This window comes from Erigeron canadensis, chromosome 6 (assembly GCF_010389155.1).
Source record: "Erigeron canadensis isolate Cc75 chromosome 6, C_canadensis_v1, whole genome shotgun sequence".
Lineage (NCBI taxonomy): Eukaryota > Viridiplantae > Streptophyta > Magnoliopsida > Asterales > Asteraceae > Erigeron > Erigeron canadensis.
In genome coordinates this window covers 22,653,555-22,797,733 of record NC_057766.1, presented here as the reverse complement: position 1 = coordinate 22,797,733, position 144,179 = coordinate 22,653,555, and the positions used below count along the sequence as shown (strand labels likewise).

At 33.3% G+C, this 144,179-nt stretch overlaps 10 protein-coding genes across 13 annotated transcripts; 5 read left to right on the top strand and 5 right to left on the bottom strand.

Moving 5' to 3' along the window:
* Positions 1 to 12,627: 12,627 nt before the first annotated feature.
* Positions 12,628 to 14,045, top strand: LOC122605472 (transcription repressor MYB6-like). Its single transcript, XM_043778426.1, has 2 exons — positions 12,628 to 12,774; positions 13,099 to 14,045. Exons 1-2 carry the CDS (start codon positions 12,645 to 12,647, stop codon positions 14,043 to 14,045), a joined length of 1,077 nt encoding a protein of 358 aa, XP_043634361.1. The 5' UTR covers positions 12,628 to 12,644.
* Positions 14,046 to 17,509: 3,464 nt separating this feature from the next.
* On the bottom strand, positions 17,510 to 18,740 carry LOC122602572 (peroxidase 7-like). The gene is made up of 3 exons (XM_043775176.1): positions 18,474 to 18,740; positions 18,048 to 18,390; positions 17,510 to 17,927 (listed from the first exon to the last, which is right to left on the bottom strand). The coding sequence occupies exons 1-3, from the start codon at positions 18,738 to 18,740 to the stop codon at positions 17,524 to 17,526; spliced, it is 1,014 nt and encodes a 337-aa protein (XP_043631111.1). The 3' UTR covers positions 17,510 to 17,523.
* A 6,604-nt stretch (positions 18,741 to 25,344) lies between these two features.
* On the top strand, positions 25,345 to 29,419 carry LOC122604479 (LRR receptor-like serine/threonine-protein kinase GSO1). The gene is made up of 2 exons (XM_043777373.1): positions 25,345 to 28,771; positions 28,857 to 29,419. The coding sequence occupies exons 1-2, from the start codon at positions 25,345 to 25,347 to the stop codon at positions 29,225 to 29,227; spliced, it is 3,798 nt and encodes a 1,265-aa protein (XP_043633308.1). The 3' UTR covers positions 29,228 to 29,419.
* A 19-nt stretch (positions 29,420 to 29,438) lies between these two features.
* LOC122602658 lies at positions 29,439 to 33,331 on the bottom strand. The gene is made up of 3 exons (XM_043775255.1): positions 33,161 to 33,331; positions 32,901 to 33,038; positions 29,439 to 29,668 (listed from the first exon to the last, which is right to left on the bottom strand). The coding sequence occupies exons 1-3, from the start codon at positions 33,249 to 33,251 to the stop codon at positions 29,652 to 29,654; spliced, it is 246 nt and encodes an 81-aa protein (XP_043631190.1). The 5' UTR covers positions 33,252 to 33,331; the 3' UTR covers positions 29,439 to 29,651.
* Positions 33,332 to 39,196: 5,865 nt separating this feature from the next.
* On the bottom strand, positions 39,197 to 49,035 carry LOC122604032 (flowering time control protein FPA-like). Of its 4 annotated transcripts, XM_043776923.1 has the most exons (7): positions 48,687 to 49,035; positions 43,583 to 43,825; positions 43,327 to 43,461; positions 41,956 to 42,842; positions 40,697 to 41,570; positions 39,627 to 40,594; positions 39,197 to 39,507 (listed from the first exon to the last, which is right to left on the bottom strand). In XM_043776923.1, the coding sequence occupies exons 1-6, from the start codon at positions 48,975 to 48,977 to the stop codon at positions 40,277 to 40,279; spliced, it is 2,748 nt and encodes a 915-aa protein (XP_043632858.1). In that variant the 5' UTR covers positions 48,978 to 49,035; the 3' UTR covers positions 39,197 to 39,507; positions 39,627 to 40,276. The 4 variants fall into 4 exon arrangements, with proteins under 4 accessions (XP_043632858.1, XP_043632857.1, XP_043632856.1 ...); XM_043776922.1 differs by having other exon boundaries at positions 40,258 to 41,570; XM_043776921.1 differs by having other exon boundaries at positions 39,197 to 39,501; positions 40,258 to 41,570.
* A 2,767-nt stretch (positions 49,036 to 51,802) lies between these two features.
* On the bottom strand, positions 51,803 to 53,386 carry LOC122604477 (zinc finger BED domain-containing protein RICESLEEPER 2-like). Its single transcript, XM_043777372.1, has 4 exons — positions 53,004 to 53,386; positions 52,381 to 52,888; positions 52,174 to 52,322; positions 51,803 to 52,058 (listed from the first exon to the last, which is right to left on the bottom strand). Exons 1-4 carry the CDS (start codon positions 53,384 to 53,386, stop codon positions 51,803 to 51,805), a joined length of 1,296 nt encoding a protein of 431 aa, XP_043633307.1.
* A 10,426-nt stretch (positions 53,387 to 63,812) lies between these two features.
* On the top strand, positions 63,813 to 67,185 carry LOC122604476. Its single transcript, XM_043777371.1, has 7 exons — positions 63,813 to 65,027; positions 65,117 to 65,244; positions 65,340 to 65,996; positions 66,139 to 66,532; positions 66,660 to 66,816; positions 66,891 to 66,978; positions 67,065 to 67,185. The coding sequence occupies exons 1-7, from the start codon at positions 63,813 to 63,815 to the stop codon at positions 67,183 to 67,185; spliced, it is 2,760 nt and encodes a 919-aa protein (XP_043633306.1).
* A 2,164-nt stretch (positions 67,186 to 69,349) lies between these two features.
* Positions 69,350 to 72,244, top strand: LOC122605521. Its single transcript, XM_043778477.1, has 5 exons — positions 69,350 to 70,134; positions 70,441 to 70,498; positions 71,109 to 71,192; positions 71,274 to 71,409; positions 71,534 to 72,244. The coding sequence occupies exons 1-5, from the start codon at positions 69,432 to 69,434 to the stop codon at positions 71,786 to 71,788; spliced, it is 1,236 nt and encodes a 411-aa protein (XP_043634412.1). The 5' UTR covers positions 69,350 to 69,431; the 3' UTR covers positions 71,789 to 72,244.
* A 2,095-nt stretch (positions 72,245 to 74,339) lies between these two features.
* Positions 74,340 to 75,185, bottom strand: LOC122604475. The gene has a single exon (XM_043777370.1). The coding sequence runs from the start codon at positions 75,183 to 75,185 to the stop codon at positions 74,340 to 74,342; it is 846 nt and encodes a 281-aa protein (XP_043633305.1).
* Positions 75,186 to 92,419: 17,234 nt separating this feature from the next.
* Positions 92,420 to 93,879, top strand: LOC122603848 (plasma membrane-associated cation-binding protein 1-like). Its single transcript, XM_043776675.1, has 5 exons — positions 92,420 to 92,530; positions 92,631 to 92,773; positions 92,911 to 93,000; positions 93,206 to 93,290; positions 93,383 to 93,879. The coding sequence occupies exons 2-5, from the start codon at positions 92,666 to 92,668 to the stop codon at positions 93,634 to 93,636; spliced, it is 537 nt and encodes a 178-aa protein (XP_043632610.1). The 5' UTR covers positions 92,420 to 92,530; positions 92,631 to 92,665; the 3' UTR covers positions 93,637 to 93,879.
* Positions 93,880 to 144,179: the final 50,300 nt, after the last annotated feature.

The following is a 144,179-nucleotide window of genomic DNA, read 5'->3' as shown; positions in this document are numbered from 1 at the left end:
ATTCCTTGCATAAATAGGGGATTTGAATTTATTGTAAATCATCACAAATCAATACAAAACTTTTTATTCATTCTATTCTTCTTATCAGTTATTAACAAAATACTTGAGCTATTTACGATTGTCATAAACAATTTATATATTATTCTTTCATCATATATATATATATATATATATATATATGAGGTTAGGGTTTATGTGGCTGTTAAAGACATAAGCATTGGTGTAGAACCTCTTACATCCTGTTTTTTTAATCAATAAAAGACATGGGGGCCAAACATATATATATATATATATATATATATATATTTAAAAATTAGTATGTGAAGAATCTACACCCAAGTTCCATTTTTTTGTAAGAACTATGAGAATTCCTAAATAGTATGTCTGTTCACAGGTTTGTTTTGTTCATTCACATGTGAAATAATATAAAAAAGTATGTTGTAAAATAAACTTTTTTAAAAAACCTTCAAAATAGCATTTTGTGAACTTTTGAATGAATATGTTCACGTTTTCGTTCACATGTTAACAAATGAGTATATATAAGGTTTTGAAAAAAACTTTCTTCTACAACATGTATTTTTATAACGTTTCACACGTGAATGAACAAAAAAAACATGTGACCCAATACATAATTTAAGAGTTCTCAAGGTTCTAGCAAAAAAATGGGTTCTCAAAATAAGGCTCCATATATATGTATATATATATACATATATATAGAGAGAGAGAGAGGTTGGTTATTGTAAAACAAGTATTAATGTAAAACAAATAAGACAAGATCTTGACCCTTAGATCATGGTAAATTTGATGCACGAAGATTCATGAAACACAAATGTATATTGATGCACGATGATTTTCATGATGCACAGTAAAGATAAACTTAATGTTTTATTTATTTTACTTTAATAGTTTGTTTATTTTACCTAAAACCTATATATATATATATATATATATATATGGGTGAGTTAAATTAGGGACTCCTTATTTTAGGGACTGTTAGGGACTCGGTCTAGACCGTCCATTTTCATCAGATCTAATTACCACTAATCATCATCGGCCATATTCATCTTCGGCGACATCTCCGGCGAGACTTACACATGTGTAAGTACAACTTACACATGTGTAAGTTGAATAAAAATTATGATTCGGAGCGGGCTTCGCCCTTAAGGATATTCATAAACCAAAGCTGGTGGGGGTGATAGGTCATTAAGGGTGATAGGTCATAGAGGGTGATAGGTCATAGGGGGTGACCGGTGATGGGTGATCTACCTAAAAAAATTGTACTTAAAACATGTGTAAGTTACTTACACATGTGTAAGTCTCGCCGGAGATGGTCGCCGTCGCCGGAGGATCATGGTGGTGGTCGGAGATGATCATGGTGGTGGTGGTGGTGTTCAGAGATGATGGTGGTGGTGGTCGGAGAAGGAGGTAGAAGGAGTCCCTAACAGTCTCTAAAATAAGGAGTCCCTAATTTAACTTTTCCATATATATATATATTGTAAAAATAATATAAAGATACCACATATGATAAAGACCTATGTGACAATTTTTAAAAATAGCTTTAAATTGAAGAATGCTTTAAAATACTAAAATTCTTACTGTTTTAATATATATATATATATATATATATATATATATATATATTTGTTAATGATTGCTCATTTTGAAGTTGTTTACATAATGATATTTCGTCCTTGATATTCCCCACCAGTTTTAATGAAGTTAACTATTTGAGATGTGATTGAGAATAAATTAAAATTTAAGAACTTAATGTTTCCTTCCTGCTTCTATCAAGTTTCAAGTAAGAAAGAAATGTACTTGATCTTTTATGTATTATCTTATATCTAGTATAATAGGATACTAGATTATATCCCGCGTAAACATATATCACTAATAAAATACTAATATTTCATGATGTTGTATATTTACGAATTGTAAATAAAAGGTATTGAAATACAATAATGTTATATTTGTTTTCATATAATAAAATGAGTTTATATAAATATAGATAAGGAATTGGCATGATGTAGATAAAAAGAAAAAGAAGAGGGAATTTTATGTCACGAAGATGGTGAAAGATTTAATGGGTTCCAAAGTTTTTAAATCGTGTAATTATATTTACCATTCTATTAATAGCTTTTTTTGCATCTAAGAGTTTTCATGAAACAAAAAATTTAATAATAATTATAAATATATTTAAATATATATTTGAAAGCTAAGTATTATGGATGGAAAAAAATCCAACCAAAATAAACATGAAATCTGAATATTATGAATACAAAAACCAAAACCGAAAGTTTTGATTCAGTATTGAATTTATATGAAAAACCGAAACATAATATTGTTTATTTTATTTTAGTTTATATTTATACCATTTTATTAATTTAATAAACATAAATAAAAGATGTTAAAAAATGATGATTCTGTTATTTTTATAACTTTCTATTTTTTATTATTATAAACATACAAATCATAAATATTTTTAAGTTAATTATCATAATGTAAGACTAAATACAGAGTTATTTGAAAAGAAATAAGTAAAAATAAGTTGTATTTGATAGAGATGGAGATGAGATGCAAAGGGGGATGGGCGGCGGCTAGGAGAAAAATCAGTTTAGAACTTTATTTATGTATAGATGATCATTATTTGATAAATAATAATTAGTTAATAACATTAGATAAGTATTTTCTAGTTAGCTCAAGTGGTTGAACACTTGCCTTATAAGTAGGAGGTCTTGGGTTCAAGACTTGGAAAATATATAGGAAGTCTTTCTATGAAGGTTTGGCTTGGTATACCCAGGTTCAAGTCTGAGAGGGCAGGGTTTACCCTATTGATCGTCGTGCCTTCGGGCGGATTAGTAGGGGTTTTCCCCCCATCGGGTATTTGAAATAGACATTTCTACTTTGAGAGAGCTCTCTAACGCGGACCCGGTTAAGACAACGTATGTTAGATCTCCCGCTGTTGAATCGTGACACGAAGTTCTTAAAGCGAAATTCACCTTTCAAAAAAGTTAATAACATTAAATGAAATTAGTTAAATTGGAAGTAAATTTATAAAGGGATGAAAAAAAATGACATCAACATTTTGAGGTATCTAATTATAAATTGAGATTCATTTAAAGGTCTAGATTTATTTATTTTAAAATTAAAATTTCTCTTTTATATATAGTATATTTAGAGATACTTTAAATTCCATATACTGGTTTTTTTTTCCCTACATAACTATACTTACACAATACACATTAACACTTGTATGCCATATATTTGTATAAATATAAATATATTAACGTGTCAAAGATCTTATGGAAAGCAATTCTTTTTTTTTTTTTTTTATCTTAGGTAAATATATGACGGTTTATTTTTAATGAAATAAGGTATTGTTGTTATTGTTTTGTATTTAGTACACGTTTAGATTAATCTTTTTTTTTTCTTCTTAACATTCGTGTCACGGGACAGCTAGCCGTTACATCCAATTAGGCAGACAGTCACTAGCGACCGATCCACGAGTCAGGGAACCACAGGGGAGGAAAAACCCCACCAATTTAACCGCTACAGAAGGCACGACACGTTTAGATTAATCTAAACTTGCATATATAAAATTGAAAGTAACCTTGAACTTTAAATTATACGGAGTATTTACTTGTAATCTAGATTATTTTTTCACGTAATACACGAGATAAACATAATATAATTAGTAGTTGCAGATAAGACATGTTGAAAAATAATGATATTAGTATTTAAATTTTTTAATGTATCGAAGTTTTTTAGATAATATACATGTTGAGTCATATTATAATTAATTGATTAAGTTTATTGATAACAAACAGTGTCAAAGAATATATTTTTTCTTTATGTATAGATTCTAAAAACAGTAGATCCAAAATAAATATATAAATATAAATATATAATCTATATATGAGATCTCATAAGATATAAAATAATAAAGCTATTTTTATAATATCTTGATTTTTTTTTAAAAAAAAAGATAAAAGATGTTAAAAATGGTGATATTATTATTTCTACAATCTATTTTTTTTATTATTGTAGGCACCGTATAAATGTCGGTAATATATTTTATCTAAATACCATAAGATACTAACAATGTAAAATGAAATACGTATAACTAATATTTATTTCGTTATATGATAAAAATCTGATATAAAATGATAATTTAATAAAATTTCTTACATAATACAAAAGGTGTACTGTAGAATATTATAAAAAAAATTTAAACAATACTCGTATAATATAAAATTTAGAAATTAAGAAAAAAAAGTTAACAGACTTGTAGTTGATGAAGGAGGATGAGCTTGGGTTAGTTGTTGTTTCCGACATACTTGACGAACTACTAAAAGATGATTGATAAAAATTAATGATTAACAATGCTAGTAAATAATATAATATCACAATATGTAAAGTAGGGAATGTAAGAGTTCGAACAATCTATTATTCTTATTATTATTATTTATTGTATATTATAATAATTAAAAAGTGTATAATTTAACAAATTGTATAAAGTAAAAGTATTAATATTATCTATTACCAAAGTTAAAATAACTAAATTTGATCTAATGGTTATAAATAAAAGATGAAATTTATCTAAAGGTACTTATTTGTTGCAAACTTAACAATGTCTGTGGGCCATAACGTTATATGGACCTAGTGGATTTATAAAACCACTTATTTTTATGAAATTTCAAAAATCAAAACTATATGGATAATTGATTGAAATCCTCTAAAGTTAATTCTAACTTTATCAGTAAGTTGGTAATTTTGACATTTAGATTAAAATCAATGATCAAAAATAAATTATAAATTTTGACTATTGATTTTAATTCAAAACCAAGAAAACTTCAACTTTACTAATAAAGTTAAAATTAACTTTAGAGATCTCAACCATGAGTAATGGACATCTTGAACACTTTCAAGTTCCAAGTCAGCTTCTTTTTTATTTTTTTTTATTTTTAACATTCAAAACTTTTATTAAAAAAAAACTAGCGAGATGCTAAGAGTATACAGCGATACAAGTCAGCTTCGGATTGAAACAAATTTCCACTACATTAATTATATATTAAGTAACATACGAAAGATTGGACAATTTAGTAAAGAAAAATGTTAATTATATCAGTTTTGACTATGAATTAAGAAAATTGTGTATATGATTCTAAATATTCCCTTTATCTAATTAATAAGTTATGGGATTAGTACTTCAAAATGTAAGCAACTTTACACGAATTGTTATAGTGTGTATCGATTTTAATCTTATGCATTGTATGTAATGAACTTTCAAATCTTGTGCATTGTATTTATTCGACCAATAAAAAACTACCAAGTGGCAGCTTAGGTGATTATCACATATACCAGGATACATATAATGCACATAATATGAAAGTTCATTACATAATGCAATGCATGAGATTAAAGTTTGATACACATTATAATAATTCAACCGGAGTGCTTCTCAGGGCCATCTGAATCAGAGCAAGCCCGCCGGGGCGATCATAATAATTCGTGTAAAGTTATTTACTTACTATTATAAGTTATCTAGAAATTTAATATGATCTGAAAATTTAATAAATACTTAAATCTATATATGCAACCATTTGTTTTCTCATGATTTCCAGTAATAACTACTAAAAAGTTGCTGCACTTTTTTTTTCATTTTAAAGGTCGTTCCACCTTTTAAATTGTCAACTTGAAATAAAATCTCAAAAGTAGCACAGTGATCGATTAACCTCACAAACTTAATTTCCTCTTGACAAGTGATGATTAGAATGCCTAATTTATTAGTTTTAGTATAAGATTTAACTTCTAACATATCAATGTGTCCGCTATGCTGACACTATTTTGTTGTGTATTATATATTTTATAATTAGAAAGAAAAGGACAAAATGGTAGTTTTTAGATATTGCTATAAAGACCCACAATACTCTCAAGAAAGAAAAAGTTTTAAAATGATACATAAAAACCCAAACAAACGTATCAATATATTCGTATTTGTACTTGTTTATACATTCAGGATATATTTATTTCAGAATCACTTATTGTTAAACCTATATTACACCATTTGACACGGTGTTGTAAATCTCGGCCGTATCGGCCGAGATATCAGATCTCGGATCGGGATCAGCCAGTTAAGAAGACGATGCTTGGATCGGGTATATCTCGGGTCAATGCTGGTCAACATTGAAAAAATCGTTGGATCGGGTCAAATCTCGGTATATCAGTCAAATATCGGGTTGGATCGGGTCAAAGTCAACAAAAGTTTTTTTTTTTTTTTCTAAATATCCATATTCTCAGAATATATCATATACTTATATTTATATCTATTTATATTTGTCAATTTTTTAAAAAAGTTATACAAAAGTTCAAGATTTATGAGTTTTTAATATATTTTTAAACTTTTTTTTATATATATTTTCATAAATTATTATTATTATTCACTATTTCCTCAATGCAATATCTCTCCGATTTTTCAAAATATCCCATCTCCCTACCTTGATTTGACATATAAAGGTAACCATTGGTAACCGTTTACTTGAGCTAGTTTACAAATTATAAGTTACACTAAAAAAATCATTACTTCAAGTCATCGGTATTTAGTTATATATCTTTAACCAGTGCCCATGTTCGTTCATTGGATGAGTAATCTCAAGATATATAAATCTTATAATAATTGTGAAACAAAAAGTGTATGACCAATATCAAAACTTAATGAATAAGAGATCTAAAGAAGAAACATATGAAAATTAACTCCATTTAAATATTGATTACATTTATCCTTTTTTTTCTAACTTTAATTAGTTAAATAAAAAGAGAAACAAAAAGTGTATGACCAATATCACAACTTAATGAATACGAAAGCTAACGAAGAAACATATGAAAAATAACTCCATATAAATATTGATTCCAGCTTACCTTTTTTTTTCAACTTTAGTTATATAAAAAGATAAACAAAAAGTGTAAGACCAATATCACAACTTAATCAATAAGAAAGCTAAAGAAGAAACATATAAAAATCTTCATGATATTGATCACAGTTTACCCATTGTTTTTCAACTTTATTTAAATAAAAAGAGAAACAAAAAGTGCATGACCAATATCACGACTTAATTAATACGAAAGCTAAAAAAGAAATATATGAAACTTAATTCCATATAAATATCGATTCCAGTTTATTTTTTTATTCAACTTTAGTTAAATAAAAAGAGAAACAAAATGTATAAAGTATATAATTCAAAAAATATGTGAAGATTTTTTCTAGGTGGTATATATATAGTCATATAAATAATAAAAATAAAGATTTCTTTATTAAAGGGCGGTCATTTTTTATTAAATAAATATTTAAAAAAAAGAAGATTAATAAGGAGATAGTATTAAGCTAAATGAGAGAGATTAAAGGTGTCAAGTGTACCCAACCTCTTCTTTTATTTATATTTTAGATTGTGATTGATTTATTTTAGATTCCTCATAGTAATAACTATCATAAAATATTAGTAGTAATTGTAATAATAATTAGTACTATTTTTAGAATTAATAGTGATAAAGATGATGATGAAAGGAGAAACCGGTCTAATCATAATCATCACTACATTCCATTGATTACACGAAATTAGTGACTACTTTCCCCGATTGAACATTTCGTTCGGGAAAAACTTCTAGAATCTAGAGTCGTTGGTCCCTTTTTTTTTCCATGTGTTTTAAACAAGTACTGCTTTTTCCACATACACCTTTATATATGGAATAGATTGTCTTCCAGCTAAATATATGTTTGTCTATAGTGAGAGATATATGGTACATTCTTATTTTTATTTTTAAAGGTGAATTTTGCAGACATTTTTTTTTTTAAAGGTGAATTTCGCAGGAAATTTCGTGTTGTGATTCGACAGCGGGAGGTCTAACATACGTTGCCTTAACCGAGTCCGCACTAGAGAGTTCCATCGAAGTAGAAATTTCTATTTCAGATACCCGATGAGGGAAAAACCCCCTACTAATCACTACGATTAATAGGGATAAACTCTGCCCCTCATACTTGAACTTGGGTATACCCAAGCCAAACTCTCATAAAGGGACTTAATTCTTATGTACTTTCCAAGACTTGAACACAAGACTTATGCAAAATAGAATGACCTTTCAACCATTTAGCTAAAGTTCAAGGACATATGGTACTTTGTTTATATTTTTTATACTGAAGCATATATATATATATATATATCATATATATGTCATTATACATGTTATAATCTTGTACTTAACGTTTACAATAATGTATGCACGATTGTGGATAACTTTGAGTAATTTTTCATAAATTATCAATTCAATACTAAGAAAAAATATTACATTACGTTGCCAAATAAAATACAAAGTTTAGTGAAGATTCTTTTCCCACAACGAATTAAATGGTGTAGATTTAACCCATATCGATCATAGTGTAATCTAAATGCTAGAAGTTAATGATGTAGAATTAGTTAGTAGGGAGGTTTTACGTGAACCATCTTGTATTATCAATGTACAAAGTACATACACCATGAATAATATTATTGTCAGTTTTTATATATAATGCTCGTAATTAAGCATGTTAATTAGATTTAGGGTGCAAGAGACCATATCTAGTGAAATTGATTCGGAAATGGCTACATCATCATTGGCACTCCACTCCACCCACGTTTGTAGGCTTTCCGTTTATGGATTATTGAATAATGAAGACGTACATCTATATCTTGGTATAATCTATATACTATCTTATAAAAAAAAACACTTTTTCTTTCTTTTAAACAATTCAGTCTTTGAATTATCCTTTTTATCACTAATCTTTTATCACCTGTATCATAAACTCTTAAATACCCTTACATAAAACCAAACATCTTCCCACATATCGCATATTTCACAAGTGTCTCTTTTTATTAACTATATTATCCCTTTACGTCAACTACCTTTACATTAATAACTACACCGTTAATGTCACCATCACCACTGTCGTTGCCGGTCTGTCGCCGCATTGCGCGGGTACCCTCACGTGAAGTATAAAGTGTGTTACACTTTTTTGACCAAGCTAGTGTGTATAATAACTCCTAAATACATACAAATTTGAGACGTTAAAACTACTAACTTTTTCAATAGATTTTAAGACTATTTTGGATTTGATTGTGATTTAATTGCTTAATTAAACCAAAGAATGTCGGATTAATTAAACACAATTACAAGTTTGTGAGAGCGAAATATAAAAGCTAGCAAGATAAAATACTATAATGCTAAGACCGACTAGCTAGTAACCGAGGAGGTAGATCATATCCCACGCTACTAAAGCTTGTTCCATTCGACTTGATTTCACTTGTCGACAATGTTAGAATTTTGGAGTTTACACGATAGATAGATAAGACGCCATTTGTTCCTCATTTCGACCTCCTTTCTAATAAAATATATACTTTAAACGTTGACTAGTTATGTCTTCCTATATTGTGTGTATATCAAGCTTGACACTCAAATTTACAGCTATGTTAACTTAACTTATTAATTTGATGTAATGTGTATGATTGATGAAAAGTGTATTGTGTACACCTTTTATGGATAAAAGCATGCATGGTGTGTTTATTTATATTAACAATAACAATATATAGTAATATAGTACTCGTAATATCATATTTATAGAAGTTAAGTGGTGTGGAGTTTTCGAGTTAGTTTATATTGAATGGAAATGGTTAACTTAAGGATGTTTCTTGTTAAAGGGTCATATATTTTGGATGCTTTTAAAATGGTTGAATTGTAGTCTTTAACATACTATATTTTATAAAAAGGAAAGTGTAACAATGAAGAAACATATAAATATATTAAAAAAAAAAAAATCCAATCATCTTATGACATCTTTGATGGTGGCTTCTCGTTAAACTACGACCATGGTTAAGTTCATGTTAAATTTTTATATATTACGATCTTCCAAAATATCCAAACATCAATTATACTCTTTGATGGGGCGCATATCGATCGTTAAATTAATTACAGAGTCATAGAGTAAAGAGAAATATTATTTTTTTCTTTTATTTACTTTGTTTATATACTCAAATGAAAAATATATATATACTTTTAGGTACATCGATTTTGATAAGAAAGAATCATAAAGAGTGAAAATGTAATAAAGAAAGAATTATAATATTTGGTACCAACAGATAATACATATAAGAAAAATATAAAGTTTTAATTTACAATTAATATTAACACGTATCATCAAACAAAACAAAAATTATTTTTCCCCATTCTCACCCCCATTTTCATCCATTATCTACAATTCGTAGAGAATGGAAACCATTCTCGATTTCATTATCCGATAATGTATATCTCATTCTCTTTCTCCTCTTTCCATTATTCTATCGTACCAAACACCCCTAGTACTCGTGCATAATTTATGATTGTCTTCTTTCTACCAAGAGAATATGTTGGGGATAAGTTATCAATAATGAACAAAACAGGATATATAATTCAATCTCCGAAGGCGTGTGTAACACTATTTGATTGAATGAATTCGGTGGTTCACCCCAAATTACTCAATCGGATACAATCAGAGATTCGAGAACGTTCTGTGTGTTTTGTTTGAGAGAGTATGTGTGAAAACAGGGAGAATTCTCAGAGAATTCGTATCTTTTCTATGTTCAGAATAATGACCCAATAACTGTTTTGTAGACAGTTTTCTAAGGGTTTCGAATTTACCATTTTCGGTCCCTCAAGTTCCGAAAATTAAATTTTCGGAGGGATTTTCAATATAACAATATGTCGGAAATAAAAAATTTCCTTGGGATGTATACTCTAATGTGTTCCAATCTCTAAATATTAAGCTCGACCCCAGCCAGGGGCTCTGCCCCTTGGAGCCCGCCAGGGGCTGCCGCTCCTTGGACCCCGCTCCCGGGGGCACTGCCCCCGGACCCTCGTTCCTTAGGGGCTTCGCCCCTAAGATCATAATAAATTCATATAAGCGTGCTCTCCGCACCACCAAACTTATATGATGTATTATTATGATTTAAATAAACAATTAACCCAATTACACTAAAATACCAACAGAATATATATTTTAAACGCCTCATATCTTAATAATTACACATATAATTTGGTACAAATGGGAATTAAAATAGTTTTAAAAAATAAGAAATATAAAATTATGTGCTACATGATATGTGATCATATTCACTTACATGTATATATGTGAATAAATCAAGTGTATTAAGTAGGAGTACATAGAGATCGAACCCCTAAAAAAGAGTAACCTTCAAGAATAAGACATGAACGAAGTCCAATTGTCCACATTCATAGAATCAATTACATAATAAAGTATGAACAATTTTATTAATACGAAAGGCCTCATAATAAAAACTCGTTTCATGCCCCTTATTTTGTTGAGCCGCCTCCGCATTTGGGTTTTGACCCACGCTTCTCACATTTGCGAGAGTGAGAGGAAAAAAGGTATTTGAGGTATTTTCTGAACTACTAAATAGTTTAACAGTAAGAATATAATAGTTCTTAACTTCAAAGTTATTATAGCACAACAATATCATAAATTTTTCCTCCTAGTGTCGAGCCGAGAGTAATTTCAAAGTCTCGCATACATACCTATGAGTTTACGAGTATTATACTTGCCATATATCGATGTTAAAGATTAGTTGGGCTTTATACGATCTAGACTATTCAAACAGTCATAATGTCATATATATATATATATATATGCTGTGGACTTCTAATTACAAGCTAGGTTGCTTATATTGATCATTGGTATTGGTACTAGAAGGTGCTAATTTGATGTCTGCCTAAAATAGCTATATATTGTGTTTTACTACAAACTCAAACTAATCCATGATTGAGGTCTAGCTACAAAGTAAAGTACCTTTACTAGTTGGGAAATGCTAACTTGCATAAAAAAACTTGTACCTTCTATATTAAAAGTCCGCCTCTGATTTTCATGGTAAATGTACAAACAATTTATACACCTTAAACACAGCCCTAAGGGCTGTATTTAGCAAACCCTTTACTAGTTCTATCTTTAATAAACTAATTATAGTAATAACCGAATCCAATCTTATTTTTCACGAATACGTATTGGGAGAGGTGCAATGGACATAGCTTTACTCATATAGAGATGAATATCACAACCATTTTTTAAAAAATGAGGATTAAATTTTTGAAATGTTCCTAAAATCATTAGATTTTTTCTTGATTTGACCTTATTTGTTTGATGTATATTACGAGTAATATACTAATTACTAGTATCATATTTCATTATCAATATATCATTTTGTCCAAAAGACCCTCTTCACTATCATGCATGAATGAATCATGTGACACCGTTAAGAATAGCTAGGGATGGCTCAAGTAGGGCCACTTAAGTATATTGATTCAAATATATATGTCGTACACTTCATCTATAAACACATAACAAATATTTGGAAAACCGCTTGGTCATCTTTTCCATAAAACAAACCATACTTTACTACTTCTACAAGAATAAAAAATCACTAATCCAATTACACAATACATTAACTAACATATTTTAGCAATAAACGACAACAACCATCAATTTCACTATATAAATGTCCATATATATATAATATATAGTAAGCTAGCTATATACATCATCTATGTTTTCATGAAGGGGACTATTTTATGAAATGGGCCATCATTGTTGTAGCAAACAGAAAGTTAAGAGAGGGCTATGGTCTCCTGAAGAAGATGAAAAACTTATCAAACACATCACTAATCATGGCCATGGCTGCTGGAGTTCCGTCCCTAAACTCGCAGGCTAGTACTATATATATACACACACAAACTGTTTTTTACAACTGTTTAAGTTCATATATATGGGCAGGATACTTGTATAACTATTATCAGAGGTCGTTTGGTTCCCAGAATTCAAGGGAACTTGGTGGAATGGAATTTGAATTTTCTTTCATGTCAGCTTAGGTTAATAAAAAGATTTTTGAATTCCATTCCATGTACCTAATTCTTATACTATTTCGGAATCAAATGGCCCCTTATGTTTCAAATGTGGTATTTCATTGAATAATGTCTATATATAATGTTGTAATAGTGTTGTTTTGACATTTGTGATTGGTTTTTCTACAGGGTTACAAAGATGTGGCAAGAGTTGTAGATTGAGGTGGATAAACTACTTGAGGCCGGATCTCAGACGCGGCTCGTTTACTGAACAAGAAGAGAGAACAATCATTGATGTTCATAGGATACTAGGGAACCGATGGGCTCAAATCGCAAAACATCTACCAGGAAGAACAGATAACGAGGTTAAGAACTTTTGGAATTCATGTATCAAAAAGAAACTTATTTCTCAAGGTTTGGATCCAAACACTCATAATCTTCTTTCTCCTCATCAAATCCCGATTCTTAATGCTAATCCTAGTAAAAACACCGATCCCACGAAGCCAGTTTTCTCTATTATAAACAACACTTCATCACAAACAAAAGATACAAAAAGGGTCCCTTCTTTTAGACCTCATTTATCTACAAATTCTAATGATAATAATGTAGTAATTCATACCTTGTACGAAAATTCGCTATCTCACCAAAATTCCAACCTCAATTATCAAGATCATTACAATCTTGTTTCCAAGAATAATGATGTAACTAGGCACCAATCTAGTACAATGTACTTTTCAAGCCAACCTTTGGTTGATAATAGTACTAAAATGCCCATTTCATTACCAATATCTTCTTCCTCAAATCAACTTGATTTTGGGACAATGGTGCAATCTTGGGGTGGGAACACTAATCTTGGAGTGGCTTTTGAACAATCAAGATCAAGACCAGAAGAGTACCAAGAAATGTTGCAACCACAAACGACAATAATGGCGTGTCAAGGGAACGACGTGGCTCACGAGTTTGGGAACAAGGGTTTGGATGATATGAGGGATGGTGATGGTCTAACCAATATGGATATGGGTACGTTTGATGGGTCATGTAACATTGACTTAGAATTCATGGAAGCTGCACTAATGCCTTGTGCAATGTACACGAATGTTGGATCTTTGGATCAACTTGCATGGGACTGTAACTAAATTTAATTGGCTTTTTAGTATTTTTAGGGTCCAAAGATATATAGATCGAGTCTTGAATTTCCTATTTAATTTCTTTATAGATAGATTGTTATATTTACGGTCTTGAAAAACATATAATTAAGTCAGTCGGGTCACATTAATTATCACATAGGTACAACAATACAACAAATGTATACATTCTTTTCTTTTTTATTTTATTTTATGATATTCACTATTTTAAAGGATGTAGAAGTTAATGTAAAAAGGCACCAAAAATGTGTTATGTGTGCTAATCTAGTATAAACTCCATACCTCAAAGCAAGAACATTATCTAGTTTATATATCTTTGTTGGAGTCTTGGTTGATGGCTCACTTCAAAGAATATACCATAGATTTGACTCTCTTTGGCTCATTTTTATGTGTTTGATTAAGTCTAGATTAATTTGCTAATGATGTCCATGGATTATATGAATGTCAAGATTTGTAAACGATTATAACACGCGCGTACGTAGTTTTATTATGTTGGCTCAATTTTAATGTAAGATTCTTACGCAAACAAAAAGTTTTGTATAATTGTATCTTGGAGTGAACATGCATTCCCTGAAATATAATTAAAGAAAAAAAAAATTGTTCAGTGCCGTCTTCCACAGACTTTACCTCTACCTAAGTAAAAGTTGCTTCCATTTTCTACCATAATGGTAGAAAAAGTCCCCCAACCTTTGCATGAGATATATGAGGATCGAACCCATGACCACTGTTTTCAGAGACTAAAATGTTTACCACTGATCCAAACCATGTTTCTTTTGCCCTGAAATATAATACCTTTTTCTATATCATTTGCCCTTTAGTAAGCCATATGGATTGATCAAAAATTTACTCACAAGTTTGCCGTTAACTGTACATGGACAGGGCGGATCCATATAAAATTGGTCAAGTTTGTTTCTAATAAAAATTATCATTGTTTACGGATACAATATGGGTAGCGAACCGTACATCATATTAATTTAACTGTGCACCATTAAATGTGCATCACATAATCATATTATTGTACAGATCACCCACCTTTAAAATATGGAGGTTAATATAGTTCTATTTTGTAAACTAAATTACGCTAGAATAATGGTGAAAAATTTTATTCGGTCAGTTCAATTGCACCCTTTATCGCTCTATTCATGTACATAGAGATGTTTTTCGTTAAAGCATCGATCGATTTGCAATAAATTCACTTTCTATAAATTGGGCCTCAACTTTTTCAAAAATTGGGCCCCAACTGTTTTCAGTTCTTTTCTGAAGTACTTTTATAAACACAATTACCAAATCAATGAACCAGTGCGGTGATATGTTAATTCCATGTCATCTTGGACGCATACCGGCCAAGAGTGTGGGAGCTTTGGAAAAGGGAAGTGATACTCGTACCACTATCTTTGTTTAATGTACCACAATGTACATATTGTATAGTTGACAGTACAAGCCGGTAATACACTGTTTTGATACATCAATCAAAATAAATGATACGAATATCACTTCCCATTGTAAAATACAAAATAGACTGGTCGTGGAAGTATAAAGAATTGATTGGCCATAAACTCATAAATGAAATGAAAATGAAATAAAGTGTAACTATGCAAAGTTTACGAATATAAGAGGGTGTTTGGGAATAAGTTTTGAAGTATTTATCTCATTATTACGTTCGTAAAACGCAAATAATCTAAAAAAGTGTTTGTGTGAAAAAGTGATTATCTGCTATGAAAACACAGTTTTAAAGAAGCATGTAGGTAAAACGCAGTTTTGAAAACGCATAATTTATTTTGAAAACGTAAAATCTGTATTGTAATCACAATAACAAACACCCCTAAGTGACTTTTCCAATTTCTTAAATGTAATTTATGAAAAAAGAATTTATGAGTTATAACAAAAACGTGTAGTTTTCTGTTTCCCGCTTTCATAATTTCATTCATGTAGTTATTAGGCCCAATAAGTCGCTAAAGTTTCTTAGAGGGGTCTTTACTTCAATTCATCATTAGAATGATTTTCAGTTCAAGAGCCCCTATTGTGTATTTTGATGCCCCTATTTTCAAAGGCAGACGAAAAACATCATATTTTAATGATTTAGAAATGAATATCAGAAAAAGGATTGACGGATGGAAGACTCTTGAGTGACTGATCCGGCGGAACAACTCAAAAGATAAAGATGTATCATTAATTTCTTCTTGCTCGTTCCAATATAAGTCTACCACATCTCAGTAAATTGGCCCAAAACAATGAACCCAAACTATGCATATGTGCTCAAAAATGTTAATTCTTTCTATAATATAAACTTAACAAATTTCCTTAGTCATCTAAATGAGTTTGAATAAGTAGGCATTTCTTTTAAATATATTGGATGAATAACCTATGTGTAGAATGATATATAGGTTGATTTGTAGGAGAACTCTTTATTATCTTTTTGAGCGTTCAAACTGCCTAGTATAGCAAGTTGCAGTTTGTGTTGGAGCTACATTTGCCTCTCACCTCGGCTACCATCGATGGTGGCTTCTCCTTAACTTACGACTTATATTACGATCATCCAAATTATATTTTTGAGATATCTGTTAAATTACACTCCCACGGAGTAAAAAGAAATATTATTATGTTTTCTTTTTATGTTTTTTACCTATTGCCAATAACCCATGGTTAGAGTGAGGAGGCAGATGTTCAATCCTTGGCTTGGCATTTTTAAGGTTTTTCTAAAATTTGGTACATCTTAGTGGGCATGGGCTTCCATTCTGCTAGAATAGTGGCCAGCTTTGGGTTTCGGCCCATGATAATGGTAGCCTTTTCACCATTGGGCTATCCATATGTAAGTCCAGGTTTTGTGTTTATTAGTACGAGAGTAAGTACCCGCGTGTTGCGGCGGTGAAATGGTGGGGTGATAGGTCATATAGTGTGATAGCCAAATGCCTTAACCGTACGGGCTCCACCATCAGATTCAAAAATTCTCTGAAAATATATCGAATGACATCTCTAATGAAAGAACATGAAATTGTAAGAACACCCATATAACTTTTATAATTTATCGATGTACGGTTTTTGAGATAAAAGATTTTGAATGAAATGGAGGAATAAATGATTTATGCAGGAGAGAGAAAAAAAATGATTGGTGTAGATTTGAAGAGAGAGAAATGGTGTTAGGTAAATATATAATTAATATATGATTATTTTAAGAAAGTAAATGTTGAAACTTAAAATGTAGACAGGAAAGATCTGCTTTATAATATAGTATAGATATCAGTTAATCATACATTTTTGTCCAAAACTTATTATTGAATTGGGAAGTTTAATTCAAACAAACTTAAACTAGTTAGGTAAAAGATAAGATTATAGCATATGAAATTAATATTTTTTGGTTTCGAAAGTAACAATAAGTTATAAGCCAGAAGGCCATATGAAGTTTGTAAGGAATAAGCAAAAATTCGTACATATACATGATCACTTCTTAATCTTGATAGTTTAAAGTTTGTCAATAGTTCACATGTTTGCAATCAACACGAATTTCTCCTTCGTCTTGTGAAGTCATGTCGAGAATGCTTGAAAGCTTTTTCATTGACACACCAAATTGGTTTTTGAAGATAGAGGATTCAAAAGATAAACCATTGGCAATGGGTTTAGTTCTTGAGTCCGAGTAGAGCAATTGGTCGGTCGATAAGAGCCCCATATTCTTCTTGAGGTTGTGGTAGTATTGTGTGTCGAATTTATTTGGTGTTTCACCATCAAGATACACATTTTCAGAGGCCCATCTACATTTTCTCCTCAAATAGTTCAAATATTTTGGGTCCAATGATGGGTCGGGTTTGTTTGTTCCTTTGTAATCATATAACCTATGTTGCACTGACTCGCATGTGGTCCTTCCAATTGTATGGGCACCTGATGATCATAAACATTTTACTGACGTGTTACTTTTTTATAACAAAGATAACAAAAGAATTAATGTGAATTTCTGTCATTCAATAAAATAAATTTAAATTATGTGAGAGGAGATTTTACCTGAAAGGACAACTAAATCTAACACATTGAGTCCTTTGGACTGAAAAAACTCAATAAGATTCGTGACGCTTTCTGAACCCTTAGGGATTATTGTTGCTTCCTTAGCAAGTGAAACTCGACCGTCTTTCCTGCCAAAAGGGATCATCCAATACCTTCCACCGGCTAGAACTGTGGCATCTCGAGCTGCAGTTGTTAGAATATCAGCACACGACACGGTTTTTGGGCATTTCTTTTCAATCTCGGCTTTTATGTCATCAATCACTTCAAATCCTCTAAGTGACTTGCTCATATTCGCCGTCTTTTCACTCCCTTCATAATCCAAAAGAATTGACGCATCACAACCCTATATCAAAACAATGGTTATTAACTTATTTAGGTACTTAATCAAATATGTCCATAAATTTTTATACATGAAAAAATGGATACCCGAACAACACAATCGTGGTAATGTAGCCTTAGGAGACTAGGCGCGAGTGTGGGATCCTTGTCAACCCATTCTTTGACTTTTCGATAGATGATGCCTTCAACATCGTGACATGTCTCTTGATAGAAAGAGTATGAGAGGTCATCTTCAAGAGCCGAGAGGTCAGTCAAGCTCGGTATCTTGAGAGTTGTTGATGAGTAATCGTAAGCCAAAACCGAAACACTAAATGATATTATAAGGATGGATGTGATAAAGCTAAAAATCTTCATATTTATATGTTGCAATATAATTGAAGTATGATGAAAAAACTTGTACGAATACATTGGTGTATGTTTCTATATATAGTTATAGGTATTCAGATGATCATTGGGTCAAATGGTACGTAATACGTGAGGCGCACCATCAATTCATACAACGTGCAACATGGATTTTTAGATTCTGTTGGTTCCAAAGTCATACAACATTAATCTACTTATATTATGATTTGTGTCAACAGGTTTAATTAATTAATCATATTGGTTTATTGATCATCATGAATGAAAGGCAAGTCATTAGCTTTAAATCTTAAATTAATGTTCCAAGTACGTACGTTATTTCAATTACCAAGACAATATATTATTATTTTATTATTGCTATTAGAAAAATGTTAGAATAAAAATATTGTATATTTTCGTACTAGCTCAACCTGAATTTTAATAATTCAGGATAAATGTACAACTAATTAATGCAACTTAACAAAAGCAAAACCCTTATTATTACAATATTACTCGTATTTATTATGTTGTTATAAAAGATCTTGAAAGTAATAGCAACATCACCCTTAGGATGTCGGCACGTCGTACCTTTTCATAAAAATTACAATCCAAAATATATACATTATATCTACCAAAAAAATCAGTACGACTTCATAGTAGTTGGAATGGAATGGGAGCATTATTCAAGTAAGGTGGTTTAATTATAAGGTTCAAATCCCCTATCCCAGCATTACTCGTAACTTTTTCAAAAAATTTAATATGCGATATACTTATTTTGTTAGTAACTTTTATAAAAGTCAACCCCAATTAATTGTGTTAATACTATATACTCGTATATAATTCAAACCATATTTCGTATAAGCTATGATAAATTAGTTATCAAAGAACACCTTACTCGATATGTCATCATTTAATTTGTAACTTCTGATTTTCCTATAAAAAAAATACAAATTTATAGCGGTCGATCGAAAGTATTATTTGACCACTAGAACCAATATTGCAAAGTTGTCTAATGTCACCGGTAAAAAGTACGGAGTATTTACTCTCGTTATATTGGGCTTTAGTATACATGGACTTTAAAAGTAACGAGAAGATTCTAAATCTAGCAACGAGCTAGAAAAGAAAAAGTCCCATTTATCCCAAATGAATGTCAGAAAAATGTGGCTAACTACAATTTTCGTCAATAGAAATAATACATTATGTTTGACAAGTGACACACTTTTAGAGCTTTTCATGCTTATCATTTTCGACCACTCAATATATCCATGTATACAATTATACATATAAATACACTATAAATCACTCGATCACAAAACATCAACCATTAACCTTGATGGACATCAAGAAATGGCGTACCAAATCTGTCAAATATGACGGATCACGCGACACATTTGGTTTTTTTAAATCCACAACGAAGAATTCATCACAGTCGGTGTGGAAAACATTATGGAAGAAATTAAAAAAGGAAAAAAAGAATGCATCAATGGTACGATCATCGTCAACGGTGCATTCTCATTATGATGAATATGATTATTTGCAAAATTTTGATCAAGGGTTAGAATGGAACAATGAATCAGAGCATGATATCTTCCCTAGATCATTTTCCGTTCGCTATTCTAATCGTCCTATGGTTTAATTAGATCTTCAAATTTCGATTGATCTACATTGGTTATGGAATTGAGAATAGGGTTATTTGAAGACATAGTTATTCAAATGTGATGATAATTTAGATTTTTTTTAATTTTTTTTTTTGGCTTTTCTTCCCTCTAAACATACTTCTTTTGTTGTTAATTCGTTTGAAATAATCCCTGGTAAAATTCAAGTTGAAAGAGGTCTCATGAAATTGTAAGACGTGATCGAATTTGTGCCAATTACCAAAGGTAATTTGAAGATCCACCATTTGAGTGGTCACAGTGACAAAAGCCCAAATAACGGGCCCATTATGAAGTTAATTCTTTAGTTTTTACCTAGGCCCAAGCCCCAACTGTCCAAGTACTTTTCCTTGACGAACCATTTAATAGAAGACGAAAACGTCAAGTGTTGAAGATCAAGATTTTATTTTTTTGCCATTGAATTAATTGTGTTTATTGTTTATGTATTTTAGTAAATACTTATAAAACAATTTGGAACTGTTAGTTTCAGACTGGTTGATAAAACTAGAAAGTTTGAGCATTTCTTTAGAGCTGTAAGATAGAAACTTAGCGAATACATTTTATTTTATTTTTTTTATAAAAAATACCAAAATTTACCCTGAAATCAAACTTCATTAACAAATTTATTTGACTTTGCCTTTCTAGTCATCTTAAAAACACCTCCGCCTATTTTATTATACCGGTATCTTTCACTATAAAATTTTAGTTTTATGCATACATGTATGTGTGTTATAGAAATTTGTTGGTATTATCATTAGTTGACTGCATTTCTGAGTACTTATCTCTAACAAATGTGCAAATATTTATGTATAGTTTTACAATCAATAAAACCACTTTGCAACCTAAATAGTAATTCAACAAAATATCTGTAAGATATCTTAATAAAACTAATAATAGTTTTGTAACATCACTTTTATCTATAACATACCATAAATTAATATTTAGTTTTTTTAAGACCATTTAGGTATAAATTCTTTGATGCATGTGTCGAGAGATATATATCTATGTTTATGTGAAATAAAGACTTTTAGAGTTTTAGATGTGATCTCATACAACAATTCCAATTTTCCATATATATTTGATTACCCTACACAACCACCACCGTCACTTTCACTAGAGGCTGATATTTTACCTATTGGTAACTCATATTAACAACTATGGTTGTGTTCAAACATCAAAAATACAATTTTGTCACGAATTTGATTCATTTATCACAATGTATAATCTTTACAACGAAATATATATTAAGCCTAATGTACAAATGTGTTACATGTATCAAAATATATGAACTACTGAATTGTATCTAAAGTACTGGTTTGAAATGGTTAATAGTGGACCATGGTGATGTATGTGCAAGGACTTCTTCAAAACTTGAAGATGACTCAAGGGTAACTTGCATATACAATTAGAGTAGCAAAATCAACCTTTTTCTATCTACCCTGATTCTTGTTACTACTTATGAACTTATCCCTTGATTCTGTTACTAGTCACTTGGTTTTGTCAATATCGAATCCACAACTACGTAAGCAATACGTGTGGCTTCATTTGATCGAGTTAGGTTAAGTCGGGTCGAGTTAAAGTTAAGCAACAACATTATTAATCTAAGATAAGATGTGTACAAGACAACAATTTACATTATTTGGATGAAATGGTTTGACAAATTTTGGTTGCATTCAAAGACATTCTGTCCCATGAATTGGAGGTATCTGCCTCCATGTATTATATGCAAACAACTTAATCAATATAATAAGATGTTTGTTAATTTAAAACCACATAACTTGACTGAAATGTATCAACAAAATCAAATGAGATTTTTTTAATTGAAAATGTGGATTTATACAAATTCTAAAGGTTAGCTTAAAGAGTTTAATATAGGTAGGTTATTGTCATATTCATTTGGAGTGTGGGTAAAGGTATCTTCTAGGTTATATATAAATTAACAATTTAATCATTCCAATAAATGTTCTTTATATATTTAAATTCAACTGTATTATTGCACTAATCCCGTTTTGACATTTTGTTGTATGTAATGAATTATTAATAATCTTTAGAACATAAATCATTGCAAGCTTCTTTTTTTTTCTTTTTTTTTTTTATGATTACGGTTAAAACAACAAACCTATGTAGAAATCTTTTAAAAATTGGTTTTTCTTGCGTGACATGATCCGTACAACAATTCTTTAGGCTTAGACCAAGTTCAATCCAATTTAATTTTCATAATTATAATTACATTATATTGAAATTTGATTATCCTATTATTGTCCAAACACGAGTTTGATGGTCGTTTGGTGATTTATAAACTTGTTAACAAATTTATTTTCTATGTTCGAGTGGCTCCTTTAATTACAAGCTCAAGCTTAATAAAATATTGTCTCATAGGTCAACTTCAAGCTCGTTTAACATTAGATTCATCGTGCTTATTCGACTTATTAATCTCAATTCGTTCTTTCAAAAAGATATAATTATATGTAAGCTTGCAAACAATATATGAATAATTTGTAAGATGGACTCGTGAAAACTTGATCCAAGGTTAGAATTATTAAGCTTGAGTTCGAATATTTTTCAAACATTTAGCCTCTGGTGAAACTTGCATGTACCATAGATAATGAGATGTTGACTATAGACCGTCACAAAAACTCCAAAACTTGTCATCTCGAATGATGGTACTAAAAAACTTGGGTAAAATCGGAAATGCTTTTAACCAGCTGGACTGTCCATCATTCACAACATTCTCATCGTTTATCTTAATCTTAATATATACTATAAGACAGTTGAACTAATGACTAATTAACCAATCACATCGTTCGATTTCATAAAATTGACTTTTGATGATGTCATCATTTAGATAAATTACAAATTAAAAATCATAATAATCATTATTCAAATATATTATTATATTAATTATTTATATTAATTTGCAGAAAAAGTCTCATTAATTTACATTTTTTTTTGTTTTCCATCAATAATTTACACTTTTTATCCCTGAATACTTAATTTATATTTATTTTTAGTCATCAACTTGAGAGAATTTTTTAAAAATTATAATCATTTATTAAATAAAAAAATTTAACATATGAAATATTTTTTACAAAAAAATATTTATTTGAAAACCTAATGACTTATTAACAAATACTAGAAGAGTCCTAAATGTTATCAAAAAATATAAAAACAATCCTAATTATTATCATATTATCATAGAATAAGTGATTGGAAATAAACATATGCGTGTTATGAACATGCATCATGATTAAATACATATACTTGAATGTCAAGTTCGGGATCACAAATATGTTTATATTTTAATTCTTAATTATTTTTTCTAATAATATCATATTATGAGTACATCTGTTTCAAAATATATTATGATGGAGAAATTATTATATATAGCATGTGCCTTGTGAAATGACTACAGCAAACAATTACATCAATATGTCTAGGCTAATAATGACAGTGAGGAACCTATGATTATTGTACTACAACTTGCAAAATATAACCCTTAAAACCGTGTTTTTTTAAAATTGTAAGCTTTTATGACTTAAATATATAAAGATCTAATATTATTAATATCGTAAATCCCGTGTCCAGTGTTGGACATGGATCTAAAATCTAGTTAACTACTATTTGACTCTTCATAACTAAGGATAAAAAAGAAAGCAAAATTAGAATAGAGCATGAAATTTTGGAATTTTGGAATCGAGTCAATGGAGTTTAGAGAGGACAAACGGATTTGTTGGCTCAACCCCAATAACTTCCAATTACGTACCAAATGGAATATAACACCTTTTTTCCTTCTTTGGCCCCTCTAAACTAATCACACTTTCTAATCAACTAATCATATATCATAAAGTCGCCCAAAAAGAAACACAATCGACTATACGACATTATTCTTATTAGTAAATTAAGATGGGCGAAAACTTTTTCCTTCAACATTACCAAAAATGTCTTAGATATTCTAACTTCATAAAAGATAGATTTTTTTTTTTTTTTATTGTTTATTAGTTTATTACACTAGATCGAGCCATCCTTGTGGTACGTATGAGAGTTTAAGGGCGTCTGGGAGCCTCTATTAAGAATCTATGTGGCTCGGCCTCTTCAAACGCATCACATATGTACTCGTAATTCTATGATGAAACTAAAACAAGGGTTAAAATCCTTCCAAAAATGATGTTACATACTTAAATTAGTCTTTCATATTTATACTATATAATCACAAAATTAACAACATTCACCTCTATTATTATAAACGTTTTTTTTTTTTTTTTTTATAACCGGTTAATTTGGATAGCTCACAAACAACATTCACCTCTATTGTTATAAATGTTTGTTTTTTTAAACGGTTAATCTGGATTACAACTAGAATATCATCATATCACTAACAATATAACCCGATAATATTACAACAGATCAAACAAAATTTAAAATCTGACCCAACTTTAACTTTGCAAAATTACAACAATATTACAAATGTTAAAATAAATCAAATACAGCTCAATTGGCTCAACATGTAAACGGCTGACCCAACTTTGACTTTGCAAAACTGTTCCAATTCCAATATTTCAAATCCCATGCACAAAATAGAAACTCAACCAATCACTTTCGAAAAGCAAACCAAAAAACCATACTCACTCACTCACTCCCCTTTCTAGCTCCTCTTTTGTTCTGCTTCAACTACTGCAAATAGTTTGACTTTTTATTTCTTCCTGCAAAATTCAAACCCCATTTATACACCTTCCTAATTTCAACCTTCTTCTGTCTGTGAATGGGCAGCAGAAACGGTGCCCATTAATGGTGTTTCTCATTCTGACAACTTCATTTATACTCCCTTTTTCCTATTTCCCATATATACTTACACGTATATCTATCTCCATGCAACACTAAATATTTAAGTCTATTTCACATCTACATCTATATATAATATATTTTCTTTGATGAACCCAAATCATACTTTGTAACTCAAGATTGTATCCATGGCAAAACAGGTAAATCTTTTCCTATTTCCATTACAACTTCTTGTTATTTTGTTGGTTTCATTTCAGTTATTTACCCATGTAAACTGTCAAAACTTAGATTCTGTTACTACTTTCAAGGCTCTTTTAGATGTTAAAAAGTCATTTACTGATGACCCACAAAATGTTTTAGAATCTTGGTCAGAAAAAAACCAAACTTTTTGTTCTTGGTATGGTGTTACTTGCACTAGGAAGTTTTCTCAAGTTGCAAGTTTAAATCTTTCTGGGGTGTCTCTTAGTGGCTCGATTTCGCCTTCGATTTCGATTTTAAAGAACCTAGTTTACCTTGATCTTTCATCTAACCAGCTTTCTGGGCCCATTCCACTTAATATATCTGCCCTCACTTCCTTGCGATCTCTTTTGTTATTTACCAACCAATTGTCTGGTCACATTCCGGCTGAGCTCGGTTTGTTATCGAGCCTTCAAGTACTCCGAATTGGCGATAATCGTCTTACTGGCCCTATCCCTGGCTCACTAGGTGATCTTGATAACTTAGTGGTTCTTGGTTTAGCTTCTTGTTATCTTTCAGGGCCAATACCACCAGAACTAGGAAAGCTATCTAGGCTAGAGAATTTGGTAGTACAAAATAATGAATTGGTGGGCCCCATCCCGCCTGAGGTCGGAAATTGCTCGAGTTTGGTTACGTTTACGGCGGCGGTTAATAATTTAAATGGATCGATACCGGATGAGTTGTGTGATCTTAAGAGCCTCCAAACATTGAATTTGGCTAATAATAGTCTTTCTGGTAAGATACCAGAAAGAATTGGTGAGCTGAGTCAGCTCGAGTATTTGAATTTTTTAGGAAATCAGCTCGAGGGGCCGATTCCCAAGTCAGTGGCGGAGCTAGAAAGTTTATGGAATCTAGATTTGTCAGCAAATAAGTTAAGTGGGGAAGTCCCTTGGGAATTGAGAAACATGGGTCAATTGACATACCTTGTTCTGTCAAACAATAGTCTTTCTGGTACTATTCCTAGGAATATATGTTCTAATGGTAACAAAACATTGGAACATTTGATTCTTTCACAGAATCTGATTTCTGGTGAAATACCAAAAGAGTTGGGAGAGTGTTTGTCGTTGAAGCAGCTTGATTTGTCGAATAATACACTCAATGGGACGATACCGATTGAGCTTTATAATCTAGTCGAGTTGACGGATTTTTTGCTCAATAACAATACACTGACCGGTTCCATTCCTCCCGCGATTGGAAATCTCAGCAATTTGGAGACATTGGCATTGTATCACAACGCGTTGGAAGGCGAATTACCGAAGGAAATTGGGATGCTTAAGAAGCTCGAGATTCTGTATCTGTATGAGAATCAGTTTTCAGGAAGGATCCCGTTGGAGATGGGAAACTGTTCAAGATTACAAATGGTTGATTTCTATGGAAACCATTTCAGTGGCGAAATTCCTGTTACTTTTGGGAGGCTCAGCCAGTTGAATTTCGTTCACCTGAGACAGAATGATTTGTCGGGAGAGATTCCAGCAACTTTCGGAAACTGCCATAAGCTCACCATCATAGACTTGGCTGACAACAGTCTCACTGGTGGAATACCCGCGACCTTTGGGTATCTGCATTCGTTAGAACAGCTCATGGTTTACAACAACTCATTACAAGGGAATCTCCCTACAGAGCTAAGCAACCTCACAAATTTAACGAGGATAAACTTCTCGAACAATAAGTTGAATGGTAGCCTTATTCCTTTGTGTAGTTCGAGTTCATTTCTATCCTTTGATGTCAGTATCAATGAATTCGATGGTGAAATTCCATCCGAGTTTGGGAATTCGCTTTCTTTTCAGAGGCTAAGGCTGGGGAGGAACCGATTCACGGGGAGAATACCGTCTGCATTGGGGAAGTTACGTGACTTGTCGTTATTGGATCTGTCGGGCAATTTGCTGACGGGTTATTTACCTCATGAGCTTTCAATGTGCAAAAAGTTGACTCATATTGATCTCAATAACAACCTCCTTTCGGGATTGATCCCTTCATGGCTCGGAAACTTGCCTCTTTTGGGAGAGTTAAAGCTGTCATCTAACAAGTTTACGGGCTCGATTCCATTGGACCTATTTAACTCCTCGAAACTATTAGTACTTTCACTTGATTCCAATATGCTTAATGGGAGTTTGCCTTCAGATATCAGCAAGCTTTCATCTATCAATGTTCTAAAGTTAAGCAACAATCAAATTTCGGGTCAAATACCAGCAACTATAGGGAAACTAAGCAAGTTGTATGAGATCCAGCTCTCAAACAACAGTTTCAGTGGCGATATCCCAGATCAAATCGGTCAACTCACGAATCTACAAAGCCTTTTAGACCTCAGTTACAATAGCCTGACTGGCAGCATCCCGACATCCATTGGGACACTATTGAAACTTGAGGTGTTAGACCTATCTCATAATGCATTGACGGGCCCTGTACCACGAGAACTGGGACAGATGAGTAGTCTGGGCAGGCTTAACCTCTCTTACAACAATCTTGAAGGTAAATTAGATGACGGGTACTCAGACTTACCGGTCGACTCATTCATCGGAAATCTCGGTCTTTGCGGGCCTCCGCTTGATCATTGTCGGCCCACCAAAAACCGACATCAAAACAGGCTGAGTAAAGGATCCGTGATTGCAATCTCAGCTGTATCTACCATAGTTGCAATTGGGTTAATGTTTCTTGCAGCCATGATATTTTCCAGAAGAAACAGGTCCGGGTTTGTGAAAGCTGGATACGGATCCAGCACCTATTATTCATCCTCATTTTCATCACGGGCGCAAAGAAGACCGCTCTTTTTCAAGCATGGCTCAACACGAAGCGACTTCAGATGGGATGACATCATGGAGGCCACAAACAATCTAAGTGATGAGTTTGTAATCGGGTCAGGAGGGTCAGGAACAGTCTACAAAGCGGAACTTATAACAGGAGAGGTGGTAGCCATCAAAAGAATACCATGGAAAGACGATGTGTTTCTTGATAAGAGTTTTGCAAGAGAAGTGAATACAATTGGTCGGATAAAGCACAAGCGGTTAGTAAAGTTACTCGGCTACTGCACCAACAAAGGTGCAGGATCGAACTTGTTGATATACGAGTATATGGAAAATGGAAGTGTTTATGATTGGCTTCACCAAGAACCAATAAACATCAAGAAGAAAAAGACCCTTGATTGGGAAGCGAGATTGAAGATTGTGGTTGGGTTAGCTCAAGGTGTGGAGTACCTTCACTATGATTGTGTTCCAACGATCATTCACAGGGATATCAAGTCTGCAAATGTTCTTCTAGACATAAACATGGATGCACATTTGGGTGATTTTGGTCTTGCAAAAGCCATCACTGAAAACCTCGACTCACTGGCTAGCAACTCTAATATGTGGTTTGCAGGGTCTTATGGTTACATTGCTCCAGGTACACTTTCAAAGAGCCTAAAGTTTCTTAATATTTACATATAAATCTACATATATGGAACTGATATATTTGTCATTGGAAACAGAATATGCTTACACCTTCAAGGCGACAGAGAAAAGCGACATTTACAGTATGGGGATAGTGCTAATAGAGTTAGTTACTGGAAGACGGCCGACAGATGGAAGTTTTGGTGAAAATGTAGACATGGTGAGATGGGTCGAGTCTCGTATTGAAATGCAAGGACCGGGACGTGAGGAACTAATAGATCCGGATCTCAAACCACTCTTGCCGCACGAAGAAAATGCTGCTTATCAAGTACTTGAAATTGGACTTCAATGTACTAAAACTGCTCCTGCTGAAAGACCGTCTTCAAGGCATGTGTGTGATCTTCTCCTGCATGTAGTGAAGGATGGAGCATCTAACGCTAAAAAGATGAGTCGAGATCCATATGCATAGATCAAGCGAATTTCAATGAGCATGAAGTATTTCGACTAATTTAGAAAATCTAAAGGTCCATTATCTTGACTTTTGTAAGCATCTACTGTATATCATTTTTCAACCTTACGAATTTGTATCCCACGCATTAAAAGCAAGATATTATGATGGATTTCTATATCAAAATGTGTTCAGAAAAGATCCACTAATAAAAAACAAAAGATTCATCAAGTTCAGTACAACAATTTATTCTTATTTGAAATGAGATCGATTGCATGTGTTTAAACGCAACATCGGATAACAAAAACAGGAACATAACAAGAGCGTAACAGCCTTACAACAAAAGCAGAAGTAAGATGACTAGAAGAATGTCATGAACAACATAAAAATTGTAACGGAAACAGCATCCTTAATACAGACCGTCTTCCAAATGTTCTTCATTCTATTACTCTTCATCTTCATCTGCATTTCAGTATTGAAATAAATTAGGTTTTTACAGCAATAATAAACAATAAAGTCAAAGTATTTATATGGATGAGAAATAAGAGCAAAGATATAACAAAAGAAAACTCAGTATCATTGTATTGTTCAAGGATCTAGAATTTATTTTGACTAATAGTAAGATGTTTTATTTTCAGCACAAGCGCCATGGTGGTATCCAGTATTTATACGTTTATCACACATTCAAACTATGTAGCCATCACCTGACACCAGTCATATAACCTTTTTACTCATTAACTTATTTCAAATTTATACAGGTATCTTAGAATCCATCACCCAGCAACTCCAGGTCAAAAGATTCTTTCACTAGAAACATGAATTTCTTGAAGAACCTTTACTAACAAAACATTTGTCACATCTAGTTGCATTCATATGTACCATTATAAATAAAAGGTTAGAGCAAAATTTTCAAAGCTAATAGCCTATTATTAAACATAGTAAAGTTGTGGGTATAATATCAGTACAGGAAAAAATGTTGCAGTAAGCATTCATATCAATATAAAGATAAAGACGGCAAAAATGCAGACTATGGGATCGTTTACAGATATATATGAATAAACTACATAACTATCATTAATGGAATGAACAAAGTTTGTCACTTGGATAAAAAAAAAAAACTAAGCCTAACCTTACAGACTTACAGTACAGATAACAAATGCTAAAATAATGTAGCCAAGTTTAACTTTTATACCAAGTTACCAACGCATATGCTACTTAACGGTTCGAGAGGCATAAAACAAACTTTTGATTTGAGGTCTTGTTAATTTATAACTATACAAAAAGTGCTTTATTGTCAGTGAATGCTATTCTCTAATAAACACTTCTTATTCTTACAATCAATATCTTAAAATAAAAGCTTGTTTAATATTTCTAGTTACATTGTTGATTAATATTTTAGATTTTCGTTTGGAAAGTCGAAAAACTTTATCCACAAAAGCATCCTCTAAGGAAATAAAATATATAGGCTATATATGCAAAGTGCAAACAGAATTGAACTGGTCAACTTATGAGTTTCTTCTTCTTCGTTGTACATTTTGATATCACTTGTTGTCTTAGGATTATCTACTACTTGTTGTTACTCTATAGCTATATCCAATATCTTTAGGTAAATCATACTCTGCCTGTATGAAAAGCTCACCTATGAACCCTATTTGTAATTATGTTATACATTCAAGTCACCATTTGTTTGGTTCTATTCTTCAATATAAAATATCCACATTCATATCTTCTGGTCAAAACTGCTCAATGCATAGGCTATACAAATGCCTAAAAGCCTTTTAAATTACTAAAATTTAATCAAATGTGAGAGTTGGGAGTTGGGACATTAAAATATGCTTCGATGTACTTAGAAACTCGGAAGAGTTAGAGTAACATAGATTTTCGGGGTTATAAAATACAATCAAACTTCTAAGGCTATTTATTCTTTTGACCCAGATCCATGAATGGATTTACCGTTCCAAGCTGGATAAAAGGCCTAAAAGGTGTCAACCAGAAAAGTGGTTGCATTTTTTGTAAGAAAAAAAAGGTTAGTTGTGCTATGGTTATAGTCTGACATTAGGACTGATTAGACTATACTGTATAGTTTAATGTCCTAATATCAGACTATAACCATAACACAACTAACCCTTTTTTTTCCTACAAACAATGCAACCATTTTTCGCACATTCAACTTCAAAGGGAACCAAGTTTCACCTATTTTGCATAAACTGGTACCAGAGAGCGACACGGCTGCTTTAGTCGGGAACAAATTAACTTAGTTGCATTCATTGGGAAAAAGAGATACTTGTTTTGTTATTTAGCCATTTTCCCAAATATATATAAGTCTGACCTTTCTTTGGGTTGTCTCTAAGGGATATGCGACACTCCTTGTCTGAGCTAGTAAGCTGTTCTTTGCAATCTTTTAATAACAGTCAGATTAATTAATTATAATTAGTACGTCAATAGTCTCATATTATTAGCCAAGCATCCACTTGGAAGTTGGAAGATTGCGCACTTGTGCCATTTGTCATGTTTAAGACTTTAACCTTATAAGCAAACAGTGTTCAGAAGCTGGCTACTTCATACTTTACCAAATGTCTAGGGGCTTCTCAAAGCGTGCTCACCAGCAGGTTTTCCTCCTATTTAGAGAACCCCAAAGTATCATCTACTGCACATCGAACAGTTTTACATGCTAGGAAAGTAGAAGATGTATCCTTCATCACACCAAAACCATAATCTTCGTAAATCGTGAAAACAATATAAAATCATATCAGATAAAGTCCACCAACGATTAGAGTTAACTTGCATTATAACAAGCATACCACTTTCCTATAATCTCGTCGGCGAAAAGCTAAAGACATAGAGATGTGAATTAACAGGGTCACAAAAAATCAGAACATAAGATATTGTTTTATCTTGATCTAAACTATCATATAAAGTTTGAACGAGGGTTTTTATGGATGCAGTGGCTCTAACTTTCCTATAATCTCTTCAGCGAAAAGCTAAAGACATATAGATGTGAATTAACAGGTTCACAAAAATTTCAGAACATACAATGTTTGTTTTACCTTGATCTAAACTATCATATAAAGTTTGAACGAGCGTATTCATGGATGCAGTGGCTCTAACTTCGTGTAAGGGTATGACTGTCTACATCTTCCTCCCTAAAATCCGCATATTTGTGGAATTGGATATTGTTGTTGTATACTAGTATATTACAAAAAGCATATACATCTTAAAATAAGGAAGAGAGATGCCTTTCTTGATTAAATCATGCATGCATTTGGTTTGTAATCCAATTTTATTATGAATATGGTTTTAAAAAAGTGAAATAGGAATGAAACCAAAACTAAAACCCCCTCTTTGATAGGTTTGAGAAATCGCCATTTTTGTGTGTTTCATACCTGCTTTTTATTCCCATTTCTCTACCCTCAAAGCCTCACACCCAACACATCTTTTTGCCTTCCATTTCCTATCTTTGTAACCAAACCCCCCCTTATATTATCGGAACATTTCTAACATATATTTATTAAATTCCAAATTTTCTTTCCAAATGTGTTCAAATATACGACTACGATACACACCATATAAATCACATACCCAAAACAAGTAACATCAAAAAAAAAAAAAAAAATTCAACAAACATATTCCAATTTAAACATCAAAAGAGTGAACACAATCAAATAACTAAAATTCTCGGGTTAGGGTTCGATACCAAAATAACGGCGTTCGTTAGCGGCTTTCGCCTTTTCCAGCATGATATCGAGGTCAACTTGAAGCTTGGCATCCCATTTCACTAGCTGATTTGCAAACACAGCCCCTAATCCCATCCCCAATAGATGCTCCCACGGATCTATCATCACAAATAATAACAATAATTAAACATATATATATATATATATATATATCTAAGATACAAAAATGATTCATTTCTGATTTATTGAAAGTGGGTCAGTAAAAAAAATAAAAACTTACGGCGCATATAAGGGAGTTTACGGAGGGCATTGGAATACATCTGGGTGCCCAAACCAAGTACTGCTCCGACCATCGTTGCTGTCACCGGCATCTTTTCTTTGTGTCTGTCTCTGTGTCTGCGATTGTGTGTGTGTGTGTTACTTGGGTTTGGGAGATTTTGGTAATTGGGACCTCACTAGTTTAGTTTAGTTTAAGTCATAAAATTCCCTATAAAATTTATTACTAACCAAAATGGTCCTTTAACATTTAAAAAAAAAATTCTTACGAAAACGGTCATTTTATACTCCAAGATGGTCATTACCAAAATGGTCCTTTACCAAAACGGTCATTTTATACTCCTAAAATAATAATAATAATAATAAATCTCTTACCCAATAATTCCAAGGGGGTGGAATATAAACCTCTTATGCATCTAAATGGGGCAAAAAATCTCTTACATACCAACTTTAATACATAAATAATATGACAATCCAATTATTTTTTAAAAATACTAAAAAATTAGCATGTGAGCGATTTTTCATTTAATTTATGTATCTAACAATCTCATACTCACTTTTCTTATAATTCAATATCTATACTACTATATAAAAATATTCATCCTCTTATTTTTTAAAAATGATAGTAAGAAATTGGTTGCAAATTAACTAAATTACACTTATTGAATCATCATCTTTAAAAAGAGTTATAAAAATTACCAAATTTTGTCCTTAATAAACTAATTTACCACTTTAAATCATTATTTTACTAATTTACATTTTGAATCATTATCTTTAAAAAAAAATTACTATCACATTTAAATCAACTTACACCACTCGATACCGCCATCACCATTAATAGTCAGTGCCATCACCACATGTCTCCATACCACCACATCATCATCATCGTCGTTGTCACCGCATTATGTGGGTATTATGCTAGTTTAACTTAGTCAAATTCTTTTAAAACTTTTCATAAACCAATTTATCAAATAACAACATATATCATATCGGAAAAATGATCCGTACTGCAGACTTTACCTAAGCTTGAGTACTACTACTTTAAAAAAAATTACAAATTAAATCTTTGAAATTTGATAAACATACATAGTCCCCTGAATTTTACATAACCCCCTGCTTTACATAAGATATGTAACATTCGCGAATTTTGACCTATTTGACTATGTTTGACTTTTGTTGACTATGTGATTAATTGTAACATTCGTGGTGTTGGACCCATTGACTTTCGTTAATTATGTATGTAACATTTGCCTTTTCTTTTCGGATTCACCCTTCATGTGTGTAACTCGTGCTACTATAATTCTCTGAGTAATAGTCTAAAAGTGGCGAAAATGAGAAATAGACAGAATAAGACTAATTCATGGGGTAATAGTCTAAAAGTGCTGGATAAAAAAAGAGAGAGAGAGATTAATTACATTTGACCCAACCTTATCCAAACCCCCCACCCAATCCAACTATTTTCTCATCTCATCCCCTCCTTTCATTTTATCTCTCTCTCACACACACATTGAATGCAAGACCCAACATACTCCCTCATTCTCTCTCTAACAAATCATCATCAATAAATGTTATTCAAGCTAGATTAGTCTTAAATTCATCATTATTATCATCATTTAATCATCATACCAAGGATTTGAAGGTCAAAGTCTAAGAAATCCTTCCATCTAGCTCAAATTCGGGTTTGACTCTTTGAAGGTAATTTTGGTAAGTAAAACTCATCTCAAGTTCACCATTTTATATTTATAATCATGTTTCAAGTCTAACCTAAACAACCCTTAGTCGATTTTAGGGTCTACAACTTGATTAAATTGGGTCAAAATCGGATTTGAGGCTGAATTGAAGTTATGGAATGATTTTTAAAGTATGGGTTAGTTTCATACACATTACTGATGTCAAATTATGCTCAAAACATGTCTTGACACTCTTCAAATTAAGGTCTAGGTCAAATTATGGTTTTGTGAGGTCAAAATGGGTCAAGAACGAATATTGAGTTAAAGTGATGTTATGGAACGAAATTATGAAAGGGTTTATGTTTGTTATGTTCAATCATGTTGATTATATGTCGAATTGAGTCTTCAATCTCACAAAAATCGGATTTTAAGTGTCGAATTAGGGTTTGGATGTTCTTAGCAAATTTTGACTTTTTAGTCAAACCATTCTTGCCCATGTTGCTGCCCGCTTTCTTCCTTTATGTCTTTAATTCGTTTTAATCCATTTCAAGTCAATTCCTAACATCCCCCTAATCTCATAGCCATCCAACAAACATAATTTTGGATTCTTATGATCAAACGAGTCTCGAATCATGAACGTATATTAATATGTATGTATGTATGTATGTATAACTATAAGTTGTGAACGTGTGGCAATATCTTACACTTGTAGCCCAATCTTAACTTGTCATGGGCACTCAAGGTGAGTTCCGTAGCTCCCTACTCAATTAAGATTCGGGCTGAAAAGTGTACATTTATGTGTTTAGTTGTTTGATTGCTTGATCGTTTGATTGTGTGGTTGAATGTTTGACTTAAGCTTGGTTTACGCATATAGATGTGATTAGATGATTATTTAAGATAGTTGTACATACATAAAGGTCGATTATGCCTTCAAAGGGTTTGAGATGTGGTGGGAAGGCTGCGGGTGACCCTATATATAAGCATCAATAACTCGTTGAAAGTAGAATCCTCCTAAGTGTATGTACGTAGCGGTTTGGTGTGATTGGTGATTGTTGGGATTGTGTGGTAGTGAACTTATACGCATTGTTTAGTACACTTTTCAGGTAATCAGGTGAACCAAGGACGTGACGCATGATTTCTACTTGCTTTTGACTCAGGCTTGAACTTATGTAAATCAAGGATTCATTTGCCCATTTTGCATTATGCTTAGGATTGATAGCCATCGTTAGACTATTATTTTGTAAACTTTGATGGTGATTTGCTCCTCGTGCATTTTGTATGAATATTTGGCTTATTATGTTGGATTCACCGAATTCACTTATCATTTAGTTGGTCTACATTAATTCCATCGTGTGCTATATAATTTCCGTAATATTTTCGAGCCGTAACTCGAGGTGTTACAAGATAGGTATTACATACTTTACCTAACATTTCTCCATATTATATATGCGCTTTGGGCCAAATCACTATACATAAATGGGTGGTTTGACTAAATCGCATATTATATGATGCGATGTGGTTCAAATTGGAATTTAGGACTTGTTTTATGTTTTATTCCTTTTCTTTTTAAAATCTATTTGGTAGAACCATGGTCTATAAACGATTATATTTCTAGCAAGATTTGATGTTTCTTTATATAAAAAAATATGAAAATCTTGTGAGCTAAAAAACATCACTCATTGAAAGATAAGAGTCCTGCTAAATTTCATGTTATTGTCTAAAAAATTATGTTTCCAAGTATTTTGTAGCAATAACAAAACAGAAATGATAAACATATAAACAAATTACAAACACAAAACTACAAACTGAGTTGTTAAGTGTTGTGGACGAATTAAAATAAGTTATTCTTTCTTCCTTTATCTATATCTATACTCTATGTTAAAGAAAATACCCCTATGTTGAAAGTTACATGGGGGGAAATGTCTAAAATGCCCTCTTATGTAATATTTTCATCTACAAGGCTACAACCTTTTAAAATATTTTCACATACACTATTCTCTTAACATTAATAATTAAATTACACTACCAATCCTTTATTTTTCTAAAATATCTCCATTAACCTTTTAAATCAATTACTTTTATATGAATTATCTACGGCACTCGACGTCGCATCCACCACCAACACTCACCTCCACCACCACACCGTCGCCTTCACGACCACCGCCGCATCGCGCGGGTACAATGCTAGTTTCTTTCAAATGAAATGTATGCATCTTTTTCATTTAATACCAACCAACTATCTAATAATGTGAAAGTGACAATTGTAAAAGATAACCAAGATAATTAAAGAACTAAAAAATGAGTACGACAAATATAACAACTCTTTTTAGTTTTATTTCAAGTAAAGAAAGTATATTATGGTTAACGATTTTTAACTCAGGTACTTTAGAAGTTCAAAATCAACAACATAAAAGGATAATGATAATCATAGAATTAATTTTGATATACAATAAGCGTTTGGGGTGAGTACGGTTCGGTTTAGGTCGGTTTTTGATTAAAACCAAAAACCGCACCACTATAATTCGGTTTTTAAAAGTTAAAACCATTGGGTTTTGGTCTTTTCGGCTTGGGTCTATTTCGGTTCGATTTTTGGTTTTAGTCGGCTTTTAACCACTTTGTGGTTTGGGTCAAATTGAGCTTGAAAAGTTTATAAGTTTATACTCTATAATTACACCATAATTAGTTTCTACAAGTTTTCAAAACAATATTAGTAACAATAACACTACAACAATGAAAACAAATCCATAAAAGTAATTTGTATAAACTTCAAACAAATTTTATATATAACTATATATATGTTTTACGCGTTGTTTAATTATACAACTATTAAAGCAAATTAATATAGTTGTATATTTTCACTTAAAACATATAAATGGTATTATTATATACACCTAAAAGTGCAAATATATTAACATATTTACCAATAATTAATAATAAAATGATATAAATACAAAATAAAGTAAACAATATATATTTTTGGTTTGGTTCGATTTTTATGGTTCGATTTTTCATTAGAAACCAAAACCAAACCATAACTTTCGGTTTTTAGGAAACCAAAACCAATGGTTTTTGGTTTTTTGGGTTTTCCAGTTTTCATGGTTTTTTCGGTTTTCGGTTCGGCTTTTGCTCACCCCTAAAAGTGTTACGCGAAAACACGCAGGTACGAAGCCCAGGACTTGATACCAAATGATGAAACTCGGTTTCCTGAAGTATATGTTAAAGCCATCGAAACAATTTGGTTTTATAATCGGACTATCAAACTCGAGTTTAACACAATGGGCTTATTTAGCTCTCACTCCAATCAACTTAGGGAAGTCAAGTAGCCATTCATACCTCAAACACTATCATTTCTAGAAGTGTTACATGTTACATGGGTTTAATAAACCCAGGTTTAGGAAACTAAAGATTTCAAATTTTGCAAACCCGGGTTTTAAATAGGTCACCATTTTTGTATTTTTTGGTTACACACTATTTGGAAGAAGAAAAGAAAAGAAAGTATTTGGAAAAAATCACAATTTAAAACAAAAAAATCAAAAACCCAATGGTTTTAACTTTTAAAAACCGATGAAACATGAGTTCGGTTTTTGGTATAACTGTGCACTAAATACGTATAATTGTTGTAAATGGCAAATTATTGTTGTGAATATATCATTTCCCTTAAACTAAACGCAATAAGATAAAAAGAAAAATAAGAAAACTGGCCTATACACGATCTACATTTTATGTTTACTATATACGTTCCCAAACTGAGAATAGCATATTGAAGATTTGCATTGATTAATTTGATTGGTTTGTAAAGGTATAACAAATTAATATCTTGAATTTTCAACATGTAAGCACTTTGCCTGAATGACTTGTAACACACATCCATGTGTTTAGTATGCAGAAAGATGATGATGTTCTGATGTATTATTTTAAATACGAAAAAGGAGAACTCCATATGAAGTAATGAAGTATGAACCAGACACCCATATGAATTGTTAATTGCTTAGTTGAAACCATAGTCACATATTTCGCGGTTCGTTCCGGTGCAAGTTCACAACTCTTGGGGTCCATCCTTTGAATTTTCCATCCATTTAATATATTTGTTTGAAAATTGAAATATTTAATTACCAATTAAATCAAAATCACTGAAGTACTGAACCCAAGCACAATTCACTGAACCCAATTCTTCCAAAATACGAATATTTCCTGTCCAAATTTGATGGCCACACCCATTTAGGGTCGCCGAAACACCCTCTACCCGTTCGGTGTTTTTTGTCCTCAGTTCGCGAATCGTATCGCCGAACCAAAAACGGAATCTGTGGGGTGTTTAGCAAATCATGTAACTATGGTTGAAACTATGCCTACGCAATTAACAAGATGGAAGCTAATAGGAATTGTACCGTGTAACAAATTTAACACCTATTCCAATATTTGCATAAGCATGCATCATTTGACATATATTTCCATATGTACACTAATTCTGCCCTATGCAAAGCATGAATTCTACAAGTATGCACCACAAAAGGGGTAAACGGAGAGGCTACCTGGGGAAATTAAAGCCTTTGGCTCTGATATACATGGGCTTACCCGTAACTTCCACGCTTACCCAGTAAGTCTTAAACCCCGGTTTCTTTTGAGAACTTCAGGATGGCTAACCACTAGGCCACCTTATACATGGTTCCTGTACGCACTAAATCTGTATAATTAACCACATTATATTGAAATAAAGAGCCAATGTTGATGGATGAAACAATCTAATAAATGACACAAAAAAAAAAAGATGTTCGCCAAATAAATGATTGTCAACACACTTACCTTTGATTGGATTGTGCTTTATCTCATTTGAAGTACAAGGGGAATGTGTTAGATGGGGATGAAAGTCATCCAAAGTCCGTTCGAATACACAAACTTCCTTCTGGATGGATTCATTCACGTACTTAGATTCATATGGCTATAGCATTTCTTTGTAACCTTAATTCATGCATCATTTATTTTTAAAATTTTTTAACCAATGCACGAATAGTGTTTGTGGGTTACTTAAGTACTTAACCCAGACCAATTCTAGTAAGACCCGTTTCAGACGGTTCCCACTTTGACATCTGACCCAATCTGCCCTCCCAGCCCATCTTGCTACCTCTGATTGATAGCAACATGGTTGACTCTAAAGGGAAAAGTAAGTGAGAGAAAAAATAAAGGGTAAGGATATAGATAAACCCATCAGTAAATTAACCATAGGACACCCACTGAACCTACTTTATGAAACTATATATCTATACAACGAGATGCATACAGCAAAAGGTAATACAAGGAGGAAAATTGACCAAACTATAAGCAGTACCTCTTAAAAGAACTAACAAATAAATCAAATCTTTGGCTTTTCTAAGTAATCTAATAGAAAATTATATTTTCATTTAGACTTGAAAAAATACGGGTTTGCTAATAATACCTTAATGAAGAACACCTCCTTAGTGATTTCCACCCCCCTGCCCTGATTGAGCCCCTGACTGCTTCTGATGCATTTGGAGCAAAAGATTTGTAGCAAACTGCAGTGTAGTTTGATAGCGCTCATTCTTGTTAGCATCAAAATCAGACGGTTGCTGATTCGTTGCATATAATGCTGACTGACGCTGCTGCATCTCGGGGAGCTGCATACCTGAGTTCCCAGGTCCAACTGGCTCCAAACTTTGTGGCTGGTAATTATTGCCACCATAAAGATTATTTCCAGTATGTAAAACTGAGCCAGCATCTGGTTTTTGTTCTAATCCATATCTAGAATGCGGGTCCTGCGAAAAATTGGGTAAACTTTGTTGGACTGACTGCATGGGACCTGTATAATAACCACTTTGTGGATTTTGAGATGTTGAAGTTGTCACAGATGGCAACACCTCATGTTGGGGCATATTAAAAGAATAGTTTTGTATCGGAGGGAAGGTTACGCTAGAGCTCAGTTGGGAGTCATTTAGCTTGTGTGACTGATAATCCTGATGTTGCGGTTGAACTTGTGTTTGACCATGAAATATATTTTCAGATTGTTGTATCACATGCCCACCCAAGTTCGATGGTCCGGGTTCATATTCCCAAGCCTTAATTGGTCTCTCATTAGGTGCCACAGATGTCAATACAGTCCCCATCACAGGTGCCCCACCTGATGCACCTGATGGTTGCTGGCCACTAAGCTTTCCCTTGGCCAGAGAAGCGAGCGTTGCAATAAGTTCAGGTGTTAAAGAAAGCCCGGTTTGAGGGGTAGATGTAGAGATAGCTGGAGGAGGGGGAGGGGAAGCCAAGGGATTCAAAGTTGGAGGACCTGTTGATTTTGACTTTGAGTCATCATGTGGGGCCTCACTATAATAGCTTTGTAGAACCTTTTCCCCACTAGGCATTATATTATACGAATTTTGAGAAGAAACCTGCTGCTTATCAAAAAATTGAGGCTGGGTTAATAACGGGCCAACTGATGTGCTAGCAGAGGTATTTTGAGGGAACTTCAGAACAACTCCATACAGACGCTCGGGACCAGAAACATTCAAAACATTTGACAAGAACTCAGAAGGTGGGACCAAGAACAAGGTGGTTCCATCATCAAATTTGGCAACCCCGGCACGGTTTCTGTCACCTAAGTAACGTACGAATTCTGTATATGAAGCAAAATCTTCTTCACTATCAGGCAAGAAGAAAACAATATCAAAACCAACAGCATCAGTATAGTGCTTGGCCAGCACATCCAATCCTGTTCTAGCTGAGCAATTAACAACTTCTGGGCTGAAGGGTCAAAATCACAAATGGTAAGATGTTAAAGGGATACACACATAATGCAATAATCCTAACCAACTAAAAACTAGCTAAATAGGAACAAGTCGTACAGGTTGAAAGTGGCCCAAGTCTATTACTCAATGCACAAAATATCATTAATTGTTTTATTCAAATATTTACATTATTATTGTAAAATTAATGCATCAATCATTGATAATATAAGTAAAAAGTTAACAAGCGGGTCAAATTAAAAAAACGGGTCAATCATGCCTGGCCCTGCTTGAACCCAATCATTTTCCCCCATTATCCAACCCACCTATCTTGCCACAGCCATTCAACACAGTAACTTGGTAAATTTACTCAACTATATTTAATATATGAAAAATTCACATACATATCATATCCAATCCAGTCTCTGATAGGAACACAACGAGCATGGCAGACAGTAGTTCCACCCTTAGCAATAACACCTCGCCAGATATAGTCAGAACTGGGCTGACCTATGTCAGTATCTTGGGTTGGGAATCTCGCGTCTAAACGGCCAATACCTTTAAGCTGTGCGATGTCACGGTAAGAAGGATCAGGGCCCAACAACCCCTTATCATTCATATCCCTTAAGGGTATGTTAGTATCCCTTCTCAACCTTTTCGGCTCTCTGTGCAATTGGCTTGCATCAAAAACGTCCCATCTACCAGGAGAAGGCCTGGCCAGTGGATTTACACTCGCTGATGAAGAAGAAGACCTCCCAGGGGTCGTGGAAGACCTCCAGTTTGGAGCACCCATGGGGTTGATAGAATCAAAGCTATCTGAAGGAGCAAAATGTCTGATAGGAATGTCAGGTCCTCCTAAACCATAAGGTAGTGCAGATCCATGCAAATTATTTGGAATTACAGGGTGACCATATGCATCCAATTGCGATTTCGGGGTTGGGAGTTCATTAAAGATTGCATGAGGCTGCAACCCTTTCAATCCAGGATGGAATCCAGATATATCTTTGTTTGGTGCATGCTCGTTGGATGCAAACATAATTGAAATCCTGGGATCATTGAAAAGACGGCCTTGGAGGCCATCCTTGGCAAGTTGTGCCTCTTCCACACTTCTAAACTCAACAAGTGAATATTGTTCTGAAGGAAAACTGCTGATATTGTCAATCTCACCGAATAAAATCATGGCGTTGTGCAACATCTGCTCGTCGATATGAACAACAGGAGGATATGATATAACCAGAACATTACTTGGTTGTTCAACATTTCCTTTTCGACCCTCTAAGGGCAAGATGTTCTGTAAATAGACCACAAAGAAAAATTAGAACATTGCCAGTATTGCTTCGGGGACATAGCTAGAGCTGCAATTTTAACCTATCAAAGGGTCTGTGTTTTATTGCACACCAATCAAATAAGAAGCAATGGCTAAAAGGGGAACATGACAACTGGTTCAAACAAGTCGGACTAGTTAAAAGCTGGCCAAAGATGTTTGACCCACTTATTTGTGAGCCTTTCCCATTTCAACCCGGGCCCATTTTGACCAGCTACCCAGACCGGTCATCATGCCACCTCTAGGCATAATAATGTTCTGCAAGACTTGCTACAAGTTAATCAAATGTGTAGTAGTTAATCTAGTTTTCTAAATCAAGACACTAAAGTAAGAGATTATCTATTAAACATCACATGGACACTATGAAAACAATATGTAGTTTTGTACACACTAAGCAGAAAGAATCTATCTGGAATAACCCAAAAAGGCATCACTGGAACTCGTTTATAACCTGTTTTCTTTTGCGTCCATGATACGAAGGATCAGAGAAGTTATTAACAGCATCTGGTAACCAAGGTGAATCAAGTGGGACCATATATCTGGAATTTAACCCTTCCTTTGCATCACGAATGTCAGGACCCTGCTCCTGTATATTATAAGGCAGTAAAACAGTACAACTTTATAATATGCTGTGTAGGTACTTAAACTCATAACTATTATTAATTAATAATTTCGGAACGGATTATAATTAAATATTAATGGCTTACTCTTTTCGAGTGGGATCTTAAATAATCCACACGAAGCATACTTCCACCTCTATGCTTGCCATGCATCATTTTTAGGGCTTTGGATGCATCCTCTAATCTGGCATAATCAATGTAAGCTGTGTTCTTATCCCTGAGAAATTTGTAATCCTCTATTTTACCAAATTTAGAAAATTCTTGTTCCAGATCTTCTTTAGATGTGGAAATGCTGATGCCACTAACCCACAGACTCTTGCAAGGTTTAGCCTGCCAAATAAAAAGGAGTAGACTGAGACCTAATTACACACAAACAGGTAAACCTAGATAGCTTTGATAAACTGAATATTATCCTTTTAGTCTTTTACAGAAATATGATAATAACCATTAGAAACAAAGGTTTGTTCATGCATTCAAGAATATGATATTCTTTACAAGTGTACAAGTAATGATCAATGACACAATTCACCAGCAAAAGATTTTGTGAACTGCACATAAATAAAAAGTATCCATTGTGTTGTCTTTCAAAATTACACCAATTTAATTTAACGTATGCACATAAATAAAACCTAAATGGATGTAGAAGACATTGAGTAATTGAACTCACATTTTCACAACAGCGTTTAGAGACAAAAGTAAGAGCAAGTGGTGCAAGACTAAATTTAGCAAAATTACATTGAGGTTAAAATGTAAAACATTTAACTCATCAAAAATGAAAGACATCGCGAGTTCTAGACCAAGCAATTTTAAAGCAAGATATATGTACAAGTTATTAACTGCGTATAGTATACGAATAACATCAAGTAAATTACATCAAAGATTTGCAGGTGGCCAAACATTTCCTTTCCTCAAAAAAAAAAAAAAAAAACTATACATAATTTTGTCATAAAAGGAGTAAATTCAAACTTAAAGAACCCCCAAACAGTTTGAAGAAGCACAATAAAAACTTGATTTAAAACTAAACAAAATAACCGAGTGAGTTAAATAAAAACCAATACAATAATTGCAACAATATCAATCTTACATATAACAGCTATCATCCAACATAGGCAGGGTTTGTACTAACAGATTTTACATATATAAAAATATCTTAATATGGTAAATTCCATGCCATCTAAATACAGATTACAGTGGAACCCTGAATGCACCAATAAGGCAACAAGAAGAGACTTCTATTAGGATTTGTCTGTGTCAGGCTAGAGATCATGAGTTATTTGTGAAGTAAGCGGCAAGCATAGTGAATGGAATACCAACGGTGTTGTAACATTAGATTTACAGGACCGAGTAATCACCACACTCACTACAGAGTCAGTGATCACTCGAGTACTACCTAATCGACCCAGAAAATCAGTTTGGGCATACAGGATCAAACTTGGTCATCAAGTTTGAAGTGTTTGAACAATTCTGTTAATGGTTCTAAACATATCTCTATGGTCCTATGAACATGTCATACATATAATATCGAAACTATTGTATAAAATTCCATCCAAGTGCTCGCGGCAGATTACTCACTAGTTAGTGTTTAAAATTCAAATCCGGGTACTCCATGAATACCCCCTATAGACCAATTACTCGCTACAAGATAACCAAAAACTCGAGTACCACCTTGCAACTTTTACAACCACGAATACCAAAGACATTATCTGAGATTAGAAATGGACAAAATGAACTTACTCAGGTTCCAAAATACAAGGTCCAAATATGCCGGATTCCTTTATCAGCCTACCACAGCTAATTAAGCATGACTACAATGTTAAAGTCTCTGAATTTGTCAACAAATAAGACAAATGACCTAGACATAAAACTAAACAATAACATTCAGAACATGTTTATAGGAAGAATGGTAAAATATACCACAGGAATCTCTACCGAGTACAAAAAATTGGAAAATCGTCTAGTTTTGAATGATGTTTTAGAGGAACAGTTGGTTCATCTGGCCTTTGATAGTCTGTTCTGTAGGAGAAAAGGGTCCACTTTCTGTCCATCTTTAACCTTCAGTGTCCAACTTTATGTTTCAGATATTGATTTTTTTTTATCAATGTTACAAACGGTAACTTAAGTTTATTTACAATAGTCAGTTAAAAACCATCTTTATAAATGTTGCGACCTTCATAAAAATGTATACAACAAAAAGAAGTCCTATTGTAAATCAAAATGGAGTTAAAAAATCAATTTCAACTAGAAGTGTAGTCATATTAAGTCGCAATTCAATGGAACTTGAACCCACTTACAACAAAAGGCAGAAATTTTATTGTTACACATTGGCCGCTGCTTTATCACTTTACAACATTCGTATAGCAGATTATAATGTAATTTCAAGATAATGAAAAAGTTCCACCAATTCTACTTGTTAACTTTAAAATATATTCATAATCTAAGCTGCCTGCTGATTTTTGAAAAACAGGTAGTGGTGACCTGGTAATATTGTTGTTAATAAAGCAATTAGTCCCACCCAGTACATCACAAACAAGATGCACCAGCTAAAAGGAGAATTGCATGAAGACATTCAGGATTATAACTATATATGTTAAATGAAATGCTTGCTTCTAGTTTAAGTGGACAGATAAAAGTTCAAGTTATTACTACACAAAGTGACTAAATACATGTCCCATGAGTACAGTAACACTAAGGGCCTGAGAAGAGATATGTACTTCAAAATTGAGACAGCTGGAATGACAAAATCAACCCACCTAGGGAGAGAGATCAACTAACAATTTTCAATCTCTTACATTATTCAGATCCTAGTCCATCTGGTAGAAGGTTGTATTTAATATTACAAATTACTAATGCCCGTTCTGATTGTCTGTCGGATTAGTACAATAGGACAGTCACCTAGATTACGTCTGCTTGTATAACAATGTTGAGTCGTTATTAGGTTAAAAGCATCTGGGTATAAAAGAATTCAAATTTAGCGTTAGACTTTTATGGTTTGGACTAAACTATATTGTGCAGCTGGCTAACAAGTGCCAGGTTACATTTGTTATTCATATTTACAAGGGAGGGCTTAGATATTGGTTGTCAATCAAATTCTGGGAGAAACTCAAAAACCTAAAAGCATCCTACTAAACAGTTGTAACAACGGACTCGGGAGAACAATGCAATCGATCAAATCAGCTAACTTGAATAGAGATCAGAGTACAAGATTAGAGTCGACAAATTACTAAAGCTCATGCGAAATAGAGTTACAAAGTGTTTGGAGAAGTGGAAGCTGCCCATCAGGATTTTGTTTACTAATTAGTTTCTGCACTTATGTTTTGTTATGTATTGTCTAGCCGTTCTATTGTTTGCGTCTAGATAGGTTGGCTGTTATGTAAAGTGGCCTGTCGCTTACTCGCTTTGCATTTTTAATTTGGTTTTTTGCACATTGTGCATTATTTGTTATTGTCGTACTAACACACAGTTATTACACCAGAACTTTATTCTGTTGGTACATATAAAGCTAACCAGGGTAAAATCCATTTTACCCAAAACAAAGTAATATGAGCAAGTGATAATTCATAATTAAAAGTTTTATTTGAATACCCGTCCTTTATAAACATTTAATTCAGATACAGCAAAATATGTGTGACTTAACACTAACCAACTCTTTGGTTGATCCTCTAACAATGCTAAGAAACGGAGCCTTATTTGTAAATTTGTATCGACTATTTGACTTCAAGAAGAATGTAGGAGGTTGGCACATACGCTTTTGTGTAGCTTATAAAAGCCCCTTTTTGGCTTTAGTTGCGGATTTTAGGTAAAGTTTACAGTGTTATATACTTCATTTACGTGATACGTAGGTTTGCAACATTAACCTAAAGTTTTGTGGGCTATAATTCAGATAACAGAGATACTTTCAGTTGAAAATATGCATCCATTTGCATTGAAAATCTTTATTATTTGTTAAAAAACCAATCCTTTTGCATGGTAGAGCACTAGAGCCGTATTAATTACAGTGACTTACTTCTTTGCATTCATCCGTATTCAAAATGAGTGAACGGTTGTTATTACGGTGGAAAGTTTTAATAATGTAATCAAAATCATTCTTCCTTCAAACGCTCGATATCTATATCCCTGCAAATCGTTTGTGCTAGTTTGAAGATTTAGTGACAAAATTTAGATAATTAACATCAACTCTTTAGTGTAGTTTATTAATTAGAGCTCTTTTGGGCTTTAGTCACGGATTTCATCAATAACAATTGGTGACATACTCCCCCTAAGTGACGTTTAGGTTTGTAAACTAAATTTTATGGGCCTTAATAAACCTTGGATGTATATAGAATCGCTTTGCTTTGGCAGAACCAATTTGAAGATAGCCGGCTATGACTTTGCACTTATTAAGACTTGTAACATAATCAAATTTTTAGGTTGCTTGTTTCCTTCATCTTATCATCTATGCTGACATTAAATGAGCCAAAACCGAGTGCTAATTATCTATATCAATTCAACATTTCTTTTCAAAAGTAATGACCAAACGTTATCAGCAGTCAGGGAATGAACGCAATTCCAGTACTTCTTTGGCTAATTTTCCTGATTTACTTGGTATTCCATGTAGGCGTCGAATCAAGTTATTTTTACCAGATCCTATATTTCGCATTATAACTTCAGCTAGATTTTCCGCCAAGTTCTGGAAACCTAGACAAATGAAATCATGATTCTCCAAATACTAGTAGCAGATGGTATAGTTTTTTCTAGGCGGTTTGTTGATCAGGCACTTTGTTACCTATTCTCGAGCAATAGTATTTGACAAATTCTTAGCTTATACATTTAAGCATTCAAAATTTACTTTGTGTCTACTATAAGAGTATTGTCCCGTGTGTTAATAATTACCATAGAACGATTTTGGACCGGTATTAAAGAACCTAGGCTGTTCGTTTTATGGAATTATAATGCATCAAAATGAAGTTTTTTAGTGTTCTCACGCTGTTCTCATTTTAAGGGCGTTCTCACTCGATCGGAACACTATATATATGTGTGTGTGTGTGTGTGTATATTAACAAAAAGCTTAAATACATAACAAATAAATAATAATAATGTATAACATTCCACTAATTTATAAAAGAAAGGAAAGGGAAAACCTAATGATGAAAATGTAGAGGCAAAATATATAGAGAGAATATATATATTTAAAAAAAATTATATATATACAAACCGGTTTAGCAAAATCAATTTTAAGAGATCCGCCACGTAAAGCGAAACCTTGAAGGGAATCCAAGGCTTTAACGGCATCTTCGGGGGTTTTCATATTAACAAAAGCATAGCTGCGGGAAGGATAACAAGTAATTGAATCAACGGGACCACCATGTTTTGAGAATAAATCATGTAAATCTGAATCTGTTACATCTGCTGACAAATTCCCAACCCATAGATTATTTGATGCTGCTGCTGTTGCTGATGTCGTTGATGATTTCAATTGGTTTGGTGGTTTTAGTGGTGGTCTCATTTGTTTTGGTTTTTCTGTCAGGATCTTTTTTCAGAGGGGAAAGGGATGGAGTCGATGAGACACAGAGAGTTTATATAAAAATAAAATATATAAAAAAGTATATATAGTTTAAAATAAAATAAAGAGTAAATTACAATTTTCGTCCCTGAAGTTGGCACATTTTTCACTTTTCGTTCTATAGTGAAAAAATTACAATTTTGACTTTAAAGTTGGCAGATTTTTTTCAATCATCGTCCCTCGTCAAACGTCGTTAAGTTTTAGCCGTTAAGTCGGACACGTGCAACACACGTGAGGGACTGAAACTGCAAAAAATGACAAGTTCAGGGACGAAAACTGAAATTTACTTTTCTGTTGTCATCATCTTCTTATTCGGCTGACTTTCGTCGGAAAACTTAAAATGCCGATATCTCACTCATTTCTTCGAATTAGACCACGAAACCACCACCAAACTTCTCAAAATTAATTTTCGCACGAATCCTAACCAAAAGATTTCAGATTCAACACTTGCTGGAAAACTCAAAATACCAATAACATGGATTTTGAGCAATATTTCTGTACGATTTAGCTTGTTCCAAGAATGCAATATTTCTGTTTTCGCAAATAAGTCCATGTTAGATTAGGTGTACGTGCTCCTCACTAAGACATCAATGGTGTGCCTCATTTATTATTCTATAAGCTCTGCACCAAAAAGAAAAGTACAAAATGGGGAGAGACCTTCATGTGGGTTCGGTTTTTGTCAATGAGGCAAAGACATAATATCGAAAAATTAGAAATATATATAAAGAGGAAGCAAAGAGGGACGAAAAGACCAAGAGGCCTGACAAGCCCCTGCAAGTCAAATATTTTAAATCAAAAATTTTGATCATCATCACCTGATTCTTAGTTTATGTAATAGAAGTTCAAAGCAATTTACAGTTCGTCATTTGGTTGATTATAGCTCTTGTTCTATATTTTGTATAGAAACTTTAAATCCGTTGTTCGTGAAATCCTTACGTTGAAATCTCATTCTGAAAGTTGTTACAAGTTTACTATTTATTCATCCAGTATTGTGTTAAGTTTCATAGCGATTCGTTAGTTTTCATTTTTGGCGATTTAGTTAGATGTTAGTTTCATCATAAGGTTTTCGATATAGTTTATTGGTCAATCGTTAAGGTTATTAAGTTGTTACAATAGTTAGATTAGTAGAGTAAGGTACAAAGAATTCGGGTGTGACAACCGATTCATTGGATCTCGTTTCGGTTATAAGTTATTCGCACTCAAAGTTGCCAGTTCGTACAAGTTCCATGCTAGTTCGTTGATTTTTTTGGTCAACTAGATCTTGGTTACAATTTCATTTACGATGCTTTTCATTTACATTTCATGAAATATCGGCATTTTAAGATTTTTTTTCTTCTTGTTTTAGGATTCGTGCGGAAATTAATTTTGAGAAGTTTGGTGGTAGTTTCGTGGTCTAATTCGAAGAAACGAGTGAGATATCGGCATTTTAAGTTTTTTCAGCGAATTTTCCGACGAAAGTCAGCCGGAGAAGATGAAGACGATGACAACAGAAAAGTAAATTTCAGTTTTCGTCCTTGAACTTGTCAATTTTTGCAGTTTTAGTCCCTCACGTGTGTTGCACGTTTCCGACTTAACGGCTGAAACTTAACGATGTTTGGCAAGGGACGATGATTGAAAAAATCTGCCAAATTTAAGGTCAAAATTGTAATTTATTCACTTAAGGGAGGAAAAGTGAAAAACATACCAACTTCAGGAACGAAAAGTGTAATTTACTCTAAAATAAAATAAAAGCGATGGAGTCGATGCACATATAATGATGATTAAAGAAATGAAAAATGATTAATATCTCTAACTTTTTTTTAAAAATTTTAACAATCTTATTGTAATATTTTAACTAGATTTTATACCTGTGTTTAACACTGAACACGAGGTTTATGATATTATCAATATTAGATTCTCATACATTTAAGTTATAAAAACTTATAATTTTAAAAATATATTGTTCTAAGTATTATATCTTGTAAGTTGTAGTTAGGGATGACATCCGCGGGTAACGGATGCGGATATCCTTTTACCATTACCATCCATGCGGGGGTTTTTTTATCCGTCAATTCGCGGATATCCGCAAACGGATTAAATAATAAATCCATGTCCATTATCCGCGGGTATACAAGCTTGCAGATAAATCCACGGTTTTCATTATAAATCTAATAGTAACCATGCATCACAGTAAAAGAAATGCATACCAAATGAAGAACAACCGTTCACATGCCATTAATAAAAACATGAAAAAAAAGCAATAAATCTTCAAGGGAAATAGTTGATTGAACATTGGATCTTTATTTAAAACAAAATTAACTCAATAAAATTGCTAACGTTCCAACTTCCAAGTAGCACTTGAATTGATCTCTTTAGCCACTAAGATCAACGACATCCTGTCAACAAAAGCATTATTATCAAGCTGCTTTAATTATATCAGTTTATCACATGGTTATTCAAATACCTTTTCATCATCTTCTAACTCTTCAAAAAAAAGTACAACACTCTGCATGTCCAGTTGAACAAGATCCTGCAACATTAAAAGTATATATGTATATATATATATATATAAAGATTAACAACGATTGTACTTGTATGACAATATGAATACACATTGGTGGAATAAACTAAACCTTTGATTTCAGCCCATAACCAATCTTGTGCACACATCAACGCCTCTAATGTGTCGGGGTGGAGTCGGCTACGATGTGGACTAACAAATCGACCGCTTGTGCTAAAGGCCGACTCTGAAGCAATAGTAGATACAGGGATAGCAAGAACATCCCTAGCTATAAAGCAATTATAGCTAAAGTTGGGAAATCCCGTGCATTGACCTTCCACCATGCCAACACATCAAAATCAGCCGTCCTAGGTTTAACTGGTTCATTCTTATACTTCATAAATTTTGATGTAGCGGGAGTTGCACTAACAGCCTCTTTAACGAATTCATCATATTGAGACAAATGATCATTAACATCCATATTAGACATTCTGACATGTTGATGACTCCCCATCCTTTCTAGAACTCTTATGTTTTGCATAATCCTTAAACAACTCTTCACAAAAATCTTCCACATATTTTATAGCAGACTTAACTTCTTCAACACCAAGCGACGCATATATGATTTTAAAAAAATACTCCACCATTTTTAGTTTGTACCTCGGATCTAGAAAAGACGCCACAACCATAATACCATTAACTTCTGACCAGAACTTGTTAAACTTTTTCAACATACTAATGGCCATAGAAGAAACAGTTTCGTTCTCATCATCTTTCCACTTTGTTAAATCAATCTTGAGTTTACATACCTTTGAGAAAAATTCATTGGTAGTTGGATAAGCTGTTTCAGAAAAAAAATCCACTTACTTCATAGAATGTCTTGAGCTTGTCACAAATAACTTGAGCTAGCTTCCAATCTTCATCCCCTGGTTTACAGACATACTTTTTATCTTTAAGTTTCATGCTTGGAAACACATCTTTATAACCCAATGCAACATCTAACATCATATAAGTCGAGTTCCACTTTGTTCTACAATCGAGTATCAACTTTTTCGTTGACGAAACCTTTAGTACTTTATGAGCCATTTTTTCAAATTCTTCACTTCGTTTTGGAGTTACTTTCCAATAATAAACATTATCACGAATTTTCTCAATGGCATCTCCTATGACATCCAAACCATATCTTACAATTAAGTTTAATATATGGGTCGCACATCTCATGTGTAAGAGTTTCCCTTCCAACACAAGATGCTCTTTAGAAAGTTTTTCTTCAATTTTTTCAAGCATCAAGTCATTAGTTGAGCAATTATCAACATTTACAGTAGATCCTAGCGATATTCCATTCCACCATTGTATCAATAAGTTGATTAGAAAGCTATTCTGCAGTATGTGGATGCAGTATATATGCAAACCTACATTATTTTGAAAATAGTTAGAACAATAATATATAGAAAAAATACGAACATGCAAAATGCTTTTTTGGAAATTACCTTAGTATCCAATTCTGCAATGCCCATGAATCATCAATGAAGTGAGCTGTTAGGACCATAAATCCCTTGTTTTGGTTGCTAGATGTCCACATATCAGTGGTGAGGGCAATCTGACTTTTACTTGCTTCCAGTAAGCTCAAACTTTTAGCTTTATCGAAATTGTAAATTTCAAAAATTTCCTTTTTAATGGTATTTCGAGAAACCCGCTTAAATAGAGGTTGAAGAGAGCTTGTAAAACGTCTAAAACTGACATGCTCAACCATGGATAAAGGGTACTCGTGTAAAATGATCATGGATGCAAGCTCCCTCCTTGCTTCCTTTTGACCAAACGTGTGTTTTTCAATAGAAACTTTTCCATCTAATGAAACTTTTGGATTTAACATTGATTGCCTAATATCCTTTGTAGTACGAAGAGGACATCTGTTAAAGTGATTATGAAGATGACTCGTTTCATTCCTGCTTACCCAACTCAAATTTTTGTGACAGTAATTACAATTGTCTTTCCACACACCCTTGACTTTTGTCTTTTCAAAATGCTTCCAAATATATAAGATTAGTGGTCTCACATGGCCTTGATCATCGTCAACATCAACAACCTTTCTTTTCTTCGTAGAAGCCTCTGCTGAGTCATTATCATTTAAAGGGTTTGAACTTGTTTGAGGATCTGAACTAGTAGAAACATGATGATGTACTGTAAAAAGTTATTGTATAATGAATCGAAGGAATTCATTAGATAATATGTCCTCATGCTTTTTGTCTTTTGATAATTACTACTACATCATCAATTGGTCATGGAGTCATGGTGTTTTGTCATTATTTGTATAACCCCTCAATTCCCCAAAATTGTTGTAACCTACTGATTGATCTATTCACATGCTAATGACAGATGATGATATGATTGTCTAGGTTTCTTTTTTATAATAAATATACTAGTATTTCTTTTCTTTTATATTATATGATTACATTTTCTCCGGCCAGAATTTGAGTTTGGAAACATATCTCTTACATAATAATCGGATTTGGAACAAACTTTCAAAATGGAACATATTTGATTTAATAAAATTTAATATCTATCAAAATTTATCATATATAAATAATGATATGCGGGTATGATGGATTCGTTAAATGGATATATCCATGACGGATATGGTATATCCATTATCCATCCGTGATCCGCAAGCGGGTACATATTTATATCCATTATGTATCCACGGTAATTTTTTTTTCTTTGAAATTATCCATCCATGACGGATGGACATCCGCGGGTTACGGTTTTTTTCTCGTCCGTTGCCATCCCTAGTTGTAGTACAATAATCACAGGTTCGTCACTGTCATTATTAGCCAGACATATTGATAAAATTGTTTATCGTAATCATTCCACAAGGCACATGATATAATAATTTCTCTATTATAGAATATTTTGAAGACAGTTGTAATCATAATGTGATATTATTATAAAAGATAATTAAATTAAAAACATACTTGGGATCCCGTATTATGACATTCAAGTATATGTATTTGATCATGATACAAGCCCATAATACGTATATATTTATTATCAATCACCTGTCCTATGATAATTAGATAACAATTATATATGATTGTTTTTATATTCTTTGATAACAATTAGAACTCTTGATTTGAGTGACAACTGTAACTTTAAAAAAGATAGAATGAATCCTGAATGAAATTAATATTGATTTGGATTTAATATTCAAGTAACCCTTTGTTGTAAATCATGTTTTGATCTGTGATGGTCCCATGTTCTGTGATTTCTATTGTGTTTAGGATAATGATGTTGTATATCGTCATCCGTTACTAAGTTTGGGATATGTATTTAGAGTTCAAATTGTGTTTATATTAAATATTAAACTAAAACTAGTATTTATAAGTTACAAAATTTAATCTAATATATGTTAATAAGTCATTAGGTTTTGAAATAAATTTTTGTAGACAATATTTCATATGTTGAAATTTTTTTAATTAATTAAATGATTGTAAATTTTAAAAAATTCTCTCTAAGTTGATGGCTAAAATAAAATATAAATTAAATATTCAGAGCTAAAAAGTGTTGACTATTAATGGAAAACAAAAAAAAAATGTAAATTAATGAGACACTTTCTACAAATTAATATAAATAGTAAATTAAGCGATTTGATTGATTAATATGTTATTAGTTCAACTGTCTTATAATTGTAACACCATCATTTTAAAACCTGGATTTTCAAAAAACTTTTGTCTAACGGCGTTTAGAAATGCGGAAACAGAACCTTTAAAACATACTTAATCTGTAACGGATAGTTCATTTATAAAAAGTGATGTTACTACGTCCATATCATCAAAACACTATAAGATGATCCAGATTTAGCACCAACATAAATATTACATATATGATTCTTAAATAAAGTAGCCAACATCATTATGGCTAAACATAAACGACTAAGCAGAGTAACTAAAAGCCTTCTTCATAGAAACTACCCGTCTCACCGAGCTAAGTCTTTCACTAGCTCAATCGTGCTTAACCTGAGGGTACAACGTTTTTTCAAAAGAGCAAGTGTTAGCTTTAAAAGCTAAGTTAGATAACATGAGTTTATTAAAATGTTGCCAATTCATTATATATTAACAAAACATTTCATATTGTAATATCACATATTCGTCATAGCACGTTAAGATCACCACATTACTATGATGTCCATCACATCATACATTAGCAAGATCATATCATCAACATTAAAGCAATATACATAAGTTAACACATTAGGAGTTCATCGTAGTCCTAATTGTGCCTAACATCATAGATCCTTACGTTTCATCTTTCTTTTCTCACATTTCTTTACTTTCTTGTCTTTTCTTATCTTTCTTTACTTTCTTTTCTTTTACCTAGACGTAGGCTATGTGACATAAGCCACACGTACTTAGGGATGTGGGGTTGTGTGTAGGCGGCTATAAGACCTTACATGGGATCCTCACACCCGACTTGATGGGTAAACCTTACGGTGGGCCATTGTCGTCGTTAAGGAAAGACAAAGTCGATCCAACTGAGTATACCGTTTGAACTTGTGCGTGTAGTGGTTAGTTACTCCACCCGGATACACTCAAACATAACTATGACATGGGGAGGTATCTAGATTCCCACACCACGTGACCACGTAAACATTAACTCCGAAGAACTAGCATGGGTTAAGCTTAACACAACTTTACTTATGCTCGAGACGTCTTTATTATATTAGCTTAGGCTACACTTTCACCTAAACTAATTACATATATCTTTCTCTACTTTATATTAGCTTATACGGCTACACTTTCACCTAAACTAATCACATACGTCTTTCTTTACTTTAGGCCCTTAATCGTGTACGTATCATTCATAAAATCATATCATCTTAACATGATTGCAATACTTCATTATATCATTTCATTATCATGTTGTCTTAACGTTACATTATTGTGAGGTCAATCACATTATAGCATAATACATTTAGATCATCATAACATCTTATCGTTCATCATGTACATTTGAGCTTATCACTTACGTCATTTCATCATACACCATTTCATGACATAAACATAGTATCATTTCGTTATAGCATGCATAAGCTTAACATTCACCATTCAAGGGTAATCATAATGAATCCCATCATAACCTCCCATACAATCCCCAACACATACAAGCATTCAATCATTCATTTAGGGAAGTTTACTTTAAGAAAACTATGTTTTGTTGTCCCTCATGTGACAAAAGATGTTATTTTACCTCGTGACGAGCACCACGAGCAATATGCAAAGTTAATGTGCCTTGTTTGTGTTTCCGACTACCTATAGCAAACATATAACCAATAGGTAACATAAACGGGGCACAAAAGAACCTCTCTAAGTTCCCTAAACATCTAGGTAACTTATACGTAAGGTCTATGGGTCAAGCGAGCACTAAAACAAGCCTAAATGACCACCAGACATGCAAGTGCGCCGCACAAAACAAATCAGAAACTTCTGACCTGCTCAGGTGCGCCGCACCTAGGGTGTCGACCATCAAAACCTTCTTTGTTTTTCTTCAATCTCCTTCTGAACGGTTCCCAAACCTCCACCACGACTTATACCCATTAAATTTACACCAAATAGGTCACATTTAAGCATTTGAAAACATCAGTTCATCCTTGAATCAATTGCATACACGAACCCCTCTTTTTTTTATCATCAACACGACTCGAAACCACATCGTTTTATACAAAAACATAATTGAACCCATGTGGTTCTAATTAAACACCTGGGTTTCCCTTATTTACATATAAATAACATAATTCATCTTTAAAGTTAGCAACTTGGTGTAGTTAACCAACTCAATTAGCGATTTAATCAAGAAACCACCGTTTTTAACCTAAAACATCAACATCGGACAATCCCAACCCTTATGGTTGACCCTACAGAGGCAAAACCTAATTGAAAACTTAATTAACATTCAGTTAATGATAATATACCTGTAGGAATGATTAACGGATCGAAAAGCAAGCAAAATCCCTTCCGAAAACCCCCAAAATCGACTAGAAATTGAAGAGAGACCTAGAGTTTTGTGTGTGTAACTTTTTTAAAGGTGTAGATCTGATTTTAGGGCAACATTGTCATGATATAAGCCCCTCATCTGCTGGAACAAGTTTCAAGACTTAACATCTAGGCCCTTGTACTTTTCTTACAACCCGTTTCGTAACCTAATTGTTCGTTTAACGCATACGGGAACACTTAACGACTCTTACTCCTATCGGAAACACTTTGTAACTTTATTGATCATCTTTTTTTTCCCCATCACTTTAATCATATTGCACATTAACACATTAATCTTACATTTCATATATTAAATACATAAGCATTTAATCACGTAATCCATTTAAGGCACATAACTTGACATAACCTAACGTTGACTAACGGACAAGTCAAACGTCAAACATAAAAAGTTTAGGATGTTACAATAGTATATTAAGATTATTAAACATGTTAGAATAAAATTGACGTCGGATGAGACACATAGCTAGACTAGGTTCCACTATGAGGATTCTTTTAAGTTTTGCAAGGATTTGCTGACTAGGCCATCAAGAAACTTAATATGTATTGGTTGTCATTCAATGTCATCCAATATCAACCCTGAAGCGAGTGTTGATGTTTGCAGAATGTTACGTCTCGTGTTGTTTAACTACGGTAATTTCCGTCTCATATTTTAATTGTCTTTTTATGTGTTTAAGTTGATATGTTGACAAATTATTTTACATTTTTATGAATATTTTTGTTTATGATAATCTCACTTTGCTTTGTTTATGATTTTGGTTTGTGTTTTAATATTTGAATTTTGTTTTATTTGATCTACATAACATATCATTAGAGATTGCATATAGAAACTCATTTCTAGCCACAACAAACAAACTACATTACATATTTAAGATTAATACATTAGATTTCAATAGCATTATCGATACTTAAAATCACATTTATTCTAGTAATACATAAAATCCCACAAGATATAATTATAAATAAATAAAAATATAAAAAATGATATAAAACATAAAGGGTTTTACATCAAAAGAAAAAGGTGAAATTATAATATAATATGATAATTGTTTATTTTTCATATCGAACAATTATTCCATTATTACTTTTAATTACACTCGGGGTATAAAATTAGTTACACATGTTATAATAAAATTAAGAGAAAAAATTAATGGATAACATGAAAACACCAAGAAGATGGTTAAAAAGATTGCTAGAATAGCATGATCACTTTTTATTTTACGAATTGTCTTAACCTTTTCTAATTGAGACAATGATGTCATTTTTTCAAGCTCCAAAGTTAGCATAGCTATAATACCTTTTCTTTAAAATAACTATAGTACTTTTTCCTTCTACTCAAATCTCAACCAGTCATTTTTTTTCTCTCATCTCAATAAATCATTTATTCCTCCAATTCATTCAAAATCTTTTATCTCAAAAACCGTACATCGATAAATTATAAAAATTATATGGGTATTCTTAAAATTTCATGCTATTTCATTAGAGATGTCATTGATATACTTTCGACGAATTTTTAAATCCGAGGCGGAGCCCGTACGACTAAGACATTTGACTATCATACTTTATGACATATCAACTCCTATGACATATCAACTCCTATGACCTATCACATTCTATGACATATCACACTCTATGACCTAGCTATCACCCAAACCATCTCACCTAGGCATGAGCTTTTGGCCCGGAACCCCGAAGCCCGACAAAAACCCGCCTAAAACCGAACCGGACCGACACGACCGACCACCCAACGGGCCGGGCTTCGGTCCAGCAAATATGGGTATTTTCGGGTTCGGTCCGGGTCGGTGCAAAACCCGACGGTTGATGGTCCAGACCCGAGAACCCGATTAACCTTAGGATTAAGAGAATGTAGATATTTAATTGGGCTAGAAATATATAGAGTCACATTTGAGATGATTGAATGGTAGCAGGATCATAGTTTTCGGGGAGAGAAATGAAGGAGAAAGAGAGAGTTTTTTAATAAAAGTGTAAGTGTGTGTCAATATAGAGGTACAAGTATATATATATACTATATTATTATTATATATACTACTGTAATGATGGTATATGACAGCACATCCTACCACTTTATTACTTTTAATATATAATATAATACATATTACTAAAGTAATATATAATATAATACATATTACTATCATATTTTAATATTAATGTTTAAAAGAAAATTAAATACACACAAAAAGAGAATCACGTGATTGATGCTCTCATTTTCCATCCCCTCTTTGTACCATCTTCCTCAAGACCAAGCATTTATATTATCAACAATTTACGAGAACCTGCTACTAGTTTTTTCTCCATTTTCGGTCCTTCCTTCAAAAACCCGAACCCGACCCGGTCTAACCCAGAACCGAACCGGACCGACCGAGAGGGTTTCGGGACGGGCTTCGGTTTAGCTTTTTTGCCATGTCGGTCTCGGGTCAAGTCGGTCCAGTTCGGTCCGGTCCGGTCTTATGCCCGTGCTCATGCCGAATCTCACCGCCGCAACGCGCGGGTACTTATTCTCGTTCTTTTAAATTAATTATGACATCATTATCATACTTTATTAATTTAAAATTTTAAATATCTCTCCTTTTTAAATATATATCATGAATATAGATTTTTATTAAATTAAATGCCCATATTTTTATGTAAGATTTTAATAACCTGAAATTTTTTTGTTATATTAGGCCGAAAGTTATGATGTTTTTTCGGATAACGGATTTACTTTTTGGTATTTACCAATCATATGTATTTCAACGTGTGTGCATAACTACACTAACTTTTTTTTCCGTTTAGTTTCGTTTTTTACATAATAAATTGTTACAACTTTTCAACTTATTTAACGTTTTTAAAATATGACAACATATTTTAAACCTACCTCGGTATCATTCGGTTTATTTGCAAAACGTTTATATGTTAACCCGGGTTGATTAGCTAGTTAATACATTAGATTTCAATAGCATTATACTTAAAATCACATTTATTTAAGTAATACATAAAATCCCACAAGATATAATTATAAATAAATAAAAATATAAAAAATGATATAAAACATAAAGGGTTTTACATTAAAAGAAAAAGGTGAAATTATAATATAATATGATAATTGTTTATTTTTCATATCAACAATTATTCCATTATTACTTTTAATTACACTCGGGGTATAAAATTAGTTACACATGTTAGAATAAAATTAAGAGAAAAAATTAATGGATAACATGAAAACACCAAGAAGATGGTTAAAAAGATTGCTAGAATAGCATGATCACTTTTTATTTTACGAATTGTCTTAAGCCTTTCCAATTGAGACAATAATGTCATTTTTTCAAGCTCCAAAGTTAGCATAGCATTTTCTTATTTAGTTAAACTTCAAGTTTTTCACATTCACTCAATTCAGCCTACAATTCTTTGAGACGTTCACCAAAAAATATAATTAAATCATTGAATTTTCAACAATAGAACTTGTTTGAGATGTGCTCTTCCTTTTCTTTAACTTGTAATGGTACGTAACCTATGGCTATCTTTAATTTCATCGCTTCATCAAAACTATCATACGGGTGTCTCTCCAATTCCCCCAATATGCTCTTCCATCTCAATAGAAATGTTGCCTTTATTTCCTTGATCTTGATCTTTTCCAAAAACTACACATAAATTCTCATAGTGTTGAAGCTTTTTATTTTTAAATTTTGATGCCCTTTTATGACTATATCACATTATAACAATAAAATTACATACATCAAAGTTGGACATGTTGCTACCCATTTAAAACATATGGTAAACAACAAAATAAAAAATGGTAATATTTCAAGGTAAGCATCACATACCCTAGAGATGTTTTGGTCACACAATTGTTCTTTATCATAACCAAGCCCACTTGTACTATTAAATATGTCACTGACAGTTTGCCAATCTTTTTTCATTGTTTTGAAACACCTCCGAGTCATCCTAATTAATATTTGTTATTGACAAAATATCGCTCTTATATATATATATATTCAATATTGAGAGTGACAATTTTTTTTTGCAAACTATTTGATGGAGCATTTATATTAGTTGAACAACATAATAAATAAAATAACTTACAAATTCCATGATGTTGAAAGAGGTGGAAAAAGCAAATTAGTAATACATAAAAATAGTACATGAGAAAAAAAATGAAATAAATAAAAGAGAATAAGGAAGAATATTTTTTGAGATAAAAAAAAACAAATTTTCCTTTTTGGTAGAACAATGTAGATACAGTATTTTTATATGAAGCTTTTGGTGAGGGTAACATGAAAAAGAGAGAAGATAGAATATATGTTATAACTAGGGTATATTTGTGGTCGAGGCTTTTAGTCATATTGTCTGAATTCCAAATAAATTGGAAACTTTCGATCCATTAAATTATGTAATTTAAAGAATTTGATAGAAAATTCTTAATTCGAGTTCCATCCTTTTTTTAAAACAAACATGAGAAAAAGTGGGATTCTAATTTCAATTTGTAAAAAATTCTTAGGAATTCATCGAATCAAACACATTTAAGGATCGAACCCATAATATGAGGGGAAAACCCCAAATGCATGTATGAGCCAAGCTAACTTCATTTGCCGATTTACAATTAGTGAATTTATAATTTTTTTTTTCACTGACATTTTCATTTAACAAATAGAGATCAAATATAAAGATATAGTTTCGAACTTAGAAGAAAGAAAAAAAATACTCAATCGAAAACTTGTGCCCAATTAAAAAATCTTTTCAGGTCCGAGTCAAACTCGATCCAAGTAATACTATATTGAGTATTCGATTCAAGCCCATATATAGTACTAGTAACCTTACCTTATTACATACTCGTACGCAGGGGCGTGCCCAAAGGGAGGGGGGGGGGGGGCAAATGCCGAGTTTTTTTCAAAATTAGTGTAGTGGGAAAAATTATTTATCAAGTTAGTATAGTTTTAAAAATATTTACCAATATGGGTTAAAACATATTTTAACATGATTTTTATTAAAAACATTTACAATAAATAGATAGAAATTCTTTTGTACTATTACATATAAGGATTAATCGATTATTAGCTTATTTTATTATACCATCATCTCAAGATTAAATATTACATGTTGATGCAAGCTTTTATAAACCTTGAAATAGTGATCAGATTTTTAGAAGTGGAAGCAAATCTTTTTTAAGCATGGAAAATTCAACTTAACTGGAATGAAGATAATATAGGTGAAACTTAGATAGGTTCAAAAATTGAATGACTGAATCTATTGATATCACAAAAGTTCGTCTTTTTATAAAAATTATTACTTGTTATCTCTTGTAAATATTGACATCAAAATAACAAAAATTATTATAAAAGAAGCCGATAATATCAAATAGCTTCATTGATTAATGATATAATTAACAGACCACAATCTTGTTAAATGTTAAAAGCGGATGATATAATTATAAAGCTTGAATTTACTTCCAACTTTTTGACCAAATGTTATAGATTTGTTAAAAGCTTAAGGTTATGTCCATATTGGAATAAATTTGTTTAGTTGAAGGTTTTGGTTAAGGATATAAAATTCAAATTTAACGGGATGAATATAATTTAGGTGAAATCAAATAGGTAGATATACATAAGACATGTGTTGTATTGTAATTTAGATGGAAGATAATTTGGATAGAATAAGTTCATTTTTTTTTAAATCATATACTAATTTGGTAAATATTTTTGAAACTATACTAATTTGGTAAATAATTTTCTCACTACACTAATTTGGAAAAAAACTTGGCAAATGCCCCTTCAAAATTTAAATTTTGTTATATATTTTTAAATTTTTCATGGATTTTAAAAAATTTCTTATAAGTTTTCAACATTTTGTCCCCTTTTAGATTTATATTTCATAATTTTTTTAATTTTACCCTTCCCGGGGTCTTTCTTGATACCGCCTCTAGTCGTACGTATAATGATACCTTAGTTATTGTCAATCCACATTAAACAAGTACAAAAAAGAAAAACTGATAATTTTATTGAAAATTTTGAATAGAAAAAGTTACTATAAATAGTTAGAAAAATATACATAGAAACGTACGGATATAAAGTGCAATAAGACCACACCCTTCAATTTTCAACGGTCTCTCTCCTATGATTCCGTCCCGTAATTTAACATCAATTCACCAAAAATTCAAACTTTCCATTTGATCTGATACTAAAAAAAAACATACATAAACAAAATTTTAAAAACAAATTTTTGAGAAAATAACATTTCAAGATTAATTGATTTTTAATGTTAATGGCATCAATGCGGATTGAAGTGGCTGCATCTTCTTCACCATTTCATTATGTATCTCTAAGGGACCATAATCACATCAAGGGACACAAGGGTTATATTCATTCGCAAGGCGTTCGAAAAAATGGTGATCAAGACGACGATGATGGTTCTTGGTTGCCTTCGAGTAGCCACAACTCCACGGTAACCTCTGAATATGAGGGCCCGAATCATCATCATCATCAAAAAGTGCAAAACAATGCTGATGATGATTCGTGGCTTCCTACTGTTAACGAAAGAAATGGCAAGTACGGGACAACCACGAATGAAATGCAAAATGATTTTGATTATTCGTGGTTGCCTTCTACTTTCATTGATAACAATAAAAACAAACCGAAATTTGATGGTAATCTTAAGAGTAAGAATAAGAACGCTAGCCCGAGGCAGAAGAGTTATAACAACAAAAGTGGCGCGACTAGTTATAGTAGTAGTAATAATAGTAATGGGAGTCCACAAAAGAAATCAAGGAATGGTCATTGGGCGTTGGCACGAGAGGTTGTCTTTTCGTGTGAGCAAGAAAGCCAAAACAAGGAGACTATGAAAAAGTCTTCGGATTCTTCAAGGTTTCAACAACCAGATTCTCCTTCGAGATCTAGATATGTAGTTGAATCTCTGACTTCTGGTGGGGTTTCTTCTCTTCTTCAAAGATGGAAAGATTTGGCTGAGACTAAGAACTCAAACAAAAATGACAATGGTTCTTCTTCTTCTAGTAACCGAAACAATTTAGAATCACCATATAAAGAGAAGAAAAACAGTTCTCCTTCTAATAGTCTTAATGACTCGAATGCTGGTTGGGATTCTGATGCAAGTCGTACTAGAAGGCTTTCGGCACCACTTCCAAGTCGGGATGCCAATGATTCAAATCTTGGTGGTGCAGAAAAGGAAAAGATTCGGGTGGTGGATATTGTCAAGAAGTTGTCAAGAGAAGAAGAACTGGCTGCTTCTCATGGTGGAAATGTGAATGCATCATTGCCTCCTATTCGGACCACATTAAAACATAGACATATTGAAGGAGAACAGAAAGGTTTTAAAGGTGTTAAAGTATCAAAACATCTAGTCCGAGGACGACAAGCTTTTAACAATTTTCTAATGCAAATGGAGCGTGATAAACTTCACGAGCTCAAATGGTTGGTGGAACGTAAATCTGTTTCAAAGTTTTCATATCGAGGCAAAATTCAGGTACTAACTCGTAGCATATATATCTTCCCTCAGTTTACATTTATTTTCTTCATAATCCCAAATTCCCTTTTATGTTTATGTCTTTATAGGCTTCACTTAGATTTAAAATCCTTCGTCTTGGAGTTGAACCTGAACCAAAAACAGATGTCAAAAGGCACAGACATTGCGTTTCAAAAACACTTGAATCTGATAATCGTTTGGATATCAGAAATCTAAGGTAAACTTTCTCCATTTACATTTAGACTAACATCTATATAATATTATTAACAGTTTAAAACTATATAAGTGACATGAATATAACTCCAAATTTAGGGAAAGGTTTAATTGTGAAATTGAAAAAGGAGCAATCAATTCAAGGAAAGACAAACAAAATGTGATCAAGAACACTTTTAGTGAGGAAACTCCGTTCACCAGCCCCACGAAAACAGAGGTGGATGTTAAGACCAAGACCAACACTGACACCAGCCACATGAAACAAGAACAACAGCGAAAACCAAAAGCAAAACCAGAGTCAATGGCCCCGAAGCAATCTACACCATACCCGAAAATTTCTTGTAAAGATGTGGTTCATGAAGCCAAATTTGTTGATAGTTCTTCCCATTTCATCAAGCCCAAGGAAGAGAAGCAGTATAAAGATTGTAATAAGTTTGATTTTTATGAAGATGAAAGTCGATTCGTGTCATCTAAAGAATCATCTAGTCCAGATAGAGGGGTTTGTGATTCAGAAGAGACTAGCTACACTGGTAAGAAACATGTATATGAAAACTTTGATGATTGGATGACAAGCGAATATTCTCAACCACGTAGTGTTTTGGATGAAGAAGAATCTTACGATATGGAGATGTATGACCCAAATTATGATTGGATCAGTGATATTTCTCGCCCGAAGAGTGATTGGGAAGATATGAGACGATTAAGGTATCAAGAGATGTCATTTGGAAAGGCAGACATACAACGACTTCTTCAAAGGCAAGTTATCCATTCTCCATTTCTAATTGATTATAACTTGACTGTAATCATATCAGTATATAATGAAACTTGTTTGTAAAGAGATTTATTTCCACAGAGTTTCAGTTTCTAAGAAGTCACTTTTTTTCTGATGTTTCTGCAGAAGAAGTGTATCAAGCTTTCTAGGAAGTAGTCTACGTGACGTAATAGACCAGCTAATGGTGAGTCGCGTCCAACAATCTCATGTTCCGGTAGAAAATCTGGTGGTAGGGGGAGAGAAAGAAGAGTCAAGGAAGGAAGAGGTTGACCGAGAAAATGTTTATGTGGTAGATGAAGATTGTAGGAGTAGAACTGAGACAAAATGTAGTGAATATAGTGAATACATAGATCAAACTCCACACTCAGAACGTTCTTGGAGATCACCTACTGACGTTGTTTATAACTCTGAGACTGCAACTACAACGACATCTCCATCTTTAGAACGCTCCCCGAATTCTAATCGGTCCCATAACAATAGTACTCCACAATCCTCTTCTGCTAACACTCACCAAAATATTGTAAGTTCATGACTCCAGCTATCATTTTTCTCCCTTGGTTTTTGGGTCTAAATTCTATCATAAAGATGGAACCAAAAAAAAAAAAAATTAAACGGTCACAATGATAGTTTTGGTTGTCTTGTGATAGGAAATGGAACTCATATATGACTTGAGAGGACATATGGAGCAATTACATCAAGAGATTATGGAACTGCGCAAATCCATAAAAAGTTGTGTTAACATGCAACTCAAAATGCAACATACCTTCAAGCAGCATGTTGTTGCTAATGCTGCAGCTTGTTCAGGTTAGAATGCGTCAAATACTGTTACATTAATGTCTATTTCAGGTTGCCTTATGTTGTTAATTTGTTGTGTACAGTTCAGAAAAAGGAAAGGAAGCCACCCAGTTTGGTGAAGCAGGATTGCTTTATATGTGGCGATATGCACGTCGATTCACTTCTATACAGGTGATTACGAGTATTTGTTTTAAAAGATTCTATACAGTTATTACTATATGTTAATGGTTCTGAAATCACTTGGTGCAAATTATTAGATGTGGGCATATGTGCACTTGCTTTAGATGTGCGGTGGAATTGCAACGCACCAGCAGGGAATGTCCTGTGTGTGAAGCTCCAATTGTAGATGTTGTCAAGGCATTTGTTCATGAGAGTTAGAATGGTTTTGTTTCTTCTTCTTCTTCTTTTTTTTTTTGAAGTTGGGACTTCTAGAAATCAACGTTTTCTGTACTATATATAGGAACACTCAGAATATAAACCTATACATTGTCTCACATATAGTTTAGGTAAATTGGATCCATTGCACACCATCAAGTAGATACGTACCTATTTGTACATATATAGGAGAAATTTCATTGCCCTCTGACCCATTCTTACCTACTACAACCCATTCTTACCCGTTCTTTCATACCGTACCCAAATGACCCATTTTTATACATGCTTTATAGTTCAACCTACTATGACTAATTCTTATCATTTCTTACCAACTATGTCCCATTTGTTACCATTATGACTAAGAATGGCTCATGATGGGTGATAACTGGCATTTTGGGTAAAAATGAATCGTAATTGGTAAGAATGAGTCATATTTGATTACCATGGCTCATAACGGGTAAAAATGGGTCATAAAGGGTAAGAAGCGTTTTGGTGAAAGTAACAAGTTTTACGGGTAAGAATGAGTCATATATGGTAAAGAATGGGTCATAATTAGTAACAATGGGTCATATTGGATAAAAATCGGGCGTTGTGGCTGAGAATCTGTAAGATTGGGTCATAACAGGTGGCGAAATTAGCCAGACACTGGTCCTTGTTGGTCGTTGAAAGAAATATAAGCAACTTGATTTATGGAGGTGAAAATGAATATGGCAAGAACCAAAATGGCAAAATGGGCCATTCAGTGAAGGTTCAGAAACATTTTGCCATGTTCTACACTTAAATAGCTATTCATTTCTTCCTAAATAAAACAATCTTAAAGAATCCCAACTAAGTTTTCAAATCATTGTAAAACCTTCTTTTGATTAAGAATTTAAGCAGATTGACATGTTTCTCCAAACCAGCACATCTTGCGGGTTTGAATATATTCCTGAATTCTGACCCATAACATTATATGACGCATTTGACCAATTTGACTCGCTAGAGATTAAAGTAATTAAGTGAATTGACACATTTGGTCCGTTGTATATGTTCAAGCCTTGGGGTGGACTTAGAAAGTCCCTCTATGAGGGTTTGGCTTGGGTATACTCAGGTTCAAGTTTGAGGGGCAGGGTTTACCGATATTAATTGTCGTGCCTTCGGGCGGATTATTGGGTATTTGAACTAGATATTTCTACTTTGAGGGAGCTCTCTAGAGTGGACCCGGTTAAGACAACATATGGTAGACCTCCCGCTGTCGAATCGCGACACGAAGTTTTAAGCGAAATTTACCTTTCAAAAAAAAAAATGAAAGTGAATTGACACATTTGGTCCGTTGTATATGTTGCTGACCCATTTGACAAGGTAACATTATCTGTATTTTGAAAAGTAAGATGAGTCTAAATGAATTTGTAACTTAGCTAAATATACTGAAAGGGGTTTATATCATAAAATGGCAACATACAGTGACTTGTGATCCATTTTAGTAAGATTGGTGGTGAGAAGTGTCTTTTCTGGAGTGAAGGCCCCAAACCATATGGGTCAATAGTGAGTTAAGTATTTACTATCAAATGCACTAGCATTCCAATTAGCCAACATGCTCCAATAATTTCCCATCCACATCCTAAATCCATAATTTACATACATGAGTAAGTGAAATATGCAATCAAAACACAACAAATTTATGATCTGTATTTTTTTTTATTTGACTTGTAAGTCCCATCAAATTTCACTTTCTTTTGAATTGCAATATTTTGATTCAAAAAAACAAGTATTACACAAAAATCCACAAATATTTTATCGTTTGTCCAAAATGGACTAAAAACCCACGACCTCTTAGTCGATATGTCATCACATATACCGCTAAGCCAAAGCCCTTAGGTTTTTGAATTGCAATACTTATTTTTCATTCACATGATATAGTTATATTCATGATCCATATGATGATATAATGAATGAAACAAACATGTTAAAGAAAGTAGTATAATTCTTATCATGCCATATGAATGCTCATTATTTGCTTCTTTATGGGGTTCCTTCATAGACAAAGATAAGAATGAAAAAGGATATTGTGGACATACCCAAATCTAAACCCTCCATGTTACCATTTATTCCACATTATATAATATATGCCCCACACTTCCATGAGCATAGGGGTGTTAGTAATATAAATAAAGACCCTCCATTTCTCATGCCATTTCTTAACACACTTCTAAAACCTTTATAAATAAGAGTCCTAATTCCATCTTTCCTTTCAAAATACTTGATCAATCATGTGGTCCTCAAAATCCAAATTGGCAAAACCAACTGAAGTAAATGCTAATCCTATTGCTACTCCGACTGAAGCCATGATCTCAGACATCAATGGACGGCCTGTTCTTCAACCAGCCACTTCCAACCGCGTTCTAGCAAAATATCCTCTTAAAAAGAGTATCTCACGTCCCAAACCGGCTTCCATAGCTCCAACACCACCACCACCATCTCAGACTAGTAACACTCCAAATGCCAAAGCGAATAATAATTCCCCTGTCTCGCCTAAGCTGAAATCACCCCGAGTGCCTGCCATTAAACGTGGTGGAAACAACCGATCAGATAATACTAATTCAAGCACAGACAGACCTCTTTTGACACCACCAACCAAATGCATAACTACAAAAACTGCAATTCCTCTAAAGAAGTCAAAGACAAGTATTGAAAGCAAAAGTACTAATCCTAATTCGTTGGTGGTAAAGTACTCATCCGAGGCGATTGTAGATGCTCCTGGGAGTATAGCAGCCGCTAGACGAGAACAAGTTGCAGTGATGCAAGTTCAAAGGAAAATGAAGATAGCACATTATGGTAGAGCAAAGTCTGCCAAGTATGACAGTTGTCAAAAACTGATCACAACTTTGTTTGATCCCAATATTCTTGTTAATACAAATAACAATAATATTGTCACAGAAGAGAAAAGATGCAGTTTCATTACTCCTTATTCAGGTATATAACTAACTAAATACATCTCCTATTGTACTTAAAAAAAATGCATGATTTCTTATGCCAGTGGCCTATCTTGAATTCAAATTCACGAGTGTCCAAGTTAGTTGAGGTTGCAAATGAACGAGTTAGCCGGGATGGGTAATGGGTCAAAAAGGTTATTTTTGTTATGGTTGGGGTCATTAACTCATTACTGATGCCATCTAATACAAGAAAGATTGACATATTTTTTAAATACTATTTACAACTGCTACATGAGAACTGATCATGATATAGATTTTAACTTTTTACAAATACCTTAATTTTCAGACCCTATATATGTTGCATACCATGATGAAGAATGGGGAGTTCCTGTTCATGATGATAGGTAAGTCATTGTTTTTAATTTTTATTTTCCCCCTCTTTATTTGTATATGTATCATGTATGTATCTACATATATATTTTATTTATAGGGCTAATTGCAAAGAAAGGGTCAATTAATCAAACTTCTCGATTGACTGTAGATAAATTCCCTCACTTAAAAAGGAATATTGATTCATTTTTTTTTTTATCTAAAAGGGGGAATGTTCATTGTTTTTTCTTTCAAATTAAATGTATGTGCCTATACATGTAGACTTTCGTTAACCACGTAACAATCTATGAAGATGACGTGACAACCTAATACATAAATAAATGACTGAATCTAGTAGAAAAAAAATCATAAAGAAATTGGATGGTAATGTATGGTTTTCACATCATCTTCTTCGTAAATGTGGATTGTCATATGGTTAATGAAAGTCTACGTGTATGGTGTAAGCTTAATTTGAATGAGAAATTGAAAAAAATCCCTTCTTTTTTTTTTTTTTTACCAAATTTGAATAATTTGAAAAAAAAAATTAATCCCTTAACTGAGAAAGGTTCAGCAAATCCTTATTTTAATTTATATGTATATATAAAGATGTTGGAATTTATTAAGAATTTTGGAATGGGTATGCAGGTTGCTGTTTGAAATGCTGGTGTTGACAGGTGCTCAAGTTGGATCAAATTGGACTTCAGTCTTAAAGAAAAGGCAACTATTTAGGTGGATGTCTATTAATGATATACAAATATTTCAAGATTTGTTATTTATTATGATAACTAAGTGTTTAATTGAATGTTACAGGGAAGCATTCTCAGACTTTGAAGTAGAAGTTGTGTCGAAATTTACAGATATAAAGATAACAACAATAAGTAGCTCTTATGGGATTGAAGTTGGACTTATTAGAGGTGTTATCAACAATGCTACTTGTATTCTTGAGGTATGACAAAATTCAAAAAGATGATTTTAAGCTAAATTTTAAATTGTTCTATTAAAAGAAAATGATAGGTTTAAAATCTAGTTGCATATGTATATGTGAATGTGTTAAATTACTTGTTAAACAGATCAAGAAAGCATTCGGGTCATTCGACAAATACATATGGGGATTTGTAAATCACAAGCCCATTGCAACAAACTACAAACCAAATCACAAGCTGCCAGTAAAGACCTCTAAATCAGAAGCCATAAGCAAAGACATGATGAGAAGAGGATTTCGGCAGGTCGGGCCTACTATCATTCATTCCTTTATGCAAGCTGTCGGGCTCACCAATGATCACGTCACCACTTGTCCGCGCCATCGTTATCTGACTCTCACCTAAATAATTAACAACTCCTAATTACATATGTCAAGAAACTTTATGATCTAGATAACTAACTAGAGGTACTTTAGGTTTGTTTTTTTGTTTTTACTTTTAAAGTTTGAGTGAGGTTTGTATGATATGTTTGGTTTGGATAGCTGTAAAGATGATACATAAGCATGTGAAGAGTGGCCAGAGAATGGAATCTGGGGCATGTGGAATCGGCTTTGGTGACCACTTTTTTTCTGTCATTCAATTGAGTAGTGTTATAAGTTTGTATATATCTTGCATATCTATACCTTAATTTTCCTTGTGGAAGGGGCTTGGTAGGGTATATTAATCAATGAGCCCATTATTTATCATGTTAAAAGTGATGATGATGGTGATGTTGGGGTTGCATGTGGGCATGGCATCACCCTTTTTTAATATGATATGTATATGTAAATGCTGACTGCATAAGTTAAGCATCTTTTTATCTTCTTCTTGTTATTTTTGTGCTCTTTCTTCTACTCTTTTTGTATGTTTGGCAGGCTTTTGATCTTATGCTTTGCTTTGCTTTTGAAAGCATCTTCAGAGCACTATCTTTCACATTAGTGTGCTAAATATATGTTATTTGCAATATATTTCATTATGCCAAGATCCAATACATGTTTCTCCTTAAACACAACCACGAGGCCTTTTAATCACGAAAAAAATAAGATATATGAATGATAAATCGTAAGTATTGCGCAAAAAGGTTATGTAACATACTAACATCAATCTCTGATTATTAGCAATATGCATTCTTACTTTTTCTATAAAGAAAAACAATACACACTTATAGCCTTTTAAAGTTGGCAAAACCTCATTTCTCTTGAACTTATTATCCAACTTGTTTTATGACAACAGACTAGGGTGCAATACACAATGGTAACATCCTATTGAGATCAGCTTGAATTATAAGTTGTTCAAGGTTCCACCTTGATCATCAAACATTACGATTCCCTTGCCAACCTCGGCCAAGTCAAATGCACTTAATGGGTAAATTAACATCCTATTGAGTACTATATATATTACCCAACATCAATCAATATTGTCACTTCCAATGACCAAAAAGTTTTCTCATCAAATAAGTGAATTAACTACTCCAATAGCCCATCATTGCAATTCAATAGCTCAACTAGCAACCAATATATAGCCCAAATAACAATTCATGTCTGGCCCAACTGGCAATCAATAGCCCGAGTAGTAACCAATAGCCTAAATGGCAATGATAGCTCGTATGGCAATCCAATAGCCCATAGGTATAACCGTATAAGTATTCAACATGAATGTTTGCATCACAATAATCATCAAATCAATAATGAGCTATCAAACCCAATATGCGCATCCATACAATGATACAATCACATAAGTAATCATTACATAATATCTTCCGTTTTTATATTATTCGTTTTCACGTTGTTGTTATATTATCATTCACTTTCATTCATCATTATCAATCACTTTTTGAGTCAATTATAACTCATTTTATACGATGCGTACATTTTATCTATTTCACGATTCTAGTAAGGGCATTTTAACCACAATTACCCATTTATCCACTTTAATTGACTAGTTTCAATTATAATTTTCTTTCAGGGATAAGTATCCTGGAATGTAACAAACTTTGGACGAATGTCTATAGTAGGAAATAACTAAAGATTTGTGTATTGTATGTAAACAACTTTAAAAAAATGTTTATTGTATGTAAGAAAACATACGTGACAACCATATAGAGGTGTCACTTGTCTGATTTTAATTGGTTGAATACATTTTCTTACATACAATAAACATTATTTTCGAGTTGTTTACATACAATACACACAACTTTAGTTATTTCCTACTATACACATTCGTTCAAAGTTTGTTACATTACAATATACTTATCCCTTTTCGTTCATATCAAACTTACATGATTATTTTTCTTAAATCATGTTTATGACTTTATGTAACTCATTCTTGCATGTTCATACTATTTTAGGGCCGATTTGCCCACTTTGGCCCATTTGGGTCAAAACTAAAAAATATCAACATATTCAACTTTTTGAAATAATCCACTAATCATTTAAAGTTACTTATAACTCATTTCAGGGCTAATTATATATTATTACGCCATTTGGTCGTTTAAGCCTATTACTAAGTACTAATCAATTGCTAAACATGACCTTTCCTTCCAATCAAAGAAACATACGACCTCATTCAGACACACTTCTTCTAATCGCTTTGGGGTCAAACGACACTTAATGACCCACTTAGCCCGTTGGGGTCAAACTGAACCCGTTTACTATTTCAATACTTAATATTTATTTCAACTTCAAATAACACCTTATTTATGTCATTTTTATTGCCATTAGCGAGACTTGAACTTTGTTACACCTATTTCGAAGGATGCACCCACCTTATCTATTCATCCTCCATCTCATTTCAACTTTTTTTTGTTAACAACTCTATGATGTCATTATCAAGTACATGTTATTAATTCGTAGAACATTACACACTCAACGGAACAAAATTATGGAAAAAATTATAGGCCTCATTTTACACTTCATCTTCATGCACTTTGAGCTTCCAAAAAGGCATTGAAATCGTCACGGGCCTTCCTCAATCTAGGTGTGATGGGAGATGTTGGTTGTGTGGTGGGAGAAGAAGTGGAAAACCGAACATGACGACCCTCTTGTGATTTCCTTTCAACTGGTCCGGTTTTTGTCTTGAGAACTCCTTTCACACTACTCCCCTTGTTGAACAAAAAAGCCGAATTCATTGGTAAAGCATTGTCACTTACACTCGTTCGTATCAACTCTAATGGAAGATCAAAGTAGAGAGTAGACGTATGATCATCATCACAATGAATAGCAGACGATGTCCACGATCCACACTCGAATTTCTCAAGTGAAACTCTTTGTGAAATCACATTTCTTATAACTTCTTTTTCTTCCATTCTTCTTGCTCTTACTGGCTTAGCCTTGCCAAATCCTGGCAAGAACAAACAAAGAGCTCCACATTTGAAGTCCATTTCAGTAGGTTTTTTAAATTTGTTCGACATCATTGTTCGACCATTATTAATGTTACCATTACCATGATTCTTGGAAGATTTATCTTCACTTGTGTTATTAAGATTTGCCCAAAGATCCGAACCTCCATAGGGTACATATGATCTATCTTCACCACCCGATTTGCTTCTTTGTAGGCGAGCATTGGACACACAAGTGAGAGGAGAACGAGCTAGAGAGGAATTATGGTTCGGCGTATGGTTTTGAATATTGTCTTTTGTCTTGAATGAACCACCGATACGAGGTGAACTAGGAAGGGAGTTGCTAAGAAACTTGTAGTTTGTAGGTAACATTGGCAATGGATTGATTTTGGGACTTGACCTTGATTGTTGGATGGTTTCTCTCATTGATATTGGATCAATTGAAACTTGCTTTTCTATGTTTGAGCTTTCAATGATCAACATTCATATAAGCTCTAAATATCTCCTAAAAGAATAATAGACTAGCTAGCTTACAATTGTTGAATGATATACAAATTTTGAGCTTATTTTTCTTATATATAAAAAAAGAATGATATACTAACTTAGTAGTGATGCCCATGTTTTCACTTGTCAACGATATTTATTATTATTGAAATGAAAGTCAATCGGTTTACATGTTTGCACGTACAAGGTGATTGACTCTTATATATTTCTACCTAAAAATGTACTCTTTTTAGTTAGAAGTTTTTTTTCTAAGTTTCTGTAGATTTAAAAATTTTTTTTTATTGATCGTGTAAAAAGTTGTCTTTTATTTTTATTTTTTTTTTATGAAATTTAACTTTTATTCACAACCGCCTACACCACCAACAAGTGATGAGGCTTCCCGAAAACTGTACAATTACAAGAGCTTGAATTTACACCAATTATCTCACGTAATAGAACGAAATTTGCTTCTATTTCTATACCACAAAAAACCTAAGTTTTTAATATCTTGAAAAATCTTCTCGATACTAATCCTTCCATTAGCGAACATTTTATCATTTCGAGCCAACCATAAGCACCAACAAGTGATAAATACCGTACCTTGTATTCCCTGAGCCAATCTTTTCTCCACCTTAGCATGGGAATGAACCGCGAACAAATCCAAAACCGAAAACAAATAAATTGGTTGCACATTACACCAGGTAGAAACCTTCTCCCACACTTCCATCGCCACCTCACAAGAGCAAAAAAGGTGATTAACACTTTCCTCCTCTTTCTCACAGAGAGCACACAGGGTAGAGTTGAAACGACAACCACGATCCTTAAGGGCAAGCATAGGCGGGATACGATCTAAACCCACCCTCCACATGAAGATATTGCATTTTTTTTGGCACCCATTTCGACCAAGAAAACACAAAATGATTGCTATAGTCTTTATCGGCTCCAAGAAACTCTTTGACTCCTTTAACACTAAAGATATTGTCTTTACCTTCCATCCAGTTCCACGTATCTTTTCTGCTAGATAAGGATTTCCCTTCTAATAATCGGCCAAGAGCGACACTGCCATCATCAGGCCTGAAATCCAGGGCTCCAATGCTAGAATTTCCCCCGAACGTCTTAAACTTGTTTGTCAGAGAATCAAATTTCTCGTACACCCAACACTTTTTATTATTTTCCTTTTTAAATAAAACCGGGAACACGACTTTCAAAGGTTCATTGCAGACCCATGGGTCTTCTTTTTCTTAATTCCCAAGTTTTCCCCTTCCACACCAAGAGTACTCATACCCCTTATTAAATGTCGAATTTTCGTACTTCTCTCGCCCAATGCGGCAACGGACCACGGTAGCAGCCAGGGTAGTTGTGTTTATTCCTTACCCTTAATCAACTTGGACCGAAATCGATATTAATATATGTTACCACAATTTTATGAAAGTTAAAAAACTTTTATAAATGTGGTTCCCAATAGGAGCTTCTCAGGTAACATTTGGGGAAGTCAAAGTTTAAATTGTAACAGGCTCATAACTATTATCATCCTCGCTAACTACCATAAGATTCGGTGTAAATGAGTCGAGCTTCTTGTGAACTACTCGAATTCAACTCACTAAAAGCTTAAACCAAGTCAAGCTCGAGTATAACTTGGAGATCATTTAATATATAATCTAGCTTGATCTTTTATTACATAATAATTTGATTAAACTTACATGCTTAAACAAGCATTTTGTTAAATAAACCATTAAAAAAAACTTTATTTTTTAATACATATGACATCTCTTCTCTTATATAAATAAAACAAGAACAAGATTTCTATGACATTATTATTTCCTAAATAATGTTTACTTGTCATTATTAGACTTACTTATATCAATTATTTCTTTTCTATTTTATTGATTTATGACATCATCCTATTTAAACTTTAAATCATTTTTTAATTGATTTATGATTTATTTCAGTTTTAGACTAAGTTTAATGCAAATTAAAATGTAATTATCTAATTTATTTTTTTTCTTTAAACGACTATATGTCAATTTTCAAAAATATAATAATTGAATTAGGGCATGTTTGTTTTTCATAAGAGGTTTGTGTCTGAATCCGAATACCACTTCTGAATATTAAGAGTTGGTATAAATGTCTGAATTCCGAATAAGTATGATTGTTTGTTTTTTACAAAATGTCTGAATACCTTTAAAGAATACTTGTAAACAATATATTCTTTTTTTATAATTTTATACGTGAACATCTATCATATTTCCTTTTGTATAATATTACAAAAATTATATAACAGCTAAATAGTATCTACTATTTTATAAATTATCAATAATTTCATTTCATTTTATATAATATATGTAACTTTACTATATAATTTCACAACCCATTCACACCACACAATTTAATGAAGTTAGAAAAAGTAAAACTAAAAATCGTTATCATGATTTCATGTGTATAATAAAATGACGCTGTATAAACTAAACAAAACTTCATCATAATCATTTATAGATACGTAGCCACCTACCCTCCCACCCATCCACCATCATTACAGTGGTCAATTTGAAAATCACAATCAACACAACCGCAAACTCTTGTTCTTCCTCACATTTATTGTTATTTATGTGGTTTTTTCTTTCTTCCAATCTCCCTTCTCCGGCGATGGTGGTGTGGTTGTCTCCGGCGATGGTGGTGGTGTTGTTGTCTCCGGCGACAGGGGTATAATAGTCTCTGGCGACGTGGTGTGGCGGTGTGGTCGTCTCTTTCTTTGTAACACGACAGTGGTTTCGATTTCTTCTCAACTGTTGTTGGTTCTTAACCATCATAGGTTAAAAAGAGGTTGGTTTTCATCTTAGCGAGTTTGATGTTGTCCAGATGTTAAAACCTCTGGATCTGAGGGAAAAACAAACGACTTGAAATCGGTAAACCTCTGACCGAATCCGAAGTCAGAGGTTATTCAGAGTTTTAAGGGAAAAACAAACGAGCCCTTAGTCTAAAAATTCTCATTATTACCAAATGAGATTCCTGTTGCAAAACTAAAGAAACCAAATAATAAAGAGGCAGGAAAAAATAGAGAAAATTGGGAAATTATATTATTCATCTCATATAGAAGCATATATTTATAGTACAATAGTAACTTCTTCTCCAAGTCGTAATCTCCTAATATATATAAAAGATCTCCTAAATGATATGTACATCCATTCCATATTTATCCATAATACTCCCCATTGGATGTCCATTGATTAAAGACATTATGACTCGTTAAAACCTTACTAGATAAACCCAATGGGACAAAAAACTAGTGAATGGAAAAGAGTACATAATTCTTTCGATACGCTTGGGGATGTTGCCTCGTTAAAAACCTTGACAGGAAAACCCAGTGGGACAAAGCCTTGCTCAAGGGAAAAAGAGTGCAACGCGTATTTTCTCTCTCTCATAATCACATCACTTAAAAATTCTCATTATTACCAAATGTTTTCAATGCCTGACATATGAAGTGTCTTAACAATATAAGCTTCATTGCTTCTCATACAAATGAAATCCTCAAATATTGTTCTCATCACATATATTCACATACAATGTTTGAGGATTAGTAATACATCATGCATCTCATTTAAGTACATCCTCGTACTTCACAAGTTACACATTTCCAATAAGCTCAAGGTAAATAATGTATAATCCATGTTTGAACTGCGAGAATAATTAGTGTTTTAATGACATTTCTAAACCAATAATTTGATCATTATCTAAAAAGTCATAAAAGGGGCATTTTAAGCATCATGTGACCTCATAATTATGAGCGTCATTTATTATCAATATCAACTATATTTATTATCTTTCTCTCTTATTTGTCATGATGCACACTGATTCATTCTTAAGATATTAAATTCATAAATCAAGACAAACCTTGTCTTTCATCTCCCATTCATTAATTCAATCACCATTGTACACTCCCTCAGAGTTCTGTCGATATTCAAATCATCAAAATTACATGAAATATATATCATATCCAAATCCAGATTTCTTTATATATTTCAACCATAATAATTTCAACGACAAACAATATTCTCGATAATTTTTCACACGTGTTTCAATCATTTTTAATCACTAGACATGCTTCATGCATTTTATATCCGTCATGGAATCTCAATTTCAAATGAGCTCTATTTTTTATATACTAGACGTGAATCAATACTTTCTCATTTTTCTAGACTTTTTATTTAGTTGCTTACACCATATAATTTCTGCACTTTCAAGTGCTTGGACTTTATGTCCCAAAATACTAGCGTCTTTTCATCTTGGCCAATCTAACATAATGTAAAGTCCCTCACTCGATGGTTTAACCCACAAGTGTAGAATAACAAGGTCAAGTATGCACTAGATTGGACTAGTATTGCTTATAATATAAGTGCAAGAATATAAATAAAGCAATAAAGACTTAAGCAATAAATAAGTAAACAAGTATGTAAATGGTGGAACACAAATGTAATTTTCAAGTATATTTTATTTATTGATGTTAAATAAAATACAAGGTTGTTGCAGAACCAAGATATTACAAAGTAAATATCTAAACAACCTTATGAACTACAAGTGATCTATATTTGCTAAATAAACTTCTTGATCGAAATACTGGAAGTTGTGAAGTATAACTGTTAAGATCGTGAGTATTTAGACAAACACACCAAATTGCAAAAGTAATTTGAACAAGGGAAATGACTTGGTATTTATAGGCAAAAAAAATTAATATTAAATTATTTTTGCCGTACAAATAAGGTTTCATGCATTTAAGGAATAAAATATTTATTCCTTAAAAGCATTGGTTAAAGTACATGAATAAAGTCAATATGATGTGACTTGTAACACTTTAACCAACCACTTTTACACGCATGTAAGAACTTTTAACGAAAGACAAATGGATTGTCCGGATAAAAGCATGCAAAGGCAAATAAGTCAATTCATCGTAATCAGTGTGCAGACTTCTAAGGTCTAGAACATTGACAAGGACTCTAGTCAGGAGATCTAGTAAGTCTGCCAGTGAGTTCCGCTGTTTGTCAGACTTCTTTCTTCAGACTTCAGTCTTCGACTTCAGTGAGAATGTTCTTTAGTGGAATGATCTTGACTGGAGTGAAGTCCAGTGAACCAATCTGGTGGAATCCAGATTCCTATACAAGTAAATGGTTCACTAGCCTTCTCATAATTTCTGGACAAATCTTTAGAGGGCTCCAGTCTTCTTGTCTGAAACGAATCCAGTAAATCTGGACCTAACACATAACATATCAATTTATGTGCATGCATGCTTTCAAGATCCTCACATTTTTCATACTCTTAGCAATATCATATTCAATCAATCTCGACGTCGTTTTAATATATTTTTGATTCCACAAGTCTCTAGACATGTCACAACTCATTGAGATCTCATTATTTTCAGGTACCCGGGGTTTCTCAAAAACCTCCATGTCTAGTTTCTCATTATCAGTCTCTTTTGGAGTCTTTGTACCTCAACTTTGACCATCTAAATTTTATGCTCCTTTTATTTCGAGGCTTTTATTTTGGAATCTATTTTTCTATCACTTTTTATCAATCGGAGCATAAGCAGCTTTTTGATCAGTTAACATTACTGGCAATTACTAAATATTCTGAATGAATTATCCCACAAACTTTAAACTTATATTCATTGGTGTGAGGATCTTTGATAATTCATTCTTACTTCTTTCAGCTGCTTTTCATCTTCCCTAATGTTGGGAACATCTCCCCCTAATGTTGGGAAAACTAAATCACGTCAATGAAAAACTTAAGTCATAAATAAATATTCCAATGATGATTTTATTGAATACGTACACCTCTTTCATGTTTCAACTCATACCCAAAACAGCCATACTAATGTCTAGTTTAATCAGACAGTTTCGAACTGAATCAAAGCATAAGCCTACACACTTCCAAGGCACGCTATTTTCCCAACATTATTTCCAACATTTTTTAAGTCTCATCTTTGTGCATTATGGTGGAGCAACTTAATCATATTTTGCACATTCAAAACTCTTATGAGACGTATGTGGTTTCTGACCATAAACCAACTTTAATGGGGTGAAACATTATTGGCATGATGCGAGTTCATATCATGCTAAATAACATGGCCTCAAATCATATTCATTTGCTCTAAATAATTATTACCAAATTAATCATTGCTGCCAATATAATATGGAACATGCTTTTAATCTTATCACATGAGCAATTAATCACGCAAACTTTATGTTGCGACTTTGATAACCCATTTAGACGATGCATCGATTTATAACACTAAATGGTCAATATGAACGATGTATAGGTCTACTTACATCTCCTTTGCATAGGTTCCATCAAGTTAAAAGTATTCAGTCCTTATGTTTCTTAGCATATACTTTCTTATGGAGCAAATGACCTCAATTTAAATGATCACTTTGAAAAATCTTTTGACTCTTCAATATATTTCGCATCATCATTGACCCGGGATGGTCCAACCGGCCATGTCAATTAATCAAAAATACTTAATGTTTATAAACTTTCGTTTAGGCTCACATGTGCTGATGTGCAAAATCGAGCTTTAAATTTATAAAACCAAAACTACCTAAAAACTCACTACTACGCACTCACGGGCAGTGAACCCGATCGTTTTGTAATATAGTTAAGAGATAAGTCTGAGTTCGTTCTCAGGGATTGGAAATGATTAGTTGCTTATGAAATGGTTTGGAAAACGGGTGTTGCTTTGAAATTCCTCTTGACAATTAAAGTAAATAGGTTTGCAAAATAATTGCATAAACTTAAAAAGATTTCAGACAATATAATTAAAAGTCATCCACCTTGACTTCCCTCAACTTCAAATGTGATTGCATTTAATGAAGAACAAATTCTCTAGAGTTTAAAGATAATCGTGACAAGATTAACATACTCACGTGGTACCACCAACCGTGAACAAAATACCGAATGACCTAACTGCTAGTAAAATTATCCAAGCCGGTACCACCAAAAGTAAGACAATTCTTCTAACAATCAGTTTTATTGACTATCAAATTATCAATTGAACCTATGTGACAATAACGTGGTACCACCAACCGATATCAATCACGTTGACAAAGTTAATCTTTTCTTAAAATGATTTTTCACTATCATACCATGAACTAGTGATAATTACTTATAGACAAGTAACCGTTTTAAAATCACATACACATTCAACTGGTACCACCAACGAAGAATTATATGCAACCAATATCAAAATTAATTAATAAAAAGAATTAACATCATCAAGATCACAGAACAACGATAATTAAATAAACCCTTTTGAATTAAAAATATTGCAATCACATCATTCGTCTAGTTTCATCAAGGTGGATGATTAAACGTTTAGCCACTCATGATCAATCCACAATAATAAATAAAATAGAAGAGAAACATGATGTAATCGTTTGATGAAAAATAAATTGCAAGACAATAAGTAGATACGATCTAGATGGGTGCCCGTGAATCTTCAACGAATCCGCCTAAGAAATAATCTTGATTGGAGGAAGAAGAACCATTGTAGAACAGCTCCTAGAAAGATTTTTGATGCCTGAAATTCGACCTAGGGTTTTTGCTTATATACCCTCTCCAAATCTGATGCAGAACCGACTCATCTTTTGTTTTCCCGTGCATCCACTGCGGCACAGTGGGGTTGATCCTTCCCTCACTGCGGCGCAGTGAGGTGCATTTAACCTTTGATCTTAAGTGACTGCGGCGCAGTGGCTCGTGTATCCACCACTACGGCGCAGTTCAAATCCACGGCCTCCTTTCTTCTTAACCAGACTGCGGCGCAGTCCTTCTGTTGCCATCCCCACTGCGGCGCAGTGGGGCAAATCCCACTAATTTCCGTGGTATTTGGCTGCGGCGCAGTGGGCTAGTGCATCCCCACTGCGGCGCAGTGAACACTTGTACAGAGCCAACTTCTTTCGATCTCGATTACTTGCCAAACTCTGCCGTCTCTTCCACTCGAATCAACTCTCAACATCATAACGCACTTCCGGGCCAATAATCATCCGAAAATGTACCAAATGAACGCGTATCCTGTTTAGAGCCTGTAAACACTAACAAACACCATAAACGCGTCAAATGCATACAAAAACGACTTAAAACGTATAGTAAAATGGCCAATAACAATGTGGATAATGGGTATAAATTAGTCACACTACGTGCTTTATTCACATGTATCGCAAAACACTTTTCTCGTGATAAGTTTATAGTAGCTCCTCTAGAGCTTTCACATAATTTCATACACTCAAATATAATATTGCATCGGCATATCGCTATAAAAGAATAAGTATACAACTCAAGTTAAGTAGTTAAGCATATTTATCATTGATCAATAATAAAAAAAATAATATCAAAACAAATAATAAATAAACATGTATAGTCCATGCTCGTATTTCGCAAAGCCAAATTGATAAATATATATAATGTTTAGAACCAACAACATGATGTTTCGTCTTTTATTGTATACATACACATGTTTCATACCACTTTGGCACTGTATTACTATTATTATAGAAAATAGACATAGCCACATAGGGATTGGCTTTATATTGTAAAATGAATGGACTAAATATAATCAGAATCTCATTTTTAAACCGTATGCTACCTCTAGCTATTTTATTAACCATATGCTTTGTTTTATGTTTATCTTATAATAGCGGATACCTGTAAGTCATGCATGGTCATATAAATATAGATAAAAAAATACTTTACGAACATATTGTAATATATAGATCATCCAAGTAATAATCAAAAGAGTAGACACAATTGAAATTTTAACCAAGGTTTATATATATGCATACAGAAGTAGATTCTAGGGATGATCATTAAAGAAATAAAAATTAAGTGATAGAGTATTTAACAAAAGAATAAACTCTATCTAGCCTAGAAGCTAACTTTCATAAGAATGAACTTCGATCAAATTTTGATCATAAAGAGTTAGAATCGAAATCAATTCTAAAAGATCAACATACCTTATAGTGATGTTGACTCTTTATTAAGACCAAGAATAAAGTAGGCTCAGCATTGTATTACTGACGATAAAGATAATAGTGATGTTGACTCTTTATTAAGACTAGTTAAGTAAACAAATAGTCAGTAGCTAACAACCAAAAACATATACTATGATACGTATTAATTTTCAAAATCTTTTAAAATTACACTTTCATGTATACCATAACCGCACAAAGTATAACCTTTATATAATTCAATGCGTACAATTAATTGTCTTTCATGTAACTAGCAAATAATTTATTTTAATTTATATCATTCATACAATCATTACTGTTTTAAAATTTAATTACTATAACAACCTAAAAACTATATATAAAAACGAATACCAACCTCAAAAGATTCAATAATAAGCATACTGAATACATGAACTGGTGAACAAATTCAATAACTACATATCATATGATTCCCATCATTACATTAAGATCGAAATCTGTGATAATTACCACATGCAACCAACATATATATAAAATCTTTAGCATGTCGCAACTAAAGCTGGCAATTGGGTATCTGTTAAGACCTATTAAAGTAACTGTTAAACAAAAAATGTATTATGCAACTTTTTCTATTTTTAAAAGTGTAATTGTTTTTAATATTTTAAAGTTCAACATTTAACTTTTTTGATACTTAAAACGAATAACTGTCATGCTCAAATCATAAAAGGCAAGTGTTAAATGAGTCGTTTTCATGTTTAAAAGCTAAAAATTTTGTACGCACCGAACCTGTTAAGACATGATTTGCCAGTTTTAGTCGCGACTGTTATAAGAAAAATAGTTTAAGTCCAAAACTCATTCCGGTTAACTAATATAAGAATTAATAAGTATAATAAAGTAGCTCTCAATTCTCATATATATAGCATGTGGAGGATGATATATATTAGAATTAAATATGTACATCTAGTTATTATATATTTATATCCAATACATTCAAATAATTAAAATAAAAATAGAATAAATATCATATTTATCTTAGAAAGCAATATAAATATCAAATATACCCAACACTAACTAAAAATATCATATTTATCCTTACTAAACTACATAAATATCAAATATACCCAACTCAAGATAAAAATATCAAACACACCCATTTTAAACGTAGTAATATCAACTATTAAGTATATCCATTTTAAATATAAAAGTATTAAAATTACCCATTTTAAACCTAAAAATAGCTAGATTTTCATTTAAAAACCATAATTAAGTTGAATAATAAGGGACAAATTTCAACCTTAGATTTTTTTCTTCTTATTATTCCCACTACAACTACCACCACCAACACCATCTAGTGATGTCAACCAATCACCACCGGCATCACCATCACCCCCATCTCTAATCACCACCATTCGAGGGTGGAGCTTGCACGGCTAAGAGCGAGCCAACCACCACCATATCTGATCGCGGTTATCACAGATCATCCCGTCGTCTCCTTTAATCAATACCCTTGAGGGTGAAGCCCGTACCGTATCATGGCCGGCGATTGGTAGTGGTGGTGACAGCAGCGGCGGATGATAGTGGCATCGAATGATGAATTTGGGCATGTTTGATATTGTTATGTTTAAAGTGGGTATATTTGATATTTTTGCATTCAAAATGGGTATATTTGATATTTTTAGATTTAAAGTGGGTATATATGATATTTTTAATTTAAGTTGGGTATATTTGATATTTATGTGGTTTAATAAGGGTATATATGAAATTCACTCATAAAAATATAACAAAAAAAACTTTTGGTTGTGTTAACATAGATATGTACGACTTCTTTATTTGTAGGTCAATTAGCTATCTAATGGCTAATAATATTTAGGTGATAAACAATTAAATTAGAGTAAGGATTTTACCTTTGTATAGATCGTAATTCAAATTCATCAAACCATTTTGTGCCGATACATGCTCAACCATGATTTTTTTTTAAAAAGAAAAACGAAAACGTCTCCCCTTCTTCAATATATCCAATCAACGATTGAGAATATGAAACTTTTAAAAATCTAATCTAAAGTAAACAATAATATGTTTAAATAAAATACTATTATATAATAGCAATTGGATAGTAATTGATCTAGTACACGCCTTCCATAGCCAAAGTAGTCGAATACAAAATAAATCTAGATTCTGTAAAAATTTAAATGATCGGCTCTAGTATCTACGCATGTTGAAAAATTACATATCTCTAAAAAGCATTTGTTTATTTATAACATATAATATGCATTAAAAGAAAACATAAATCGAAAACTATTATTAAAAAGAGGTTGATGTGTGATCTTTCAAAAACAATCGGCTTTGGAATAAAAAATTTTGACGGCTATTTTTTTTTTTTTAACATAAGGTTTTAAAATGTGCTGGTAACGTGATCAAATAATAAAGAGACAGAAAAAGATAGAGAGAATGGAAAAATTATATTATTGAGACATATATTTATATTACAATAATGGGTTTTGGGCCTGTGTCAAATATTTTTTCGGCCTACAACATCTTTAGGAAAGGTATATAATGGGTTTGAAAATGCAATGGGCCGTATACTGTGATCCACCTTTGAATTGGCTAAAAGGGAATGCTCGATGGAAAGGGAGAAAAAGTTGGTTCAATCATTAGTATTTAGGTACGTGTAATTAAAACTTCATATTCAATTAACGGACACTCTCAAAATATATTAAACAAAGCTAAAACATTAGAATTCAAGTAAGGGAAAGAATATGATGTATTTAGAATTCGGGTTTTAAACTTCAGGTCCGCGTGTTTCGTAACAATTTTCTTCATCTTTATCTAATTAATAACATATTCAATCTAGTTAACCTTTTATTTTCAACTTTGGTTAAATAAAAGCTTTGTAGTTTGTTATATCTAAACTTAAGACAAACACAAACAACAATTTTAGACTATAATTACGAAAATTAAAAAAGGAAACATATGAAAATTAGCTCCATATAAATATTGAATCTAGTTAACCCCTTTTTTTTTTCCAACTTTAGTTAACTTAAAAAATTTATAGTTTATTATATCTAAACTTAAGACAAACACAAACTACAATTTTATAATTACAAAAAACTAAAGAAAAATATATAACTTTTAAAAAGTACATACCAATTTATCAACAAAGACCATATAGAACATTTTGATTTTTTTTGGGTTGTTCCACTCCAAAACAGTCAATACATGCACAATACATAGTCGTAGATGATGGGTAACATGTGTTGGCAAAAGATTTTCAAGATGAACTAATGTGGTCTTATTTTTTATTGTTGAAGAAGAAGGCATGATGAACCTATAATGGACAACAAAATAAATTAATAGAGATAATATTAACAATAATATAAGAATTTAATGTTCAATAATAATAATAAGGATTAAATATGAACAAAGTATATTTAAAAAACAAAACCCTTGGTAGTCGACTTCTTTATAGACGACTATTTTTTTGTTATATAATATTTAGATTAGTTAAGTCATATATCACAACTTAATCAATATGAAAGCTAAAAAAGAAACATACGAAAATTAACTTCATATAAATATTGATTTCAGTTTACCTTTTTTTCTTCAACTTTAGTTAAATATAAAATTTACAGTTTCTTATATTCTAAGTGTGAACTATATAATTTGAAAAATACATACCAATTCATCAACAAAGACCATTTCGAACATTTTGATTTTCTTCGAGTTGTTCCGGTTCGAAACAGTCCATACATGCATAACACGGAGTCGTAAATAATGATAACATGTGTTGGCTTAAGATCTTCAAGATGAACTAATTAATGTGGTCATATTTTTTGTTGTTGAATAAAAAGTCATAACGAACCTATAATGGACAACAAACTAAATTTAAATAAATAATAATAACAATAACATAAGAATTCAATGTCAAAAAATAATAATAATGATTAATTATGTGCAAAGTATATAATAACTAATAAGAAAAACCCTTTTGTAGTTGATCGTAACTTCTTTTTTTGTTGTCGTACGTGGGTTATATTATAAATTACCAATAAAACTGAAAAGTATAAATTAATTATTTTTAAATTGGGTAAAATTGTAAATTGGTGATGAAAAACCAAAAAGTGTAAATTAATTATTTTTAAGTGTAAATTGGTGATGCAAAACCAAAAAGTATAATTAATTATTTTTAAATTGGGTTAAAGTATAAATTGGTGATGAAAAACCAAAAAGTGTAAATTATTTGTTTTAGATAGGGGTTAAAATGTAAATTGGTGATGGAAAACCAAAAAATGTAAATTAATTTAGATTAATATTAAAAAATTAGAGGATTAAAAAGGATGGATGACTAAGTTAAAGGAAGGGGATTAGGGGTGCAAGTGTACCCCTAACCCTCTCTTTTAGTTATATTATAGATTAATATTACCTGTTGATTATATGTTTGTTACGAGACATAAATTCAAAACAATTTTTTTTAATGTTATTTCTTATTGACATGTTGTTTTGGATAAATTGTAAAAAAAAAAAAAAGAAAGTAATTGGATGGGAATCCCTAATCCCATGTATCATTTGGTACCCATTAATTCCTCAGTCAAGCTAGTGTCCAGGTAAATCTCAACCACTTAATAATCCCTTGATTATCTCAAGTTTGTCTTTGGCAAGACTGTCACCCAGGATCCTTAAGAAGTGATGACTGGTGGCCTTTGGGCTATCAACCAGTGATTAGTCATGGATAAATTGTATGATACTTCGTATTTGTTTAATAAACTTACATTTAAGATGTTAAGAACGCGTTTAGTTCGAGAAAATGTTTTCAAATTTTCCATTTCTAGTTTTCTAAAAAATGAAAAGGTTTTTTATTTATAGAAAACCCTTGAAAATTTTGAAAACGCGTTCAAATTAAGAGATGGAGTTTTCATTATTTCATTTTAGAAAACTAGAAAACATGTTCAAATTCACTTGTTTTTTAATTTTAGGTTTGGAAAATTAGAAAAGTGAAAACAAAAACAGAAAAAAACAGTTTTCTAATTTTAGTGCAAAAGTTGGAAAAGGAAATTTTCATTTTCTATGGAAACCTTTTCTAGAAAAATACAATTTGAACGCGTTTTGTGTTTTCCATGTTTTCTTGGAAAATGAAAATGGAAAACAGGAGAGTTTTCTTGAACTAAACGCACTCTAAACTATTAGTCCAGCATCAAACAACCATTTTCAAAATCATACAACCATTAGGCCTAATAATTCGAAATCAATGTTATCTTAGAATCAGTATGGGTAAACCGAAGATTCAGAGGGTTGCCAATCGTTATGGGCCACACACACACCTTTAGTGAGTCCAATGCTCCATTTGTGTCAACTATGAAAAAACCGCGGAGCACTTGTTTGTTTCTTGTGCGTTTACACGCACCGTTTGGCAGCGTAAGTTGGCGTCTTTTTTTTGGTTGGGTAATATATCACGGTGCACCAAATTGTTCACGACATTAAAGCATTGGGTTTTCTTTTGATTAAGAATCATGCTAAAGGTCCAAGGACTTCTTGACTTAGGACTTAGGAGGGTTGGAAATTTTTCACTTAATGTAGATATATAGAATCTTACTTTGTATACACATTCTGATAATTGTAGTCTTTGTTTTGTTGATTTATAAAATTCGTCATTGTCACACACTCAGGAAGTTGAATGAACATATATAGTTCATTTAAATTCATAACTATATGCAAATGAAGTCAGCTCATGAGATGCATTTCTGGTTTTTTTACAAGTTTTGGGTTGCAGGATTTTTCCCTGAATACTAATAACTACTACTGAACCTTTAGCGGGATCAGAGTCTTGTGTTATGCTGGTCAATTATATGGTCCAGTGTTCCTTGAAAGTCGGATCTCGACAGATTGTTAAAAAAATAAAAAAGGTCATAACTATACGTAGGTGTTAGGTAAAATAAAACAAATATTAAAGTAAAACAAATAAAACAATATATTTCCCTTTACTAAAAACCACCATGCATCAAGAATATCATCATGCATCAATTGTTTCGTGAATCTTCGTGCATCAATTTAACTATGATTTAAGGGTGAATATCTTGTCTTATTTGTTTTACTTTAATATTTGTTTTACAATATCCAACCACACTATATGTATCGCCAAAATTTTCAAACATGCATATGATGAGCTGTGTTGCCAAGAATGTATCCCCACTTGTATGCTCATATGCATTGCCAAAAATTAATGTATTCGATCCCAACTTCTGTAGCATTTGCAAAGTAAGAATATGGACCCATATGAGAGTGAGATTTAAGTCATTCAGTTTTAAAAATGACCACCCTTATTATGTGCCTAATGATATCCACAATGTGATTTACATGACCATTGACCAAACTTCAAAGGTCCAAGGTTATTTAATCATATATAGTCATAAATCAAGAAAATCAATTAAGCAATAACAAAGCACACTACACTACCATAGATAATACATATAGTAAGTGAAACTTCTTATGCAAGTTTGGATGAATACTTTTGACTAGACGATATCAAAATTTGTGTAGAAGTTATGTTTAAAGTGTGGTTTCATCTAAGATAGAAGATATGTGTTCGCGTAATGGTAGTCTAATACGTACGTGTTAAAGTCACACAACTTTAAAGATAGAGGCTAGTCGTTCGAAGTTTTATGTACTTTTTATTGCAACGTTACACGATTTATCTCTTACTGCACGACAATTCTATAGTGTGTATCTAATAACATTCATTATGGAAGCAACAAGTCTTGAATCTTGATTAATAATAGAATGAAAATGCTAAATGCAACCATAAGAGCTATATTTGACGTGCATTAAAACAAATTATATTTTTCATATTAAAAAATCACCCTTTAAATTTTATGGTGAGTATACAATTATTTAATGTACATTAACGGCTTTTAGAAAACCTATATAATGTTAGTTTATTTCTTATGTTTTATAAAGATATGAATGAATGAAAGAATATGAATGAAGGAATTGACGGCGGGCCGGGGAGGTGAAAACCCCACCCCAGCTAACCCACGTTGGGGAGACAAGCTTTCTTGATCACTGTTTCATATAATGTTGGCTTCACAGGTCACCATTGGGTCCCCTTTCCAGCTATGTGTGATAGCCCCCTACCACCACCCTAGCTAGCTAACTTACTACTCTTTCCGTCCCATTTTAGTTGTCATGTTGACTAACTTTAACTGTAAATAACTTTGTTTGTGTCATATAACACTTGATATAAAATATACGAATGGATTGGGTTTTTAATGTACTTTTCGTTTATATAAGTTTCATCAACTAATATATAGTACAAACAAAATTATTTACTATCAAAGTTAGTTAACATGAAAACTAAAATGGAACGGAGGGAGTAATTTAATTCCTCAATTTTTCTTTCAATCTATCAATCATTCAATGCCAACCAAAATCTATTCAAACCGATATCTAATTATACTCTTCTGTCTTTACTAAAAATATTTCCATTGCAATTGTGCTGGCATTTTCATATATTTGTTAACTTTTTGAATGTTCCTAAATAAACAAATGTATTTATGTATGTAATGTTAAGCAAGTTATTTTATGATATTGAGTAGTGAAGTTAAGACTATCTTGACCTTTGATTTAAAATCAAAGGCTAAGATTTAAAATTAATTATTAAATTTTGACATTTGATTTAAAATCAAGGGTTAAGATTTGAAATTACTTATTAAATCTTGACTTTTGATTTTAAATTAAGGTTTGAGATCTTCATAACTTTACCCCTCAAATTAATATTAACTTGAAGGAATCTCCACCCAATTAAGATACAAGGACTTTAACTATTTTTTTTTTCCGAACAGTATGTTTAAGCTTTACGACATGCATTGCATCTTCACATACTTATCTACCGTTCCAGAAAAAACCTGCTCATTTTCAAGAGAACTTTGATCTCCACCCTGAGGAACATTTTGATCACACCCAATTTGGATCTAAGAACTTAAAGTTTCAAGCTAGGGTCTTGGCCCTTCAAATATCAGTTTATCATTAAATGGTTGGTCTTTAACTAATTACAACTTTAAAAAATTGTTGATACATTTTGGACACCTCTAATAAACCATTGCATGTTTTGTTTAAACAAATTAATGATGATATGGTTGATTTAAAAAAGACCAATATGAAATTAGAAAATGAATTGTAATATGAAGGCTAGGCTGGGGACAGAAAGGGAATAATATTAAAATACAACATATGTTTGAAAAGAAACCCCTTATAACGCACTTAGTCACTTCATTTCTTTTTCGTCTACACTTAAAACACACATCCTTTGCATAGTTTGTATTTCTAATTAAGGTAAGTTTGTATATCATTTTTTTTTTTTTTCTAAACCAAATACTATACATGCATATACACATATATTGAGTTAGAACTCAAGTTTAATTTGTCTTTGTAGGTCGAGTTTCAAGTCAAATCGAATCGAACCAAAACATGGGTTACTGGAAGTCCTCAGTCGTACCAAAGTTCAAGAAGATTTTCGAGAAAAACCCCAAGAAAATCGCTGCAGCTGAAGCTTGCAAGTCATTTGATGATTCCAAGGTTAGTCTCAAAACAAATTATGATCATAATTGTGATTATTAACACTAATTAACAGTTTTTTGGTTCATAGTGTTCCACTTTAATTTAATTACTATATTCATAATATGATATTATAATTTATATGCATGACCATGCAGGAAGAATACACCAAAGAATTTGAAGAGAAGAAAAGTGAACTACAAACTAAAGTAATTGAAATTTATGAAGCTTCTGCTACCGAAATTAAGGTAAACGAAAATGACGTAGCTAGCTAGGAATTTATTTCTAAGGCAAATTAATTTTCAAACTAAACTAATACATAATATTAGTCCTAAAATATATATAATTTTACAGATATTGTGGGTGGGTCATGGTCAACCTTCATGTTAATTTCTCGTTACTTGATAGTTCTTAGAACTAACAAGATTAATTATGTACGTTAATAATTAACAGGAATTGGTTAAGGGACCAAAGGCTGCTTCCTTAAAGAAGAATTCTACTGGAGTTACCAACTTTTTTGAAGAACTTTCTAAAATTGGTAAGTACATCCAATTATGCATTCTAATTTTAGACAAATAGGATAAAGTCAAATTGATATTAATTTATTCATGGTTTGATCATATTCTATAGAGTTCCCGGGATCAAAACCGGTGCATGAAGCGTGTTCCAAGTTCGGGCCAACACTAGTTCAAGGGCCTATTTTCTTTGTATTCGAGAAGGTATCGACCTTCATAGTCGTGGAAGAGAAGGAAACAACGACCACCAAAGATAAAGAGGTGGCCGTAGAGGAAGAGAAGAAAGAAGAGATAGCCGCCGAGACTGAGGTAACAAAGACCGCCGTGGAGGTGGTGGCAGAACCGGCAGAGCCAAAACCAGCTTGCTGATTAAAAAAATCGGAGTAAACGTCAATTTATCAATATAAGTGTGAAGAAACAAGTAATCATAAAACGTGTTATATATATATATATTCTTTCTTCAAATTTTGTTACGTTTTCTTTTTGTTCGTTTTTACAATCTATACTTTTGTAGTTGATATATGTTGTTTTGTGTAAATGTTTTGTAAAATTTGGTGATTTCTTAGATGTGTTGAATTACTATTTGAATTCATTATTTTTTTCGTATTTAAATTGGTATGGCATTTATGAATAATTTTTTTAAAACCATATTCAATCAACTCAACTGCAAGTTAGTACTATTAGTCCCTTTTGACCATTTGAATTCAGTCTTTATCCTTGATAGCTTTGTCTAGTTAAACACTTTTAGTCCCTACAACAAATCTAATCACACCATAAGTTTTGACTAATAAAAGTAAGTTTAAAACATAAAATGCGAATATCTTCAATAGAGATAATAAAGAGAAAGAGAAGAAATTGTATAATTATAAGTAATGGTTTTAATTTCTTTTGTGTCATGAGGATTCAAATGCTTTGGAAGAACCAGAAAAGAAAGATTTACAACCCCTATCGATTTCATTATACAAACAAAATGTTTTATAAACAACGATTAACGTTATAAACAAAATTTTTGTCTAGTGCCCCTAGCTAAAAAATGGGTCCGGGACGGGAGGTTAGGTCTGCTCTCAATCTTGATACACATAATTCGAAACATTTACATGCTTTTAAAAGTTATAAACTTCTAAACACTTAGGGGGTGCTTGGTTAGATGTATTTTGGGGTGAGAAATGGGTAAAATAATCATTAATGATGTTTGGTTAAAACAAAAGTGGGTAATCAAAACTAAAAGTAGGCAATGACCCATTATACAATAATTTGGGGGGAATGACTATCAATACCCCACTCCTCTCACATCCCATTATTATTATTATTATTATTATTATTATTATTATTATTATTATTATTATTATTATTATTATGATAGTATTATTTACCCATTACCTTTCCTTTACTCTTACGCTTTTCCCTTTTTGAATCAAGCACCCCCTTAGACTAAGAGGAGCAAAGGGTTAACTAGAAAGGGTTTAATGTACCTTTTTGTGCAATGTGGCATCACCTCATTGGAAGGGGTGTCCCCTCCTAATACTTGGAGTAATTTGAAATAGACATTTATATTTTGAGGGAACTCTCTAGCACAGACCCGGTTAAGATAACGTATGTTAGACCTCTCACTATCGAATCGTGACACGAAGTTTAAAGCGAAATTCACCTTAAAAAAAAAATTCCCTATGGATCCCCTTTTCTAGTTTTTTCTTTTTACTTGTTTTTTGGTATTTATTATTTGTATATATTTTCATTATGTTATATATTATATTATAATATATATTAAAAATAAAGTATCGAAAAATGTGTAAAGAATAGTATATTTTTTATTTTTTTTATTTTCACCACATCAGTTTCAATCTTTATATTTTTAGCACTAAACTATAATACTTTTTAGTAAACTTTTTGTTCTATTTATTTTCATCACAAAACTTTCAATCTTTACACTTTTAACATTAAACTATAATACTTTTTAGTGTGTAGAGAATAGTATATTTTTTATTTCTTTTATTTTCACCACATAAGTTTCAATCTTTACATTTTTAACACTAAATTATAATTTTTAGTAAACTTTTTGTTCTATTTATTTTCACCACAAAACTTCCAATCTTTACACTTTTAGCACTAAACTATAATATTTTTTAATAATAGTATATTTTTTTATTATTTTTACTTTCACCACAGAAGTTTCAATCTTTACACTTTTAGCACTAAACTATAATACTTTTTTGTAAATTTTTTATTCTTTTTATTTTCACTACAATATTTAAACTCTTTACACTTTTAGCACTAAATTTTCATAGTTTTTAATTTTCTTTTATTTTAAGGTACGGGAAAACGTTTATAGAATAGTATACTTTTTATTTTATTTTTTTATTTTCACCACAATAGTTTCACTCTTTACACTTTTAGAACAAAACTATTATAATTCATAGTAAACTTTTTAATCTTTTTATTTTCACCACAATATCTTAACCCCTTACACTTTTAACACTAATTTTTTTTGACTTTTTGATAATCTTTTATTTTAACTACAACATTTTAACCTCTTACACTTTAGCAACAAACTTTTTAACACATATATTAAAAAGAAATGTACTGGAAAACTTGTAAAGTATAATAAACTTTCTTTTCATTTTATTTTCACCACAACATTTTAACCCCTTATATAGCACCAAATTTTTATACCTTTTGATTTTCTTTTATTTTCACCACAACATTTAAGTCTATTACACTTTTAGCACTAAACTTTTATGTGAACGACTTTCACTTTTACACAAAACTTTTACAATTAATTTTTTAACTGACAAATGTCAGTTTTTAATAATTTGAATAATACGTGTTTTCTTCAAAAAGTTTATGGCACATTATCTCTTGAATAATATTTTTTATTAAATCGTTAACAAATGTAATGTCTCCTGGGGCAACGCCCGAATGACATATCTCGTTTTTATAAAAGCAGGAGTCCTGTGGAAGCCCTTTTCTACTTCTAACCCCGTCACACCCATGGAATGAAACCAGGACTTGACCCTAAAAACACATAAACATCTTTCTAGTGGGCTCACCTTACTTGTAATCAACTAAAGTGTCTCTTTTTAAAAAAAAAGGATGATACCAACGTGACAACAAATTGCAAACCCCATCTCATGGATAATAATTAAAATATGGACACATATAATGATAGATAAAAAAATGTGGGCTGGGCTCAAACCCAAGCTTTTGATCAACCATCATCTAATTAACTAAATCGAAGTATCGAACATCATCTTTTGGCTGGTATATATATATATATATATATTTTGAAAATACATTAGAAAAATCTATAACTATAAAAACTGAAAAAAAAAAAAGAAAAAAAAAGAGAGTAGTTTTTAAATAAACGACTTTAAGTTATGTGGGCTTCGAATTACAAGATGAAGATATACAAATATAACCACTTAACCAGGATGACCATTTGGACCTTTTTTACATGTGAAAATCAAATCTGCCAAATGGGTCATAACATGAAGCCCATAACTTATATATACAATGTATAATATATCCTGATGGGTCATAACATGAAGCCCTTAATGGGCCTTCCAACTAACACTCATTGCCTATAGAAATATGTCAAACTAGATTATGCCCATGCGATGCATGATAATATATACATTACATTAAATTGATTAAAAATATAATATTTTAAGTAATATTACTTGAAAACAATGATTAATATATATACGTCAAAAGTATTAATAAAGTTATATAATAATAATAACTAAAAGGATTTTTAATGATACTATATTTTTATTATGCATGTAAAATCTAGATTAAAGAAAGAAAAAAAAGAGGAAAAAGAAGATATAAAGGTGAAGAGGGGAAATCAAACGGAATATAAAAACAAATATCAAAAATATGTGTGTGAAATTGGTAAAGTAAATATCTAATTTAACATTGATAATATAATCGAATAGTAAAATATTAGATAAAATTATCAATATGTCTAGTTTGTATTATATTAAAGTAATTATATTTCGCGTATAAAGATAATTAAATACAAAATGAAAATAGAAGGTGATAAGGTACGAAGATTAATAATTATATTATCAATATCTTTTAATTAGTTTTAATATTTATTAAATTTCTACCGTACTTTGCAAAAAACTAACAAATATTAAGTTATATCAATTGGTTTGTGCATGATATCAAAAGTTAGAGTTCATGAGTTTAAATTTTGTATTTGGCTTTTTTATTTGCTATTTAAAACTGAAAAAAAAATGTCCACGTAGACAAATAATGACGTAGCAAATAAAATGCTATATAAGCACTAAAAATATATATTTAAATGTCAATTTACCAAACAAAAAAAAAATTAAAATTACCAGAAAATGTCACTTAAGCAAAAACTGAGTTGGCACGAAGAAAAAAAAGTCACATAGGAAAAAATTATCATCTTTTAGTTATATAGAGAGATGTGGAAGAGATTAAATTTCACTGGCCTAGTTGATTGTGAGAAAATGCTCACGAAAAATAAAATGTCACATAGGAAAAAAAACTGTCGTCTCTTAGTTATATAGAGAGATGTGAGACAGATTAAATTTCACTGACCTAGCTGATTGTGAGAAGATGCCCTATATGAACTTCCTATATTTTGTGTGGGACAAATGTGTCATCTTAGATCCTACACTATTATCAATAAATGTATATTGAATATACCATTGTTGCCCTAAACGCTAATGAGTCTGATCTATTTTCGCTACTCTTTTCGTTCATGCTTTTTCTTCTTTTATCATAGATGAAAGAAGGATGCAACTCTCACAATATTTTATTTAAAACATTGACTCGAAATTCAATATGATACCCAATACAATGATACCATGATATCTGTGGTAACTCATTTGTGAATTATTATTTCATCATGGACTATAAATAAGTGTTTTGTGAGAGAGGTTTGGGAGTAGGTTTTGGTTTTGATTGCCATTGTTTGGTTAAAGAGAATGGATTATTTAGATAGGATTTAAATCAAAGATACGACACTATTTGAAAAACCATCAAGTTAGGTAGGTAATATTACGGATCTTACTTTTTCTTTTTTCTTTAGGAAATATCGTCTTATTTTTAAGTGAAGCTCGAATTTCTCTCATTTTATTCTTTCAAGTCTTGTCTTTTTGTTAATACATAATTGTCTTTTATTTTTGTTACTTTTTCTTTTTTCTTTAGTATTATTTTTATTTTGTATCAAATATACACTCAAAACTGTACACATATTCTTAATAATTTCAACAATAAAAAAACAACCTAATTGTTTTTATCAATATAAATAATCGATAAAATGATTAGTCTATATCTAAATCTAAATCTAAATATATAAGAAACAAAAGTAAAGAGATTTCTAGACAAGTAACATGATTGCGATTGTTCTTGAGTCAACATAACTCTTTTGAAGTCCACCCCACACTTTTTAAAAATTAAAACAAAAAGCAATTTAATCGGTGAGAACAAATATGTGTGCATATAGCTTCATTATCCAATGTCACATTAGCAATAATTTAGAAACACTTGGGTGTTCACGACTGAACAACATTACTTGTTGCATATAACACACAAGTGGCTTTAATGTGTTGAGAGAACCAATTATTTTATTAGAAAATTAAAAACATTACAAACACTTATTAAAAAATTTACGATTCTAATATTAGAAAATAAATATTATGAAACTAGACATAATAAAAACATTAATAAAACATCATCAACATTGACGGTAATTTTCCAGGAAGTTCCAAGCATGTTCCACTAGGGCATTGCGAAGTCGATGGTGCGTCCTTCTATTATGTAACTCTGCGAAGACCTACATTTGTGTTGAAACCCTTTCATCCCACGTACGTTTTGGCAATTTAGTTGGATTGGACAAATAATCTTCCTCAAGGTCGGAAATTGCGCTACCATTGTCTTGAACAATCATGTTGTGAGAATGATACAAGCATACATAATACGTTTTATTTTGTTCACTGAAAACGGGGGGGCATTATGTTTAAGGATTGCCCAACGACCTTGAAGCACCCCGAAAACCCGTTCGACATTTGACTAATGTCGCCCATTCAGGATAACTAACGTCAGCTAGATAATATCCCTTTGTAAACTCTTCACTGTTAATAGTATATTGGATTTTAGGAGCCCTATCTTGGAGTAGATCATCGAACAAATCTGATTCATTAAGGACATTGATGTCGTTGTTCGAACCTGCCTGGCCAAAGTAAGCATGCCAAATCAACAAAATATACGAAGCAACTGCTTCAAGCATGATCGTTTAATGTCCTTTGTCGCCTCGTGTGTACCGCCCTTGCCAAGCCACCGGACAGTTTCTCCAACCCCAATGCATACAATCAATACTACCAAGCATACCAGAAAAACCATGTATATGTTCATGCTTACTTACCAAATGTTGGACATATTCAGTTGTCGGCTTTCTCAAGTACTCAGTGTAATATAAATAATAAACACACTTACAAAAGTTATTTAAACAATCAACTAAAGTCGCACGGCCCATATGTAAGTACTCATCTAGTTGGTCGGGATTAGCACCATACGCCAATTGACGTATGGCGGAAGTACTTTTTTAAAAAATGTTGAAGCCACGCCTACCAGTGCAATCGGTTTGATTTTTTTGAAAAAACTGAAAATTTTTGGTTAGGGGTTCGATGGCGCTAAAGCTGTGTATAGCTTGGCATATACGGATAGATATCTGCTTGCACATTCGAAATATTCTTGGGAAAAAATCGGCCGAAAAAGTTGGTACATCAGAAAAGTAATCATTCCATAAACGTGTCACGGATTCGGCATGATCTCGTGATAAAACCCTTCTGGGTCTAAGAACCTGTGAACCTGACTCATCATCGTTTGATTCTTCTTTGTTACAAAGATCAAAAATGGCGCATGCGATCTCTGGATTAAATAGCGTATTCATTTTCATAACGGTGTTGGTAAGGAAGTTGAATTCATCACTTGATGATGATGATGAAGTAGACATAATTTTGGTGGTGTTTGAAATGAAATGTTTGTGTGTTAAAATGAAGTAACTGTTGCATAAAAATTAAAAAAAAAAAAACGGCTAGTTTTAGGTCCCACATCCAACGTCCACGAACTTCTTCATGTGGACTCCAAGCCAAAGACGCAAGTCGAAGACGACTGGTGACAATAACGTCCGACATCTTGGACGTTTGGGACGCAAGCCGAAGACGGCTATAAGCACCGCCCTTAATCTATCACACATAACAAAGAGTGATAGCATTATTGAGAGGTGTTGTACCATTATCAATTTCATATGTTAATAATCATCGGTTCAAGTAATTGTGATTAAACACTCAGTTATCTCAATAATTTTTGTATGGATCACATTATTAGAGTGTATGTATCCTATAACTAAATGAGGAGCTTATTTCTATACTTGGCATCACCGTATACTACTAAACTATTTTTCCTCTCATTTCTCTCCTATCTTTTTTCTTATTTTTTTTTCTTTTCTGTTTGTTTTTCTTAATAAATACTATTATCAACAAATTAGTTGAAAGTAAATCTATAACAAATTTTGACAAAATATATTTTTTTTTATCATTTAATTATCATTTTTATACATTTTTGTATTTTTTTGTTAAACTATCAACTCATCAGACGGGACTAGGCCATTATCTTATTAATAGTCCAAATCTTATGTGTGTATTAATTGACACAAATTAAAATGATCCAATCGAAGACTTCATCCATTAACTCTACAACAATAGAACTTTTGAAGGTCCCTTACTTTCTATAGAAAGCTCGAATTAGATATCCCAATGGTGATGATGTAGATCAGTTTGTCTTAAATCCTCTTCTAAAATATCTCAATGCTTCAAATGCCTAATAAACCCTCGACGCTCATTTTTCCACAAGTGTACACAAACATAAAGATTTCATGCAGTCAGCCTCGACAATTTAATAACTTCTTTCATAGAGCATCAACCCAACTGTAAGATCTTAAATCTACATCTCTTGAACCCATGACATAATTTGAGAATAATCTGGCGGCTAACGAACTAATACTGTCACTTTTTCCATTGCTAATGAGAAAGTAACACCACTCAAAGCACAAATATTTTGTGTATTACATGTTGGTCTCCCTTAAGTATATGATTTCTTTTATGTGAATCTCTGATCTAATACCAATTTGTTAGGATCGATCACTACAACAAGAAATCAACATATGAATTAGAATTAATAATAGGATAAATTACACAAATCATACCTGAGGTTTGTACGAAACTACACTGGTCATATCTACAATTTAAAAATTACGCGAGACATACCCGTCATTGTCAAAAACTTACACTGACCATACCTATTGCTGACGGTTGTCTATTTGGCGTTAAGTCAAGTCACGTGCCATGCATGTGAGGTATCAAAACTGTATTTTCGTGTAAACTTCAGATATCATCCGTGTAATTTACCCTAAGTAAATTATTAAGATATTTGTATTTATATTTCATTTATCAAAGTGGATAGATACTTTATATTTAAATTCACTCACTCACTCACACACACACTCTCTCACACACACACACACGCACACACACACACATATATATATATCTTTTAAAAGCCTATTTCAAAATAAAAGATAAAAAATTTATGAAAGAATGTCATCAAACGATACAGGTTTAGCCTTAGAAACTTCAAGGTCATACTAACGACTAACCCTAGAACTTCAAACCCAAAATGCTACAGATTGCTAATCTGAGGTGAAATTATATTCTAAAACCGTGACGAGTCTTCGACTTTGATTTACCTCTCTAATCTGAGGAGGATGTCATCAAACCATACAAAAAATTATATTGCTTTTTTATTTTTATTTGCATTTTTTAATAGGTTTTTATTAAAAAAGAATAAATTATATAAAATAAGTAAATAATAAAAAATATTATTGAAGTAAAAATTTTAGTAGTTTTCATGATTCAGTTCCCTGTTTTATTCACTATACACATATAACAAAATAATAATGATATATATAATAACAAAATGCATTTTTGTATCAACTATTTTTTTTCTTAATATACTCTTCATTGATATGAAAAACAACTTTTTCATAATAAAATTGTAACACCCGTCATTTTAAAATCTAGATTTTCAAAAACTTTTGCCTAACGTCGTTTAGAAATGCGGAAAACAGAATCCTTAAAACATAACTAACCCTTAATGGATAGTTCATTTATAGAAGTGGTGTTACAACATTCATATCATTAAAATAGTGTAAGATAATCCAGATTTGGCACCAACATAAATGCCAACATAAACAATACATAAGTCATATCAAAAGTAGTCAATCATCATAAGGCTAACATGTTGACTAAGCGGGAAAACTAAATGTATTCTTCATAGCAACTACCCGTCTTACCAAGCTAAGTGTTTCACTATCTCAATTTGCTTAACATGAGGGAACAACGTTTTTCAAAAGAGCAAGTGTTAGCTTTAAAAGCTAAGTAAGATAATATGAGTTTATAAAAACATTGCCAATTCATTATATATTAACAAAAACATTTCATATTGTTAATATCACATATTCGTCATAGCACGTTAAGATCACCACATTACTATGGTGTCTATCACATCATACATTAGCAAGATCATATCATCAACATTAAAGCAACATACATAAGTTAACACATTAGGAATTTATCGTAGTTCTAAATGTACCTATCATCATAAAGCTTTACTTTTCATCTTTATTTACTTTCTTTATTTCTTTTGCCTAGACGTAGGCTATTGGACATAAGCCACACATATTTAGGGATGTAGGGTTGTGTGTAGGACGTCATAAGACCTTACATGGGATCCTCACACCCGACTTGATGAGTAGACCTTACGGTGGTCCATAGTCTTCGTTAAGGAAAGACAATGTTGATCCAACTGAGTATACTGTTTGAACTTTGCGCGTGTAGTGGTTAGTTACTCCACTCGGATACACTCAAACATAACTATGCCACGGGGAGGTATCTAGATTCCACACCATGTGACCACGTACACACTAGCTCCAAAGAGCTAGCATGGGTTAAGCTTAACACATTGCTCGAGACTTTATTATATTAGCTTAGACTACACTTTCACCTAAACTAATCACATACATTTTTCTTTACTTTAGGGCACTTAATCATGCACGTGTCATGGCAAACCTATAGAAGTCTAGTGACTAGGTGTTCAAGCCATGCAACAATCATATGACATAAATACATCAACATATCGTCATAACATAGTAACATCACATTATCATATCATAGTAAATCTGTATCAACGTATGAGTCTTGACATCATATCGTTATATAATAATAACATCATATTAGCATTATTTAATCTTGACATGGTAGCAACATATCGTCATATCATTTGATTATTTACGGGTCTTTAAATTTATATGTTTTACAAGTAACTAAACTAAACAAAACCACACTTACGGGGAGCGAACCGGTTGATGTAGTATAGGCTAGTGGTAAGCTACAGGATCGTTCGTAGGGATGCGTTGCACTGTTTAATCTATACCTAAGTGTAATCCTAAAGGTTGGGGGTTTGTCACGATTTCCTATTTTAACTAATTAATTGCAGAAAATTAACTCTAAGCCACACACTAGTAGTGAGAGGCTTAACCTGAAAATAGAATTAAAAAAGCAAACAACAGTAATTAAATTAAAATACTTTTTTGGACATCTCAGATCTCATGGTACGACCAAATACTAGTTCTACTGGTTTGTTAGACTGTTGGAAACTTCGTCAGGGCTCGGATTCTCGTTAGATTCACCTTACCTAAGTTACTAGTGCTGTCGCTAGACTTACACTACTCTATAGACAAATTCTCGTTAGATTCATTGTCTAAGCATTAAATGACCTAAAGTTTGTGTTACTAGTTCATCTTTTAGTTCCCCGGCTCTTAAGCCATGACCAGATATAATTCCCCCCGGTGACCACAGTGCTCGTTTCCAAGTCAAAGGATCACGTCTGACATTGTTAAGCATCATGTTCAATTCAATCTAGTTATTATGGTTCTGGATCCCTCGGTTACAAGTGAATCACTTTTTACTTCTAGTTAAAGACCGACTAGTCGTTTTCTGTCCTAGCATGTTAGTCCTAGTGTATGATCATAGACAACCATCAGAATTAAACTAACATATTCAGATATAAAACCAATAATAACATGACCTACTAATAAACATGGATCTACGATGAACAGTAAAAATCACTCTCCAACAATAAACTAACAAACACAATAAAACAGTAAACGTCTACATGATCACATCGATTCCAAACAAGTATCCAGCCCTTAGCCTAGTATTATTAATGGAATAACAAAGTCTGAAAATATGAAAGACATAGTTCAAACAAATAAAAGATAAATAGAAAGCTAGATCTAAACCGAGGATGAAGATCGGAAGGCGTTAGAAGCTCCAAAACCTTCTTGGAATTAAAAAATTGACCTAGGGGTGTTGTTGGGCGACTAGGGCTGCTGTTTCGGCTCTCTCTTTAGGGTTTTGAGGGTTAGTTCGACTTAAATAGGCAGCAGAGTCGGTCTCCTGAACTGGGCTTACCAGCGGCGCTAGTGGGCTTAACAGCGGCGCTGGTGGGATTACCAGCGGCGCTGGGATGCTTGAGGGAGCGGCGCTGGATTTCTCCAGCGGCGCTAGTAGATGACTGGCCAGCGGCACTGGCTATTGCCAGCGGCGTTGGTGGCTTCTGTTGCACCTCCAACGTCTTCGTTCAGCTCTGAATCGCTTCCTTATGTCTTGTAATCATTATAGGCTTCCATCCTGAGTTACTTGATGCCATTTACCCTCTCTCGCATCTTCCGTGAACCTATATAAACATGCAATTCATTAAGTACCAAAAGTTCTGGAATATTAACTCATTTAGACATAGAAATGAAGCCTTTCAATAGGGGTTTTTATCACAATTTGGACGCTCATCATATACCCCCACACTTAAGTCTTTGCTTGTCCCCAAGCAAATAGTCCCATAAGATAAAACAATTGATGAGTGGACATCTTAAGTGTAAAAAGTAATCTACTATATTAAATTCATTTGAAAGAACAGTCATGCAAAGTGTTTTGAGAAAGCTTTAGACAAAATCAGTAAGCTATAGCTAGAGGCGAGATAATTGGTCAATTAGAACTAAAAGCTAACTTTATACTTGTGTTAATACCTCTAAAACAGTTCATACATCCACATGTCTTACAGCTTAATCTTACTACTTTCTGCTGACTAGTTAAGCACTTAATTAAGGTTTGTATAGCAATCAGAACTACTAGCTACTAGCAAGGCATTTCACATTTCAAGGTTTGTGTACTTGTGAGTCACTACTTAGACATACTCCTACACTACAGTCATTCTCACTAGCTAGATACAAAAGCAATTACATGATATTATCATCTTTAATAGTTGAGACAGCGGTGACAGGTCGGTGATTCCTCACTCGCAGAGCGACATAACTTAACTAAAAGTTCACATCAAGACAGCGGTCACAGGTCGGTGGTTCCCCACGCGCAAAGCGACATAACTTGATGTATATTGATTTTACTCGTTAGTTCTTTGAACTTTAATTAATCTACTAATTGCCTTTTCTTTAAGATACTACATTATTCATGCATATACATTTATCAGAGATCCCAGATGACTCATATTCTTACTCCGCATGCAACTAGTTTACATTAAATAGTGTAAGAATTAAGGCGAACCATATTTCTAAACTAGTTCCTACACAAGCACGTATATTAAGTCCAATTAACATACCTATACTAATGACTAGAAAGCTCTAATTGCTAGGCATATTAAAGTCCGATTAAGTGTGCTATGGCAAACATAATCACATACATTTTCAGTCTAAGCTCTAATTCAGTTGGAAGCATGAACAACCACAAATCTATAGTTAAACTAATAATCCTAACTAACCGTTCATCCTACCAAAGCTAATGTTGCTTAATTATCGTCATCTTTTGTCTACTTGTAAAGCTTATGCTCTCAAAAACAGTTTTCAGACACATAAAAACTTGAAATTGCATGAAATAAGTAGTAGAAAACTTAAAATGAATCAACATTTAGACCAAGGGTTTTTCCTATTCCATCCCCCACACTTAAGTGGTACAACGCCCTCGTTGTACTAGACAATGAATAATAAGGGTAATAGGAAAAACACGTAAAAATGAAAGATAAACAGGATTAACGAAACTTTCCGGGTCTAAAGTTGCATGAATTTGTTGAAGGTGGCAATTGTGGAGATACTTGAATGATCTTGAATCTTCAAATGCTTTGAGTTTCTCCGTTTAATGGTGATCCATTGATGCGTTTCCACCTCCTTTTCTTTTTGGTCTATTCTGATTTTTTTAATTTTTTTGGATTTTTGGGTTTTTCTTATTTTTTTTGGATTTTTGGCGATCTGGTATGCGGGACGGGGTCCTGAGCGGCGCTGGAAGGTGGGTAGCGGCACTGGTGTGTGTGTAGCGGCACTGGTGTGTGTGTAGCGGCGCTGGATGCACAGGTTGCACTACCAGCGGCGCTGGTGCTCTCTAGCGGCGCTTGTAGCTCCTGTATGTGTTCCAGAGTCTGATTTCTTCAGCGATTTGATGCTCGAACTCCCCCACACTTACCTTTTGGTTAAATGCATGGTTTCCTTCAGACTACAAAGCAAAATACTCCTGCACACTTCAATCAAAATATCAAAATGGAAAAATATGAGCTAAAACAAAATAAAAATAAAAACTAAAAATGAAAACCAAATGACGATTGCTATAAGTTACTTGTTTCCTTGATCCTTGAAGCTTGAATCTGTGATACTCAAAACAAACTCATAAAATATCACAAATTATAAAATTTAAAACAAATCCTTAATGGCAATTAGTTACATAGTTTCCTAAAAAGCTACAAATAAAAATAAAAATAAAAATGAAAATATGGCTTGGGTTGCCTCCCAAGAAGCGCTAAGTTTAACGAGTCTTCAGCCGGACTCGGCCTAGGAACTAAGGTGAGGAATGTGGGTTAGGCCTAGGACCGACACCCGTGGGTGATTTGATATAAAGGCTTGACTTATTTCTTAGGTGTGATTCTATTCTTCTTTTCTTAAGTTCCCATTCATAACTCCTGGTTTTACATTTCGTTCCAAATGGGTTGGTCTCACTAACATCTTGTTTGGTCAACACTGCTATCTTGTAACCTAAGCTCAGAGTTATCTTCTTTGCCTTAACATTAACAGAGGATCCTACGGCGAGAAGGAATGGTTGTCCTAGGATAACATGATCTCTTGTCATTGAATCATCTTCAACGATAAAGAAATCAGTCGGGATTTCTAGTTCCTCTATTCCAATCACTAGGTCTCTAATGAAGCCTTTGGTTAAAACCTTAGCTCCTCCTACTAATCTGATTTCTAAGTTTTCCCACCTAATCTTATTTCTAAGCTTCTTCAAATTCTTATTGTAGATTCTTATAGGTAGGATGTTTGATGTTGATCTAAGGTCTATGTAGGTATTTTCGAAGCGGTTTGAGCAAATGTAGCTGGGTGTCTTAAATATACTAGGGTCACCATAAAACTTTCCACAAGGTTCTCTATCTATTATCTCAGTCATCTTATCACTTTCCAAGTCTGCTACACGATCCTCCCACTCCATGTTTCCTAATATTACTCTAATCCTATTGGCCATTTTTCTTCCATTTCTGAGTTGTTCTTCTATCTTTTCCTTAAAATCCCTAAGATCGGTGAAATCCTCATGACTTATCTTACTCTTAGGTTTGGTTTCTACGGCTTCTTTCTTATCCACTAGCATCCTAACTTCCTTACCAGTCCTCTGATTATTATCTAATATTTCTATCCTAAGACATTCCTCAACTTGATCTACTAGGTCAGACACTATAATCCTAACATTACCATCCGACAAAGATATTTCACATTTAAGGACATGGATTGTTGCATCAGCAACATGCAAAAATGGTCGTCCTAAGATTAATGGTGTCACAATATCACTAATCGAATCAAGCACAACAAACTCAGTCCAAAATTCTAAGTCCTTAACCCTAACATGGACTCGTTCAACAATCCCCTTGGGTTGTCGATAAGTCTGATCGGCTAACCGAATACTCATGTTGGCGGGTTTTAGCAAACAAAGGGTAAGTTTCTCATAAATCACAGTAGGCATAACATTAATACTTGACCCTAAATCAGCTAATGCACTCGAGAAATATTCATTATTAATAGTGCAAGGGATTAGAAAACTTCCTGGATCTATAGATGCTTGCATTCCCGGCTTCCTGTCATCCGGTGTGTCAAGATCTTTAACTCCTTCCTTTCTGTCTGGATCTCCTCCATCTTCTATTCTGCATTTGGATGCGAGCTGGATGTTGAGGTCTCCTTCTTTGGATGAAACATTGCGCGAATCATCTCTGCCGGGATCGCCAGCAGCGCTGGGAGGGTCCTAGCGGCGCTTACCTGTGCAGCCAGCGGCGCTGGTTGCTACCTGGAGGGTCACCAGCGGCGCTGGTGCCTGCTGTTCAGCATGCAGAATTGCGTTTTTGTCCATTTCGCTTTCATTTTGCGTCCCTTTGACCTGTACCTGATTGGACACTTCACAAGAATCATTAGAAACCATATTTGAGTCATTACCTTCTGTGAACATGGCGTTCACACTCTCGTTTCTCCCGATTGGTGGTTGGTACTTTTGACTCGAACTAGGGTTTGAGCTTGAACCCCCTTGAGTTACTTGCCTCGGAGAGGGGCTGCTTTCCTTCCTTAAATTCTGCTCTATGAACCTATCAATCGTCCTCTCCAGCTCCTTAATTGCGGCTTGTTGGTTTATTGATCCTTCATCGACCTTTTGATTGAGATTGCTAATCTTCTCATTCAAGGTCTCGGTGTAGCTTGCCAAAGAGTCGTGCCTCTTATGATTCATGTCCATATACCTCTCCATCATGTGGGTTAGCTTGGCAATGGGGTCCTCCTTGGCTTCACCTTCTACCTTTGGCTTCTCCGGTTGATCATTGCTTCTTTGCCATCTATTTTGAAAAGAACCATTGTTAGTTCTAGGATAACTAGAATTAAAGTTAGAATTACCGGGGTTTCTTGCAAATAGTCCTCGTTGAAAGCCTCCTCCTCGGTATTGGTTCTGAACAAAATTGACTTGCTCGGTAGCTTCGTTCTCAAAATCTTCGGTATAGTGCAATCCTCCGCGTTTGGTGCACCCGTGTGCAATCACCTTGAGGTCCTTGTCCATAACTTCCAACCTACCTTCAAAATCAGAAAATCGGTTAGATAAAGCTTTAAGTTCATGAATTACCTCATTGTTGGAGCTGCTCTAAATGCTAGCCACGATCCTTCTTGGTCTCCTATCTCGTTCTTTGTCGTCCATCTCCCGGGCTAAGCTAGCTTGCACCATATCCTCCATCATTTTGTACGCGTCATTGGTAGTCTTGTACAAAAATTTACCACCGCCGGCTAGATCTAAGTCCTTTTGGGAAGTCTTGGTTAGACCATAGAAAAAGATTTCCATGATCTCGTCCTTCGGTAGCCCGTTCCCGTGACAGTTCCTGATCATTTCCCTAAGCCTTTTCCATGCATCAACTAGTGATTCTCCTTCGTCTTGCTCGAAAGCTTTGATGTTTCTAAGCATTTTCCTAGCTAAACTTGGGGGAAACAATTGCGAAACAAACTCCTCGCGAAGTTGATTCCATGTAGTGATGGTACCTTCATCAAGCTCATCGAACCAAGCACGTGCCTCTCCGGTGAGAGACGATGGAAATAAGCTAAGCTTCACGTTGTCTTCGGTGACATCTCCTCCATATTTGAACATTTTGCACAAACTGGTGAACCTGCTTACATGCTTGTGTGAGTCTGATTTGGCTTGGCCGTTATACTGGTTGTCCTAAATGAGCTTCAGGTGGTGACCTTTGACCGAAAACGAGTCTCCACGGTTAGGTAGGACAATAGCCGAGCCCGGTGTTGGCGCAATGGCTCTTGTCTTTTCCATCATGGGTCGATCAAATTCGTTCATCTCCGGTTTTGGTGATGGTGGTTCTGATCTAAGGCTGGTTATTCCTAAAGAGGCTTCTAAGTCGAATAGGTTTCCTAGGTTAATGCCGGGTGATGATGCTGATCTCTTGAACCTGTTCCTACGTCTGAGTCTACTTAGGCTTGTGGAAAAACGTCTTACAACCGTTCCCGATCTCAAATGCATCAACTTACCTAAATATCCTGCAAAACTCAAGAAAAAGATCAACGCACCAATATAAAAACAAAATGAAATGAAGAACTAAATTAAACTAAAAATGCAACTAAAAATGAAATATAATGCTAACTAAACCTAATTTGAACTAAAATGAACTAAACTAACTAACAAATTCTAAAATGCAAAACTGAAATTAACTATCTTGTGCCGAAACACAAAATAGGGTCGAATTACACTAACTAAACTAAATAAAACAATGCGTCGCGTCCCCAGCAGCGGCGCCAAAAGACTGTGATGTGCGTTTGTTTTACGGGTATTTAAATTTATATGTTGTACAAGTAACTAAACTAAACAAAACCACACTTACGGGCAGCGAACCTGGTTGATGTAGTATAGGCTAGTGGTAAGCTACAGGATCGTTCGCAGGGACGCGTTGCACTGTTTAATCTATACCTAAGTGTAATCCTAAAGGTTGGGGGTTTGTCACGATTTCCTATTTTACCTAATTAATTGCAGAAAATTAACTCTAAGCCACATACTAGTAGTGAGAGGCTTAACCTGAAAATAGAATTAAAAAAGCAAATAACAGTAATTAAATTAAAATACTTGTTTGGACATCTCAGATCTCATGGTACGACCAAATACTTGTTTGGTATGTTAAATCTTGAACCTTAACTCATTTTGCCTTTGAAGGAATTCTTGAAACATTCCAAAAAAAAAATACAAAATGTGAAAAGATAAAATCAAATACAAAAATATAAAATTCTCAAAAAAACAACAAAAAGATATTATTTATTTCAAAGAGGTTTATACATACTCTGTGTATACCTCGTTCTTCATTGTGTTATTTATTTCAAAATGACTTATGCATATTCTGTGCATAACTCGTTTTTCAAATGATTTATTTATCATCAAATGCTCATACTCTCTAAAATCATGTTGTTATACATATAGATTGATATAAGATAACGAGGAATTGAACGCCTTTGTGTACTTTCAAGTGGTCTTATATGAATATGTATGTGTAAAAACAGTTTTTTTAAAATGAAATAAAAAGGTAATGGTGATTGAATTGAATTGAAATGATTAAAATTGAAATTTGAAATTTTGTACTTCAAGTTTCCCTTTGAAATATTTGCTGCCAAATCAAATTTTCAAATAATTTTTTTTCAAAACTCTCAATTGTTGATATGAGAAGCAAATGATCGAACGCCTTTGTGTACTCCTGAGTTGTCTCATCTTGAATAATTGATTGAGTTCATGGTTCTCAACAAAGTATTATTTTGATTTCACAATAACCGTTTTTGCTCCACCTTTTTATGAAAAACATTTTGATCTATCTTTGCATAGATTAAGGGGGAGTTTGTAATTTCAAATCAACTAAAAAACTTCAAATGTGTTTCAAACATTTTCATACACATTTGATGAATTTCCAACAATTTTCAACCATATTGAAGTTCGGTGATTAGTTTGCACATGAGCGATTAGGTTTCTCAAATTTCACTCCATGAACTTCGTCATCGCCAATGAGTTCTGACACTGGAGTATTCACTTCTTTCATTAGATAGTGAGGGTATTTTGAGTGATGTTGATTTTGTGCAACTAGGATGGAGGGCGTAAAGTCGAAAAGTGAGAGGTTAAGGTAATATGTTGTTAAAAGAAATGATACCCTTCCCTAAAATTCTCAAATCGCCGGGTAAGACACATTTCTATCGGATGTCATTTGATTGATATCTCGATATTGAAGAAGTCTTTGTAACACCCTGACATCGGCGGAAAACTCGGGATGTAAGATAAAGCATACGTGCACATGGATGTTACATAGGAATACTAAATGAATGCATAGATTAAGCATAAATAGCCGATTACATAGTCAATTTAGCAAAAGAGAGGAGTTATCACACATAGATTCAGTCATCATTCAAATATAAGTATGTTAAGTTCCTGCGCAGGGGAAACGGTTAGGCATATTGCCAACAAGCATAAACGAAAGCATGTAAACTCCAAAACCTAGCCTGCAGTCTGCTAAGAGTCCCATGCTACCAATCATAGCCACGATTTGCTTGATTACCCGAAAGGAATACTTAAACGTGTCAACACAAAGGTTGGTGAGTTCGTAGGTTTGAGTACATAGATAATTTGTATAAATGTGTTTTATGCCGTCAATAGAATTTGAGAAATAAGTAGTATAATGTGGCTAGAGACCAACTTTGCACATAAATATGTGTTTGTGTATAATCGTGCACTTACGGTACCTGGCTAGCATAAATCAATTGTGCACACACAGTCATCAACATGACCGGCAAGTATATATATCAATCGAGCAATCACAGTCATCAACATGACTGGCTAATATGTATCAATCGAGCACTCATAGTCATCCACATGACCGGCTAATATGTATCAATCGAGCACTCACAGTCATCCACACGACCGGCTAATATGTATCAATCGAGCACTCACAGTCATCCACATGACCGGCTAATATGCATCAATCGAGCACTCACAGTTAGGGATGAGCAAGAGACCCACAAACCCGAGCCCGACCCGTAACCCGCCCGTAACCGACACGACCCGCTCGGACACCAGACGGGTCGGTTCTCGGTTCATGATTTCAATGGTTCACCGGGTTCGGTTCGGGCCGGGCCAAAACCCGCGATTTCACGGTTGACCCGGTAAACCCGTGTAACTGAACATTTATGTAGTTATCTATATATATTGTGGATGCTTGAAGATGAAGAAGATAACCCATGAAATAAAAGAACATAATATACTGAACTTTACTTAGTGTAATACTTTGTACCTATTTTTATGATGTATTTGAGAATGAGATGACCGAATCTAATATAGATGGTGAATATAGTCATGTATATGTATAGGCTATTTATATGGAAGATGGGTTGAAATGTTGGGATGCATCACAATTGTTATGATTATGAGTTATGACAATAACGTGAATGCATGATGTAGTAGAGAAATAAGAATATTGTTTTTTGGGGATAGAACGAGATAAGAAGCAGAGAAGAGATACATGAAATATTTGTACTTCATACTCCAACACAATAGCACGTTGTTTTTTGAAAGTGGTTTTAATGGAAAAAGATAATATAATATTGTAAGATATATTTAGTCATGGTGTCATACAGCTGGCCTCCAATCCTTTGTTCCTATCATGAGTTTTCATATTATATTAATTAATATATATACATTACATATATGATGTACATAGTAACAGACGGATTGAATTTCATGGTCTCACATCCACACTCTCTTCTCTTTCTAAACTTACATTCACATAATCACACTTCTCATGTTACAGCTTCTCTTAATAATAATAATAATAATAATAATAATAATAATAATAATAATAATAATAATAATAATAATAATAATAATAATAATAATAATAATAATAATAATAATAATAAATTAATAATAAAGCAAGACTTTTTTATCCTATAAGTTGTCATGAAAGAACCTTTTCCCGTTTTCATACCTCTCTATGATTTTCATTAGCAATGAAGAACTCATTTTCGGATGCATAAAAGCCCAGCTGGTTTATGAGTTTATGTATTTCCGGGTCAACAGCAAAAACCCGAACCCGACCCGGTAAAACCCGTACCCGAACCGAACCGGCCGGGGGGTCAACGGGCCGGGTCTCGGTTCCATTTTTCTTGCACTTTCAGTTCCCGGGTCAAGCCGGTTCGGGCCGGGCCGGTTCTGGACCCGTGCACATCCCTACTCACAGTCATCCACATGACCGGCTAATATGTCACAAAGTAGTCAAACAGCCATAGCATAATGAAACAGTTACGACATACATAAAAGCATATGTAGTATTCCTTTCACCCCAAAACATAAATAATATAAAAAGGGGCTACGAAGACTCACAGTGGTCCGGTACAGCGTAGTTTACATGCACAGAGAACAAGCACAGATATAAGTAGGATATATCTATTTGAATCCAAGTATGTCTTGATGTCAACCTAATCACAAGTCATTGAGCATAGATGAATACATGTATTAGTTCTTGTGATTACTTATTCACTGAGTTGTCCTTGATGAACTGATGATTTGGTCCTTTGAAGATTCCTTGAACATCTTGACTCAAAAGTGTTTTAAATGCACTTTAAATACATGAACTGGACTCGAAATGAACGTCTTTGAACTCACACCTAGATACTTATCGTGTTAATGAGTTGAACATGACTTTAGTAATGAACTTTAGCCTTAGAACTTAATTTAGTTGTTCATAGAATTTGTACTTTAATGATCGAGATAGAACAAATCCTTAATGTACTCAATTAGGGTTTGCACTATAATCGTTGTTCTAGATCGATTCATGAATTAGTTTTGATGTTAATGTGTAGCCTTGAATGTGATTAATCATATGATAATGATGTTATGGATTGGTTTGGTGATCGAATACATGTTTAGATTGATTTAGGTTTAAGTATATGAAGTTATAGAATAAGTTCATGTTGTTCTATGTTTGCACAAAATCGTCCTAGGGTTTGGGGTTCAAAACCGTTCCTCTGGCTTGGCAAGATCGTTTCACTGGCTTGGCAAGATCGTCCCATTGTACAATGCTCAGGATCGTCCCATCTTCCCCTCCAGATCGTCCTAGCTGCTAGCTCAAGGTCGTCCTAGTTACTTGCTCAAGATCGTCTCATGTGTATCAAGGGTTCAAGATCGTTTTAAGGCTTATGAAGTCAAGATCGTCCTAGCCTCTAATTAGCCAAGATCGTCCTAGTTTCCAAGTATGAGGACAAGTGTACAAAATCGTTTTAAGAGCAAGTGTTTGAGCTAAACCAATCCAAAGGATCGATTACCCATTAAACGTACCAACAACATCACAACACCATACGAGATCGAGCAAACAAAACCATGAACCAAAGGGCTGACCAGGACGATCTTGGGGACCAAGATCGTCCCATCAGGATCGTCCTAAGGTCCCAAACGGCTGAACAACATAAGAGCAAAAATACGAAGGTCTAGATCGATTCCGGGACTTGTTAGAACATAAAACTTGTACATATATACATAAGAACACTAACCATTAACGCTTTTAACGATTTCAAGACCATCTATAACATGAACAAGGTGTGGCACATCAAGAACAAGTTTTCCCTTATTTTCAAAAATATGTTTTGTAGATTAAAGCATGTTATGACCCAAATTTGTTCACAAAAAGGTTACTAAACACATTTAGACACAAACCCATTAGCTATTAACACGTTTTTCATTCAAAAATTGGACCAAATCATCAAGAACATAAATTTGAGAAAGTACACTTTTAATTTGATCAAAAACTCAAAATTTGTTGTTGTTACCTGAGATTTGATGCTAGGAATATGTTTTGATTATCACAAGGATGCTAAAAGTACAAATGATTTTGGATTAACAACCCAAAATCAAAAGATGATTTTTGGGTGTGTGAATGGAGGCTGCAAGAGTGTGTTTTAGAGAGAGAGAGGTGAGATGAAGAAGATGAAGGAATGAGTTTCTCTCACTAAGTTCTTCTATTTATAGTTTTTTTCCAATAATAATGATCTTAATAAATGTAGGGACTATTTGTGAATATTTTAGGGCTAGAACTTTCATAAATACGATCGTTTACGACTCGAAATCTAGTATTTTATCATAATAAATTATGAACTCGTCTTATAATTCAAGGTTTAAGATCAAATTGACCTTTATGTGAGCACATATCTTAAGTCTAAAGCACGTCAAGAACTTAGATAAAATTTGTGGATTTTATTTACTACATTTCTAAGACGGTTGTTACAGTCTTCATGGACCCAGTGAAGCAATGCACATCTTTACCTAACCACTCAAGTGTTTCTTAACAAATGCTTGTTTTATTTCTCACGGAGATTTTCTCATTCCTATTGACTCTTCATTTGGAAGATGTTGATATTGAAAAAGGGTGACACTCTACTCCAGTCCCCACCTTCATTTGATCACATTGTGTCTAGAGCTGTCTTGATTGATCAGTCATTTGATCATTATTCATTTTTCTTAGGACACATTCGAGTCATATCTTTGTGATATAAATGCTTATCTTTGTGATATAGCCGGAACATCTGTAGTGATATCTTAATTGATATTTCACGATGATCAAATGGAAATCCTACCAATGCTAACATATTTTTCAACATTGAACGTAGGTCTCATAATTACATTTGTGTAATTATTGAGTTAACAAGAAGTCTAACGTGACCTTGGTTTTCTTAAAAAGTCTTTAAGGATAGTAGAACATGGTTATCGAACGCTTAGGTGACACTGACCATGATTTACATTCTTTAGAGGAATCTTGAGGTTGAAAAGCCAAAAGACCGAACTATGTTAGAATCTTGCTTTGTGCATTTCTCAATGATACATAGGAAATCCGAAAAATGTTATACATTTCTATCGTTCATTTCATTAATCCTTTTGATTTTTGAAAATGCTAACGGATCATTCTTATCCGGTTTCATTTCACTTCACCCCAACACAGAAAACACCAACATCATAATATAACATTTGTATCAACAACTTCAATCTTACATATTAGTCACCTCTAGGATTCTATGGGTTGGGCTAATGTTTTGGGTTGATGTTTTGATGGTTGATATTTCTCCGTGTACATAATATCTAGCTTTCGGTCATGTTATTTCTTTTGACATTTTATCAATCAATGTTTGCATAATGACATTGGTTCCCAACTTTGTCATTATGAGGGGGAGAAAATATTATGATTAATTTGGGAAGAAATAAGGATGATGTATAAAGACAGCAAGGAGAAAAAAAATATGTTTGGTTGTTTTGTTTAGTTGAGAAGAGATCAAGATATTCATTCTAAAAATTCAATTGTGAAATTCATGGAACTTTAATGGATGGATAACTTGAAGTTGATGAGACAATGAAATCTTCATGTTGATGAAACAATGAAATCTTCATGATGAAAAAGATTTTCACGATACTTCAGTCAATTGAGCTCAAAAATTGAGATCTTGACTTGAAAAAGGAAATCTGAATTAATTTCAAAGATAAGAATGAGATCGAAGATGAAAGGATATAAATTAAAGATGTAACAAGAGATTAAAGATGCTCCAAACAAAGACTGTGATTACTCATGAATTGAGGGGGAGCATGATTACTTCATAAGATAATTTTTTTTTCAAACTTCATTCAATTAGTTACTCTCCAAAGTGCTCAAGTTGATATGACAAAGATCAAAGCCTCAAAAGTTGAAAGATTGGTTAGAAGATTCAAGACAAAGAAGTAAAGCTTCAAAAGAGTCTTCATCAATACATGTCATTCAAGTTCTTCAAGTCATACTTCAAGAGGGAGAGTTCATAGTCCTGAAACTTCTTAGAATCAAGAATCAAGAAGTTGAAGTTCATTCAAGAATCGAAGATTGATGAATCAAAGCCAAATTCATTTCTTCCGCATCTCAAAAGACAACTCTGATTCATGATTCATCAATCCTCAAAGATTCAAGAAAGCACACACACTTGTTCGACTTCATTGTTCTCTTTCTTCCCCTCATGATGAATGTGTGACTACATTTTCATCATGTTTCTTTGAAGTCGAAACTGGGGAATCAACCATTATGAAGTAGTAGTCCAATAAACAACAACTTTAGCCCGGGTTATACACTGACGTGTGTATAAGCCATATTCACCAGATCACTTAACAACCTTTGGAACCCATTTTTGCTGAGGCCCAATGGTTTTTTGTCTTCACATTACAAATGTAAGTATCATCAATCCGGCGAATTGAGTCTGAAGTCCACGGAGAGTGAAAACTCGAAGACGTTGAAAAGTTGAATTTTCGTAGACGCATTGGAGATGCAAAGACATTCACTTTTTGCACTGCAAATGGTTTTGGTGCAAGATCAAATAACTTCCAAAGTGAATATTTGAATGTCCTTGACTTAGTTGACTTGGGCTTATAAACTGACTTTGGCTTAGTCTTTGTCAACTGAGCTTTTGCTTGGGAGATGAATTGAGAGTTGTCTTCAAATGATAGGAATGAGACTGAAGATACTGATCCATCAACTGTAGATGATGTTGAATACTTCTTACTCTTCTCCAATGAGTAATTGGTAAACTGAGACATCTTTCGTGCAGTGGTTGATGAAACATTGACATTGGAGCTCTTTGGGATGGACTCAGTGGAAACTTTCTTTGAAACATCAAGTTCAGTTAGAAGTATTGGACTTGCATCATGATAAACTGATCCATCATCGCTATCAGTATCATCCTTCTCAACTTTGTTGAAGTCTTTGAAGACTTTTCTCTCCTTGCTTAATAAAACAGTTGTCTTATCTTGCAACTCATGTTGAAGATTTGAAATTGTTTGTTGCTTAATAAGACAACTTCTTTCATTTGACTTTCCAAAATGTGTTCATCAAGCATTTGAAGTGAACTTTGCAACTCATTTGTCAATTTAGAAATTGTAGATTGCATCTCATTGGTCTTCTTTTGTAGAGTAAAATCGTTGTTTACAAGATCAATGAGACATTTTGACAACTCATCTGTTAAGTTAGAAACTTTGATCTTTAAATGAACATTTTCAGATTTGAGTTGTTCATTTTCAGACTTGAGTTGTTGAATTTCAAGATTGATCTTCACATTTTGAGTCTTTGTCTTTTTGACATGAACCTTTGGTGGATTTGAATTTTGATGAGAGTACCTTTTACAAAAAGCTTTTGTATCGGTGATTATAGATTCATAAGACTTTTGATCCTCATCATTCATGGGTGAAAGAGTATTTGAGATGTTTGACATTTTGTTGTTCAAAGGAAGGTATGAAATGAAAAAGTATTGTGATTGAAATTGAAGTGAAAAATTTGATAAATTCTAAAATTTTTCCGCCAAAACCGCGTCGATAACGGATGAAAATTGGCCTAAAATTTTTTAATGCTATCAAATTTTAAATCTTCATGAATTGTCCCTTTTTAAGACCATGGGCAAAAATTATTTTTCCCGCCAAAAGACTTTTTTTTTTTTATTGGATTTTTGGAATTGGAACGATCTTGTGAAGATCGTCCTAAGAATTGGGTTGAAAATATTCTAAGTATGAAAGAAAGAAAAGTAGGAAGGTCTTCAATGGAACTGGGACGGTCTTGAAAGAAATGGGACAATCTTGGCTAGAATCGTCCTATGTTCATGGACCTGGGACAATCTTGTCAGGATCGTCCTAGGGTTCAAGTAGCTGGGACGATCTTGATGAAGCTAAAAATCTTCAAGTATCAAACACTTTCCAAGTGTTTGAATTGACCAAACCAATCCATAACGATTAGTTAGCCACAACAAATACTTCACCACACACACAAACACTTGTCAGAACGATCTTGTGAGGATCGTCCTACAAGCCACAAAGCACTAGAAGGAAAGAATGAAAAGTTCAGAGGCTAGGACGATCTTGGCAAGATCGTCCTAGGGCAGAGTCGTCCTAGGGTCTTCATCTTCTTCAACAATACAGTTTTACACATGAACTCCATTAACAACTTCAAAAAACTTCAATAACTTTTGATTTACTAGGAGTTAGAACTTGAAATCACTTGCAAACTGTTTGTTTTCACCTTAGCAACACACCGATTAACAAAATTCAACACAAAACACAACAGATTCCCAACCCAAATTTTGAGCCAAAATCCAAAAATTCAAACTCGAGATTTAGATCGAATTGGAACTTGAAACTTGACAGGATTATGTTTTAATCTACTAGGAATCTATTGGTGAATAAATATCTATGATTTTATGTGATTTAAAAGGTGAAATTTGATAGAACAGTGAAGATCGTTTTTAAAAAAAAAACGGTTTTGAATAAAAATTCGAAAATTGTATGAGAATTGCACAAAATTGAGCAATGGATCTTCAACAGATTGTTGTTTTGCTTTGATACCAAATGTAGAATAGAAATTTAAGCTCAATTGGTGCTCTAATGGTGAAATTGAGGTTAGTGTGTGAAAAGGTGTTTAAGTGTGTATGGAGGTTGAAGATGGAGATGGAGAGAGAATAATTAGAGTGAAATGGAATGATTAATGTGTAAATGGGGAAAAGGCTTACAATTAATGTCTGGAAGGGGGCTATTTATATCATAAATCTAAGTTTCACTAATGCCCCTTCCACCTCTAAAACATTTACATTTTAACACCATTTTTAGTTCTAACACCGTGAACCTATATAAAGATGCAATTCATTAAGTACCAAAAGTTCCGGGATATTAACTCATTTAGACATAGAAATGAAGCCTTTCAATAGGAGTTTTTATCACAATTTGGACGCTCATCAATTATCTTAATTTCATAGCAATACATCATCGTATCATCAATTGCATTATAGCATCATATCTATATAATAACATAACATCTCATCGTTACATCATAAACATTTGAGCTTATCATTTACTTTATTCCATCATTTCATAACATAAACATATTATCATTTCATCATAGCATGCATAAGCTTACCACATATCATCAATGGCAATCATAATATGTCCCATAGTAACCTCCCATACCTTCTCGAGTACATAAAAGCACACAAACATTCATTTGGGGAAGTCAATGTTTTAAATACCGGTATATACCGGTAGGTATTACCGGTATTTGAGCCTACTCCGGTATTTTAATCCAGGTATTTTTTCGGTATTTTCACTATTTCATACCGGCCGGTATTCCCGGTATTTTCCGGTAATACCATTTCGGTATTTTAATTTTTTTTTTTGAATTTTTTTTAAATATTCTTTTATGATATTTCAATGTTAGTTTTTGTTATTTGTGAATTTTAAACCTTATATTTTGTTATGAAATATCTATTTGGTATTATTTTTTAGTGAGTTATAATTATTTGTTTTTTGTCTATTTTCGTTAAATTGTAACAAATTTTTTTGAATAATAACAAAATAAACTATAATAGTCGTACCGGCCGGTATTTCCGAAAATTCCGATAATACCAGTAATACCGGAAATTTTTTCCACACCGGTCTGATTAAAATACCAGTTTTTAAAACATCGGGGGAAGTTAACTTATGAAAACTCCCTCATATGATAAAAGATGTTATCTTACTTTTAAGGAGTTCAACAAAAACCAATTAACAAGTTATGATGCTTGAGAAGTATCCCGGGGTACCTAGAACAAATATAAGATCAACCTATAAGCTACAATAAAGCATAAATGCTACACAAGGAAATTTGAGCACGTTTCCAGCTTTGCGCCATTCACTTGCCAATGACTTTTAGCCCTCAAGAAGACCAGATACAACAAAACTCATTTCTAGACTTTTCTAGGGCACTCAAATCCCTTTTTAAAAATATAAATTTTGTCTCCTAACTCATTTAGATGAAGTCTCTATGACTTTTGCAAGATGACATAAATTTCAGCCTTAAAGAACCCTTTGTTTTGGAAACTATTTCGACCATCAAACAAGCATAGTAAACCTTGACGACCAATAGAACTTGGATACACACAAAATATGACTCAACTGATAACTTCATGTCATTGATTGATCCACAAATCACTTACACATTATTTGGAATCGATTATACGTCTAAAAACTATCAATTTCGATTTCAATACGTAATCTATTCATAATCAAACCTAAAGACCATAATTTACAACTTGACATCAATACAAGATCTGAAAATCATGATGAAACTGAAAGATATATTACCTTTAACTCATAATCAGAAGGATAATCAAAAGAATGTTTATAGATGACCTAAAGCCAAAGTCAACTGAATTTCAGCCCACTGTGCCAGCCTGATAACTCGACTTCTAGACCTCTGTGGATGAATTCAACGGTTGAAAATCTTCGCCTATATGTCAGAAAGCTATTGTCAAAAAATCAAGATGATCCGACTGTTCAATCTTCAGGGATCGGGTGTTTTTTGGGTTGTGGTATGTAAAAACAGGATTTCTTGATCTTTTCGTTTCAAACTCATCTCAAACCCTTACGACCTCAAACTTTGTAGATCAGTTCAAGACATAATTGAAAACTTATCTAACAGCATAAAACCATCAATTGATCCTTGGATTACTTTAGGAATGATTGAGGGATCAAAACCTAAGAGAACTCACCAACGAATTGCTTATGAATCACATAGGAACAAAAGAAAGGCTAGGGTTTTGTGTGTGAAACTTTTTAAGGGTTTAGATCTGATCATATGACCCTATGGACGAAATTTAGGTCTTATATATAGCGGAACAACTTTGAAAACTTAACATCTAAACCCTTGCACTTCCCTATAACTCGTTTCGTGACCTAATTGTTCGTTTAACGCATACGAGAACACTTAACGACTTATTAATCCTATCGAAAACCCTTTTGTGACTTTATCAGTTTCATCACTTTAATCATATTGCACTCTCACACATTAATCCCACGTTTCATGTATTAAACGCATAAGCATTTAATCACGTAATCCAATTAAGACTTATTAAATTCTTCACTTGAACATATTTAATGAAATTAATCTTTATCACAATTCACAAAGGCACATTAATCCTATATAATGACCATAGTCACATTATCATTTAAACAAATAAACCTAACGGAAGACAAACATTGAATAACGACTTGGTCAATGTTCATCATAAAATGTTTGAGATGTTACAAAAATTACATATCTATCCAACTTAATAAATGAAGTATATATAAAACAAAAAAATTCTTAATAATTATTTTTAGGGTGAATTATAAGTGTGAAGTCCCTCACTTGATGGTTTAACCCACAAGTGTAGAATACGACAAGTCAAGTATGCACTAGATTGGACTAGTATTACAATAAATATAAATGCAAGAATATATATAAAGTAATATGTAACTTAAGCAATATAAAGATAAGCAAGTAAAGTAAATGGTGAGACACAATATAATTTTTAAGTGTATTTTATTTATTGATGTTAAATAAAATATAAGGTTGTTGCGGAACTAAGATATTACAAAGTAATTATCTAAACAACCTTATGAATTACAAGTGATCTAATATTTGCTAAATAAACTCTTTTGATCGAAATACTTAAAGTTGTGAAGTATAACTGTTTAGATCGAGAGTATTTAAGCAAAGACACCAAATTGCAAAAGTGTAATTTGGATGAGAGAAATGACTTGGTATTTATAGGCAAAAATAATGAATATAATATTCTTTTTGCCGTACAAATATGGTTGCATGCATTTAAAGAAACTACTTTAATTCCTTAAATGCATTGGTTAAAGTACAAGAATAAAGTCACTTGATAGTGACTTGTCTTCTAATTAACCAACCACCTTTACACGCGTGTAAGGCTTTTAACAATGGACAAATGGATTGTCCGGTTAAAGACATGTAAAGGCATAAAGTCAATTCCTCGTAATCAGTGTTCAGACTTGTAAGGTCTAGAACACTGTCAAGGACTCCAGTCAGGAGATTAGGTAAGTCTGCCAGTGAGCTCCGCTATTTGTCAGACTTCTTTCTTCAGACTTCAGTCTTCGACTTAAATGAGAATGTTCTTCAGTGGAATGATCTTTGACTGGAGTGAAGTCCAGTGAACCAATCTGGTGGAATCCAGACTCCTGTACAAGTAAATGGTTCACTTGTCTTCTCATAATTTCTGGACAAATCTTCAGAAAGCTCCAGTAGCTTCATCTGGAGCGGGTCCAGTAAATCTGAACCTAACAATAAGGATAATACCTAAAGTATGTACGAAATTACGGTTTTGATACCTCATATGCACGACACGTGACTTGACTTAATGGCCAAATTGATGACCATCAGCGATATGTATGGTCAGTATCAGTTTTTGAAAATGATGGGAATGTCTCACTAAATTTTTAAATTTTAGGCATTATCAGTGTAGTTTCAAACAAATCTCAGGTATGATCTGTGTAATTTAAAGTAAACAAAAAAAAAACTCAAGACAAACGCATGATATACTTGTCTCGGCTCAATAAGAGTACTAGATTAACACATATCCAAAACTTGGCTTTACAATAATATATGGACGTTCACTCAACACTTTTGGAATAGCCTCGCAAAACTCTGAATGGAACATGTTCAATTGTAATGAAGACACCTTGATTTTATGGATTTCCGAAGATACACACATGAACGGATCGTGAGACTTAACAGAATATCGTAACCCCTCCTTTTTTCAACTTCATGTCAAAAGCTTAATTAATGACCTATGCTTATAGGCAACTATATTATAACCCGTGTAAAATGTGGGAGAACCATATAAAAAAATACAATTATACATATAAAAAATTGATGTAACAGAAAAATCATTAAAGGTTTAAAAAATTGGAAGAATAAAAAATAAATGAAAACAATTACACAAACTAACAATGAAAACATAAATACATTTCTATATCTTCATTTGCTTTAAAAAAACAACAAATAAGACATTTTATTTTTTCTTTGATCACATTCAAGTATATATATTGTTAGAATATGAGCACATAAACAAATAACAAATTACGAGTACGCAGCGGATAAGAACGTATATGTAATCACATTAATTAACAAAGTAAAGGATCCAAACGTATACCTTTGTGGAAAGCTTCTAATACTATCAATAATAAGTTTATTATTATTAGTTAGGGTTTAAAGTAAAACCCCTCTACGGTCTCACATTAGACACCCCTATGCCGTATGCTAGTACCCAATCACGAATCAACAACCCATTGTCTAATACCCTAATATTCAAAACCCTAAAACCCGAATCCCTTGGGGTTTTTTGCTTTCGACCGATCGAACGAAGAAGGGAGAGAGAGGAGAGATTTACATGTCTATTGTCTTGTGTGAATGTGTGTAAAACCCTTAAGCCTAAGCCATTTATTTATAGGCTTAATTGTAAGGGTTTAAAACTTGGTGACCAAGTAATCTCATGGCATGAGATTTTCGGCCCCCCTTTGAAATTAAGAAACAACTCTAATTCCTAATTTCACTTTTACACCTCCTCTTTTAATTAATTAAACACTATTAAACCTTCAATTCAGTTTAATTAATTATTTCTCGATTATATTAATTAATATATTACTTTAATATACTAATAAATAATATAGAGTTACCGTGTCATTTCGTGTGACCCCGTAGGCTTAAATTATTACCGGACATGCATTTATATAACGTGATCACAAACCAATAGCTCTCACTTGAGCATGTTATATAAAGGCAATAACATTGGTTAACGTCTAGCAACACGCCAATGCTCCCGGAAATATTTAAGTATAGTTTCTTAAAGTATCATTTGAAATGATTCAGTCTTTATTATCCATTTGTTTCAGATACCCTTGTTAATTATGAATATGGATTAATGTTATTTCATAATTTAACGATTTTGTTTCTCATTTCTGCGACTAATTAAGATTTACCAATTTAATCGAGACAACCTCTGGAGTTCATTTGGATATGCGCATACAAACATCTTAACTAATCAATGAGGGTCCCAAATGGTATTATACTTCAGTTGCAAATTGAAGGAACAAATCCTATATTGACTACAACCGTCTAGTCATGTCGTTTTTCTACATTTCTGAAAATAGCCCTTTCTTACTACCTTGTTCAGGACAGTTAGAACTATATCAAGAAAATGCGATCCACACATGCATAACCTACTTGTATCTCAAGTCTAAGGATAAATAAAGTAACCATTTCACGAATTTCACTTAATGACGCCGATCCATAAAATGATAATTCGTTAAGTGGGGTAAGTCCGATATGCATCTCTATGGATACCATGTGAGTTTGGCATGACCATCTTCAAATATTCCTTTAATATTTACCAATCTCTCAGATTTGTCTTAGTTTAACTATATTCTCATATAGTTAATCAACAATGGACATTTAGAATATTTAAAATATTCATGAATTTAAACATGCAAATATAGGACACAATTATTATGAAATGAAAACACTCATACTTAGTATATAGTTCATTTATTGCAATAACAACTGTTTAACCTCTCATTATCCAAATACCAATCAACATATTTACATTATGTAATTAGCTAATTTAAGACTTATGCCCTCGGCATGCTTATTGAGTTTTCCTTTTGACAATGTCTTTGTAAAAGGATCTGCTAAGTTACAATCTGTGTGAACTTTGAATAATTGGATTTCACGTGATTCGATTTGCTTACAAACATAGTGATATCTTCTCTGGTAATGTCTGGCACCTTTCTGAACTCCCAGTTCATTGGCAATGACAATAGCTCCCGTATTATCACAGTACAGATCCATAGGTAAGTTATTTGAGGGCATCACGTCAAGCCCATAAATAAACTTTTTGATCCAGATAACTTTCATGGCGGCATCCGAGGCGGCAATATACTCAGACTCTGTAGCAGACATAACAATTGTAGATTGTTTCTTGCTCTTCCAATCCACCGCACCTCCATTTAGGACAAAGACATATACTGACTGAGATTTTGTATCATCCTTATCAGTCTGAAATCCAGCATCACAGTATCTAGTCACTTTGAGTTCTGCATCGGGATTCCCTCCAAACAACAGAAATAATTCTTTAGTAGCTCGCATGTACTTAAAAATATTCTTCACAACAGTCCAATGATCCTCTCCAGGATTTTGTTGATAGCTGATGATATACCCATATGGAGCTCTAGCTCCGTATCCGAAGCAGAAGCAGAATACGAAGTCACCTTCGTACAGGTAATAAACATATATCCTTATAACGAAGTTTAACCTCCGTTAATATGACTATTCCAGAGCTCCGAAAGTAACAAATACCCAGCTCCGAGGAAGTACACAAGAAAGATCGGACGAAGATCTTTCCCATGATTATCTTAAAAGCTCCGATATACTCGGACACAATTAAGTAACAAGATTGCCACAAATCTCCTCAAGAAGGAAACAAGATATTCACAAAGGAGGAAGAGATTTACTCTAATTCTCTTACCCTCCTCTCCAAGTTATCTACCCTCTATATAAATAGAGGAGAAGCTTCATGGCACATCAATCAGATACGCATGATACGAAGTTTATTCGACCTCCGAATAAACTCTAAACAAAACCCTTAAACCCTAAGTCAAACGAATCGACTTAGACACAACTAAATCATCCGACGTAAAACGGTCTTCGACCCTCTGACGGTAAGGGAATCGCCGATAAACACCAACAACCCAACTCACACTTCCGATTGAGCCATAGTGCGATTATTTGATCAAACAATAGCGGCTAACTATATATTGTGCAAACGCAATGTTAGGTCTAGTGCATCTCACCACATACATGTTAGATCCCACAACTGAAGCATAAGGAATTCTTTGCATACACTCCACCTCTTCAGGTGTAGAAGCACCATTCTTGCTAGATAAATTAAGTCCTTCTTGAATCGGTATAAAACCACGCTTAGAATTCTCCATCTTGAATCGCTTCAAGATCTTATCTATATAAGCACTTTGACTTAATCCAATCAACCGCTTACTTCTATCTCTATAGATCTTGATTACAAGAATAAATGCCGCTTCTCCCAAGTCTTTCATAGCGAAACACTTTCCAATATAAGATTTAACGTCTTTCAACATTGAAATGTGATTTCCTATTATCAACATGTCATCTACATACAAGACAAGGAAAGTAACATTACTCCCACTAGCTTTGCGATATACACATGGCTCATCAGGATTTTGAGCAACACCAAACTTTTTGATTTCCTCATCAAAGCTTTTATTCTAACTTGTTGATGCTTGCTTCAATCCATAAATGGACCTTTGAAGTTTGCATACTTTGTCAGGATGTTTTGGATCGACAAAACCTTCTGGTTGAACCATATAGACTTCCTTGTCTAGAAAACCAATTAAGAAGGCAGTTTTGACATCCATTTTCCATATCTCAAAGTCATAGTACGCTGCTATGGCTAAGATGATCCTAATAGCTCTAATGTCCGCAACGGGAGAAAAGGTCTCCTCATAGTCAACTCCGTAAAGTTGAGTATAGCCTTTTGCCATAAGACCGTAGGCGAATTGTATCTCTTCAAGGTAGATTACCACTCTACTGTGAGACCGGTGGTGGACTATTTACATGTTCTTAATTGGGTGACTTAAAGCGAGTTAAGAGGTGAGATCCTTGACCCGTGGCATAAGATGGAACAAAACATGTTTACAAAACACTTAACACCCCTTTAAAGTGTTGTTATAAATAGGGTGTAAACGAGACGATACAGTTCGTGAGCTACCCGAATTCGACTCGTAAAATATTTGAAATTGACTCGGTTTTAATCGAGTTGAGCTTGAGCTACTCGAGTAGACTTTCGAGTCGAGCTCGAGCCTCAATATACTTGGAAAGCTCGCGAACTTAATCGAGCTTGTACTTATTTACACTATTACCCTTGAATATTATATATTTTTACATAATTTATATTCTACCGAGCTGAGCTTAATCGAGTCGAGCTTCAATTTCTCGAGCTTATAAGAGTAATTTGATTTAATACTTATTTTTAGTTATTCATTGAGTCGACTCGAGCCGAGTCGAGCTCGGAAGTATTGATTCGTAAAGCGAGCTCGAGCTTAAAAATAAAGGCTCAGTCGAGCTCGAGTCGAGTTTCGAGCTTCGAGTTTTACAATCGAGTCGAGGTTGATCTTGGTACTGTGTTGGCTCGACTTGGCTCAATTACACCCCTAGTTGTAAGTTCAATAACTTTAGGAGTCACATTGGATATGCAATTACTAATTATTACTTACCTTTTGAATACATCATTTCTAGCTGATCAACAGATGAAATGATGGTATGTCAAGTAGGATCCTCGCCTTAATGAAATTAATTGTTAAATGAATTTAACATGGGTGAATTACATTTCTTAAGGATTATTATCGAAAATATAGATAATTGAGCTTTTGTCTGTTTTGTAAATGGCAACAACAAATCCTTATCAAAACATAGACCAATCGGCTTTTAGGTCGATGCTAGAAAGAGAAAAAGTTTTTGGACCAAATTTCAATGACTGGTTTCGTTAGCTGAGAATAGTTCTAAGAGTCGAGAAGAAATATGAAGTCCTTGATGAGCAGACACCCGTCGTTCCGGGAGCCAATGCTACAACTAAAGAGTTGGCGGCATACAATGTTGCGTACGATAAACATAATGAGGTTGCTTGTTTGATGCTAGGGAGTATGGTTCCCGAACTTCAAAAGCAATTTAAGAATAATTTCCCATGTGATATGATCAAAGAACTCAATTCTTTGTACGAAAAGCAAGCTAGAGTGGAATTGTTTGAACTAGTTGATTCACTTCATGGCTTGAGACACGAGCAAGGAACACCGGTTAGCCCTCATGTGCTTAAAATGAAGAGGTATTTTGAGCAATTGGAAAGGTTGAACTATGCTTATCCTCAGCCTATTGCTATTGGCATGATTCTCAAGTATTTGTCCATGGACTTTGAGAAATTCACGCGCAATTACAATATGTATAGCATGAGTAAAACCATAGCTGAACTTCATGCCATATTGAATGAGTATGAGAAAAAGCTTCCAAAGAAGTCTGCTACACCCCAAGTTCTCACGATCAAGGGGAGAAGGATCCAGAAAGGGAAACAACCGAAAGCTAAGGGCAAGAATGAAGGTAAGGGAAAGCAAAGTACTTCAGTCTCGAAACCTAAGAAGACCCCACCAGCGAAAAAGGAACATCCGGTTAAGGACCAGGCTTGTTATCACTGCAATGAAGTGGGACACTGGAAGAGGAGTTGTCCTAAATATCTAGCTGAGTTGAATGGGAAGAAGAAGTGTCACACCCCACCTTAGGCGGAATCGTAGGATATGACGAAAAGATATAACATAGCACATGGACTTTATAACAGAGTCATACTAAATGAAATCTAAATAAAAGTAATTCCCACAAGCGGGATAAGTCTAGGCAACACGCCTCAATTAGCAAAAGAAATAGCAAATAGCAAATACTGTTCAAGGTTCAAATGCAATCTAGGAGTCCATGAAGGATCTCTTTATTAGTCTTCCTAAAGTCCATATGCTCACTCTCCTTAAGCATTGTTATTACCTGAAAATAAATGCTAGAAAATGTCAACATAATGTTGGTGAGTCGTAGGTTTAAAGTAATACAAATGGTTTGCTGTGCATGATATAAGTGATATGGACAATAGTGTCAATATAAACATGTAGTAGCATGTATGCATACCAAATTCTCAATGCCATTATAGTATTCCATCAACACAAGCTCATCACTGCTTTCTAACAACTCAAATCACACATTGTAATACCAAACAAACTACCAGCTGGAGTATAAAGTTGGTTAACTGTTATCACTGTTATCATTTGCCGTAAATTTTCTTCAATAATAGATATCGACAGACATATATTGCTGTAAATTGTCTTCAATAGATATCGACAGACATCTATTGCATCATTGAAATCAACACAAGCAAGGCTAGCATACACATTTCATAATTACACGTATTTGTCCAATAAAACAAACTAGTTTTGGCACAGCTAGTAAAGAAATGAAAAATTTTTTAGCATCATTTTCCCCTAAAAAAATAAAATAAAAAGGGGCCACGAAACTCACCTCAACAAGCAAGTAGTTTTGCAAAGTCCAACAAGGTCACTAGAATCTACACAACATATATATCAACAAGTTACAATGATGAACATTGTCAATAACCATCCATTGTAACCCGTATTTGATGATATACAGATATGGCTACTTTCAAAATATTCACAACCTGATTTGTCACGTATTATTAAGTTACAAGTCACATAACTTAATATAGTGTATTTGTTTTAATGATGTACCATTGGTTTCTACAAGTTCATATTCACTGAAATTTTTGGTAACTTTATCTATTTTTTATTAGGATGAAACGAACAATTCAAGCTTCCAAATCTTAACCACTGTAACTTTAGAGTGTTATATACTTACATAAATTTTTTCATAATTTATTTGACACGTTAACTATTTTTAAAAATTCCATAATTACAAACTAGTCAGAAAATTCACTGTTTGCGCACAGAAAAGTTTTATAAAAGTTAAGGACCTTCGAAACTTCAAAAAAATCCATTTTTCAAGAAAATTCACTATTTAAAGACTAGTACAACTAATATTTATGTATAAACTTTCAAATCTTTTCAACACCTATTTATATCTGTTATTATGATTTTCATGCCTTCATAATTGGATTTCTTTAATTACATTAATTATTATGCTACAATAAATACATAAACTTTTAACATTAATATGATTTATACTTCAAGCTTTTGATTTAACCATAAAAAAAACTCTTCATTCATTATTATAAATTTTGCCATAATATATATATTCATCAACATAGGTTACTTATAAATAAAGATTAATAATAAAAAGATATGCTTATATATATATATATATATATGAAAAGAGAAAACAAGTGATTTTATCCTAAGATTGATGATCTCTCCTTAGATACCTTAAAAAAATAGAATATAATCTATAAGAATTTTATTATTAATTGTAATTTAAATCAAAAGTCCATAAGAATTATAATTAACCTTACCATTAACTTACTTGACAATGATGATTAAAAATAGCTTTGATCTTGAGAGGGTTTCCCTCTTTTTTTCTCTTTGGGTCGGCGACACAAGAAAAAGGAGAACATAATAGTTTAATTTTTTGTTTAGGGTATTTACTTATTTTTATTATAGGGATAAATGTTTTGAAATTTGAATGAAATTAGGATACAATAGTATTTAATTTAACAAGAGTTCTAGTAGGATCTTAATTTGGAAATTAAGCTAGAGGCTATAATAAAGTACCGATTTTAGTGACGGATGTCACAAGAAGCAAACTGGTTCGGCCAGTACTTCAATTATCTTCACAATTGAATTATATTCCTTTTCTAAGTGTAATTCGTGGGTTTATGACACTGGGTGTGGAACTCATATCTGTAATTCTTTACAGGGGTTTAGAAGGAGAAAGAAACTGAAGCCAGGATCTTTACAACTGTTCGTGGGCAATGGTCTACTGACGGCTGTAAAAGAAATAAGAGACTATCATTTAGTTTTACCTACTGGTTTAGTTATTGTTTTGGACAATTGTCATTATGCACCATCTATTACTAGAGGTGTCATTTCAGTTTCTTTGTTGAAAAACAACGGATTCATTAATATTTTTAATGATTATGGTATTTCAGTTTCTCGAAATAATGTTCGTTATTTTAATGCTATTGCGTGTGATGGTATTTATGAAAGTGATATGCATGGTTGTGATTTAAATAATAATTCAATGTATAATGTTAGCAAACGAGTCAAGCCAAATTTGGACTCGACTTATCTTTGACATTATCGTCTTGCTCATATAGGCAAGAAACACATTGAAAAGCTTCAACGTGAGGGGATCTTACAAATGATTAATCATTTGACAAATGCGTATCGTGTGTTTTCGGCAAGATGACAAGAATACCTTTTTCGCATAAGATCGGAGAGGGCTAAAGAACTACTCGGACTTATACATATCGATGTCAAGGAAAGGTGCTAGCTACTTCATCATTTTTATGAATGATTTCAGTCATTATGGTTACGTTTACTTGCTTAAACATAAACATGAAGTCTCCGAAACATTCAAAGAGTTTAAAAATGAAGTAGGAAATCAACTCAGTAAAACCATCAAGATTCTTCGTTCAGATCGAGGTGGAGAATACATAAGCCAAAAGTTTAAGGATTATCTAAAAGCTTGAGGATTTGTCCAACATGCTTACTCCTATATAATGATATATTTGAGAGGAGAAATCGAACATTGTTAAACATGGTTAGATTAAATGATGAACCTTAAGACTCTCCCATTTTTAGTATGGGATTATGCTCTAGAGATTGTTGCATGCGTTTTCAATATGGTTCCAACCAAGAAGGTATCTCGATTTGATGAGTTCCTTGAAAGGAAACTCATATCTCAAGAAGACAGTGTGAGGATTGTTGAACTTGATGAGGCTCTAAAGGAATATCTGTCAACTTTTGAAAAAACTAGCAATCATCAACTTGGGGGGGTGGGGGGAATGTTCAAAGAGATGAATCTCATGAACTATAAGTTGAAAATGATGTGATTCCACTATGGCATGAACTACAAGGGGAATGTCATCAACTTCTTTGGAAGCTTTTTCTCATACTCATTCAATATGGCATGAAGTTCAGCTATGGTCTTACTCATGCTATGCATATTGTAATTGCGCGTGAATTCCTCAAAGTCCTTTGAAAAATACTTGAGAATCATGCCAATAGCAATAGGCTGAGGATAAGCATAGTTCAACATTTCCAATTGCTCAAAATACCTCTTCATTTTAAGCACATGAGGGCTAACCGGTGTTCCTTGCTCGTGTCTCAAGTCATGAAGTGAGTCAACTTTAAACTTTATCCCTTAAGTTCATGACATGGTAAAGACCATTCGTTAGCATCCAGGTACTTTGAGAAGCTCAATAGGGTCATAATGAGGGTAGAAATAATATTAGCAGGACTTTCATCATCAGCAAATGGTAGCAAAAACCGTAAATCTATCTTATGGAAAGAAATACATCCCACAATCGAAACATTAACTTTTTCCTATAACGGAGAATGCGTTTGCATGGGAGTAGCACTAGTCACACATCAATTGAAGGTTTGACCTCAAGATCGAAACGAGGCCAGGAACTTTATTAGAACACCTCAAAACTAAGTGCAACCTCAACTTTAGAAGTATAATGTTTGCCTTACATAGGTAATCACACAGGCAAGAAACATGATACATTAGGAATCAAATGTTCTTGAAAACTTTTACCTTATATGCTTTAACAAATTATAAATAACCTCATCATCATACCTCTAAACTTTTCTTAAGGGAAAACTCTTTATCTTGAGGGTCTGTCATACATAGAATTTTGTATTCATATAGGATATCAACATCACCCTTACACTTATGCCATATAAGGAAGAATATCCACCTGTAGACACTCGTCCCAATCGTCATATATCATCACGTTTCCTTATACCCAAGCACAACTTTAACACTTCACAGCTTGATTGTAGCTTCACATCATAATGTAGTGTTCATAGAATGAAAGAGTTTCCATGGTTAAGAGTTCAATCGACTTTAGCGTTAACTTCTTTACTTGCTTCATCTTCATCATTCTTTAATCCATGGATACATGAGTACTCTTCACGTGGTTATATATGCTATCATCCAGTGATTCCATCATTCTCATCCTCACTTCATTCGGATCAGCACAGACAAAATCTCACAAACACACACATGTCATGATACATTTACAATTACGTTCGTGATCGGAATTGTAACTATATCCTTTCATACGTGCTACTTTTCAAACTTCAAATCCATGTCTCTTAAGTTCATGGCTCAACAACATAATACATCACTTCATTAAAATCTTACCAACTTCGTTACTTTATACTCCGGTCAACACAAGTATGGCCATACAAACACGCTCGCGTCGTGTTATGCTTGCAATTATGTTCCGGACCATTATTGTAATTGTATCCTTTCACACGCGTGTTCATTCCCACATTTGTGTATCACCCTTTTTCCATCAATTCCTTTCACACGATTTTCAACACACTTACAACATCTCATTTCCTTTGCGGTCCTTGTCACTAACCCTATGGGCTAGACAACATTGATGGAATACCATTTCACCTAATTCTCCACTTCCATTCACCTCAGCTACTTCACACATAAGTTATATCACACGGTTATTAATTTCAGTTAGGGAAATGGTACATTACCTCTGGGACCGTCTATCGTAGCAATAAGATAATTTAGCGACGGAGAAGCGAGAAACGGAAGAATAAAGGCTAAAACATATTCACATATCAATAAACAATCATCATATAGCCTTAATCCTACACTCTCACTCATCCCAACCGTTCCTAAGGCATTTCATCTTAAAGGCTAAGCATACCTACTTAACCCTACGTTGTTCCTTATCGGTTTAAGTCCAATTCCTATGGCATACCTATAGTCATTGGTTCACTTAAACCTTTGCTCTGATACCAACTAGTAACACCTAACATTTAAAAATATGGATTTCCAAAATTTTTCACCTAACGGTGTCAAAGAAAGCGGAAAAACGTTTAAAAGTCCAAACCAGAAAAATTCAGTTTGGTTTATTCTTTCAAAAGGTGTTACTCATCACATCATTGAATAAGTCTAATGGAAACCCATTGATTGCCCAACATAAAGCAACCAATCATCAAACATTCCAAATCTGAAAATTGCAAAAACATAAATCAAAGTCTAGATGGAGTAGCAACTATGGGTAAACTAATGTCATCATCACTTGCTATCTACCCATGCCTCTCCTTATTTCATCAACGAACTTTAGCTTGCTAAACCTGAGGGGACAACACATTTCAAGAAACAAGTGTTAGCTAACGAATTAGCTAAGTAAGAATACACAAGGTTTAGAAAGCATTTGTCCAATTAAAACGTTATAAAGATTGTTTTGCGACATTAGAATACATATCATTACATATCATCACATATCATCTCATTCATCATCTTTCATACAAAATAGGTCACCCTAATTGTGCCTAAACATCTTTAACATCATCACATAACACATCATAACATCATTTAAGTGTAACTGAAGTCACACCCAACTAGATGAACGGCAAGCCAATTCCAGGAGTAATCCGTATGTTCAATGACAATGGGGCTGGTAAGACCTCCCGTATTACTCTTCACGTTATACCTCGTTGCAAGGAGCCACCCGAGCAACAACATCAACGCACTTAACCAGGCTAGGGCAAGTACGGGGGCAAATACGGGTTAAGCTTAACACTTTCACGTTAAATTTACGAGCTCGATTTCACATCACATATAGTTTAGGTGTTTACACAACCTAAAAAATCATCACATTTATACATCTTTACGTTTGGGCCCTTAAACGTGCACGTGACATGGCAACTTAAAGAGTCTAGTGAACTAGATGAACAAGCCATACAAACATGCACATTTCAATACTCATCAACAAGTGTCATAAATCAGTTCATCATAAGACATTGCATTTCATTTCATAAGACAACATCACATATCGTTGGGACTGCATTTCAGGCCTCATTGGTCATTTGCATAGCCCATATAACCTCCCGTGTACTCCCGAACACTTATAAGTAACAAAATACCGTTAAGGAAGTTATAATACGAAAACCATGCTTTTGTTGAACCCTGAGCGTGTCAAAATAGTGTATCTTACCTCGTAGAAGCGTACAATAAATGATAACGTAAGTTACCGAGCTTTGCAAGTATTCTTGACTACCTATAATCAACATAAGATAATAGTCCCTTTTTGACTATTACCCCTGGTAAGTTGTCTCTTTTTGTCTACTTCGAGACTATTATCCTAGGTAGTTAGTCTCTTTTTGTCTATTCTCAACTTTTGTCTATTTCTAGACTATTACCCCAGGTAGTTAGTCTCTTTTTGTCTATTCTCAACTTTTGTCTATTTCTAGACTATTACCCCAGGTAGTTAGTCTCTTTCTGTCATTTTTTCCAAAAACGGGTTTTACACCAAAAAGAAGACTCTTTTAAGGCCTAACGGTTACGTTGTGTTGACTTAACGACTCAAGTCAACCGTTAATTAAAAAGTTCAGGATGTTACATGTTCTTAGCAAAGTGGGTGGCAATTACTTAACTTTGAATGGGTAATGCATTTGATGTGAATAAAAAGTTTATGTATGAAGACTCATGCAAATCTTCATAACATAATGTTTAATAAAATCATTTGTATAGTCTTAACAATACAAGAGAGCTCAGTAGCTCCATTTGAAAGCACAAAGAAGTGCAAGGACAAAGGTTTGCGATGGACATAATTAAAAACCCGCCCTTTTAGAAGGCTAGCGCACTCCGGCTTATACCTCTCTTAGAGTTTGTTCAAATCGGTGAGCCGGTGTATCTCAAGGTTGTACGACTCCAGTTTTATTAAAAAATCTCTACTTCGATTATTCTTAGTCAAGTTTGTAAGGTGCCCTATTGTTGCGTGGATCGTAATAAGACGTGATTCGTTATGTCAAGAGTGCGGAATCCTCTTGAGATAACTAGATTGCTATTGCCTTTTGTTGATTAATAAGCAATTAACCAACCCAAGGAGATGCACAAGGCTTGTGGTTCGTGTAGGAGATCACACGAAGGAACAAATAACCTTAGATCGTTAATTCGTGAATAACTCTCAAGAATTGGTCAATCATTCACCACGATTCACCTAATTCCGTAGATTAGGTCTTGTACTTATACTAGTTGATATTGGGTTGTGTAGGCTTCGGCCTTAATCACGTAATTAGGCCCGAATTAACAATAAGTCAATATACCTCGTGCTGACGTCAGCACGAGGGTAATCCTTCATGCTGATGACGTCAGCATGAGGGACGTGCCTTTGACTCTTTGTTTGACTTCGTTTGGCTCGTACATAACATCCAATCATCGTTTAAGTGTTCTACGACACTTATAAACCTTGATTCTATGTTCTTGTACCTGCAAAACAATATATAACACACAAACACAATATAAAACATAAACAGATATAATATTGAAGTTCAAACGTAATCATTAAATATCAACACAAGTTCTTTTTTAAATGATTACAAACGATAATCCAATCTATGTTGCGATTGTCACAACGAATCTGCATCTACAGACTCCCCCTTGACGATTGCAACTAGATCTCTTTAAAGTCTCCAAAACTTGAACTTCAAAGCTATCCGTTAAATAAAAGTCTGGTGCTATTCGCATGAATTCTCTCTTGCAAACAATGTGCGAGAATGTTGCGATAGCGTCTTTCCTCTACTCTCCAAAAATCCACAGCTGAGCAAGGTGTATCCAAAGGTCTTCTTTGATCACCTCTTGACAAATTGACAACCTGCATTGGATCATACATGCGTAGCAACATCTGTTTCTTTGAATCATCAACAAACATCTCGCTTCGCCTGACTTGATATCTATCTGCCAAAATGTCATCTCCGTCAGCATATCTTGATCCCATCTGATAGCGGGAACCTTCTTAACACATTTAATTCTTCTCTGAACAAACCGACATGTGCCATCTAGATTCTTAATCCTCTTCAAAGGTGTTGGTTTTATCAACCTTTCTTCTGGCTTCAGACCTCTATCACTGAAATACTTAATCCTTTCATCTCTGAATCTATTCCAGTAGATATCTGCAAGTCCATTGCTCTGAAGAGTAACGAACCAGTGTCTTCCCAAATCTATCATGTCTGAATCACTGAGAGAGTGGAAGTGTCTTTGACTTATTGACATATACTGGCAACCCTCCTTTCTCTTGATAATAAACAATTTGATTCTGTGATCATAGAACCAACTTTGTATCACTGAGAAGTATTTGGGTGCATCCTTGTTTGAGACATATTCCCAAAACATCAATGGTTTATACGTACACGTATCATCAAACCAGTATGTCCTCTATAACCTGGAATTAGTCTATTAACAATAAACTCATGATCTTGCTGCACCGGAGGTATATTAAATCTTCCAAGGTCAACCTCTCGTGTAGCATCTATATTCCAGTATAGATCAAAAATATTGTCATGTCCTTCATCAACTATGTTTGCATATACAGCAAATCTTAACCTTGCAGCATTTTTAGGTTCATCTGGACTATCTCTGATTGGATTGAGATTGAGATGTTCTACTTCAGCTACTGGTTCAACTTGAATGACTTCATCTTCATTAAAGACACGATCAAAGTCATAAGGTGTTTCAAGCAACCTTCTTCTATCAGCTTCCGAAGTAATGAACTCTCCTTCTTCTAAATCTTCATCATCGATACTTTCTAGATCTTCTTCAGCATCAAGATCGTCCAATGAACCTATCCTTTGAAGCTTATCTGCAATTCAAACGATTTACATATACAAAGATAAAGAACATAAATTACAAGTCAAGACATAATAAAATAGTATAAATACATTAAAATAAATTAAATAAATAATACTATATCATAAATATAATGTAACAATTACATTAATATTTATCTTATAATCTTTATCTATTTTAACTTACAACAATAATATTATATCATTAATATAATGTAACACATACATTCATATTTATCTTATAATCATTATTTTTCATTACTCGAGTATTTTAAAATTACACTGTCAATATGTTAAGCCGAACAGAATAATTCTTTGATAACTATTCTAAGCTGAATAACACTTTGATTAACACTCTAAACTGTTATTATAACTCAAGTAATCTAATGTACACACATCAATTAAAAATACAAAATCAATAGCACTAAGGTTCATAATCCGAATCTGACTCTGACTCTGAAGATGTATGAGTTAACCCTGACTGTCCTTTCATTTGATCCCTAAGTGATCCTGGATCATAATAATCATCATAATCCATAATCTTAGCTCTAGCTATCATATGAGCTTGTGGATCATATCCCAATCTCTTTTCTAGTCTATGCACAATTAAAGGGTGCAAATCTGACTCTGTAGAGGCATTGGTAGTAGAAACAGTCTTAGTTGACTTACTATCCTGAGTAGATTTTCCTTTGCTATTTTCTTTTTCGTTATGATTATGAGGATCATTCACTATCTCCCTTTCTATTCTATCAGAAATAGAATCGGAGTTACTTGAATTGGAATCTTCCCCATCATCGTTGTTATCTGGATCATCAGGATCTGCATCTGGAGCGGTCATCACAGCTCTTTTCCTTTATCTTGAGTCCCAGAAGTACTAGCACCAGCTGTACCAGCAATCTTTGACTCTCTTTGTCTTGATGACTCCCCCTCAACATCAGCAGTCTCTGTATCCATAGCAGCATTATCAGCAACATCTTGATCTTGATCTCTATTCTCTGGCTCACCTGGTTGTGTTTGATCTTGACCTTGAGTTGGATCTTGATCTTCATGATTATCATCTCTAGTCTTCTTTGCAAGCTCATCATCTCTACAACCATCTTTATCTCCCCCTTGAGCTAAGAATTGATCAAGTGCTGTCATCATGTCCATCTCCTCCTGATGCTTAGCAGCTTGGAGCTTTAGCTGACTCTCCAAAGCTGTAACCCTCGTCTCCAACATCTTCTTCTCAGAAAATAAACGACTCAGCTGCACTTGAACCGGTACAGGTGGACGTGAAGTAGAAGCAACGTCAGATGTAGAGACCTGAGGGGGCATCGCAGCTTCAAACGAAGGCATACGAGCACTAGAAGTTCCTGTGGGAGGCATCTGTGGTCTTTGTAGAGGAGCCAACAGACGTCCCATAACTGTAGAAACAGGAACTGTCGCCTGAATAGGAGCAGACGAAGGCCTAGGAGCAACAAGTGTCGGAACTGTAGACTCCGGAGCAGCAGGAATCGTAACAGTTGTAGCTTCAGTGACAACTTGTGCGCGAGAACCAATTCCCCTTATTATAAAATTTGGTCATGACCTTCTCTCCCCAACAGTAACACCAGCAGCAGAAGTAGTAGACACAGAAGCAGGAATCTCAGAAACAGAAGCTCTTAAAGCCGCAACCAATGGAGTATCACCAACAGTAGGTGCATGAGACCTCTCCATGGCTTCACTATATGCAGCAAACTCTCTATCAACCTCAGCTTGAGATCTTGCATGTCTTCTTCTTTTTGGCAGTCTTTCTTCCTCTTCTTCATCTTCTGAATCCTCAACAACATTAACCTGGACTTCAGAAGGACCAACATCAACATCAACTGGAGTAGAGGTAGAAGTAGAGACTCCAGTAGATGTAGATACAAGATTTACGGGATCATCAACATCCTGCATAAGAGCGTCCATATCTGGATCATCCTCCAGATCTCCAGCATACAGAGGAACATCATTAAGTCCCTCAAATTGATCAGCTCGCTCTTCTTGAGGACTTCCTGAGCCTGATCATCATCACCAGCAGCAGGAGCAACGGGTGCTTCATCCTCCCAACCTTGTCGAGGTGCGACATAGTTAGGATTAGACAAATGTCCGAACAAAGGTGGATTATCAACCTCAATCGGAACATTTCTTCCCGACAAGTGCTTCAAACTTTCAACAAATGCCTTATAAGTAAGACGACCTAAATTGAATGTAGGACCGTCAAATGGCAAATCAGCTGCATAGTGACGAATGATAATCATCACAAATCTTGGAAACAGAAAGAATTTCTTGTCTGTACCAAATAACCTCAACTGCTTCTCCAAATTATCAAAAACGTACTGAGAGAAGCTATATGGCTTGTTCAGCACCAAGGCAACCATCTGAGAAGCGTTCTGGATATTCATCTGGTGATAGCCTGTACTCCGATGACTAATAGCCCTCAACAAATAGTAAGCAAGAAGCTTCCATTTGCCACGAAGATGATTCCTGAAGTATGGGTGAGAAATAGCTCCAGTATACCCCATACGACGTAGAGCACCGTCGCAGAATTCCTCAGAAAACTCAGTCCGACCTTGCTCTATCGCAACCTCACCTAAGTGTAATATCGTCTGTAAGTCTCCAGCAGAAAAAGAGAATGAACGTCCTCCAACAGTAGTGCGAATGTATGTATGAGCACCCATCTGCACCGAACGGGCTGAGTTCCAAAACTCTCTAATGAGACTTATCACCAACGGAGGGTTCTCTGTAACAGCAAAATGAACACGAGAACGTGCAAGAAATTGTAGGACACCGTGAAACTCTGAAGTGCACCCCGTCTGTGTAATACTGAGATCGAGTGCAGCATTATGCTCCTTGACGAACACACGAGCGTTATTACCTTGTCCTGCCATACCTGCACAAAAACAGACAAAAACGACAAGAAAAACAAAGTTAGAATAAACGAAAATACAATTTAGGGTTTTAGCTTTCTACTTCGTGATGACGTCATCACGAGGAGGTTTTCCCTCGTCGTGACGTCAGCACGAGCCAGTAAGAACCCAGAAACACGAAGATCAAAAACATCTCCATATGATGTTAAAATCGATCAAAAACATCATCGTGGACTTGTTTATGGTTCGTGTATGCCCAAAAAACAAAATCGAAACGAATTCATTATATGAACACGAAGGAAAGTGTTCTTCGTCTTCTTCATCTGCTTCGTGTGAATAGTAAACGAGACACAAATTCTTTTGATTAATCTTGATTTAACACTTGTTTACTTAAATTTTTGTTAGATTTAACATGTTTAAACATCAATTTATCCAATTTTAAGTCCAATTTAAGTCCAAATCATCATTAATCAAAGTTCGAATGCTTGGTTCGTCCTCTTTACTGTTCACGTGAGGCAAAATCAAAAATTTGGGCATTATAACGACTTGTAATCATTCAAATCCATAGTTAAAACATCAATAATCTATCCTACATCAAGTATTTGCCAACAAACTAGGATGATTAATATGAAAAGAAGATGAAATCGATTGAAAATAAGGACGGATGAACAGTGGCATGAGGGAGAGGTGATTCGTGTGATTTACTTAGGGTTAATTTTCGATTAAAAGTAATTAATGATTAGTAAAACCCGTATTTATATTCGGAGCTTTGTGGGCCGGGCCGAAGGAGTCCTTCGTGGGCTACACGCTGACATCAGCATGAGGCATAATGACGTCAGCACGGACCAAAATGAATTTTCAGAATTTAAATCACATAATCTCCATTCCTTAGCCAAATTTCGCAAATTTTCCAGAAATCTAAATAAGGAAAAATTCCAGAAACATAAACCTGTAGATACTCGTTACTAAAAACCTGTATCTACTCGAATATGCTATCGTAAATCATCCGTACTAACTTGTCATCACAATAATGTATCAAATAAATCTTACATTATTATCTTGACATAAAATCGATCATTTCTTCATTGATGTTTAACTCAAACAAATACATACTTACATCAAAACACATTTAATGTATAATGTATGACAAAATATCATATCAACAACCTATCACATTACATCTTAGGTTGTGAGCTTGATAATAAAATTATAACCTATCACACTAAGTCTTAAGTTATTAAAGCAGATCATCCGTGTATCACTTGTAATCTCTGTAGAAGCAATTTCTGAACACCTTTTATTGTCCGTTGCAATACAATTCAAAGGGCTGACAAACAAGCGAAAACAATTCTGCCTTCAATCAAAAATTTTGATATGATATAAAATGAGTTTATTATCTGTAACCTGCACACTTAACAAACTTCATTAATGCATCAAAATCAACAAAATATCATCAATATGCAAAACAACCAAAAGCTTAACCTATCGATAAAATAAAATCTAAGGCAAGTCAATTCTTTGTCAAACATACTTATCTACCAAAAACAATTGAAATTTCAAAAATTTACTCGAAACACATTCAAAAATATTTTGACTTTTCAATTTTTCAAAACATTTCATTTTCTAACCTCAAACAACTTATGTCTATATTAGAAAATCCATCTTTAAAAACACTTATACCGTAAGCAATAACACTTATACAATTCACTAAGAATCATATACTTTTATGCTTTATCAAATCTCTCGTGCAATAAGAACTAGTTTGACACACAAACTGACACTTAGTACAAAAATAAAAATAAAAGAAACCAAATAAAAATAAAAATAAACTAAGCTACTTTATTTATTTACAAGAAATCTTAAGTTTCTGCAGATTAGATCAGATTAGCATTTACACAAGTCTGCAAGTGAGAAATAATTCTCTTATTATTAATTATGAACAGTGATTCAACCACGATTACCGGTATGTTTGTCCTCTTAAACACTCGGTACTTTCAGTTTCCTTTGAATTATGACACTTTCGACATACCCTGGCCAAGGACAGTCACCATGTAACCCGAGTAGCCTAATATGCCATTGAATA

Excerpts from the sequence above, each read along its gene's own strand:
- LOC122603848 (XM_043776675.1), top strand. The coding sequence starts at position 92,666 with ATGGGTTACTGGAAGTCCTCAGTCGTACCAAAGTTCAAGAAGATTTTC. Across the intron at positions 92,774-92,910 it reads AGTCATTTGATGATTCCAAG|GAAGAATACACCAAAGAATT; the intron begins GTTAGTCTCAAA and ends ATGACCATGCAG. Across the intron at positions 93,291-93,382 it reads TGAAGAACTTTCTAAAATTG|AGTTCCCGGGATCAAAACCG; the intron begins GTAAGTACATCC and ends CATATTCTATAG.
- LOC122604476 (XM_043777371.1), top strand. The coding sequence starts at position 63,813 with ATGGCATCAATGCGGATTGAAGTGGCTGCATCTTCTTCACCATTTCAT. Across the intron at positions 65,028-65,116 it reads CATATCGAGGCAAAATTCAG|GCTTCACTTAGATTTAAAAT; the intron begins GTACTAACTCGT and ends ATGTCTTTATAG. Across the intron at positions 65,245-65,339 it reads TTGGATATCAGAAATCTAAG|GGAAAGGTTTAATTGTGAAA; the intron begins GTAAACTTTCTC and ends CTCCAAATTTAG.
- LOC122602658 (XM_043775255.1), bottom strand. The coding sequence starts at position 33,251 with ATGCCGGTGACAGCAACGATGGTCGGAGCAGTACTTGGTTTGGGCACC. Across the intron at positions 33,039-33,160 it reads TAAACTCCCTTATATGCGCC|ATCCGTGGGAGCATCTATTG; the intron begins GTAAGTTTTTAT and ends TTGTGATGATAG.
- LOC122605521 (XM_043778477.1), top strand. The coding sequence starts at position 69,432 with ATGTGGTCCTCAAAATCCAAATTGGCAAAACCAACTGAAGTAAATGCT. Across the intron at positions 71,193-71,273 it reads AAGAAAAGGCAACTATTTAG|GGAAGCATTCTCAGACTTTG; the intron begins GTGGATGTCTAT and ends TGAATGTTACAG. Across the intron at positions 71,410-71,533 it reads ATGCTACTTGTATTCTTGAG|ATCAAGAAAGCATTCGGGTC; the intron begins GTATGACAAAAT and ends CTTGTTAAACAG.
- LOC122604479 (XM_043777373.1), top strand. The coding sequence starts at position 25,345 with ATGGCAAAACAGGTAAATCTTTTCCTATTTCCATTACAACTTCTTGTT. Across the intron at positions 28,772-28,856 it reads TTATGGTTACATTGCTCCAG|AATATGCTTACACCTTCAAG; the intron begins GTACACTTTCAA and ends CATTGGAAACAG.
- LOC122604477 (XM_043777372.1), bottom strand. The coding sequence starts at position 53,386 with ATGTTAAATCCAAAAGTTTCATTAGATGGAAAAGTTTCTATTGAAAAA. Across the intron at positions 52,889-53,003 it reads TTGCAGAATTGGATACTAAG|CTTTCTAATCAACTTATTGA; the intron begins GTAATTTCCAAA and ends ACTGCAGAATAG. Across the intron at positions 52,323-52,380 it reads AGCTCAAGACATTCTATGAA|GTATGTAAACTCAAGATTGA; the intron begins GTAAGTGGATTT and ends TTTTTCTCAAAG.
- LOC122602572 (XM_043775176.1), bottom strand. The coding sequence starts at position 18,740 with ATGAAGATTTTTAGCTTTATCACATCCATCCTTATAATATCATTTAGT. Across the intron at positions 18,391-18,473 it reads ACCACGATTGTGTTGTTCGG|GGTTGTGATGCGTCAATTCT; the intron begins GTATCCATTTTT and ends GTTTTGATATAG. Across the intron at positions 17,928-18,047 it reads AGATTTAGTTGTCCTTTCAG|GTGCCCATACAATTGGAAGG; the intron begins GTAAAATCTCCT and ends TATGATCATCAG.
- LOC122604032 (XM_043776922.1), bottom strand. The coding sequence starts at position 48,977 with ATGAGACCACCACTAAAACCACCAAACCAATTGAAATCATCAACGACA. Across the intron at positions 43,462-43,582 it reads TAAGATCCCACTCGAAAAGA|GAGCAGGGTCCTGACATTCG; the intron begins GTAAGCCATTAA and ends TATAATATACAG. Across the intron at positions 41,571-41,955 it reads GACTGGATTGGATATGATAT|CCCAGAAGTTGTTAATTGCT; the intron begins GTATGTGAATTT and ends TTGACCCTTCAG.
- LOC122605472 (XM_043778426.1), top strand. The coding sequence starts at position 12,645 with ATGGGCCATCATTGTTGTAGCAAACAGAAAGTTAAGAGAGGGCTATGG. Across the intron at positions 12,775-13,098 it reads TTCCGTCCCTAAACTCGCAG|GGTTACAAAGATGTGGCAAG; the intron begins GCTAGTACTATA and ends GTTTTTCTACAG.
- LOC122604475 (XM_043777370.1), bottom strand. The coding sequence starts at position 75,185 with ATGAGAGAAACCATCCAACAATCAAGGTCAAGTCCCAAAATCAATCCA.